Here is a 144,179-nt window from a genome sequence, read left to right on the forward strand (position 1 = left end):
CACTTTGAGGTCAGGAGTTTGAGACCAGCCTGGCCAACATGGTGAAACCCAACCCCATCTCTACCAAAAAATACAAAAATTAGCCAGGTGTGGTGGCAGGCACCTGTAGTCCCAGCTACTTGAGGGGCTGAGGTGGGAGGTTCCCTTGAATCCAGGAGGAAGAGATTTCAGTGAGCCAAGATCATGCCACTGCACTCCAGACTGGGTGAACAGAATGAGACCCTGTCTCAAAAAAAAGAAAAAAAAAGGTCAACATTTACATATGTTGAACCATCCTTGCATCCCTGGAATGAATGCCCCACTTGGTCATGGCGTATGATGTTTTTTGACGTGCTGCTGGATTCAGTTTAATAGTATTATGTTCAAAATTTTTGCATCTATGTTCATTATGGACACTGGTCTGTAGTTTTTGTTGTGCCTTTATCTAGTTTTGGTGTCAGAGTTAAGTTTGCCTTTTAGAATGAGTTTGGAAGAATTTTCTGCCCTTCAATTTTTTAAAATAGTTTGAGAAGAAGCAGTCTCATGTCTTCTTTAAAAGTTTGGCAGAATTCAGCTGTGAAGCCATCCAGTCCTGGACTTTTCTTTTTAGGGAGACTTTTTATTGCTGATACAATATTGTTACTCATTATTGGTCTGTTCGGGCTTTCTATTTCTTCTTGGCTCAATTTTGATAGGTTATATATGTCCAGGAATTTCTATATTTCCTCTAGGTTTTAAAATTTATTGGCATATAGTTGTTCACAGTAGTCTTCAATGACCATTTGTATTTCTGTGGTATCAGTTGTGACGTCTACTTTTTCATTTCTGATCTTGTTTATTTGGGTCTTCTCTCTTTTTTCATAGTTTGTCTAGCTAATGGCTTGCCAATTTTGTTTATCTTTTTAAAAAATCAGATTTTTGTTTCATTGTTCTTTTCTGTTACTTTTAAGTCTCAATTTTATTTCTGCTCTGATCTTCATTATTTCTTTCCCTATAATTTTAAGTTTGATTTGCTCTTGCTTTTCTTTGAGATGCATCATTAGTTTTCTTTTTTTTTTAATTTGAAATCTTTCTTTTTTTTTTTTTTTTTTTTTTTTTTTTTTTTTGAGACAGTCTTGCTATGTTGCCCAGGCTAGAGAGCAATGGTTCGATCTTGGCTCACTGCAACCTCTGCCTCCTGGGTTCAAGCAATTCTCCTGCCTCAGCCTCCTGGGTAGCTGGAATTACAGGCATGCACCACCACACTGGCTAATTTTTGTATTTTTAGTAGAGACAAGGTTTTGTCATGTTGGCCAGGCTGGTCTCCATCTCCTGACCTCAGTTGATCCACCCACCTTGGCCTCCCAAAGTGCTGGGATTATAGGCATGAACCACTGCACCTGGCTTTTTTCTGCTTTTTTGATGTAGCTATTTACTGCTATAAACTTGCCTCTTAATCCTGCTTTTGTTGCCTCCTACATGTTTTGGTAGGTTATGTTGCTATTTTCATTGATTGCAAAAATTTAAAAAGTTTTCTTTTTAATTTCTTTCATTACTCTTTGGTCATTCATAAGCATGTTGTTTCATTTTCATGTATTCATATAGTTTCAAATGTTCCTTTTGTTATTGATGTCTAGTTTTATTCCAGTACTCAGAAAAGATACTTGATATGACTTCAATTTTTTTAAAATTGAAACTTGTTTTGTTTCCAAACACATGGTTAATCCTGGAAAATATTCCATGTGCTGATGGAAAAAATGTGTATTATTTAGCTATTGGGTGAAATATTCTGTAAATGTCTGTTAGGTCCATTTGATCTATGATGCTATTTAAGCCCAATGTTTCTTTGTTAAATTTTGTCTAGATGATATGTCTAACACTGTGAGTGAGATGTTAAAATGCACAGCTACTGTTGTTTTGGAGTCTGTATCTCCCTTTATCTAGACTATCCAGTATTGACTGCATATATATACAATTGTTATATGTTCTTGCTGAATTGATCCCTCTATTATTATATAATTTCCTTTGTTTCTGTGTATAGCTTTTGAATTAAAGTTTGTTTTATCTGATATAGGCATGGCTACTCCTCCTTGCTTTTGGTTTCCATTTTCATGACATATCTTTTTTTTTTTTTTTTTTTTGAGACGGAGGCTTGCTCTGTCACCCAGGCTGGAGTGCAGTGGCCAGATCTCAGCTCACTGCAAGCTCCGCCTCCCAGGTTTACGCCATTCTCCTGCCTCAGCCTCCCGAGTAGCTGGGACTACAGGTGCCCGCCACCTCGCCCGGCTAGTTTTTTGTATTTTTTAGTAGAGACGGGGTTTCACGGTGTTAGCCAGGATGGTCTCGATCTCCTGACCTCGTGATCCGCCCGTCTCGGCCTCCCAAAGTGCTGGGATTACAGGCTTGAGCCACCGCGCCCGGCCCCATGACATATCTTTTTCTGTCCCTTCACATTAAGTTTGTATTTACAGGTGAAGTGAATGTCTTGTAGGCAGCATATAGTTGGGTCTTCCTTTTTTTCAATTTGGCCAACCTATGAGTTTTAACTGAGTAATTTAGCACATTTACATTCAAAGTTATTATTGATAGGTAAAGACTTACTCTTATCACTTTATTGATTGTTTTCTGGTTGTTTTGCATATTACTTATTCCTTACTTCCTCTCACTGTTTATTTTTGCAGTTTAGTCATTTTCTGTAGTGATAAAGTTTGACTCCTTTTTTTTCTCCTTTGTGACTACTGAATGAGTTTTAAGCAGGGCAATAATGTGATTAACTTTACATTTTGGAAAACTGACTTTTGTTTGTTTGTTTGTTTGTTTGTTTTTGAGACGGAGTCTCGCTCTGTCGCCCAGGTTAGAGCGCAGTGGCGCAATCTTGGCTCACTGAAAGCTCTGCCTCCCAGGTTCACACCATTCTCTTGCCTCAGCCTCCTGACTAGCTGGGACTACAGGTGCCCACCACCACACCCGGCTAATTTTTTGTATTTTTAGTAGAGATAGCGTTTCACCATATTAGCCAGGATGGTCTCAATCTCCTGACCTCGTGATCCACCCGCCTCGGCCTCCCAAAGTGCTGGGATTACAGGCATGAGCCACCACGCCTGGCTCTGACTTTTGTAGAATTATATAGAAAGCTAGCTAGAGTGGGGGAAGAGTTGACGTATATGGCCATACCACTTAGTAAATTATCACAATTGTCCAGATAAGAGATAATGATGGCCTGGAATGGAATAGCGGCAGTGGAACCAGAGACATTGGAAAGACATGTAAGAGGTAGAGGTAGAACTGACAGGACTTTGTAAGTTATTGGAAGTGGAGCATGGCTATGAAAACATAAAACACTTGAACCATTAAACTTAATCCATATCCTGTATGTGTGTGTGTGTTGGAGGAGGTGGGTATACTCTCAGCAACAAAAAATATATTTGCTTGGGGGTAAACAATGCTACTTTCATTGACTTCACAATAGCTGTAGTTTCTGCTTTGCTTTTTGAGGTAAAGCAGTCCTGAATGGGCCATGAGGCTATTGAGGTAAAAGCTTTGCTGTATTTACTAACACAAAGAAGAATGCACTACTAATTAGATAAATGCAAATCAAAACAACAATGAGATGCCATCTCACACTGGTCAGATTGGCTATTATCAATAAGTCAAAGAATAACAGATGCTGGTGAGGTTGCAGAGAAAAGGGAATGCTTATATACTCTTGGTGGGAGCGTTAATTAGTTCAACAGTTGTGGAAATCAGTGTGGTGATTGCTCAAAGAGCTAAAAACAGAGCTACGATTTGACCCAGCAATTCCATTACTGGGTATATACCCAAACGAATACAAATTGTTCTACCATGAAAACACATGCACATGTATGTTTATTGCAGCACTCTTCACATTAGCAAAGACATGGAATCAACCTAAATGCCCATAAATTGTACAGTGGATAAAGAAATGTAGTACATATATACCATGGAATGCTATGCAGCCATAAAAAAGAATGAGATCATATCCTTTTCAGAAACATGGATGAAGCTGTAGGCCACTTTTGTAAGTAAACTAATGCAGAAACAGAGAACCAAACACCACATGTTCTCATTTATAAGTGGGAGCTAAATGATGAGAACACATGGACACAAAAATGGGAACAATAGACACTGAAGCCTTCTCAAGGGTGGAGGGTGGAAGAAGGGAGATAATCAGAAAAAGATAATGATTGGGTAGTAAGTTTAGTACCCAGGTAACAAAATAGTCTGTACACCAAATGCCCATGACACAAGTTTACCTATATAAAAAACTTGGACATGTGCCCCTAAAACAAGTTTTTTTTTTTTTAAATAAAAGATGAATAGAAAATACAAAAAAAAAGAATGATAGTGTAAGTTAGAGCCTGTAATAGATAACCTCCATTTACTCCTCCATATCTACTCACTGCCTCTCTCCACTCTGCTGTCTGCCCCAGGAGTTAAATGTGTAAGTTCTGTGTCGATAGATCCCTACCCTTATAGCTTTCAGGAGGGTCTGGACAATTAGAAACCCTGAAAGGAGACCTAAGAGAGGAAGGAGAGGGAAGTCATGACAATTGTTCACCCTGGTTTTTACTTGTGAGGCTGCCTTGGGATGGTCATGCTCCTTAACCAAAGGTCTCAGCATCTCTTAAGGTAGCTATTCTGCATAGATCTCTCTACTTTTGGGTTTTGGAAACTTTCATTCCTCTCATCCCTTCAGGCTACGGAGTAGTGAGAGTTCTGCTGCTCGTAGCCCAGGTTCCTCCAGCATCTCATGATCAACTGTTACCTGTATATACCTTTGTGAGCATATGACATTTATGTCTGCCTCCCTACCTCTAAGTCTCCAATCCTGTTGCTATGGATGATTTGCAGAGAAGTGTGTGCTCCTGCTGTGGAGCTGTACTCATGCCTAGTGCAGAATGTGGTGAAACTGAAGGAACAGTTGTGTGGGAGCTTGAGGAGCTGTACACCCAGCCACTGCCCATACCACCAAAGTGAGTCAGTGGATCCATGAAAATGTGCATGAGGGGCAACAGGGTCTGACCTACATCAATCTTCAGAGAGGAAACATGGCTAATGCCTCATGCCAATATCTCTTCTGGCCATCCCTAACTGGAAACATACGGGAAGAGAATTCTGAAAAATAGAGTTCAGCTTAGCAAACTTGACACAGAAAACCACCACAGGAGTGCTGCCATTATTCATTTTTAACTTCCTTCATAATATTGCTAAGACACCAAACTAAGATGATGCATTAAGGTTAAGAAAATGTTTGGTTTTAACAAAACCTTAGAACCGTGAAGGAAGTGACCAGAGGCTGCCAACTCTGGTGAGAAAACTTCGGGATAACAAATTTTCAAGCCTCAAACACAGCAGAATCTGGATTTTACCTTAAGAGAGAAAAATATAGGAGCAAAATCCAATATACATTTGAAAAATTTTGTCCATTTGCTTGAAGAAGTTGTGAGAACTTTTACCGTATCTTTGGGCATATGGGGAAAAAAAGTCATCTGTGAAAAGTAAAAACCCTGTACATTATATCTAAATATGTCCTGTTTGCATGCATTGGGAAACTCAAGCCAAGAGATGAACATGCATAATGAGCCAGAGCCGTTGGTATTTTTAGAGTTCTGACCAAGTCATATGAAAGTTTTTCATCACTCAAGACTCATAGGACTACCATGGAAAAAAATCCCTACTAAATATGAGTACAGTAAAAAAATCGCTAGCCAAAACAGGAAATCATCCACTATGAAGGAGAGTCAGCATACATATCAAACAGGAGATCAGCACATTGAGAATTTGAAATGACAGGATAATCTGAAAGGCACTATAAAAGAAGCATATTTATAATGATTAAATAATTTTAATAGGATTAGAAATCATAATAAAAGAATAAATGCTCTGAAAAAGACAGGGTTGAGAAAGAATCAAATAGAAATTTGAGAAATAAAGTCATTAAAAACAAGAATTCAGTGTGTGTATTAAACATCTTATTAGAAACAGCTGAAAAACTGGAAGATAAATATAAGGAAATTATCTTGAATCTAGCACACTAAAATAAATAGGTGGATATGTAAATGAGAAGGTAAAAGACATGGAAGACTAAAGAAAAGGCTTCAAATTACATCTAGCAGGAACTCTAGAAGGAGAGCATAGAGAATGGGGGAAAAACTAATGAAGAGCCATTAGCTAAGAATTTTCGGGAAAGAAACAGAATGCAGCTTTAATCTGAAGAAGCACACTAAATACCCAAGCATAATAAATAAAACGAAATTCACACTAAACATGTCATGGTGAAACTTTAGAATGTTAAAGACAAAGAGCAAATATTAAATGCAAGGAGAAGATGCACAGGTTACCAAGAAAGGAATCGTAATCAAACAAAATAAGACTTGTTATTAGTAACAATAGATCCCGAAGATGAATGTCAAAGTGCCGAAATGAAATAGCCATCAGCCTAGAATTCCATTCTCAGCTAAATTATAATTTTACAGGTGAAGTGAAATAAAGGCATTTTGTACATAAACACCTGTCACATAAGATAACTTTTTCCTATATTGAAAAGATATTTGCTTTTTAAAATTAGTTTTCTCCCATAATATGCTTTATACATATTAGTATTGCCGATTTAATTCTCTGAAGAAAATAAAAGCTGAGATAAAAAACACCAACTTTCCCAAGTTTACCAAACAAATTGAGGATAAAAAACCTTGGATTATTATGTTCTGAACCACAGATATAAAAATAACAGAAAGATCTTTCCTTATCACAGATATACAACCTGTATTAGTCAGCATTTGTTAGGTTAGGTTGCAGTAACAAAGAATTCCAAAATCTCAGGAACAATGACAAAGGATTATTTTTTGCTTACAATACATGTCAGCTAAGGTTGGCTGTAGCTCTGCTCTACATGTCTTCTTCATTCTGGTTTATAGGCTGAAAGATTCACCCCTACCTAGGACACCCCCTTCCTTCCCCCATCAACTCCCACATTTTTTAAGAGAAGAAAAAAAGCCATGGCTGAACTATGCAATGATTTTTGTTGTTGTTGTTGTTGTTGTTATTGTTGTTGTTGTTGAGATGGAGTCTTGCTCTGTCACCCAGGCTGGAGTGCAGTAGTGCAACCTCTACCCCCTGGGTGCAAGCAATTCTCCTGCCTCAGTCTCCCTAGTAGCTGGGACTACAGGCACGTGCTACCACACCCTATTTACCACACAGCTAATTTTTGTATTTTTAGTAGAGACAGGGTTTCACTGTATTGGCCAGGCTGGTCTTGAACTCCTGACCTCAAGTGATCTGCCCGCCTTGGCCTCCCAAAATGCTGGGATTACAGGCATGAATGACTTCTAAAATTTCTGCTGAGGCATGGTATAAGTTATCTGATCACATTCCATTAACCAAAGCAAGTCCTTGGACTCAAGTCTGATGTAAATAGTGGGAAGAAATGTATTCCACAGGAAGGCTCATGGCAGTAGACCTGGATGTATAATTTTCTTACAGGGAGAGTGTAAATAATCTGGAAAAAATACTGCAGTCTATCACAGATCCCAAAGATAGTTTCATCATTTGTATTTTTACAAATACTTACTGGATACTATTCCTGTCTGTGAGGCAAGAACAACCAGCTGTCATTCTCTAAAAATTTTCTGATATTAAACACATATTCACCTCTGAACTTTGAAGTTTCTTCTACATCAGCATTATTCGGAATCTGATCCAGGAACTACTTGCTAACAATCTGCAATGAGATGAGAAGATTGTGCCAGGAAGTCAGTCAACATACTGCTTCCTTCATCACGAAAGCCTTGCTACACAAAATCAAATGGCAGCAGAACTGAACAGCTCACTTACTGATGTAGTTGGTTAACATTTTGGTTTAAGCTCCTTATCTTGCCATGGACAGGTACCAAATACTCTGTCGACTGACAGAGGTTGACAAACTATGCTTTGAGTGGCACTATTCTGCAGCATGGTGGTTTTACCCATAAGACCATTCAATTACAGAATTTTAGAACTGAAAAGTGTCATAGACACCATCTAGTCCAAGTTCCTGGTTTCACAGCTGAGGAGCCTTAGAACCTGAAAGTTTTAGCAAACTTCCCAAAGTCACGTAGTGGTTGTGATGCAATAAGAAGTAGAGGCCAATTGTCCTGACTCTTTCCGATCACCAGCGTGCCCTGAAATTCCTGAAGGAAGAAGAATTTCCTCTGAGGTTCCTGCTGTGTCATATGCAGGTTCCATCTGATGTAGAGATTCAGTAGAAGGGGCCAGTTTGCCTCCTGATGGCGGCAGCATGTGGAGGATGAGCCTGGGCTTACATGGCAGACAGATCTGGTCATGTTCCAGCTCTATCTCCTACTTGCAGAATGTCTCTGGGAAAATTACTTACATTCTCAAAGCCTCAGATTTTTACTTTGTCAGCATTCCTTGAAGACTGCTGTGAGGATGAGATATGCTAAACTGAAGACTCTGGTGTTCCCTTTTGTGGTAGGGAGAATAAACCCCCCCAAAGTTATCAACATCCTAATCCTTCGAACCTGTGACTATGTTATGTCACATGGCAATGGGAGACTTGAGGTTCCAGACTGAATTAAGATTGGTAATCAGCTGACCTTGAGATGGGGAGACTATCTGGGATCATCTGGGTGGGTCCAATGTCATCACAATGTTCCTTACAAGAGAGAGGCAGGAGAGAAAGAATCAGAAAGACAGCAGCATGAGGAAGGCTCAGCCTGACATTGCTGGCTTAGAAGATGGAGGAGTGAGGCCATGAGCCAAGGAATGCAGGAAGCCTCTAGAAGCTGGAACATGTCCCTGCTGACACCTGGACTTGCACCTAGTGAAACCCATTTCAGACTTCAGACCTCCAGAACTGTACAGTAATAAAGCTGTGTTGTTTTAAGCCACTGATTTGTGGTAATTTGTTAGAGCAGCAATAGGAAAGGAATTCACCATTCATCTGAACATTGTTATTGCCTCCCTAGAGCAATTGTTACATCATCTTTTGGAAGATACAGCTTTTTTGAGGACACATTTTATAGTAGTATTATTTGGCAGAATCTGCTCTAACACAAGCTAGCCAAGGCAGGAAGTCTGCTTCTTTAGAGGGCATAGTTTCTCTCTTGCTGTTTCTCAATCCTTTTTAGCTATTTTAGTCATAGCTGGTGAAAAACAATGGTTTGCATTTAGGGGTCATCGCACTTGGGAATTTAAATGTACTCTAAAATAGCTGATAATCTGATTTTTTTCCTCTTGCTTGATCATCAATTTTAGTTAGAGCCGTAGTCTTTCTAAAAGTGCTGCTCTTTTGCACTGTGTCAGGCACTATTTGCCAGGAAAGAATTGAGGTTACATGGTGCCTGGCAGTGGTGGCAGACAGTTTGTGGTCTCCACACCTTGCAACACTCATCATCCTGTTCAATGCAACTCTTTGACGCAGTGTGAAAGGCACTGCAGCAGGAGGAGGCGTCTCTGTTTGACCTATTTCCTCATATTTGAGCAGAGGTATCAGGATTTGAATGCTTGATAATCACATATTCACTAAGTTGCATAAAATTCTCAGCATGCACTGACACGGTAACACCGGTGATGAGTTTGTTAGAAGAAGAGAAAAAGCACAGAGTGAGGCTCAAACCAGCTTTGACACATACTTACCCACATGCTTCCCATCATGTGTTCTGGACTCTTAGCTTCTCTTGATAACACAGATGCTAGCGCTGAAGCTCTGAATGTTGAGAAGAGGAACAGAGCAAGCTTCTTTCTGGTTCCTCAGAGTAAAGAAGCTGTTCCTTTTTCTGGAACAAACCATAGAAGTGTGGGAGGGTCTGACACTTTTAGATTTTCCCTTTTCTAAGTTTTTCTTTCCTTTTAAAAATAAAATACCTATGTCCATTTCCAGGAAAAATAGTGAAGCATTTCCTCTTTTTATTTAGGATTTATGCCATGCTTACTCCCTACAAGACTCAGAAGGACTAGAAAATCGAACAATTGGAAAACAGAGAATTTAAAACAAAGACCATTAAAATAACCACAAAAAGACACCACTTTCCCATATGAAGGCATTAAATATTTCAGAAGACAATCCTTAATGTCTTGCTTAGTGTGTAGTGGGAAGAACAAGTATGTAGCACGCTGGGAATGTACACTAGCAGGAACACAGTTTTCAAAAAACAAATTGGATTCTGGTATGAAAAACCTTAAATATGCTTACATTTATAACCTTGAAATTACACTGTGTGGAATCCACTCTTTTTTTTTGAGATGTAGATGGAGTTTTGCTCTTTTGCCCAGGCTGAGTGCAGTGGTGCGATCTTGGCTCACTGCAACCTCTGCCTTTTCAAGCAATTCTCCTGCCTCAGCCTCCCAAGCAACTGGGATTATAGGCACCCACCACCACACCTGGCTAATTTTTGTATTTTTAGTAGAGACGGGGGTTTCACCATGTTGGCCAGGCTGGTCTCGAACTCCTGACCTTGTGATCCACCCGCCTTGGCCTCCCAAAGTGCTGGGTTTACAGGTGTGAGCCACCATGCCCAGCCGGAATCCACTTTTTCTTAACTCTACTTGCTTCAGTTTACTGACCTATAAAACAGAGATATTAATAGGAACCATTTCATAAAGTGATATGAGAATTAGATCATAGATAACTGGCACAGTGTGTGCCCGACAAATGTGAGACATCACTATTAATAAAAAAGTAAAAATATTTTTAGGCAAAAATGATTATAGCATCGTGGCATAGATATTTAGGGCACTGATAGTTCCATGTTCTGGACTGAACCTGCAGCCCAGGTTCCAGGGGTTTTGAGGTCCTTGGGTACACACTGTGAAAAAGTACCCACTTGTTACTGCTGCACCTTGAGTTCCTGTTTCAAAAAGTCCCAGAAAGAAGCTCTGCCTCTGCAAAACAAAAAACTGGTTGAATCGGGAGATGCCTGCTGTGTTGGAGATGAAATTTGGGGAACTCTCCTCATTCCCATACTTAAAAAACCTGCCCAGGGAGGAGCCTATTTGCCATTTTCTGAACATGCAATATTATTTTATTTATTTATTTTTTTGAGACGGAGTCTCGCTCTGTCACCCAGGCTGGAGTGCACTGGTGCGATCTCGGGTCACTGCAACACCCACCTCCCAGGTTCAAGCGATTCTCCTGCCTCAGCCTCCCAAGTAGCTGGGACTATAGGCATGCCCAGCTTTAATAGAGACGAAGTTTCACCATGTTGACCAGGCTGGTCTCGAACTCCTGACCTCAAGTGGTCTGCCCGCCTCAGCCTCCCAAAGTGTTAGGATTACAGGCATGAGCCACCGCATCCGGCCGCATGCAATATATGTAGAAGCATGAACAGTGACTGCACCTGTGTGGCCTAGACTCCACCTTTACTTACAGTGACTCAGCTATCCAGCCCAATTAAAGCCCCGTTTTCACTTTTGTTATGAAAGGCACTGTTCTGGGGAACTATCCCAGCTGTCTTCCTTACTTGTTGCAAGTAATAAAATCCCCTTATTAAATCCTCCTTGGTTGTGGTCATTGGACGGCCATCCACCAGGAGATCATACCTGCCCATTGTGTGGGTAACAAACATAAAACCATTTGAAAAGAGCTCCGGCTGTCTTGTGAGCTTTCCACCCACCCACTTCCCACTAAGTTCTGGAATAGGTCTCTTAAGACGTCTGAAAGTTATGTAAATTGGTGATCACAATTTAATTCAGAGTTAAAAGAAAAGTTAAGGACATCTTTGATATAAGAAAACTACACATGTTATTTTTATGGATTGCTTTGGGGGCATACAGTGTGCTTCTGAGGGAACATTCTAGGGTGGACTCTGTTACCTGGAATTGTGTGGTTAGTGTGGGCTTATCAACCTTCACAGTGGGCTCTCTTGCAGAAGTCTATTTCTCTTGTAGGAGTCTGAGTCTATTTGAAAGTTTTCAAGGGCTTTGAAAATGGAAGCTTCTTGGTTCTTAAGGAAAGCGGGTCCAGATTGTTTTGGGCTAGCCATGATTGGGCTGTGGTGATTGGGCTGTGGTGTAGACGAGCAACTCAAGCTCTGTTGTGAATGAAGAGAGAAAACAGCTGTGAGAAGGGCGTGCAATGGAACCCACAGGATAGAGAGGAGGGAGATGCACCAGTGGTTGTGGGATGGAGACCTAGTTTTCTGACACTTGAGTGAGAGGGAATTGTCAGAATGGGGAAAGAGGCTGTCCATGCAGTGTGGGAGTGGGGCAGCACGTTGGGAAGGGTAGACTCACAGGAGGCCTAATGCAGGGTCCTCTTCTCACGCGCTCAGGAGCTGCCTTGAGTGGTGTCTTCGTCGCTGACCACCCAGTCTTCATGCATGTGGAGATCTCCCTCTCCTCCTCCAGACTATACACGGACCTCGGCTCCACCCACCCCTCTGCCTCACCAGTTAACTGACTAGCAAAAGTGACCCCAAGCAATGCCACAATCTTCGTCATGTGGAAACTACCCAAGACATCTACAAACCCAAAGGGGAACCTCATAGCTTAGTGTTCTCAGAGTTGCCTGTCCTGTGCTTGCACCAGAAGTCCTAGTAAATTGAGCAAAATTTAGACCCTCAAGTTGGGACAGTGCTTAACAGGATTCCATCACCTTTTTAAGGTAATGCTGTTTTTTTGTTTTTGTTTTTTGTTTGTTTGTTTTTTTTTTTAGAGCTAGGGTCTCCCTCTATCATGTAGGCTAGAGTGCAGTGGTGCAATCACAGCTCACTACAGCCTCTACTTCCTGGGCTCAAGCAATCCTGCTGCCTCAGTCTCCCAAGTAGCTGGGACCACAGGAATGTACCACCACACCTCGCTACTTTTTTATTATTATTTTTTGTAGAGACAGGGTCTTGCTTTGTTGCCCAGGCTGGTTTCAAACCCCTGGTCAAGCAATTCCCCTGCTTTGGCCTCTCAGAGTGCTGGGATTACAGGCTTAAACCACTGCAGCTGGCCTTGTTTTCATACTTTTAAACTTATTTGTCTTACACAAGACATCTTTTACACTTGTGTCCGCTGAAGACTACAAATAGCTGTAATTCCATTTGCCCTGTATAAAGTGGGGGACAAGGAGATAAACCTAATAGTTATGATGATAAACACCTCTAGCATCATCATGAGAGGAATTCAGGTGGAATCAAAATACAAGAACAGTTAAGGGTTCTTTGAGCTTTGCCAAAAGGAATACTGTAGATCATTTCTTTTTTTTTTTTTTTTGAGATGGAGTCTCACTCTGTCACCCAGGCTGGAGTACAATGCTACGATCTCGGCTCACTGCAACCTCCACCTCCCGGGTTCAAGCGATTCTCCTGCCTCAGCCTCCCGAGTAGCTGGGACTACAGGTGTGTGCCACCACACCTGGCTAATTTTTATATTTTTAGTAGAGACGGGGTTTCACCATGTTAGCCAGGATGGTCACGACCTCCTGACCTTGTGATCCGCCCACCTCGGCCTCCCAAAGTGCCGGGATTACAGGCATGAGCCATTGCACCTGGCCCCGTGATCATTTCTAAGTCTCTTTTTGGTGTATTGCCAAACAGTAAAGGAAAATAAAATTGTAAAGTTCCAATTAGGCAATTTGTTCTGTGATGTATAACGTTACAGAGAAATGCCCTTGTCGGAATGCTGTTTCAAGGATAATCTATCATCATGCTTTCTGAGCTAAGAGAATGCCCAGTTAAGGTCAGCGGGAAATCTGGTGTCCCAGCAGATATTTCCAATTAGATAATGACTTTGTGAAACTGTCTGTATCTGGCCCAGGCCTTACGGAGACTATTGATCTGCTTGTTGAGCCAAATTTTGCATTACTATAAATTACTTGGGTAATGCTTACATCTTATTACCTCACTCCTGAATTAAAAGTGTCTGACAGAAGCAAGAGTGACCCAGGGATCAAAAAGTACAATTGGTGAGCATCTCTTTTTAGAGTTAAAAAAAAAAAAGAATATAACCCATAAGCTATATGCAAGTGGATGAGAGAAAAGTACAGGAAGAAAATCAAACTGACTATTATTTATACAGTTTCGGGTAAGCCCATGGTTCTTACTAAGCTTTTTATAATTATGGCAAATGGCTTGTTTGAGTTCCCGAGGAATATGCCACTTGGCTGCATGAAGTTTCAGCTTAAAAGAAATTTAGTAGTAATAGTTTTCTGGAGACACCTCTGACTTCTGCAGAATTTCCTAATATCGGCTTTCTTTATTTGAAACATAGTGAAAATTTAACTTGTTTAGATTTTCCCAGTTATCAAACAAATGTATATGTTGTTGTTGAAATGTTGTGAAGGGGGTCAGACATTCCAAAACTGATGTGGCACTGTTGAGTAGACTGATTCTTACTCTTCTCATGCTCCAGGCATCAGGAAATAGCCTTTCCCACATTGAGGGGCAATCATGGAGGAATTCCCTCAAAAGGGACAGGTAGCTCCAGTTCCTGGGCCCACACATTGCCTAGGGGCCACATGGGGACTGAGGGAGAACACAATGTGGCTGCTTTTTTTTTTTTTTTTTAAGCAAGTAAGACCTAAAGAGGGGTGAGGCATGGAGGCAGAATGGAATAAGAATAACTTGGTCCTTTCTCTCATGGCCCTTTATAGCAAAGACCAGTTCCTTTCCTGCCTGTGCATGAACTCTCTGGTAGAGCCCAATGCTCTATCTGCTTTTTTGTGTCATAAGAGCAGTATCATTGCAGCAACAAAATGTCCAGTCCAGTGTAATAATCACACTCCAAGCTCTTAAGCAGGTGAGACCAGTACTGAGTTGGACAGAAGACCTAGAGTGGGGTAGAAGTGGTGATCAGTTGTGTTTGTCACCCCAACCCCCCAGTCCCATCTTGCTCACCCATTGGCTGGCTGTAGTTTCTGACCCTTTCAGAGTGGTGCTCCAGGGGCTAAGGAGATTAGGAGAAACTGGCACAATCTTGCATCATGATCTGGCATTGTGTCATTTGGGTTTGGTGGATGCTCAAGGCCGATTGTCTCTGGACAATCCTGTGGGTTTCTTCAAGAGTCTCCTAAACTCACCCCACCAGGAATCTCCCACTGCAGCTCCCACCATCCTGGTGGTACTTCCTTCAATTGCCACTTTCTGTCCCCTCCATTAAGCCCTGCACCTCCAGTAGTAGATCCCCCTGTAGCGTTTGGCTCAATCCCCAAGCAGACCTCCTAAAGAGAACCCTCTCAACATGACCCCAGGCCTGATCCTCCCTCTGGTCCACCTGACTCAAGGGAAAGCTGAGACATCCTTGCCTCTCTTTGGGGTCTTGCTGCTTGTGCCTAAGCTGACCTGGGTCTGTCCTTTTAACTTGGCCATCTTAGGCCAATAGCCATAGTCTCCTCCCTTTCGATTTCTGTGTATGTCCTGTGCCAGTGCCATGTTCCTGAGCTACAGGGAACACATTAAAAACTCATCAAGCAGTTCTTTGAAGTCTTTCCCACTTGGCTGAGGGCAAGAGGAAGCAACCACCATGATTCCTGGAGCTTTAGTTCTGCAACTGTTCTCTCTAAAGGAATTAATTTCTGTGTCTCTTCAGGTCTTGGTGGACCTCCCACACACCTCTTATGTGTTTTTCAGATTGCTGGAATATATGTGTGTGTGTGTGTGTGTGTGTGTGTGTGTGTGTGTGTCTGCGTCTGTGTGTGGCATATACACACACACACACACACACACATACATACACATATATATGACTAACTCACAAAACTAGTTTTAACCACCTTCTTTCCAAGTTCTTTACAACATATCATTTGTGAAACTTATCATCTTATTTTAAGCATTTGGCCCCCAACTAAAATGAAGAGAATGCAAATCTTATTTTAGTATCCTGTTTGAGTTGCTAACCATTACCAAACAAGAGCTTAGTAACCTAAAAAGAGGTCGTATAAAATGCACTTGTCAGCACTAACATGTAAACAAAGAGAAGCTTAGTCTGATAGGTTATACTGACAAAGATTCAGGGGCACATCAGGCCCTAGAAGGCAAGAGTGTCAGGATTGATTAGGAATGTCTATAGTAAGCTGGAGAATATGATGATACCTGGCTAGAAATTCACCATCCCAGTAGATGTTGGGAGATTCAATAACACATCAGATTTTGCATGCAGTTCCCAGGTTTTCCTGGTTTGCTGATTTAGGACTTTTTTTTTTTTTTTTTTTTTTTTTTTTTTAAGAGGTATACAGAGATACAAAAAGAAAATATAAGTTGACCAGAAGTGGTTGATTTCTTCCTGGCCAGTAGGTCATATAGACCCGTGTCTGGTGAGGTGGGAGAGCCCAGCCCCCTGCCCCATCCTACAAGTGAGATCACAAAGAAATCAGTTTGCTCAAGTTTTTCCCAGCCTCACATGTAAATCTGACTGATAACAGGTTTAGAAGATAGCCAAGAGCCACTTGAAGGCAAAAAGGAGTGAGTTAACAACAGATTTCTCCAGTAGGGGGAGTCTAACTCTTTGCTGGTGTCATTGATTAGTGTCTAAAGCAGTATCTGTTAGGATTAGATTTGGCTGGATAAAACAGAGACCCAAAATATCAGTGACTAAAACAAGATAAAAATCATTTTCTCTCACATGTACAAGATAGAGAATACCAGGTCTGATACTGTGGCTCTATGATGCCATCGGGGGCATAGGCCTCTACTCTCTTTATTTGCAAGGTCACCTTGTAGTCCAAAATGGCTGTTGGAACCCCAGTCATCCTGTCTGCATTCTACACTGGAAGAAAGAGTAAAGACCAGAGGGTAAGAAAGATCCTCCCTCAAATCAATCACCTCCCTTTCAACAACCTTCCTGGAGTCTGACACATACTTTCACTCATGTTATTGGCTATTGTATAGTGGCCAGATTTAGCTACAAGGGAGCCTAGGGAAAGTAGTAGTTTCTACTAGGAGGCAATTGTCCGTATCCAAAAATTGGATTCTGCTCCTAGGGAGGAAAGAGAGAAAGAAAATGCCATGGGTCATCAGTCTTCCGCACCACACAGGTAATACTAGAAAAACAATGGCTTTAAAATTTCTCCCCTCCCTTGGTATATGAAAGTGCTTTGCAAAACTCTGAACTGTGTAGGCAAGGTAACTTGGTTTATATTGGTATGTAAGAGTTTGAAGTGATGCAAAGACAGCACATTATTTGATGAGAGATTAAGGGAGGAAATTAGGAGTATTCAAATCATAGTGTCTTTTTCTCCCAACAAATGACTGTATATCTGAATTTATTAAAAAAAAAAAAAGAATACATAGTCTGGCATCTCTTCTGAGTCTGACAATAAATCAGAATATTAAAAATGGTGAAATCATTTACACAACATATTATTGGAGTCACTTTCTGGTTTTGAGAATTTATTCAGCTGAATAAATCTATAGAAAGTTCCTGTTATGTGCAAAGCACTGTGCCAGGAAATACGTAAAATTGGCAGAATGAATAGCATATCCTATTTCTTAAAAGAAAAAATGTTCTAATCCATTACAGTATACATTCCATGAGGATAGAAAATTTTATCTGTTTCATTCAACGCCATAACTGAAAAGTATAAGATAGTGTCTGGCATGGAATGGGAATCCAGCACGTATTTCTTAACTGAGTGAATGAATGAATCCTAGAGAATACTGATCTGCCACTTACTCTAAAAAAATAAAAATATCTTGGGAAAAAATAAATCAGTTTGAAAGTATGTGTATGTCGGTTTTTAGGAAATGAATATGTTTCTGAGGAATAGTATATTAAATCATATTTATAGCTGACAGTTTAAAAGTGTCATATAAAGATTTATTTCCTAGAACACATAATCATTTTATAAAGAGAATAATGACCTTTGTTTACTTGACAAATCTGGATTTTTAAAAATCTGTCACATTTGTATAAAGTGGCATAAAGTCCACTTTAGTACCAAGAAGAGAACAGAATATGAATTAAAACTAACTCATAGTTTTGCAATATCAGTCCTGTAAAACTTTTTTTCTACAAGAAATTTATAGGTTTAGTGAATTGATGAGTGAAATAAAGCTTTTTAAAAAAATTTCTTCCTCCATAGGATGCAAATTAAGCAAATAGTCCTAGAAACTCCCCTTTCTCCCTCATGCTCTACATCCAATCTGCCAATTTTATATTCTAAACATTTTTTAAAATTTCTGCTCTTTCCTACTACTACTGCCATGCCTGGTTGGAAACCTTAGCATCTTCTCTGAATTTCCTCTGTACATCTTCTAGACTAATCTATTCAGAATATACATTAGATGATATTATTCCTCAGTTAAAACCTTTCCGTGACTCCTTAACAGCTAATAACAGTCCTTACATGGTATGTGACAGCCTTGTGACCTGGCCCTGTTTATTTCACTATTGTCTCCCATAATTCTCTGCCATGCATTTTACAACAGCAATATTGCTTTAACTAATGCTCCCTCAGAAAGTGAATCCCCAGAGGTGGCTCTGTGCTGCTTCACTGTGCTTCTGTAGCATGCTGGGCACACCTCTGTCATAGAAATTCCACATTACACTTTATGCAAAGGACCTAGCATGGTGCCAGGCATCTAGAAGGTGCCTGATGAATTGAACGAAGCTTTAACAATTGTGATCTCCAGAGAACACTAGTTTGGAAGTTTTACCCGATAGTTAATATAGTTGTTATTTTCTTCCACTATAAAGCAACTAATCTCCATGATTCCCCAGAGCTATGCAGCAAAAGAACACTCTGAACCATTTGGCCTCACTGTACATATGTCCTCCTACAACTGTTTTCTGATCAAACACACACCGCATTTCTTGATGAAAAATAGGACTTCCTAATATGTCCTAATGGAAATATTAAAAGAGTGGCTAGGTAGTCAAAATGAGTTGGTATTCTTGATTTGTGGATGTATGGATTTCTGAGATTAATTACATTTGGAACATTTGCATTGTTTGCTAGCTAAAGGAATCCCATTTAAAGATTAGAAATGCTTAACTAAGCACAGCTTGGAGAGAATATAAAGAAGAATCAATTTTTGTCATTAGTCTCTACCTCCTGTCCCTCCCCTAAATGTAATGAAAACAACAAATGAAAAAATCAGAGATCCTCAACCGACATTCAATCATTTGAAAAGGTCATTGTGCTTACCATTTAAAAGTAAAAGAAACTGGGAAAATGCATGTTTAAAATCTATTTTAGAAAAACAAACCATAATGTCCTTGAAGGCAGCCATCATGGTACAAGAGAAAGGAGGATGGGCTGGGCAGACACAAGTTCTGACATTAAAAATAAGAGCTACCCTTTCCTGAGTCCGTACTCTGTGCCAAATCCTGCATCAGGTGCTTTGCAAGTCCTGTAAGGAGATGAGGAGCCTTGGATAGTGACTTATTTATTTACTTATTTATATTTTTGAGTAGGGCCTTGCTCTGTTGCCCAGGCTGGAGTGCAGTGGCACGATAATGGCTCACTGCAGTCTTGACCTATCGGCTCAAGCAATCTTCCCGCCTCAGCCCACAAATATCTGGGACTACAGGCATGCACCACCATATCTGGCTAATTTTTGTACCTTTTTGTAGAGATGGGGTTTTACTATGTTGCCTAGGCTTCTACTTTCCTTTACCTTATTGGAAGTGAGGACCCTGAGTCTGGGTTCTGGAAGGGGAAAAATCAACTCCCATCCCCTCACCTCCTCACCCCCAGTGGCTGCCCAGGTTGACTTGTCCATCTGCTGAAGAACTCCATATGTATTTGTGACTCTGTTGGAGGGTTTTTTTTTTTCTTTCGTTCTTTTTTTTTTTTCTTTCTTTCTGAGACGGAGTCTCACTGTGTCACCAGGCTGAAGTGCAGTAGTGCGATCTCAGCTCATTGCAACCTCTGCCTCTTGGGTTCAAGCGATTCTCCTGCCTCAGCCTCCTAAGTAGCTGGGATTACAGGCGCCCACCACCATGCCTGGCTGATTTTTTTTTTTTTTTTTCGTATTTTTAGTAGAGACTAAAATAACAGGGTTTCACTATGTTGGCCAGGCTGGTTTCAAACTCCTGACCTCAAGTGATCTGCCCACCTTGGCCTCCCAAACTGTTAGGATTACAGGGGTGAGCCACCGCACCCGGCCTGTTGGAGGCTTTTTAACTGGGTGTTAACCCACACTTGTGGGAGCGGGGAGGGGAGAGAATTTTGGGACGGACCAAGCGTCAGTAGAGGAGGTGGTTGGCCTGGAGAGGGCATAGTCACCACCACTACAGAAGGGAACCTCATCTTGCCCTCCTGAATAAGCAAACTCCAGGGCCTCAGCAGCTGTCCTCCTGAGCCTGCAGGAAGCCAGGCCCTTGGGTGGCGTCACCACGAGCTCTCATTGGTGCTGCACCAGCCTGGCTGCCTTGGTTGAGGATTGGTCCTTCCCCATCCCTAACCCCACCCTGTCTCTGGCAGACAGTGACACCAGGTAATATCTTTAAATCGTCACTCATGGTTGGTTGGTGGTGGCAGTTTATGGGAGTCAGATTATCAGGGTAGAGGCTCAGGCTGCATGACATCAAATATGTGAAAGTAAAGCACTGCCTTGGTGGGCAGCTTATGTTTAAACAGTGATACCAGTAAGCTCCTTTATTTTATTTATTTATTTTTTATTTTTTATTTTTATTTATTGTTTCTTTTTGAGGCAGGGTCTCCTCTGTCACCCAGGCTGGAGTGCAGTCTTGACTCACTGCAACCTCTGCCCCCTGGGTTCAAGTGATCGTCCCACTTTAGCCTCCTGAGTACCTGGGCCCACAGGCACACACCAACACGCCCGGCTAATTCTTGTATTTTTTGTAGAGATGGGGTTTCGCCATGTTGCTCAGGCTGTTCTCGAACTCCCAGGCTCAAGCAATCCACCCACCTTGGCCTCCCTAATTGTTGGGATTACAGATGTGGGTCACCACGCGTGGCAAGCAAGCTACTTCTTGAGTGCCTGCAGCCTAGAGGATATTTAATATCCCTTGTGAGGTACACAGGATATTATACAACCCTTAGATTCCAAGCACAAAATGATAATCCTTAGTGAAGGGGGCTCAGAACACCTTGCCCTGCCTTCTCATCCTTCCTTTTCACCACAGTCAGCTGAGAATGCCCACTCCACACAGAACTCTGATAATGGACAAGAGGACAGAGAGCAGGCAGAGCTGGCATCCAGTTTGTCAGAACAAGGCAGAGTATTCCATGGAGATATATCGGGCAAAACTCTGAGCTTGGAAGTTATACATTTTTTTTTTCTTTTTTCTGTTTTCTTTTTGAGACGGAGTCTTGCTCTGTCACCCAGGCTGGAGTGCAATGGTACCATCTCGGCTCACTGCAAGCTCCACCTTCTGGGTTTACGCCATTCTCCTGCCTCAGCCTCCCTAGTAGCTGGGACTACAGGCGCCTGCCACTGCGCCCTGCTAATTTTTTTTATTTTTAGTAGAGACGGGGTTTCACCATGTTAGCCAGGATGGTCTCAATCTCCTGACCTTGTGATCCACCCATCTCTGCCTCCCAAAGTGCTGGGATGACAGGCGTGAGCCACTGCGCCTGGTTGGAAGTAACACTTTTTGAGTAAATGCATAAGCATAATATCCAAAGAAGATGCAGACAAAAACTGCAGACTATATTGTTTTTACCATAAAAAACATGGATCATAGGGAAGTGAATTCCCCAATGACTGAATTATCATAATCATGATCATTACATTAGTGAAGCTACACAGTACGTTACCGGATGGGAGACTCTAGCCGGTGTGGCTCTCAGTTCTCTTCAAACCAAAGTAATCCTAACCACATCCAAAACAGTTTATGTGGTATGGGAAAGGGAGATAAAACAAATTAATTGTAAGGATTATAATAATTATTATAGAAAAACAAAGTTACAAGAATAGCCAAGAAGTTTTGCATGAGGATAGCAATGAGTTGGAACTTGATAAATCAGATATATTGAGGCTTGGTTTTGGTTACAATAATTAAAACAGTGTGGTATTGGCATTAGATAAACAAGTTAATGAAACAGAATAGAAAGTGGAGGGAAAAAATGGCCTAACCATGTAAGAATTTAGTGTATCATAAAGTGGCATTTCAGATTGGTGGGGTAAAGATTGAGCAGATAATGGCTGAGGGCACAACTTCCCAGAATTCTAGAAAGACTTGAATTTTGGAAGTACGCATCACGTACCATGCTGAGGTAATTCTGAGGTGAATCAAAGACGAATTCTGAGGTGAATCAAAGATAAAAATGTAAAATAAGTAAAGTTTAGGTCAATTTGTAATTTGAGGATTGAAGAAGGACTTACTAAGCTTAGCAGTAAGAAGACAAACAAAAACTAGATCGATAGATTTTATCATCTGAAATTTACATTTTTCTTTATGTCAAGAAATCTCACTTCAAAAAGGCAGGCAGTAAACTGAGAAAAATATTTTCATCACACATGACAGAAGGTTAATACTCTCTCTATCCATATATATATATAAGCTGTTACAAATCAACAAGATGAACAAGCATACCAATAGAAAAGTGAGAAAAAGATGTAAAAGGAAAAATCAGAAAAGATAGTAGGATCATGATTATTTCACATGGAACCCAAATCAACTTTATTAGTAATAAACAAAATCAGTCACATTATCTAATTGGCAATGAATATATTAGTCAATTAATTAATATCAGTAACGTGGGCTTAGGCAAAAAAGGGCATTTTATACACTACTGGTGAAGAGGTAAACTGATATGAAGAACAATTTTATCATACAAAATTTATATCAAGCCGGGCGCGGTGGCTCACGCCTGTAATCCCATCATTTTGGGGGACTGAGGTAGGCGGATCACCTGAGGTCAGGAGTTCGAGACCAGCCTGACCAACATAGAGAAACTCCATCTCTACTAAAAATACAAAATTAGGCAGGCATGGTGGTGCGTGCCTGTAATCCCAGCTACTGGGGAGGCTGAGGCAGGAGAATCGCTTGAACTCGTGAGGTGGAGTTTGCAGGTGAGCAGAGATTGAGCCATTGCACTCCAGCCTGGGCAACAAGAACAAAAACTCCACCCAAAAAAAAAATTATATCAAAATCAAATGAAAATGGATAGAGATTTTGGCAATGATTTAGCTTTAGAAATTTTCTTTATCAAAATGTTGTTTATAATGGAAAAGAAAATGAAGGTAATTTAATTAGAGAATATTAGATAAGTAAATTGGGCACTTCCATAATGACATATCCATATTGGAATATAATAACAGAAAGATATTTGTGATATATGGCTGAGGAGAGAAAAAAAGTGTCACCATTATACGATCCCATTAAAAGTTAAAGCATTTTTTATTTTCCTAAGAGTAATACATAATTATATTAAAAATTCAAACAATCAGAAGTTCATCTAGCCAAAAGCAAAGGACCCTATGATCAGACCCTAGATTCTGTTTCCCAGACACAACCGTAAATTCATTGTTTACCATTCAGGTGGCTTCTCTCAAGCTTTTTCTTTGTGTATGCAGACACTTGTATGCACACATACTCACTGTTGCAGGATGACTTTGCAATTCTCTTGAGTATTTTACAGATGATTTCCATTATTCCAGTCCCCCTACATATCTTAATTTAACAAAGCACACTTTGCACTAGGAGTGAGAAAAAGATAGAAAAAAAAAAAAAAGAAGAATGAAAGAAAGGAACAAGAGGAGGGCAGGAGGGAGGCTGGAAAGAGAAGGAATGGAAGTCAATCAAGTCAAGGAATAGGAAGGATAAAAAAGAGCCTGGATATTGAGATGTTTTCAACAACAATCAAGAAAACCTAGAAACAGAAACATTCACTCATCTCTCTTCTTTCTCTGGTGCTCCTGGAGTTTTGGAAGTTACAGGTAATGTGGGGCTTATGGTGATGACCCAGTGGCTTACATTGGTTGATACGTGAATGTTTAACCAGTCCTGCAGCCGGGCACAGTGGCTCATGCCTGTAATCCCAACACTTTGGGAGGTCGAGGCAGGAGGATCTCTTGAGCCCAGGAGTTCAAGACCAGCCTGGGCAATATAGCGATACCCTGTCTCTACAAAAAATAAAAAAATTATCTGGATGTGATGGTGCCTGCCTGTGGTCCCAGCTACTCGGGAAACTGAGGTGGGAGGATCACTTGAGCCTGGGAGGCTAAGGCTGTGGTGAGCTGAGATCGTGCCCCTGCACTCCAGCCTGGGAGATAGAACAAGAACTGTTTGAAAACAAGGAACAAAACAAAACAAAACAAAAACCAGTCCTGCATTCTTGGGATCATTTTTATAGATGAGATCGTCAGTGATGATGATGTATAGTTGAGCCTAATGAGAAGATAATGAGGTATGTTACACCAACACCTGCCTCTCTTGAATCAACACTTTGGTGTGAGCGTTCTGACCTCTGGAGAACAGTGATTCTCAATCTTAGCAAGCATTAGAGTCACCTGGAGACCGGGTAGTAATTAAGATTCCTGGATAGTATTGCCAGAGATTTTGATTTAGTAGGTTGGAGGTAGGTCTGAGAATCCATATTTTAACAAGTGTATGAATGACGCTAATGCCGTTCTTAAATTATATAATGCAAAAAAAAAAAAAAAAAAAAAACCTACTGGAATAAGGAAAATTCTTCTATAAACAGCTGCATGCTTATAGGTACTTAGTGTTTTAAGTAAATGCAAGAAGCTGGTTAACAATATTTGGGCATCTGAAGGAAATTAGTGTGAAATAGACTTTTCACTAGTAAATATTTTTTGAGCTGGGTAAAGTATGCTGGTATTACCTATTTAAAAAGCAAATACATATTTTTTCCAATTCCGAATTAAATATAAATGAACATACCTTTTGACCCAGCAATTTACTTCCAGGGTAATGTACCACAGATACATGTAAACATGTGCAAAGGACAAACTTATTCATCACAACATTTTTTTCCAAGCAGAGGTTAAAAAGTTAAAAGTCCATTAAGTAGTAAACTAGTGAAATAAGCTACCTATGTTACTCTATGGAATAATATGAAACCATAAAGAAAGAATATAAACTAATAATGTACTGATCTGGAATAACCTCTATGACATAATTTGAATGGAAAGGTGTAGAAAGGAGTATGTATTATGCTAATATTATACAGATAAGGAAGAATATATGTATATGTCAGCATACATATGCATAAGCTATCCTGGAATACAAAATGATTGATATCATTGGTTGTCTCTGAGAAGGAAAAAGGATGCCAGGCATCAGGGTTAAAGAAAGAATTTTTATCCCAGATACTCTTTTGTACATTTTGACCTATGTGACTATGTTACCTAGTAAATATTTTTCAAAAACTACTCAGTAGATATCCTTCCATTTAAGGAAACAGAGTTATCTAATTTTTAAATGACTGAATGATAGTGCCTTGTATGGATTTACCAGATTTAACCAATTCCCAATTGATGAACTCTTTGAATGTTTCCGGTTTTTCACTATTGTAAATATCCTGGTGGTAAATATACTTGAATATATTTTTAGACATACATGCAAGTATTTTTTAGCAGAAAATTATTAGACTTATGGTAAAAAAACAAAAATTAGGCTGGGCGCGGTGGCTCACGCTTATAATCCCAGCGCTTTGGGAGGCTGAGGTGGGTGGATCTCCTGAGGTCAGGAGTTTGAGACCAGCCTCAACATGGAGAAACCCTGTCTCTACTAAAAATACAAAATTAGCCGGGCATGGTGGTGTATGCCTGTAATCCCAGCTACTTGGGAGGCTGAGGCAGGAGAATCGTTTGAACCCGAGAGGCAGAGGTTATGGTGAGCCAAGATCACACCATTGCACTCCAGCGTGGGCAACAAGAGCGAAACTCTGTCTCAAAAAAAAAAAAAAAATTAAATTTTGATTGTTATAGCTATATAAATATTAAGCTCACCTTTTTGTTGTTATTGTTACTTGTAACAGCTAATTGGATGTTAGGAAGTTTAGAGGTCTCTGACAGTTCCAGTTTTAGCTGCCCAAAACACTTTTTCTTCCCCTAATTTTCAGTTCTAGAATTTTTCTTTCTTGTGGAGAATCTAATTAGCCTGTTTTGGGAGGGGCTAATTCTGCCTTACCTAGTTCCAGAGATGGGCATGTGACTCAGGCCTGGCCAGGGTATGCCATCCGTGAAACTCTAATGATTTCTTTGGATTTATGACCCAGGTTGAGCCAATGAAAATCATCCCTAATGTATTTTACAGTAACAATTGGGATAGATAGTGTGTTTTCTTCTGAGGTTCCTGAGATTCTTGTACATGAACCTGGAATGATTAGTGGCCATCCATATTACCTGGATATGAGACAAAATTTTTAGAAAGTATTGGTAAGAGACAGATGATAGATGATAGATGATGGATAGATAGATAGATAGAGTGAGCTAGATTAGACAGAAAAATAGATAATGCCTTGATGACACAGTTTGAGTCCTGAATGAGTTGTGTGCCAGGAGACACATGCACAACATATATATATATGCTTGTCTATATTTTTGGTTATTTTTGCTCGACAGACATTTAAAAAATTTTTACATGGTAAATTTGTTCATCTTTTCTTTGAGGTTTCATTACTCACTTTAAAAAAATCTAAATCTGATTTTTTAAAGACCATAGTTATTTATTTTCATGCTTTCAACTTAGACCTTTAGGTCTAAAATTGGAAATTAATCTTTGGTGTGGTGTGAGGCAGATAATCCCAATTTTTAAAAAAGAGCAATACATTATATAAATGCGTGTATACACACATACACATGTTGAGATGATTATCTCTGGCTTTCATTGGGTGGTGGTGTAGCTGAGTACCCCATTTTTAAAAGGAAAAAATGATTTTTTTTTTCTTTTTCCTTTTCCCCCAGTTCCTACTTAGCTCTTTAGGAATGCAATTATAACCTTTACCTTCTCTCCATCCCATCAGGTGCAGCAAGCTTATCTATGTTTACTTAGAAGCTCCAGAGACCAAAACTTGAAGCAAATCAGGCCCCTCTGGAACTCTCACCCACTAGGAGATTGCCTCAATTTACAATGTAGCTGCCTGCCATGGCGCCAGACAGACCACATGATAGATAAGACATCTCAAGCAAGTCACACAGACCCCACACCTCCTCTCCTCCTCCCCACCCCTCTTTAAAAGCCCTTGTCTTCTGCCCTGAAGGCTGAAGTGGTATCTCAAGGCAGGAGCCTGTACTACTTCCCCTCGGGTAGCCCTTGAATTAAGTCACTTTTTTTTTCCCACCAGACCTTGCTCTTGTTATTCAGACTCTGCAAGCAGTGGATGACTGAACCTGAGTTACAGAGGCATTACAAGGAGGATTTTGTTTTTTTCTTAGGTTTAGTTGTATTTTCTAATATTTCTATTAAGGGAGGAGACCACCCCTCATATTGTCTTATGCCCAATTTCTGCCTCCAAAGAAAGAAGTAAAAACTAAAAGGCAGAAATGAAATCCACAGGCAGACAGCCCGGTGCCGCACCCTGGGCCTGGTAGTTAAAGATCGACCCCAGATCTAATTGGTTCTGTTATCTACAGATTACAGACATTGTATAGGAATGCACTGTGAAAATCCCTATCTTGTTTTGTTCTGATCTAATTACCAGTGCATGCAGCCCCCAGTCACGTACCGCCTCTTGCTCAATCAATCATGACCCTCTCACGTGCACCCCCTTAGAGTTGTGAGCCCTTAAAATGGACAGGAATTGCTCACTCGGGGGGCTTGGCTCTTGAGACAGAAGTCTTGCCGATGCCCCCGGCCGAGTAAATCCCTTCCTTCTTTATTTCAGTGTCTGAGGGGTTCTGTCTGCGCCTCCTCCTGCTACATTTCTTGGTTCCCTGACCGGGAAGCGAGGTGATTGGTGTCTGAGTTCTGTCTGTGGCTGGTCCTGCTACACTATAATAAATATGTCTTACTTTCATTAAAAAATTCTGTAAGTTACTTTTTTTGGAAGATCTATAAGAGATCACTCAGATTCAAGGTTTATACTAAGCATGAAGAGATTGGGTTCTAAGTATATTTCATATTTGTCTAAGTATCTAGGTATATTTAGTTTTGAAACATCCCTCAGAATTTGTCATTTCCCTTGAAAGCTATTCTTTTTTTATTTCCTATTTCAATGTGAAACTACTCAGTTAAACCAAAACCCAACATGTTTTGAATAAATAAATAAACATATTTCTTCCCCAAGAAATATTTGAGGAACAAGGGTATTAATAAGCTATATGCCACAGGGAGTTAGTATTATTTTCTTCATCTTGTTTTCTAATTATGAGTATATTACATTTTAATGAATTAATTTATCATACTATAAATATCCCTTTCTGTATACATGTGTAATATGGTAGTTACTTCTTTCATTATAAATAATTTTATTCTTACACTGGAGAATACAGTATATATTTATCAAGCAAAGCAAAGTTTACCTGATTCTGCTGAAAAATGAAAGTCTCAAGGAAAAGCGGGTAAGCATCACAATTTATTGAAATCAATAGAAAAATTATTTTGCCTGATTTATCTTTATTTAAATGATATCACTAAAAGATACAAAGATGACATAATGTATTTTTCTGACATTAATGATAAGATAGCTGTGTCAATTTAAATCATTTCATATCACTAAAATTAATTAGCAATGATATTTGAGATTTAAGTGAACTGCATGTAAAAGATACGTGAAATAATTCTATGCCATTGTAAAGTTGTTTGTATATCAAAATGCCCTTTTATCTTTCTCTTACCAAATGTTAATTCTTAAAGGAAGTTTTACTGTATGCAAATGCTGCTTTGCAATGTTATTTTGTAAGTTGTATTTTATTTTCCTGTCAGGCTATCACTGTAGGCCTTGGTAGATGCTGATGCTAGCCTATGGAATCAGGCCAATGTCCAGTTTCTCAGCTTTAGGAAATGAAGTTCAAGGTAACAATTAAAGACTGTACCAGTTCTCTAAGAACCTGGGAAATTAATTTAAACAAACACTTGGGGATAAAATTAATCTTTTATTCCCCCAAACAACCTACAATTGAGATGGTAGGCACTGGTCAGATTTCTGCAGAAATGCACAAGCATTGAGCACTTAGATGTGTGACGTTGAAGCTGTATGCAGCACAAACCCCACTGATGACTCTGCAATGCTATCTCGTCACTTAGTATGGATGCATGAAAAGACCAGTTGTAAGATATAACCCATTTTGCAAAGGATTCTAACATTTTTCCTTTTATAGTAAACAGGCTCTGAAAGAAATTTTCTAGATCTGTATTCAAATCTAAAGGCTTTACTAATCCTCCTTGAGTAATTATTCTGCAACAATTCCCTAACAATCACAAACTTTCATAAGCAGTTAGAATTACAAAGATAATTCATATGAGAAGACACTTATATCTTCCAAACAGAATCTCTACTTTCAAAGAGATGAATTACTATATGTAGACATAAATGTAGTAAAAGCCAGTGAAGTTTGTATATATATATGATAAATCATTGTACTATAATTCTTTTGACAACTCCACATCTAGAGCTATTCTTCTACTAGGACTACCATCTAAAATAAAACTGCTTTCCTTTATTCTTCTATAGCAAGAAGAAGAACAGACATGAAACATAACTGGAAGCTGTGATGCTCCAAAAATATCACAGGATCGGATGACACGAAAACCTTCACCAAACTTGGGACCATGACACCATTCACACCTGGATGTGCTGAAATGGAGGAAACGGCAAGTCAATATTTAATAAATGTTTACTAAAGACTCTGTGCTATGCAAGACTCTAAACAGTATAAAATATGGCCCTTATCTTCATTGAGCTTCCCAGCTAGCTGAGTGCTACCCCTTAAGTGAAAGACTAAATGCTAAAAGACCTAAACAATACAGTAGATATATTTATAATACAATCCTAGCTTTTTAAAACAAAAAAGTATATATGCGTAACAAGAAAAAACTCTAATGATAGATCCCAAATTGAAAATAGTTATTATTCTTGGGAAATGTGATCACAGGGGATTTTACGTTTCTTAATGATGTGTTTATTTTCTAATTTTTTATAATAAATATGTAATTTTTTATGATACAAAATAAATATATCATTAAAAAAATAAAGGTACTATCATAATCCAGTATGGAATTAGAGTCCATAATGTATTTTTAAACTGTTAGAAATCAGTTACAAAATATTAATCCATTAGTACATTAACATTAGTACAGGAATAGACTATTCACAGAAGAAGAAAAAAATGAATGTCAAGAGAACATAGGTAAAGCTTCTCAATCTCCCTAGTAATCGGGGAATACAAAATAAATTAGCAAAGAAATACCATTCCACAACCATTAGATTATAAGAATATGTTTAAGTATTTAAACAAACTATAAAACCATTAGAAGAAAACATAGGGGAAATGCTTCAGGACATTGACCTAGGCAAAGATTTTATGGTTAAGACTTGAAAAGCTTAAGCAACAAAAATGAAAATAGACAAATGGAACTAATCTCAAATTAAACACCTTCTGCACTACTAAGGAAAAATCAACAGAATCAACAACCTACGGAATGGGAGTAAATATTTGCAAAGTATTCATCTGACAAGGCACTAATGAATATATGAGGAACTTAAACAATTCAACAGCGAAAAAAAAAGAACCAATCTGATGTTAAAATGATCAAAGAATAGATATTTTCAAAAGAAGACATATAAATTGGCCAATAAGTATATGAAAAAATGCTCAGCATCACTAATATTTAGGGAAATGCAAATGAAAACCATAATAAGAGATCTTACTCCAGTGGGAATGGCTATTATCAAAAAGATAAAATGTAAAAAATGCTGGTAAAGATGCAGAAAGGAAGCAACTTTCACACACTTTCAGTGGTAAATGTAAATTAGTACAGCCGTCATAATGGAGTATGGAGGTTTCTCAAAAAACTAAAAATAAAACTAATTTACTATCCAGCAATCTCATTACTGGGTATTTATCCAAAGCAAAGGAGATCAGTATATCGAAGGGACATCTGCACCCCCATATTTATTGCAGCACTATTCACAATCGCCAAGATACGGAATTGACCTAAATGTTTACCAACAGATGAATGGATAAAGAAAATGCGATATATACACACACTGGAATACTATTCAGCTATAAAAAGAATAAAAGCTTGTCATTTGTGGCAACAGGGATGATCCTAGAGGACACTATATTAAGTGACGTAAGTCAGGCACAGAAAGGCACTCACATGTGGAAACGAAACACAAATTGAGCTCATGGAAGTAGAGGGTAGAATTGTGGTTATTAGAGGCTGGGAAGGGTAAGAGGAAGAAGAGGATAGGAGATGTTAAAAATGGAAAAAAATCACAGGTAGATAGGAGTTTTAGTGTTTTATAGCACTGTAGGTGAATCTAGTTAACAATAATTTACTGTGTATTTTCAAAAAGCTAGAAGATTTTAAATGTTAATAACACAAAGAAATGATAAATAAGGTGATGGATATATTAAGCTGATTTAACATTACATACTAAATACATGTATTGAAATATCACCCTGTATGTTATAAATATGTATAATTATGTGTCAACTAAAAATAAAAGAAAAAATAAAAGCAAGCAAAAATTTCTGTCATTCGAATGTACTAGGAAGTCAAGGTAAACTTCTGTGGAACATGAGTCTTCTGACCCCATTCTCAATGGAAGTGGATTCTCTGTCTGAGGTGATACAATGTGGGTAGAGAGACAGAGAGAGGCAGACAGCAATGATAAGTTGTACAGGACAAAAATGACATACATAGCTGCTAATTGAGAGGGCAGCCATTGAAGTGAGAGCAGTAGCTGAGCTTAGAGTGACTTTAGTGCAAGCCCACAGCTGAGCCGCAATCCAAGGAACTCAGCAAAAGTAGGACAGTACCGAAATTTTCAGTAGTTAGAAATTCAGGATTAAAGCCAAGGGTAGACATTGGAGGATGACAGTGGTTGGGTGACAAATCCCTCCCTCACTGTTCTTATTTTTACTAATATCACAGTCGTCTATGATGAGGTTGAACCCGTAGTCATTTTTCATCCTCCCTTTCTCACGTGGCCCACATACCTAGGTATGTTAATTTTACCTCCATAATTTATCTTGTTGCATTTCCCACCTGTTCATATCCCTGCTTATTACTCTGGATCAGTCCCTCCTTACCTGTTATGGACATGAGTGTTTTAACTGACCTCCACCCAGCTTGCCCTGCACTAGTCCATCTTTGACATACTGCCAGGTCTATTTGTACTGTTTGGACTCAGTGACTCTTAAGGCCTGAAGAAGAAACTTCCAATGCATTCAGTGATCTCTAATGGACAGCTAGCTAACTCTATTTATTTCTTCTCCGTCTTTTTTTTTTTTGAAATGGAGTCTTGCTCTGTCGCCCAGGCTGGAGTCCAGTGGCATGATCTCAGCTCACTGCAACCTCTGCCTCCTGGGTTCAAGTGATTCTCCTGCCTCAGCCTCCCAAGTAGCTGGGATTACAGGCATGTGCCACCACGCCCAGCTAACTTCTGTATTTTTAGTAGAGACAAGGTTTTGCCATGTTGGCCAGACTGTTCTTGAACTCCTGACCTCAGGTGATCAACCTGCCTCCACATCCCAAAGTGTTAGGATTACAGGTGTGAGCCACCATGCCTGGCCACCACTACTCTTTTTTTTTTTTTTTTTTTTGAGGCAGATTCTTACTCTGTTGCCCAGGCTGAAGTACAGTGGCACAATCTCGGCTCACTGCAACCTCCGCCTCCTGGGTTCAAGTGATTCTCCTACCTTAGCCTCTGGAGTAGCTGGGACTACAGGCACGTGCCACCACGCACGGCTAATTTTTTGTATTTTTAGGAGAGACGGGGTTTACCACATTTGCCAGGATGGTCTCCATCTCCTGACCTCGTGATCTGTCCACCTCAGCCTCCCAAAGTGCTAGGATTACAGGTGTGAGCCACCATACCCGGCCCACTACTCTTTATGGATGTTTTGTTCTGGCTAAATATTCATTTTTCTCTTTGTCCACATTCCTCTTTTCCCATTTTGTTTCCTCTTTCTGGAATGTCCCTTGAACACAAGACATAGTTCCAAATTTTACTGGTCCTTCAAGACTCTTCTCAAATACTATTTCATCCCCGTATCTTTCCCCTGTGTCCCCAACTATTTGTCATTAGCTCCTCCTCCAGCTGCTTTTATTTGTAATTCACTTGTGTCAGTTTTTATTTACATGAAAATGAGTCCTTGTCAAATTTCCAAACAATATAGACATATATAGAGAAAAACACAGAGATTCCTGCTTATTCCTCTCTTCAGTCACTGCAACTCCTCTCCCTAGAATAACTAAAGCTCTTGGCTTGGGTCGCCCCCTCCAGCTCCTAGATATGTAACTATTTCTTACATAAATGGAATCTTTCTCACATGTGTGCTCCCTCACTCTGTATGTATGTGTCTGTGGGAATAACTTGCTTTTTTATTTTAATGAAATGTCTTGGACAACTTTCCAAGTCAAAACATTTTTTTGACTTGGACAACATTTCCAAGTCAAAACTTAAGAATAAAACTTCATTCTGATTAATAGCATCATAATGTTTTATAGTATGAATATGCCGTAAGTTATTTTACCACTCTCTGCCTGATGCAGTTTTAGGCTGCAGTTATAATCCCCGTATCTAACTTTGTGTTTACATGTAACTATTTCTGTAAGACAGATTCCTAAGATTTAAGGTGCTATTTTAAAGACTAAGAAACTGTCAAATTGTCTTCCAAGAAGCTTTCACCAGTTTATAGTACCAACAATGATACATGATGATAGTCATATTTTTGGGCATCCAAAGCTAGCACAATATCAATCTTGTAAATTTTGATAAAATAGGTAGGTTAAAAAAAGCTTGTTGCTATTTTACATTGCAGTTTCTTGATTACTAGTGAGATTTCACATTCTTCATGTTTATCACTTATCTGTGTATTGTCATCCATGAATTTCACATTCCTATCACTTATCTACTTGTCTACTGTTTATATCTTTTCTTATTGATTTATGAAAGATATACAGTAGTGTCCTCTTAGCCAAGGTGTTGTTTTCCACGGTTTCAGTTATCAACTGTGGTCCAAAAATAATAAATGGAAAATCCCATAAATAAGCAATTTGTAAGTTTTAAACGGCCCACCTGGGACAGAAATTATATCTCTTTGTCCAATGTATCCACATTGTAGACTCTACCCATTGTTGCCCTCTGAGTTATCAAATCAACTGTTGTGGTACTGCAGTACTTGTTTAGGTAACCCTTATTTTACTTAATAATTGCCCCAAAGAGCAACAGTAGTGATACTGGCATACTGTTATAATTGTCCTATTTTATTATTAGTTATTTTATTAGTTATTAGTTATTGTTATTATTAGTTATCTCTTACTGTGCCTAATTTATAAACTTTTTTCGTACAAATGTATATTTTATTTAAAAACAGGGATATTGAAATGTATTTATGTGTTACAGCCCTTACAGAAAGATGACAAGTTTTATGGTCCTTTTATTTGAAATTCAGTGTAAATCAATCTTAAACTATAAATTCATAGTTGTTGGAGTTTTTTTTTTTTTTTTTAGTTTAAATGATGTGAAAGCATTTGTTCCTCTCAAAGGCTTCCATGCCTTTGAATGACATATTCTCAGTAACTTATTTGCTGGTAACTAGAGTATGTGAGACTGAGTGACTATAATATGCATATTTCAAGAATTAGCTTCCCACTGCATTCTAATACATTTCCTAGGAAAACTGTTGTATTTTTCAGAGCCTTTTCACATATCCCTCATTTAAGCAGTCACAGTGTTGCAGTTTTACTTTGTTTCAGAGGGGAAGGCCATCTTGTTGGCATAAGGAGGGCAGAAGATATAGTCTGCACTCTGGCCTCTTCCCTACAACCTAAAAGGGAGAGGAGTTGAGGCAGGTGGGCTCGGACTAGACTTTTTGGTAGTCACATTATAGCAGATTGGGTAAGAAAGGTGGGTTAGGTTTTTTCAAACTTCAAACTAATAGGGCAATGAGGCAAAAGCAATAACCATACTATAATGTTCAAACAGAAGTAGGTTAAAATGTAGTACAGTCATCCCTTGGTTTACACGGGGGATTCGTTCCAGGACCTTCCACATATACCCAAATCCACGCATAACTCAAGTCCTGCAGTCAGTCCTTTGGAAACTGAGTATATGAAAAGTCAGCCTGCTCTATAAGTGGGTTTTGTGTTTGGTTAATGATATATTTTTGATTCGTTTATGGTACCCTCTCACAGTTCAAACCCATGTTGTTCAAGGGTCAAATGTATTTACTCCTGGATTATGGGATAATGAGTAAATTATTTTTACTTGGCTACTTAAAACTTTCCTATATTTTCTTCAGAGAGCTTTGTTTGCTTTTTTTTTTTTTTTTTTTTGTTGTTGTTGTTGTTGTTGTTGAGACGGAGTCTCTGTCGCCCAGGCTGGAGTGCAGTGGCCGGATCTCAGCTCACTGCAAGCTCCGCCTCCCGGGTTTACGCCATTCTCCTGCCTCAGCCTCCCGAGTAGCTGGGACTGCAGGCGCCCGCCACCTCGCCCGGCTAGTTTTTTGTATTTTTTAGTAGAGACGGGGTTTCACCATGTTAGCCAGGATGGTCTCGATCTCCTGACCTCATGATCCGCCCGTCTCGGCCTCCCAAAGTGCTGTGATTACTGGCTTGAGCCACCGCGCCCGGCCACTTGTTTTTTTTGTTTTTGTTTTTGTTTTTTTTTTTGAGAAGGAGTCTCGCTCTGTCGCCCAGGCTGGAGTGCAGTGGCCGGATCTCGGCTCACTGCAAGCTCCGCCTCCCGGGTTTACGCCATTCTCCTGCCTCAGCCTCCCGAGTAGCTGGGACTACAAGCGCCCGCCACCTCGCCCAGCTAGTTTTTTGTATTTTTTAGTAGAGACGGGGTTTCACCGTGTTAGCCAGAATGGTCTAGATCTCCTGACCTCGTGATCCGCCTGTCTCGGCCTCCCAAAGTGTGTTTGCTTGTTTTTAATCAGAAAAACATTCCTTGCACGCCAGGTGTTAGAGAGATGCAAGAGAACAGGGTGAGTACAAGGGCAGGCCAGATCTGGCAGGCTGAAGACAAATGGGAACCAGGCTCATTACGAAAGCCAGAGAGGGAAAACGAAGTTAAGTGAGGCACTAGGCCTCCCCAGCGTATGCCTGTGAAGTCTGCTTCACATATACTGGTTCTCCTTCCGTGCACTGATGGTTTAAGCCAGGTAACAAGAATCCCGGTTTGCTTTTTGCTCCATGTCAGTCCTCGTGACGTTGATGCATGGCATTAATGCATTTTCACCATGACTTCATACTGTTTTTGTGTCAGTAACCCTTCTGTTATGTTTTTACTTTCTTCAAATTTGGGTAACTCAACTGCAATGTAGCCTTCAGTGGATGGCTTTTCTTGAAGAATAGATAGCTTATGGAGAATGTTTTCATTAACTTCCATCGAACATCCTCTAACACAACTAGATACAGTATATTCTTCGCCATCTGAACAGTAAATCTTAGAGAGAGGTGCAAGTTCTGTTAGAAACTGTGCCCCCCACTTAAATTTCCCAGAGACCTTGTTCTGAAGTCTGCTACAGTTGGTACTGATCTGACAGGGAATGCTTTTAATTGTTTTTCCACTTTGCAGAACTGGATGAGATTCTGCCAATGTGGTGACACATATTCGGTTAGAGTGCTGTGGTAGACAGTGGTCCTCACAAGATTTTCCTTTGACATCTGCTTTGTACCAGCAAATGAAGTATCGATCCACAAACAAAGGTACCACTGGTTCTGCGGTTTCGTGCTTGGTAGCCATGGTGACGTCAGGCGCCACCACCCCTATAAATTAAACTTTATCATAGATATGCATGTATAGAAAAGCACAATGTATATAAGGTTCAGTGCTACCCGTGGTTTCGGGCATCCACTGGAGGTCTTGGAATGCATCTCCCAAGGATAGGGGATGACTACTCTCTCTCTCTCTCTATTTATGTGTGTATATATATATATAGTAATTATATATATATTATTCAACTATTTTAAGCATTGCAATATCTTCTTCCAGTTAATGGCTTGTCTTTTAATTTCATTGATAGTATCTTATATTTATGTAAATATTATACTTTTGTCAAATTTATAAAACTTTGCTTTACTGTTTATATTTTTTGCATTGCGTTTAAGATATGTCTGCCTACCATGAAGTCATAGAGAGCCTTCTACACTTGCATGTAAAAGCTTTAAAGTTTTGCTTTTCATATTTAAATCTTTAATCAAAATGGAAATGATTTTTTTTGTGTGTCTGATGGTGCCATATATATAGCAGGAATCTGATTTTATTGTTTTTTCCTTGTGGATGACCAAATGTCTCAGCATCATGTATTCAAAAGTCTATTCTTTCACTACTGATCCACAGGGCTATTCTGTCAAATGTCAAGTTTTCCCACATGCATCAGAACAAAATAACTGGGCTGTTTTCTCTTCCATTGGTTGATTTGCCTTTCCTTGAACTTAATACCAACCTTTATTGCCTTCTCTAACTTTGTAGTAAGTCTTGATGTCTAGTGGGCAAGCCTCTTAAGTTAGGCTTCTTTTTCAGGTTTCTTTTGGCTATTTTGGAGCCTCTGCTTTTCCATATACATTTTAGAATAAGCTTATCAAGTTTCTGAGAAAATTCTATTGGCATCTTCACCAGAATTGCATTGAATTTATAGCTCTATTTGGGAATAACATGTGTTTTTAGTACTGAATCTTATTATCCCTAAGTATCTATATCTCTTCCATTTAATTCAGCCTTCTTTACTGTTTTATAAAGATTTAGCTTTTTTTCCATAATGTTTTGCACATTTTTCATTTAATATATTTATACATTAGGTTTGTTTCTTCCTATCATAAAAGTATCTTTTAAAAATTATATTTCTAACTGTTTGATGTCTGGTTTTAGTTATATTTTTTAAACCTCATTTGGTATTTCATAGAGATCATATTTGTTTACCTACATATTTTCCAACTGCTTTTCTCACCAATCCTTCTTGCCTCTCAGAACTTGCTTCTGGAATCATTTTTCTTTTGTCGATGTACATCCTTTGCAGCTTCCTTTGGTGAAAATTTATTGGGAGTAAATTCTGTTTGGTTTATAAAAAATACCATGTTTTCTCTTGTTCTTGAAAGCTTTGCTGGGCAAAATAATATTTTTTTTCAGTCACTGGTCCACTGTTGCTGGCAGTTGATTTGTTGTTTTTTGTAAGTGATTTTTTTTTTTTCCTGGCTGATTTTAGGTTCTTATCTTTGTTTTTGGGGTTCTTCAGTTTTACCACAAGGTATTTTGCTTAGCTTTTATAGAGCTCCCGATGATGTCTGTGAATTCACATCTTTTACTTCTAAGAATCTGTAGCCAGTATCTCATTGAATAATGACTCCCACCATTCTCTGTTCTCACTTTCTGGGTTTGTAAGTGTATGTTAAATCTTGTCCTTTTTTCTCCAATCTCTTTACCTCCTGTCTGCATATTTACTATAATTTCTCCAGATCTCTCTTCATGTGTGTATAATCTGCTGTTTAACTCACGCATTGAGTTAATGTTAACTATTATTTTTTAGTTTCTAGAATTTCATTTTACTTAACATTTCTTTCTCGTGTTTTCCTGGTCACAGTTGCAATACTAATATCCTAGGTCCTTGGAAATTAGTATCTGTTTGATTGTTTTGCTTTTTTCTTGGTGGCTTGTTTCCTCATATATTTGGAAATTTCTTTAAGCTGTGAGCTAATATTCATTTGAACATAATTTTCTGGAACGTTTACAGTCTAAATCGAGGATGTTTCTCTCAAAAACATTTTTTTCTGCTGGGAGAGTGAGTTCACTGCTCTGGGACCATTAAGCCTCTTTTGGAGTCCACATTTAATTCAGGAATCTCAAATTCAGCTTCCCAAGTACCTTGTGGTGAATCCAAATCTCATGATCCCATATCTGTTTACCACACACTAGTTAGGTTATAATTCTTCAAAAAATTACTGCCTTTGTGATTTTTCTTACTTTCTCATGTGCATTCACGAATATTGACATCTTAATACGTTAAAATCAAAACCTTCTGGGACTAGTTCCTTTTTCATTGGTAGATTTTTAACCACTGTTCAATTTCTCCAATAGTTACTAGGCTGTTTAGGTTTCCTGCCTTTTATTGAGTCAATGTTTATAATTTATATATGCCTGGGAAGCCACTTTACTTAGGCATATAGCAAATATTTGTTAAATTAATAACCTAAGCACCGATGGTCAGTAATTCAATAAAAATGGTCCTCTACCGTCTGAAGAAAATAAGCGACAAGCCTAAGTGGACTGTAAGGATGTGGGAGTTTAAGTACCCTGGTCTTGAGATTAGGCAGTGATTCCAATGCTGGTCATTGATACCGTGAGGGAGGTTACTCCATGCATGCCTGCTCTATTCCTGGTCTCCATGACGTCACAGTGGAGTGAAACACCTCCCAGAATAGTGTGCCTGGAGCCAAATAATTTTTTTGGAAGAATCTACTTCTATGAACTCAGAAATTTATAGAAAAGATTTATGCAACAGCCATATAGACAACTCACATTTCACACTGGATTTAAGTAACAACTTGAGAATATCACACAATGGGGTCAGATTCAGACTACATTATTATACCTGAAGAACCGGGTGGAACGATTTGAAGAATTGTGTGTATGGTTTTGTGTGTGTCATGGAGTACGTGTGCGTGTTAGTGACACTGTCATCTAAGCCTGTAATGAAGAACGTTTTAAATGCTTAAAGATATATTTTGGTTAAAAGGGCTTCAGCATTTGCTCACCAGTTTAGTAACTTCTGAACTTCTACTGGGATCTTATCATAAAATTTATGTAGTTTATTTTGGACAATGAACAAAGAAATAATTTGAGTAAGTTGTTGTGGATTATTCAAAGAATTCTCTCTCCAAAAACAAGGATGAGTGAAATTATTCTCAAACTGAATTTTTGTCAGGTTAAGCTTCAAAATTCCATGTGGGAAAAAATTCAGTTCATTCCCATCAACGGTCAGTCTTTCAAGTGATCTGTAAATAAAGGACACCATACTTTAAAAGGTATTACACAATTCATAATATTAAAGTAAAATTCTGCCTCAATTGTTCTTGAAAATTGGCATCAAACCTAGTACCAATAAAACACAAGTATGAATTTAAGTATTTCTTTAGAATCAATAGAATAAATTTCTAAAGCAACTGAACCAATATAGTATTATGCAAATAAGTGCATTTGAGCGAATAGCACAGTTTAAGTATATAGTTTGGATTTTTGCAATATGTCATCACTATAGAACAAAAAATATCCACAAACACAAGACTAATCAATGTCATATTACATAAAATATAGTATAGTATGATATGCAGAATATATTTTCATAGACAAATTAAACATCAATACATATATATTTTTTCATTCAAGCCCAATCAAAATAGTGAAATTTATGCTATCAAAACATGTTATTTGCTATTTTGTGCTTTAACTTTTCATTAACTGGGTCCTCTGGGTTTTTTCTGTGTAAATTACTTCTAATAACCCTTATTCTTTACTCAAACAGAGCCAACATTACTGATTTTCTTATTTTCATTGGCCTCAATGGTATTTTTGTACAGTCGTGTATCTCCTTTCTAATTAGTCCTAGAAGCAGACAGAAAAGAGTCTATTCATGAGAGACCCATCAAAATCAAATCGAAGGCTGGTCCAACTTGTCAAATGTACTAGAGGTGAAAAGGCTGATATATGAACTTTAGGAAACAAATTGCTGAGGACCTCTAGATTCTCATTTACAGTCTAGTTTCACATCTTATATCCACACAGTGTAACTTATTTATGACTCCTGCTGATAACATTAAAATGTGATCAACAAGGGTATTTAAAACAATGAGGCTAGGAAGATGACACCTCAGCTCCCTTCATCCCTCAACCAGAGTTTGACTAATTCACCTCTCATGGTCTGAAAAAGGTGAGCAAGACCCTGGACTCTGCCACAGTCCTGAGAGAGCTGGCATGGCCACTTTTTTCTTCTGCACAAATCACAAGCCTAGGGACCAGCAGGAGAGAGTCCTGCTCTGGTCTGAATGTTTCTGTCCCCTCAAAATTTAAATGTTGAAATCTTCACCTTAAGTTTGGAGGCGGGGCCTTTAGGAGGTGACTAGGTCAGGGTGGGAGCCCTCATAAGTGAGATCAGTGCCCTTATAAAAGAGACTTGAGAGATCCCTCACCCCTTCTGCCATGTGAGGTTAGAGTGAGAAGATGGCTATCTATGAGGAAGGGGGCCGTCACCAGACAGCACATCTGCTGGGGACTTGATATTGGACTTCCCAAACTGTGGGAAATAAATTTCTGGTTTTTATAACTTCCCAGCCTATAGTATTTTGTTACAGTAGCCCAAGCTGAGAAATACAAACTCTATGTGGACAATCAGAATGAGTGTGGCACACCCTAGGCAAATGCTAGTGAAGGTTCACCACGCCTCACCAGAACAGCCATGGTGAGGCTCTCCCTGTCTGAGTTGGTCTACCTTGGAGGACACACCTGTTTAGCTGCCTCCTTCCCCTCAATGAGTTCTAAGAGAGTTAGGGGGAGGCTAAACCTTTTTTTTTGTTTGTTTGAGATGGAGTCTCACTCTATCTCCCAGGCTGGAGTGAAGTGGTCCAATCTTGGCTCACTGCAACCTCTGCCCCTGGGTTCAGGTGATTCTCTTGCCTCAGTCTCACAAGTAGCTGGGATTACAGGTGCCTGCTACTGCCATGCCTGGCTAATTTTCATATTTTTAGTAGAGACAGGGTTTCGCCATGTTGGCCAGGCTGATCTTGAACTCCTGACCTCAGATGTATACCACCATGCCTCACTAATTTTTTAATATTTTGTAGAGATGGGAGTCTCACTATGTTGCCCAGTCTGGTCTCAAGCTCCTGGCCTCAAGTGATCCTACCACCTCTTTTTTTCTATCTTATTAATTTTGGCATTCTATTGTACTTCCCTAATCTGTTAGTGGTTATCAGGCAATCCACCCACCTTGGCCTCCCAGAGTGCTAGGATTACAGGTGTGAGCCACTGCGCCTGGCCGCTAAACCATCCTTAAAGCTAGAATAGCTCTGTATTGAGACAGCCTTGGCAGCTGAGCACCCTGGGGTGCAAAGAAGCTTCCTCCTGGTCCACCACTCGCTTTCTTAGCATTCTGAGTGGTGTTCTGTGACTGCCATTGGACTTGCATGGAAAAAAGAGTGGCCAGAAGAGAAAAACACATAGAACATACAAAGCAAAGGTCCTGGGACAAGCACCTTCTGTGGAGGGATGGATAAAAAGTTGGGGCGGGGGGGTGATAGGAAAACAAGATTCAAATACAGCACACACAGAGATGTTCTGGAACCAAAATGCATGATTTGTAAAACTAAAAAGTTAAGTGGATGAATGAAAGAAGAACATGGTCTTCATGGGGATCCAAATTAAAGGCAAAGACAAAGTAGAAGAAATGTTTCAAAACAAAAAAAGAAAGAAAGAAAGAAAAACCGCGAGGAAAAATCCAGTACCATGGAAGATAGATCTAGGAGATCTAACATGTAAATATAGGCATTTTAGGAAGAAAATATGAAACAGATGAGGAAATAGTTAAACATATTTTCTTAACCAGAAAAGAGAAGTTTGAGCTGACTGATTAAAAGAATTCACTGAATTCCAGGAAAGACAGATTTAAAAAAAGACAACTTGTAAGCATAATCTAATACAATTCTGAAAGGTCAAGATTATGGGAGAATCTTAGTCTTTCCAGTTAAGAATAAAAGTCACTTAGGGAGAAAAAAGAATCAAACTGGCATCAGGTGCCTCCCCAGCACCTTGGGAACTAGAGGAGGACACAATCATGGAGGTTACTGTGAAACACGCTGAATGCAAGCTTGTCCATTCACTCCAGACATCATTTATTTGTCAGGGTTAAAGATTCCGAGAAAAATTACCTATGGATTCCATCTGAGGAAAATACTTAAGGAAAAAAGCTAAACAGCCAATGAATCAAAAGAGACACGGCCAGGTTCCAGGTGAGAGGAAAGGAGTGAAACAGCTGTAAACAATGAGTCTTGAAATACATACAGATAAATATAAAAGGAGAATGAACTAAAATGCTTGTAAGATTTAAGTGCTAAATAAACATTCTTTAATAAAAAGAGACATGATGCAAAGGAAAATACTAATGAGAATCTGAAACAAAAGTTTCTAAACTATTTCCGCAAAGCCTAGAGTTGGATGAGGGGAAGATGAGTTTGGAAAGAAAGCAGGAAAATAAGTGTTCTAAAGGTCTCAACGAACAGCGGAAGAAGGCAGCAGTGGGGAGATAGACCATCATGGTGGAGGAAGTAGTTTTTATTTTGCCTTTATAAAACATTAAAGAAAATGTGTTTGATTATGAGTTTGGGAAAAGGAAAGATCACCACTAACAGATTAGGGAAGTACGATAGAATGCCAAAGATAGAAAAAAAAGAGGTAGTAGGATCACTTGAGGCTAGGAGCTTGAGACCAGACTGGGCAACATAGTGAGACCCCCATCTCTACTTATAAAAAAATCAGTGAGGCATGGTGGTGTACACCTGTAGTCCCAGCTATTCAGGAGGCTGAGGCAGGAGAATTGTGGGAGTCCAGGAGTTCAAGGCCGTAGTGAGCTATGATTGTGCCACTGCACTCTAGCCTGGGCGACAGAATGAGATCCTGTCTCTAAAAATTAAAAGTAAAATAAATTCAAAAATTTAAAAAGAGAACAAACAGCATCCTAAAACAATAGGTAGGAAAGGGGGAAAGTAAATAAATACTAAATACAAAGTAAAATGAAAAGCAAAAAATTAAATATGTTGGTCATAATAAATATGAACAGGCTGAAGTCTCCTACTAAAATATAGAGATTCTCACATAGGAAATTAAATACTTGATTTAAATACTTTAAAAGCAGAGATAAAATTATCTCATTCTGCTAAATGGAAGATTATGTTCCTAGGAAACAAAATAAAATGTAGTAAACCTAAATCAGAACTAACAGGAGAACTTGGTTACATACATTAGTTTTAAGTTAATATAAAGAAGTACATAGCTTTTCTCTATTCTGTACTGAAAATAGAAACAAGTGGAAATAAGAGAAATATTACATTACATTCATAGTAACAATCAATTATAAAACACTTAGAAAAGGTTATTAGGAAAAATATGAAGTGACTCATAAATTCTTATGAAGAACATAAAATGAGATCTGAAAAAATGAAAAAAATGTTTTAGAGTGGAAAAATTTATCATCAAAAATATAAATTCTCCCAAATTTATGAGTAAACTCTATGCAATTGCAATTAAAATTCTAATTTTGTGATTATGTGTGTTGCTGGATGTGGTAGAAATTATACAAAATGATCATAAGGATTATGTTCTAAAGAGAACAGTTAAGAGACTATTATTGAAAAATAATCTCCCTACTAGTTATTAAAAATTATTCTGAAGTCACAATCAAAACAGTATGATACTGACCTATAAGGACATAGGTAAACTTCAGAGTTTTATTAATGTTAGAATTGAAACTTTGCACAAAAATTACATTTTGTATTATTAGCATTTTGCATATATGTATTTCCTTACAAAAAATAAATGAAATATAATAAGAGTCACAGGTACACATGGAGACAAATGTACGTAAGTAGCTTATCCATTCTGTTAAGTAGTCATCTGTACTGTTCTTTAAATCCTGAAAATGTTATGTCTTAAAAATACTGTACACCAATCATTCAAATTACATGTTTGGTAAACTTTGTACTTCACAGATTACATTTTATGGCTATTAAATAAATGAAAGGACTCAATTTTCTCCATCACAATCATTATTAAATATATAATTAAGGGGCATATAACTTTCTAGGTACTTCCAAAATACCTGAGTTTCTGAATTTCATTTGGAATAAAAGTAAGTTCATTATAGGAAACATCAAGTTCTTCAAGATAAGACAAGGAAAATAACCTTAAATAGAAAGAAAAAATTAATTGTAGAAATGATTATGTGTCATCACTGGGAATAAATAAGTACTTGAGTAAGTAGGCAGCAGTATAGAAACCAGATTTCTAAGATCTTGACGTTTATATCGACTTCTTTTCATTAAAGATGGTGTAATTACTGTGAAAATTCCTAAGAATTACTCATCTATCCATTAAGACCAGTGTGAGATTTTTGGAGTGGACAAGACCCTATTTAGAAAAAGTCACCTGAGAAGTTTTCATTATCACTTAGTTTTTTTTTTTTTTTTTTTGCTTGTCGCATTAGTTTCCTAGAGATGACATAACAAATTACCATCATCTGGGTGGCTTAAAGTAACAGAAATGTATTTTCTCACAGTTCAGGGGGCCAGAAGTTCAAAATGAAGGTGTCAGCAGGGCTGGTTCCCTTAGGAGGCTCTGAGAGAGAAACTGTCCCTTGCTTCTCCCCCAGCTCCCAGCGGTTGCCTGCGACCTTTGGCATTCCATGGCTTGTGGCAGCATAATTCCAACCTCTGCCTTTGTCTTCACATGACTTTCTTTTAGGGATAATAGCCATCGAATTTGGGGCCCACCCTTAACCAAGTTAGTATAAGTATGACCTTATATTAACTAACTGCATCTGCAAAGACCCTATCTCCAAATAGGGTCACATTCTGAGGTTCTATATGGACATGAATTTCTGAGGGATGCTAGTCAACCCACTACAATTGCATTACGATTTTTCTAGTAAAATACTTCTGATCTTTCTTTCCATCAAGACAGGTACTTAAAGGTGAGAACCAAAGAATACAAAGTCTGTAAAAACATAGTTGCACTGTCACAAGCCCTGACTCCTAGGGGATGGAAGTGGGAATTGCTTCTTGAAGACTGGAATTCAAGGCCTCAGTATCGTAGTCATCATAACCCCTAGTAAACACCCCCTTCTTTGTATGTGCTGTTCTCAAAGACTTTCTTGTTTTCCATATAAATAAAAGGTGAAAAGTTATTTGTATGATTTTTAAGGCATCATGAGCAGAATTTTTCACTAAGTTCCTACTATCTTAACATGGCATATAAAGGTCCTCATGATCTGGTCCCATGCTACTTGTCCCCCATATTCCTCTGTGGTCCAGCATTGATTTGCTAAAATTCCCTGAATTAACCAGTTATCACATATCTCTAAATAACACGTAAAATTTCCCCAAGCTTGACTCTTTGATTATTGTCTTTTCATTTTTTGTCTTGGCTCAGATATCATATCTTCCAACAAACTCTTCCCAAATCCTTCAGACTGGGTGAGATGCCTCTTCTGTACTTCTCTGCTTACCCTCTCATAGTACCCATCACATTGTGCAATAAAGGTCTGCCTCCTAAAATTATGAGCTTCTAGAGGGCACGGATTCAATTTTATATTTCTGTATATCCAATGCCTTATATAGTGTCTAGTACATCGTAAGTGCTGAGTAAATCATAACTGAATGAAAGGAATGGTGACCCCAGTTAATTTAAAATAATTTGCTCTGAGAAGTTAATGAGATTGACTAGGAAAACAAAAGAAATGCTTTTCAATTCAATGTTCATCTCTGACATCTTATCATCTCTGTAAAGAAAATGTTAATACCATTTGCTCTGTCTTTCAATTCAATATCATATCATTTTCTTGCCTCAGGCAGTTTCTGGAGTCATTCTATCTTCCCGTATTTCTTTGGCTCTGGCAACCTAGTTAGGTTCCAGGCTTTCACTGTAGATGACATATTCCTGCTGACTGTGAGATGTAACAGCTGTAGGCAGCACTGAGGAAGCTGAATAGGTTCTAGAGTTGAAATTTATGTCATTTATATATGGTTTTATGCCCCACCAGTACCAAATCTATCACATTTTTTAGGATATGTAAAATTTTTTACATTTATTTCATTGCTTTATTTATTAGCATATTATTGGCCAATGAGCTGCTTAAGCTAGAGCCCTACTGTTAGCTTGCAAGATTAGACTAGCATTAATAATTTCATGTATTATCAGCAACGACCACCACACTGATATAAATATTTATTAAAAGCCTACTATATGGCAATTTAGAATGATCTTTTACCATACCAATATAGGATTGTTGTTTTTTACAGATTAAAAAAAATGGAAGCTGTAAGAGGTTGAGCAATTTATCCAATTTGGTATGAAATAAAATGTAGCTATCCCTTTTCATCAGATATGAGGAGGCAAGGTAATTTAATCCCCTTCTTTAATAAATAACAATATGGGGAAATAAACGTGTACAATTTCAGAATCTGCTCTTAAGACAGGGCTTTCAAGTAGGCTGTTAGGTTCTTTTTGTTCCAAGTAGTTTCTCTTTCCCAAAGAACGTACCTGCCAATTAAAGCAAATTGAGTCAAACAAGTAAGGCAAAGATTTGACTCCCTTAGTTGAAGTAGCTATTTTCTATGTCATTTTTCTCCTGCTATCCACTGAGGAAAAGATAAAGACTTTTTGTTTTCACCTTTGCCACAGTTGTTTCTGCATAACCTCAGGGCATGAGTCTAAAACATGTCTCTGTCTTTTACTTTTCTTAACCCCACCTCCCTTTTTCTCCCTTTTTTATCTTTTATCTTTTCTACAGAAGCTTTGGGAAGAGAAAAAAAGTTTGGATTTTTGAAGTGATTCATTAGCTTCATTTTATAAGAGAGCTGAAAAGACAAATCAAAGAGCTTTTTATAGTAGTAAAGTTCCAAGCATAACATGGGAGTGGCGATCCACCGGCCACCAATAGGAGGCCCCTGTTCTTCCCCGGAAGCTGAGCTTTCCTGCCTCCATGCTGCCTCACACAGTATGCCCTAAGCAGCTCAAAGCAAAACGTTAGGAACAAAATTGTAGGCCCCAGTAAATGTGTGCTTTACTCAAATAGAATTGTTTTTTATTAACTTCTAATTTGCCCTACGTTGAAACAATCGTTACATTATTTCAAAAATATTGCACCTTTTATTTTATTTTAGAAATAAAGGAAAAGAGACAAATCTGTGAAAATAATTGAAAGGATTTTAAAAATAATTTACGAGTTTTTTTTTTTTTTTGAGACGGAGTCTCGCTCTGTCCCCAGGCTGGAATGCAGCAGTGCGATCTCAGTTCACTGCAACCTCCACGTCCCCTGGTTCAAGCGATCCTCCTGCCTCAGCCTCCTGAGTAGCTGGGATAACAGGCACGCGCCACCATGCCCAGTTAATTTTTGTATTTTTAGTAGAGATGGGGTTTCACCATGTTGGCCAGGATGGTCTTGATCTCCTGACCTCGTGATTCGCCCACCCTGGCCTCCCAAAGTGCTGGGATTACATGGTGAGCCACCACGCCCAGCCAATTTACAAGATTTTCTTACCTAATTTTTGTAACATCCTTGAAGACAAGTGTTAGTTTTCTAAACTTTCAGATGGAAACTGAAGTTAAGAGTAGGTCAGGGTCTGGCACGGGGGCTCACGCCTGTAATCCCAGCACTGTGGGAGGCCGAGGTGGGCAGATCACGAGGTCAGGAGTTCGAGACCATCCTGGCCAATATGGTGAAATCCAGTCTCTACTAAAAATACAAAAAATTAGCCAGGCATAGTGGCGCATGCCTGTAATCCCAGCTACTCGGGAGGCTGAAGCAGGAGAATCTCTTGAACCTGGGAGGCAGACGTTGTGGTGAGCCAAGATCGTGCCATTGCACTCCAGCCTGGGCAACAAGAGCAAGACTCCATCTCAAAAAACAAACAAACAAACAAAAAGAGTAGGTCAGTGGCTTGCCAGAGTCTACAGCATATAAGGGGCAGAGCTTGCCTCTGAAAGTATCTTGCTTTTTCTACTCTATCACTTTGAGTCTCATGAAACTTAGCAAGATCTTGTTAGGAATGCAAAGATAACAGTGAAAGTACTCCATTATACTTTTAGTAAAACTTTGAGAAGGTACCAAAATAATATATATGGGAAAAAACATGTATGCATATTTTAACATATGGAAACTATAAGAAAAAGACTAATAATGAAAAGAATTAAAAAGACAATCTTTTAAATACAATACTTAGCCACCAAAATAAACTATTTTTCTATGTTAGATAATATCTAGAAAAAAATATGTATCTTAATTTAAATCTTAACATTAGGGCTTCAAACAAATTGAGTAATCAATTGTTTTATTTAATAAAATACTGTTAAATTATGCTTGAACTGCTAAATTTATGTCACAAACCCCCATTTTGTTCCAGTGTCCCTTTCTCAATAAGGCCTACCTTAGCTACCCCACTTAAAATCACACTCACTCCCTTTTACTGTTTTATTTTTTCTTTTTCATATCACTTATTGCCTTCTCACATACTATGTAATTTATTTATTATATATATTGACTGTCTCCTCCTGTGGGAATGTGATCCCCACAAGAGTTGAAATCTTTGACTGGTTTAGTTTTAGTTTTAGTTTAGCTGTTATTGCCATAACAAATTGCAACACGAACAGTGGTGTACAACAACACAGATTTGTTAATTATAGTTACATAGGTCAGAAGTCTGCACAGGTCTCACCCTACTAAAATTAAGGCATCAGTAGGACTGCATTCCTATCTGGAGGCTCTAGGGAGAATCTCTTTCCTTACTTATGCAGGCTGTTGGCAGAATTCAGTTCTTTCCGGCTGTAGAACTGAGGCCCTTGTTTTCTTGTTGGCTGTATGCTGAAGGCCATTCCCAGGTTTTCAAGCTGCCTCATTCCTTGACTCATGACTCCCTTCCTCCATCTTCAAAACCAACAAAAGCAACCCAAGTCCTCCGGTGGTATCTGACAAACGCTTCTGCATCCCCCTTCCATTTTTAAGAGCTCATGTGATTTGATTGGGACCACTCAACTAATCCAGAATAATCTCCCTACTTTAAGATCAGCTGATTAGAACCCTTAATTTCATCTCCAAACTTAATTTCCCTTTGCCCTGTAATGTAACATATTCACAGGTTCTGGTAGAGTACGAACATCTTTGGGGATCATTATTCTGCCTATCACAGTTCATCCCTAAAGATTCACATCTATCCCACATGCAAAATACATTCACTTATCTCAGTCTCCTGAAAGGTCTTAACCCTTTACAGCATCAGCTCAAAGTTCAACATCTCATCTAAATCTCCAGAGTCCCATATCTCATCATCTAAATCAGGTATAGGTGAGGCTCCAGATATAACCCATCCAGAAGCACAACTTTTCTCCATTTGTGGATCTATGAAATTAAAGAAACAAGTTATCTGCTCTCAAAATACAACGGTGAGACAGGCATAGGATAAGTTATAGATATTCTGGGTCAAAAGGGAGAAAATGAAAGGTAAACAGGAATTACCAATCCCAAGCAATTTTGAAATAGGACTGAGTAAACTTCATTTGGTTTCCAGGCCTGGGAATAAAGAGCAGCAGCTCCCAGCTCTGCCGCCTGCTTTCCTGTTTCTGCCCTCCTGGCTGCTGGCTCTGTCTTTTGGAATCACAGTTCCACCTTCTGTGCTCCTGACTTCATCCTCCCCGGTTCCTGGCACCACCCTCTGAATCATCCTCCCTTTTTCATGAAAGTTGGCACACATATTCAGCTGTTTCCTGACCATGAAACTCTGGAGATGTGACAGCCTTTTTTCATTTCATACTGTCTTTGTCCTTAATACACTCTGGCAACATTTCTATTAGTACAAAATCTTCAAGAACCTAGTGGAGTTCCCATGTATTTCATGGGTATCATTCCATAAGACAAAAGACTTGCCCACAGATTTCGTTCCTAGTTAATCCCATTTCTATTTTTGACTTTGCTGAAATGGCTAAGGCCATGTGACATGAGGTCATCATTAAAAAGGAGTGGAATAGTGATATATACAACATGGGTGAATCCCCAAAATTTATGTTGAGTGAAAGATGTCAGACTCAAAAAATCATTTGTTATATCAATCAACTTTTAGAATTTTCTAGAACAGTCTCAGTCAAGCCCACAGCATCGTCTCTCAAACATTCACTTTTCTGTGCCCTGTTCTTTTCCATTCCTCTCAATATCAATACTAAATCATCACAACTTTCTTTAAAATTTCTTTTCAATCATTAGTCTTGCTCTCAAAGATTATCTGAAGTTATTTCATAGTAATCTCTCTCAACTGATGCATATAGGAGCTAAATAAATCTTTGTTGACTAAATGAATTTCCTGTTTTCTTACCCCTATAACTATATATTTTACATGTTCATTTTTAGGACCTACCTCCAGTTTTAGAAGATAAGGGTTACTCCTCCTGTTCAAGACCAGAATCTCCACTTGAGCTGATGACTTCTTCCCCTCCCATCTCCTGTGAAATTCTGCATCATCTATCATCCTTCCACATCTCCAATCTATTCCCTATTGGTTTCTTTCCAACATCCTGTAAATATGCCCGAGTCTTCAAAAAACTAACAACAAAAATGTTTCTAAGATCCCACATTCTCTATAGCTTTTATCTAATTGCTCTTCTCACATTGCGTCTAAAGTTCTACAAAGAATGGTCTACACTCATTATTACCAATTTCTCTCTTCCCATTCCATCACAACCCACTGCAAGCTGGCTTTTATTGCCATCATTCCACTAAAACTGTTCTCACCTTTACTCTTACTGAGCTTCTCTATTGTATTTGACACTGTTGGTCATCCTTCTTTTTCAAAATAATCCACTTCACTGGCTTCCATGATACACTTGGTTCTCTTTATGCAATTTGAGGCTTTTCCTCAGTCTTTTATAATTTCTTCTTTATCTCTCTGTATTTGAAACACAGACGTTTCTCCAGAAATATCTCCAGCACAAAACTCTCCTGTGAGGTTAATATGTCTAAGTCTAGATTTGTGATGGAAAACAAATCTAAAACCAACATGTTAATCTAAAACAAAACTCATTATTTTTCTTCATTCAAACCTCCTCAGCCTTGTCACTCTTGTGCTTAAAAACAACCAATGGCTTCTCAATGCACTTTAAATAAATTATAAATGTTTCACCTGACCCTCAAAGCTTCATGGGATATAGTCCCCATCCAACTCCTAAACCTCACCTGGGTTTTACTCTAAGCCATGCTGGCTTCCTGTCAGCCTTTGAGGAGTCCAAGCTCTTTTTACCTCACATGTTATTCCCACTGCATGAATATTATTTTTCCTCTTCTTGGCCTGGATTCATAAACTTCTGCTTAAATGTCATTTCCTCAGATACACCTTTCTTAGTGACTCAATTTTTTTTCTCCTGACATCATATTGTTCTTTTCAGTCAAAGCCCTTAGAATGTTTTATATTTATATATTCATATATTTATTATGGCATTTATTAAAATTCCTGTATCCTTCTCTGGATTCGAAACCCCATAAGGGAAAAGATCATGCCCCTTTCTTTTAACAATCTAAACCCAATGCTTAGGACAGAGCCCAGTATTTAATAAATACTCAATAAATATATTTTACATGATTGAATTGTTTCACTCTAACAAGAAATCTGGGTGTTACCTTGAATGGACTTTTTTTTTTTTTTTTTTTTTTTTTTTTTTTTTTTACTTTGATTCTTCTGTTCCTTATAGCCTCTGTGTCTCAATTCTAGGTATTACAGGTTTTACTTCAATTTCATAACAATTTGTTCCTCCTTCTCCATGCTCACTACCATTGCCTTGGTCCAAGTTCTCTTCATCTCTTGCTTGAACTACTGCAATGGCTTTCCAACTGATCACCTTTAATTCTGTTTATCCCCTCACATCCATCCTCCACACTGCCACTAGAATAACCTAAAATGTAAGTTTGACTCTACCACACACCTATGGAAAACCTGTAATGGTTTCTCATTGCATACAGCATAAATTCTTTACCTTAGTTCACAAGGCTTCCCAGATAATCTGTACCATTTATTACCACTTGGCATTGCCCTCTAAGCTTCAAAAACAGCAAACTGCTTGTATTTCCCATCTTGTTATATATGCTGCTTCTTTTCATATACGTTGTAACTTTTCATTGAAGAAATATCCACCCTATCATTGGCCCAACTATCCTTTGTTGTCTCTCCTGTTTAATCCACCTGATTCACACTCAGTCATCTTTGGATCAAATACCACATCTTCCAGGGAACCATCTCTTACCCTTAAGAATGGGCCACATGTAACTCATACATTTTACTGTGTACATCTCCATTATTTTACTTTACTCGATTGTATTCAATTATCTGCCTTCCTTTTAGGTGGTGAGCTCCTAGGAGCACACGGTATTAAAATAGATGCTTCATGAACATCTGCTGAATTAATTACAAGAATGAAAGTATAACATTCAAAGTTCAGTGCAATTGCTTGTTTTGGTAATAATGTCCAAACTCCAGAATTTACATGGAGCCAGAATATCTCAAATATATTACATAATTGTTTAGTTCACTAAATTTCACTCAATTTAATTCAGTTACTGATCTCTAAGTCTCACCACACTGTGTGAGGTCTTCTTTGCTCAGCAAGGTAGAGTTCTAACAACAACCCTTAGATATGAAGAATTCAGCACCTTCATTCTTCACTGTATAAGTGCCCTCCTGGTGAGTTTTCATTGAACAAGCTTTGCAAATAACATTTTTATTATGTCAGAGCTTGCTTGACGTCTTCGAGGCCAATAAAGTTTTCCCCATTATGTTTTGCAATATGCTGTCACTCTTTCCTTGATATGCATACATATCCTATGTTATTTAATAAAAATACAGTGCTTTTAGAAACACTAATAATTTTTAAAAAATAGCTTCCGCAAACTTTTTGAAAGTATGAATAATCAATAATTCATACTTATTTGCCCAATATCTAAAAAAGGAACAAAATGTTGACCTTTTAGTTATAATCACATTTCACTTGCTTTAGGAATTTATTTTGCTTAAATGGTAGTTATGATTATTAAAAGTGTATAATTATGATTATAGATTTTTCAGTAGGAATTCATGTTTAGATGCTGTATATGCACATATATATTTATATGTTATAGTTTGTGTTTATATATATATATAGTTTGTGTTTATATATATAATTATATATGTGTTTATATCTATACAAACAATTATAGGTATGTGTATACACATGGGTTAATATACATACATATATTACTTTGCTCTCTCCAATGAGAGGGTCTAGAAGGAATGATATCCTAATGGCGATGAGGATACCCAACACCCAGATCTTCCCTTTTAAACAGCATTTTCTAATAAAAGGAAACAGGATTTCCTTAGAGAAATGGCAGATAGTATCAGGGCTGGGAAAATACAGTTTATGTACTGTGGAAAAATCCAGATAAGTCAAACAGAAGTAAAATACTCTATGTAACATTCTTACTTATTTAGTGTTTATTCTTTCTTTTTATACATGTGATGTGTAAATGTGTGATAGGTATATGTATTTTACACAGAAATGTGTAATTTTTAAATATAATTTCTTATTCTTTTAAATAACTGAATGTTTATGAATGTACAATTTGTTAGATCATTAATTACAAACAATACCAAATGAACATCTTTATAAATGAATTTGGATGCAATTCCTTAGTTACCATAAATAAAACTCTTATTTTGCAAAGTATTATTCAACTATTTATGAGTCCCTTTCTCTTTGTGCTTAGAGATTCAATTTGTTAAATTCTAATTGGAATAAGTATCTTGTATGACATTTGGTTAAGGTTTTGGTTTAAAACTTTCATCAGGAGTTAAATAATTACTAGTCCATACGTGGGAAGAAATCCACCTCTTTTATGTCCAAATATCAGCATTCCTATGGAGTTGAAAGGTCTTAGATATCATATAAGCCAATCTCCTTAGTTTATAGATTAGAAAAATTGAGGCCAAGAATGGTTAAATTACTTTCTCCAGATCAAATATATAATTATCATCAACTTTAAAGTCAAAGGTCTAGATTTCCTCATTCCAAATTCAGTGCTCTTTCCATATCCAAAAAAAGGCTGTCAAGAGATAGATGCAAGGCTCTCACCTGAACTGCTTTAGATAATTCCTGTTAATTTAACCCATACTCAGATAACATATTTCTAGATGTATAGTCACTAGACCCATATTAATTGCTCTGTATGTAGCTGGTAGGATTGTTTTTAACACCATAAGAAGAAGCATATTAGCTAATTAGAATAGAATATGAATTGCTAAATAGAAGTTGCTAGCTGCTTTCAAAGGGGAAATTGATCTTTTTCAAAATTATAAATTATTTTCTGTGTTTATAATCTCAGACCATCAACCTTACCCAGTTGGAAGAACAGTAATTAAATTAAAAGCAATGGTGAAAATTCTAAGGAACTCAAGTTGTTGAATTTCAGAAGGAATTTCTTTGATAGGATTATTTCTCAGTTTCAGTATTTGTAAATTTTTAAGACACAATATCTGGGGAACAGAAAAGAGAAACAAACATGAGCAGAATAATAAAGTATGCAAATTATTGTTACCTTTTATAAACTCTCTGAACTAATATAGAATCATTATAGCAACGTCAATTGGCTATATCATGTAACTCAGTAAACACCCTCGTTCAACCTTCAAAACAAGTGACCAGCATTAATATGTATGATATGGCAAAATAGTGCAACCACTGTACTCATACACCTTCGACTCAAGAATGGTCCTTTTCTAAGTGTGAAAGTCACCCTTTCTGATCAAGCTCACTGTTTCATGAGACAATCATGGAATAATGAGGGAGGAAGGAGATATCTGTAGAACCAGGAAGACAGGTGGAATTAACCTTAGTCATCAGAGAAGTGTCAGCTATCATAGCCAGATTATTTTTGATATCACAGTAATTTCATATACATTGATTTTTCATGTGAAGTTTTAAAAATAGAATAAACCATTTAAATCTATTATCTTCCTCTTAAATGTATACAAATTTTAAAAAGAAAAACAAATAAATAACTAAATCTATGATCTTTACTTGATTAGTATATTTCTCTCTGGTGAATATTAATAAGGTCTTATATTAGTTCTCTTTAACATTAAATTCAACCTTGTTATCATCATAAAGGTCCAAAATTGGTGGAGTAGAGCAAGTTCATTCGTGTAATCCGGAAGCATCAGTCTCCATGTTTGCCTTTCTTTTCAAAATTATTTTGGATCTTTGTAATCCTTTGCATTTCTATACAATTTTTAGGATTATGGAGTCATTCATATTTTCTAAAATCCCTTCTTGTTCCTTTGTAGGAATGTGTTCATTTCACGTAAGTTATTTAATTAGTTGGTATACAGTTATTTATAGTATTTTCCTTAAATCTTTTTAATTTCTATAAGGTCAGTAGCAATGTTTCTTCTTTCATCCTTGTCTTTAGTAACATAAGTCTTCTGTCTTTTTCTCTTGTGAGTCTACATAAGGTTTGTCAATTTTGTTGATTTTTTTAAAGTAATAACTTCCGTTTTTAAATTTTCTCTATTTTTCTATCTTCTATTTCACTAATTTCTATGCTAATATTTACTATCTCCTTGCTTATTCTTTGTTTAGGTTAAGTTTGTTCTTTTTTTCTAGTGGCTTTACATGAAAAGTTAGTTTGAGATATTTCTTCTTTTTTAAAAGATTTACATTTACAGCTATAAATTTCCCTCTGAGTACTCTGCAATGCAGCTCAGAAATTTTGGTATGTTGTGCTTTCATTTTCATTTATCTAATAATATTTTCTAATTTCACTTACAACTTAACCTTTGACTCACTGGTTATTTAGGAATATGTTGCTTAATTTCCATGTATTTGTGAATTTCCAAATTTCTTTCAGTTTTTGGTTTATAATTTAATTCCACTGTAGCCAAAAATAGACTTTTGTGATTTTTCAATCCTTTTAAATTTATTGAGACTTATTTTGTAGCCTAATATACGATTTATCCTGGAAAATGTTCTGTATGAACTTGAGAATTGTCTATTCTGCTGCTGTTGGTTTGAGTTAGACTCTAATACATTCCATACAGATTTATTAGGTCTAATTGGTTTACGGTGTTGTTCAATTCTATTTCCCTCTTGTTCTTCTGACTAATTTTTCTATTCATTATTGAAAGTGGGATATTGAAGTGTCCAATTGTTACAGTTGAATTTTCTATTCCTCCAATTCTTCTGGTTTTTGTTTCATATACTTTGGGGTTCTGTTACTAAATAAACACTTGTTTATAATGTTCTACTATCTGGTAAATTGACAAATGTCCCTTTTTATTTCTAGTAACTTTTTTTGCTTTAAAATATATTTTGTCTGATATTAGTATAGTCTCTCCAGCATTTCTATTGCTGCTGTTTGCATGATATATATTTTCTCATGCTTTTGGCTTCAACCTCTTCAATCTTAAGTGTGTTTCTTTTAATCTTAAGTGTGTTTCCTGCAGACAGTGTATCACTGAATCTATAAAAGAACTTGTATAATTTTGTACAGTCTATCTGTATCTTTTGAATGGATTGTTTGATATATTCACATTTAATGTTATTATTGACATGATTGGATTTACATCTGTCATTTCACTTTTAGCTTTCTATATGTCGTATGTTCTTTTAATTCCTCCTCTACTACCTTCTTTTGCATCAAGTGAATATGTTCTAGTGTAACATTTTATGACTTCAATAAGTGTTTTTAGTATGTTCTCTTGAGTTCTTTTCTTAGTGATTGTTTAGAGGTTATAATATATACCTTATGAGAATTTACTTCAGATTTATACTAACTTAATTCCAGTGAGATATGAAAATGTTCTTCATACATATTCAATTCCTTCTTCCTTTTGTGTCTATAATTTCCATGTATATCATATCCATATATGTTACAGACCTAATAACACATTATTATACTTAGTATTATACTTGATTTTATGACTGTTTAAGAATCTTAGAGAAGAAGACCGAGTATATGTATATAGAGTTTGCTATATTAATCTTTATTTAACATTTCTGCTTCTACCTTCTTCCATCCTAAACTATTTTAGTGGACACTGCACTCTGCCTGATTCAACCATCTTGAATTTTCCATGAAACCAGTAATAATTTGAATCCCCCACTTACCTCAGTCCCCAGCCTTCTATTCATTGCCTTTATGCCATGCTAACAACTGGGCCTCATTAGCCTGTCCCCAAAACAGCCCCTCTAAGCCTAGATATTACCATCTTCATTGGAATATTTTACCTATAGCTATATAACACAGATCTGCATTTTAATGACAAGTTGATCTCTGTCACTTTAATAATGAGCACTTTATATCTTACATGTGACTAGTCCTCTTGTCTTCACACATTTATTTTTTAGTGGATGGAGTTTTCTTTGGCAGATACACAAATATTAACCTGTATCTACTTAGAAGAAAAGTTAAATTAGTGTGAAGAACTCAGATCTCTATATTCCTTGGGAATTCTTGTCAATTTCTCCCAGTCAAATTAATAAAACTGGTGTTACATATTAGAAAAGAAATAACTTCTCCAATTGAAAATAAAAACATGATATTATAGAGAAAGTATGGAAAATATATGTTTTCAATAGTATATGATTGAAATAGGAAGAAAGTACATTTGCCAAAAATCAACTCGCTAAAAGACAATACTCTGGAAATCAATTCACAGAACCACCAATTACCCAGTAATCAATGAAGCAATGACTAAAGACACTAAAACACAATTTGTCCTAATTATTCATAATGGTTCATTCACCTAAAATGACATTAAATTAGCTAATCCCATATCTGATTATCCTTCATACATTTTATTAAGCAGAATATTATATTTTATCCTTTGGTAATTAAAACTTGTTACAACACTGCATGTTTACTTTGCTTTTAAAGCTTCCAATTAGCACATAAATAAGGTTTATTTTAGATTACATTCAGAGTTAGAAGAATAAATATTTAATATACATTATAGAATTATGAGAACACATTTGAGAGCCTCATTATAACGTATTCTTTGAGGATTACATCATGGGACTTCCTAAGAAAGATGTACTATACATTTTGCGCTTCTGAAAATAAGCCATTCAAAAGATGCAATCCAAAATACATTTATAGTACTTTATAGTAACTTCAAGGTATTAAAAGATGTCTATTTTTATTATAATTATTATTCACAATAAGTTATATCAGTATATAACAATAAAAATGGACTCACTTCTGTGGGAAAGTAATGAAGATCATTAAATGACAAATTAAGATATATCAACTGGAAAGCTAAAGGTGTTAAGTCTGGACAATGTAGTATAAAAAAGCCCTAAAAGAAAGTGACAAGAGATAAGATGTTAATCATTAACAAGGCACAAAATAGTTTATACAAGAGTAAAACAAAATCAGCACATAATTTGAATGAGAATGTTTTACACAATATACTAACAAGCCTATACTCGTCATCCATTCATTTTTTTTAGTCTGTCGTGTTAATAATTTCTTTGGTATGTAAAAGATGGAAGCAAAATAGAAACACTGCATTAGGCTGTTCTCACACTGCTATAAAAAGATATCTGATACTGGGTAATTTATAAAGAAAAGAGGTTTAATTGGCTCATGGTTCTCCAGGCTGTAGAGAAAGCAAGGCAGCATCTGCTTGGCTTCTGGGGAGGCCTCAGGAAACTTACAATCATAGCAGAAGGTGAAGGGGGAAGCAGTCTTACATGGCCATAGCAGCAGGAAGACCAGGGAGGTCTTTAAAACTAAGAGATCTCATGAGAACTCGCTCGCTATCAGGAGAACAGCAAATCCATCCCCATGATCCAATCACCTCCCACTAGGCCCCACCTTCAGCACTGGAGATTACCATTTGACATGAGACTTGGTGAGGACACATATCTAAACCATATCAGACTAAGTATTTATGTATGTGACAAGTGTAGTATTATATGCGTGACAGAATTAGTTCAATCACTAACAAGCAAACATTGCTATGTGCTGAAATATAATTGAATCTATTTTATATATAATTATTTTCTTTACCCCTTTTTATATCTCTACCTTTATTTCTCTGATTTCTATCTGTTAATCCAGCATCTACCTGAAACTTCTTGTTAAATGTGCTAATTTCTGTACCATCTTCATTGTCATTCAGTTTAAAACATTTCTGATTTCCTTGGTGATTTCTTTCTTGACCTATTTTTTAATTAGTGTGTTGTTTGATTTCCAAACACTTAGTGCTTTTTAATATTTACATTAATATTTAGCACAAATATTTGGTACTTTTCTAGATATCTTACTGTGACTTCTATTTTATTTCTGTTGTGGTACGAGAACTACAATATTTCAGTCTTTTAAAATTTCCTGAGATATGTTTTATGGCCCAACATATATCTTGAAATTGTTCTATGTGTACCTAAAAAGTAATGTTTATTCTGCAGCTGTTGGATGTATCATTCTATAAATGTTAATTAGGTCAAGTTAGTTTCTGGAGTTATTTCAGATCTTCTGTATCTTTACTGAATTGTTTTTTACTACACATATCAATTCTTGATCAAGATATGTTAAGTCTAATATCTAGTTATGATGGTGAATTGTTCTACTTCTCACTTTAGTTCTGTCAAATTTTGGTTGACGAATTTTGAGGCATTCTTATTATATCTATACACATTTAGATTGTTCTGTCTTCTTGATGAATTGACCGTTTAAACATTTTCAAACTTCTCTTTATACTTGGTAATACTCTTTTTCTTTAGTATTATTTTCTACTTAGTCAGCTAATACAGCCATAAGAGCTTTATAATGCCTACTGTTATCTTTTTCCAGTTTTACTTTGTAACCATCAGTGTCTTTATTTAAGTACGCTTCCTGCAAATAGCACATAATTGAGTGGTACTTCATTGGCCAGTTTGACAATCTCTATTTTTTTATTGTGATGTTTAACCCATTTACATTTAACAAAATTACTAATGTGTTTAGGCTAAAGTTTACCATTTTGGTGCTTGTTTTCTATTTGTCTGATCTGTTTCTGTTCTTCTATTCTCTATTCTCCTTTTTTTTTTTTTTTTTTTTTTTTTTGGGACGGAGTCTCACTCTGTCGCCCCGGCTGGAGTGCAGTGGCCGGATCTCAGCTCAATGCAAGCTCCGCCTCCCGGGTTTACGCCATTCTCCTGCCTCAGCCTCCCGAGTAGCTGGGACTACAGGCGCCCGCCACCTTGCCCGGCTAGCTTTTTGTATTTTTTAGTAGAGACAGGGTTTCACCGTGTTAGCCAGGATGGTCTCGAACTCCTGACCTCGTGATCCGCCCGTCTCGGCCTCCCAAAGTGCTGGGATTACAGGCTTGAGCCACCGTGCCTGGCCATTCTCCCTTTTTTTTTAGAGACAAGGTCTCGCTCAGTCACCCTGCCTGGAGTCCAGTGGCACAATCATAGCTCACTAAAACCTCAAATTCCTGGGCTCATGTGATCTTCCTCAGCCTCCTGAGTAGCTAGAACTACAGGTACATATCACCATTCCTGGCTAATTTCTAAACAGAAAATTTGTAGAGACAGGGTCTTGCTATGTTGCCTAGGCTGTCCTCAAACACCTGGCATCAAGGAATCCTCCTGCCTTGACCTCCCAAAGCACTGAGATTATAGGCACAAGCCACAGCACTCAGCCTTATTCCTCTATTCTTTTCTTGCCTTCTTTGCTGTGAACAGACCATTTGTTCAAACATCATTTTTTTAAAATGACTTTCTTGTTATTCTCCTTAGTGTTAAAAAAGTGACTTCTTTAAAGATCACAATATGTGTCTTAACACAACCACCCTTAAAAAAAATTCTACTACTTCATGATTAAAGAATCTTTCAATATCAGCACCATAGAAAAGGGTAAGAAAAAAAAGAACCTTACAATAGATACATACATTTAGCCCCTTCCAACCTTTTGTACTCCTGTTGTCAAATATTTCACTTTTATATTAGCTATAACACCCACAATATATGGTTAATGTATTTATTTTAAGTAATCAGTATTCTTTTAAAGAGATTTCAAGATTGTTTTAAAAGGTCCTTCATATTCACTGATGTATTTACCACTTGTGGTGCTATTCATTATTTCTTAATTAACTAGGTTTCTATTTGGTCTAATTTTTTTCTTTTTTTAACTCCTCAGGCTTTTTTCCAACATTTCTTGTAGTAGAGATAAGCTTGAGAAAAACGAATTCAGCTTTTCTTTGTCTGAAAACATCTTATTGCATATTCATCTTTTAGTGATACAAGATTTATTCTTTATCAATGCAGAGTTTTTAACTTTAAATAGTTGCTAGAAACACAGTCTTAAGGCAGAAATGTGCAAAATAGCAAATAAATTCTTTAAAGCTTATAACCAAGGACCGGGTGTGGTGGCTCACGCCTGTTATCCCAGTACTTTGGGAGGCCGAGGTGGGTGGATCACCTGAGGTAGGGAGTTAGAGACCAGCCTCTCCTCTTGATTTTTATACGATGGCCCTCCTTGTCTTACCATTCTTGACTTAAAGTTTACTTTATCTGATATAAGTATAGCTGCTCATGTTCTTTTTTGGTTTCAGTGTATGTGGAATATCTTTGTCCACCCCTTCATTTTCAGCCTGTGTCTTTATAGAGAAAGTGAGTTTCTTATAGACAGCATATAGCTGGGGCTGATATTATTTATTTATTTATTTACTTATATTCAAGGATTTTATTGATAGGTAAGGGTTTCCTGTTGTCATTTTGTTATGCGTTTTCTGCTTATTGTGTGAATCCTTTCTTCCTTTTTACCTCTCTTACTACCTGACTTTGTGTTTAAGTAATTTTCTCTAGTAATACGTTTTGATTCTGTGCTATTACAGGTTTATGCTTTGTGGTTACCATGAGGCTTACAAAAAACATGATATAATAGGTAATTTTAAACTGATGACAACTTAACTTTGCTCGCAAGGAAAACATCAAAAACAAACTCCAAACTTTAATAGCACCTTCTACATATTTTGACTTCTTGATGTTTCAATTTACATCCTTCCATATTGCCTATCTATTAACCAGCTGTTGCAGTTGTTGTTTTTAATAGTTTTGTCTTTTAGTCTTCATATTTAAGATGTAAGTGGTTTACTTACCACAATTACAGTATTAATACATTCTGAATTTGTCTAGTTTTCAATTTTCTTATTTTCAGCAGTGAGTTTCATATTTTGAAATGTTTTCTTGTTACACCTTACGGTCTATTTCTCCCAGATGGAAGGACTCCCTGTAGCATTTTTTTGGAAAGGTTTCGTGTTCATGAGTTCCTTCCGCTTTTGTTATTTGGGGAAAGTCTTTATCTCTCCTTTGTGTTTGAAGAGACACTTTAATGGGTATAGTAGTCTCAGTCAAGAGGTGTTTTTTTTTTTTTTTTTTTTTCCTCCCCTTCAACACTCTCTCCTAGCCTGCAGGGTTTCTGCTGAATAATCTGCTGAAAGCTGTACTGGGGCTCTGTTGAATGTCATATGTTTCTTTATTCTTTGTGCTGCAAATATTCTTTCTCTTTGATTTTTGCTAATTTGATTATGATGTACCTTGGGAAATTCCTCCTGCATTGAATCTAATTGGTGACCTTTGAATTTCCTGTATTTGGGTGCTACTGGTTATCTCCAGATTTGGGAAAATCTCAGCCATTATTTCCTTAAATATGTTTTCTAGGTCTTTTTTTTTTTTTTAATTTAGCTTTTATTTTAAGTTCAGGGATACACATGCAGATTTATTATATAGGAAAACTTGTGTCATGGGAGTTTCTTGTACAGATTATTTCATCACCCAAGTATTAAGCCTAGTACCCATTAGTTATTTTTCCTAACCCTCTCCCTCTTCCCACCCTCCACCTTCCAATAGGATTCAGTGCATGTTGTTCCCCTCTATGTGTCCGTGTGTACTCACTATTTAGCTCCCACTTATAAGTGAGAACATGCAATATTTGGTTTACTGTCCCTGAGTTAGTTTGCTAAGTATAATGGCCTCCAGCTTCATCCATGTTCCCACAAAAGACATGCTCTTGTTCTTTTATATGGTAGCATAGTATTCTATGGTGTATATGTACCACATTTTCTTTATCCAGTCTATCATTGATGTGCATTTAGGTTGATTCTATGACTTTGTTATCACAAAGAGTGCTGCCGTAAACACACACGCATGTGTCTTTGTAATAGAATAATTTATAATGGTTTGGGTATATACCCAGTAATGGGATGCTGGGTCAAATGGTATTTCTGTTTTTAGGTTTTAGAGAAATTGTCACACTGTCTTCCACAATGGTTGAACTAATTTACAGTCCCACCAAGAGTGTATAAATGTTCCTTTTTCTCCACAACCTCAACAGCATCTGTTATTTTTTTTGTTTTAGTAATAGCTATCCTGCCTGATGTGAGATGGTATCTTATTGTGACTTTGATTTGCATTTCTCTAATGATCAGTGATGTTGAGCTTTTTTCATGATTGTTGGTCACATGTATGTCTTCTTTTGGAGTGTCTGTTCATGGCCTTTGCCCACTTTTTAATGGGGTTGTTTGTTTTTCTCTTGCAAATTTGTTTAAGTTCCTTATAAATGCTGGATATTAGGCCTTTGTCAGATGCATAGTTTGCAAAATTTCTCTCCCATTCTGTAGGCTGTCTGTTCACTCTGTTGATAATTTTCGTTGTAATGCAGAAGCTCTTTAGTTTAATTAGACCCCATCTGTCAATTTTTGCTATTGTTGCAATTGCTTTGGTGTCTTTATCATTCAATCTTTGCTCATTCCTATGCCCTAAATAGTATTGCCTAGGTTGTCCTCCAGAGTTTTTATAGTTTTGCATTTTACATTAAAGTCTTTAATATATCTTGAGTTAATTTTTGTATATGGTATATGGAAGGGGTCCAATTTCAATCTTCTGCATATGGCTAGCCAGTTATCCCAGCACCATTTATTGAATAGGGAATCCTTTCCCCATTGCTTGTTTTTGTCAGCTTTGTCAAAGATCAGATAGTTGTAAGTACGCAGCCTTGTTTCTGGATTCTCTATTCAGTTCCATTGGTCTATGTGTTTGTTTATGTACCAGCACCATGCTATAGCCCTCTCGTATAGTTTGAAGGCAGGTAGCATGATGCCTCTAGCTTTTCTCTTTTTGCTTAGGTTTGCCTTGGCTAGTCAGGCTCTTTTTTGGTTCCATATGAATTTTATAATGGTTTTTTCTGGTTTTGTGAAGAACGTCACTGGTAGTTTAATAGGAATACCATTCAGTCTATAAATTGCTTTTGTCAGTATGGCCATTTTAATAATATTGATTCTTCCTATCCATGAGCATGGAATGTTTTTCCATTTGCTTGTGTCATCTCTGATTCCTTTGAACTTTGTGTTTCATAGTTCTCCTTGTAGAGATCGTTCACATCCTTGGTTAGCTGTATTCCTAAAGATCTTATTCTTTATGTGGCAATTGTGAATGAGACTGTGTTCCTGATTTGGCTCTTAGCTTGACTGTTGTTGGTGTATAAGAATGTCTGTGATTTTGGCACATTGATTTTGTAGTCTGAGATTTTGCTGACGTTGTTTATCAGCTTAAGGAGCTTTGGGGCTGAGACTACGAGGTTTTCTACATATGGGATCATGCCATTTGCAAACAGGGATAGTTTAGCTTCCTCTCTTCCTATTTGGATGTTCTTTCTTTCTTTCTCTTGCCTGATTACCCTGGTCAGGATTTCCAATACTTTGTTGAATAGGAGTGTTGAGAGAGGGCATCCTTGGCTGGGTATGGTGGCTCACGCCTGTAATCCCAGCACTTTGGAAGGCCAAGGCGGGTGGATCACGAGGCCAGCAAATAGAGACCATCCTGGCTAACATGGTGAAACCCTGTCTCTACTAAAATTACAAAAAAAATTAGCTGGGCGTCATGGTGGGCGCCTATAGTCCCAGCTACTCAGGAGGCTGAGGCAGGAGAATGGCATGAACCCGGGAGGTGGACTTTGCAGTGAGCCGAGATCGCACCGCTGCACTCCAATCTGGGCAATAGAGTGAGACTCCGTCTCAAAAAAAAAAAAAAAAAAAAAAAAAAAAAAGAGAGAGAGAGAGAGAGGACATCCTTGACTTGTTCCAGTTTTTAAGGGGAATGCTTCCAATCCAACTTCTGCCCATTCCGTATGATGTTGGCTGTGCGTCTGTCATAGGTGGCTCTTATTATTTTGAGGTTGTTCCTTCAATACCTAGTTTATGGAGAGTGTTTAACATGTAGTGATGTTGAATTTTATTAAAAACCTTTTCTACATCTACTGAGATAATCATATAGTTTTTGTTTTTAGTTCTGTTTGTGTGATGAATCACATGTATTGATTTGCATATGTTGAACCAATCTTGCATCCCAGGGATAAAGCCTACTTGATCATGGTAGATAAGCTTTTTGATGTGCTGCTGGATTCAGTTTGCCAGTATTTTGTTGAAGATTTTTGCATCAGTGTTCATCAAGAATATTGGCCTGAAGTTTTGTTGTTGTTGTTGTTGTTGTTGTTGTTGTTGTGTCTCTGCCAGGTTTTGGTATCAGGATGATGCCAGCATCACTGAATTAGTTAGGGAGGAGCCCCTCCTTCTCAATTTTTTTGGAATAGTTTCACCAGAAATGGTACAAGCTCTGCTTTGTACGTCTGGTAGAATTCAGCTGTGAATCTGTGTGGCACTGGGCTTTTTTTGGTTGGTGGGCTATTTACTACTGATTCAGTTTTGGGGCTCATTATTGGTCTGTTCAGGGAATCAGCTTCTTCCTGGTTCAGTCTTGGGAGGATGTATGTGTCTGGGAATTTATCCATCTCTTCTAGGTTTTCTACTGTGTGTGCAGAGAGGTGTCTGTAGTAGTTTCTGATGGCTATTTTTATTATTGTGGGGTCAGGAGTAACTTCTCCTTTGTCATTTCTAATTGTATTTGGATTTTCTCTTTCTTCTTTATTAGTCTAGCTAGTGTCCTATATTACTAATTTTTTTTTTCTTTCAAAAAATCAACTCCTGGATCTGCTGATCTTTTGAATTCTTTTTTGTGTCTCAGTTTTCTTCAGTTCAGCTCTGACTTTGGTTATTTCTTGTCTTCTGCTAGCTTTGGGGTTGGTTTACTCTTGCTTCTCTAGTTCTTTCAGTTTTAATGTTAGGTTACTAATTTAACATCTTTCTAACTTTCTGATGTGGACATTTAGTGCTATGAATTTCCTGCTTAACATTGCCTTAGCTGTGTACCAGAGATTCTAATATGCTGTATTTTTATTCTCATTAATTTCAAAGTACTTCTTTTCTGCCTTAATTTCAGATTTACCCAAGAGTCATTCACGAGTATGTCATTTAATTTGCATGTAACTCCATGGTACGAGTGATTTTAAAAGTCTTGACTTCTATTTTTATTGTACTGTGGTCCAAGATTGTGTTTGGTATAATTTTGGTTATTGATATGGTTTGCCTGTGTCCCCACCCAAATATCATCTTGAATTGTAGCTCCCATAATCCATGTGTCATGGGAGGGATCTGGTGGGAGGTAAATGAATCATAGGGGTGAGTTTTTCTTGTGATGAAAATGAATAAGTCACATGACAGCTGATGGTTTTATAAAGGGCAGTTCCCCGCACATGCTTGCTTGCTGTCACGTAAGACGTGTCTTTGCTTCTCCTTTGCCTTCTGTCATGATTGTGAGACCTCCCCAGCCATGTGGAACTGTTAGTCCATTGAACCTCTTTTTATTTATAAATTACCCAGTCTTGGGTATTTCTTCATAGCAGCATGACAATGTACTAATACAATTATTTTTCATTTGCTGAGACTTGTTTTGTGTTCAATTACATGGTTGATTTTAGAGTATGTGTCATGTGGAAATTGGAAGAATTCTGTTGTTTTAGGGGTAGAGTTCTGTAAAGGTCCAGATCCATTTTTGTCCAATGTTGAATATCTTTGTTAATTTTCTGCCTTGATGATTTGTCTAAGTGGGAGTGTTGATGTCTCCCACTATTCATTGTGAGGGAACCTCAGTCTTTTTGTAGGAATCTAATAATTTGCTTTATGAATCTGGCTGCTCCTGTATTGGGTGCATATATATTTAGGATAGTTACGTCTTCTTGTTGAATTGAGCCCTTTAACATTATGTAATGCCTTTCTTTGTCTTTTTTGATCTTTGTTGGTTTAAAGCCTGTTTTGTCTGAAATTAGGGTTGCCTGAAATTAGGCCCATCTGGTCCTGGATTTTACTATGTTTGGAAGTTTTTTGTTACTGACTTAATCTCATTACTTGGTAAATGTCTGCTCGGATTTTTATTTGTTCTTGAGTCTGTAATTTGTGTTTTTCTAGAAATGTTTCCATTTAATCTAGGTTATATTATTCATTAATGTACAATCATTTAAAATATTCTTTTACAATCCCCTTTATTTTTGTAAGGCCAGTTGTAATATTTCAATTTTCATGACTAATGTTAGTTATTTGTACATTCTCTCTCTTTTTTTTACTTAGTCTAGCTAAGGATTTATTTATTTTGTTGATCTTTACAAATAATCTACCTTTGTTTTCATTACTTTTCTCTACTGTTTTCCTATTCTCTATTTCATTTATCTCTGCTCTTATCATTATTGTTTTCTTCCTTCTGTTAGCTTTGGGTTTAGTTTGCTATCTTTGTTCAAGTTTTTTAAAGTGTAAAGTTAAGTTCTTAATTTGAGATTTTTCTTCTCCACATACCCCTTCGCCACATGTACCTATAACCTTCCCCCAACATTAACATCTTGTACAACATGTTGGTATATTTGTTACAATCAATGAACCAACATTGGCACATCATTATCAACCCAAGTCCATAGTTTACATTATAGTTCACACCTCATGTTATATATTCCATGGGTTTTCAAAATGCATAAGGAAATAGACTCACCATTACAGTATCATACGGAATCACTGCCCTAAAAATTACCCGTGCTTCTCCTATTCATCCTTTCTTCCCTTCTGCCACAACCCTGAAAACCGCAGATACTTTTACTGCCTTTACACTTTTGCCCTTTCCAGAATGTTTTGTCATTGCTGGTTTTGTTCGTTCCCTTCATTACAGCCTTCTTTGCATTTAATGAATTTTCTGTAGGGTGCCACATTAATTTCCTCCTCACTTCCCTTTGTGTATGTTTTAATATGGTTTTTTAGTAGTAGTTACTATGGGATTGCACTTGGCATCCTAAATTTACAACAATCTAGTTTAGATTGATACCAAATTAACTCTAATGGCATACAAAATCGCTGTTCCTATACAGCTTCATCTCCCTTCTGTTTAGTCACAAATTAAATCTTTAAACATTGTGTGTCCATTAATATACATTTATAATTATGTTTACACACTTGTCTTTTAAGTGATATAAGAAAGAAAAAGTAATACAAACTGATAACCAAAATAATACTGACTTTTATATTTACCTATGTAGTTACCTTCATCAGAGTTCTTTATTTCTTTTTAAGACTTTGAGTTGCTGTCTAATGTTCTCTCACTGTAGCCTGAACAACTCTCTAGCATTTCTTATAGGGCAGGTGTACTGGCAACAAATGCCCTCGGCTTCTGCTTATTGGGGAATGTCTTAATTACTCCTTTGTTTTTGAAGGATAGATTTTCTGGTTATAGACTTTTGGTTGACAGATTGCTTTTCTTTCAGCACTATAAAGATGTCATCCCATTCCTTTCTTGCCTCCATAGTTTCTGGCAACAAACTGGCTGTGAATTTCATTGTAGAGCCCTTGTACATGACAAAACACTTCTTGCTTGCTGCTGTCAAGATTATTTCTTTGACTTTGGCTTTTGACAATTAGATTATATGTCTCATTGTGGATCTCTTGGCAATTATCCTTCTCGGAGTTGATTGAGCTTCCTGGATGTATAGAGTTGTGCTTTTAATCAAATTTGGAATATTTGGCCATTATTTCTTCAAATATTTTTTCTGCCCTTTCCTCTCTTTTCTTTTTTCCAGAGACCCCATTAAATGTATGTTAGTATACTTGATGATGTTCCAGAGGTCCCTTAAGTTCTGTTCATTTTTCTTTATTTTTTTTTCTTTCTGTTCTTCATACTTGATCATTTGAATTTACCTATTTTCTAGTTCTATAATTCTTTATTCTGCCTAATCAGTATTTCTAGTATTGAAACTTTCTAGAGAAGTTTTCAGTTTGGTAATGTAGTTTCCAGCTCCTGAATTGTTTTTCTTTTTTTTTCCTTTGTCATGTCCATCTCTTTATTGAAATCTCTATTCACGCATTATTCTCCTTATTGAAATCTCTATTCACGCATTATTCTCCTTATTGAAATCTCTATTCACGCATTATTCTCCTTATTGAAATCTCTATTCACTCATTATTCTCTTTAGCTCTCTGTCCATAGTTTCATTTAGCAGTTTGAACATATTTAAGACAGTTTATTTGAAGTCCTTTTTCCAGTAAGTCCAATATCTGTGCTTCCTCAGAAGTAGTTTCTAATCCTTTAGTAGTTCATAAGCATGATGATTGGCTTTTTATGCTCATGAATAAAATATGCCTCCCTCAAGCCTTTTTATGACATTGGCACATTACCCATCTGATGTGAAAAAATAGAGCTTCTGTTAGTTTCTTCTGTGAACAAGCCATATTTTTTGGATATTCCATAATTTTTGTTAAAAACTGGAACTGGACGTCTTAATCATTACAATGTGTTAACTCTGGAAATCACATTTTTATCTCTCTTTGGGGTTTGTTTTGTTGTTCTGTGTTCTCTTTCTATTTTTATAGAATAGAAATAGATCAAATCTACTGCCTGATCAAATCTACTGTTGAAATCTTCCAGTGAGGTTTTCATTTCAGTTATTGTATTTTTCAGGTCCAGAATTTCTGTAGGCTTGATATGAGCTGTAGCTATTGAGTTGTTTAATAATATTCTAAACTTTTTTTGTGAAATCTGTATTCTTTGTCACATATTTTCTTTAAAATCTCTGCTCTTTTAACTCATGTTCAGTTATTGTTTTGACAGAGATTTCCTTACACAACAGAAGACAGAGAGAGGAGGAGAGAGAGAGAACTCCACCTTTTCAGATGGACTCTGTGCTAAGGCACTCCTTCAATGCTTAGCCAGGCCATTTACAACTGCCTTTGCCTTTACTTCCTGCTTGTACTGCATTTAGAGGTCAGCCAGATGTGAAAGCTTAGGGCCTTCTCAGGTCTTTTCTAAGGATGTGTCTAGCCCCAGCCAAGCATTTGCCTTTCCAAATTTCCCAGTATATATGAATATTATTTTAATGCCCTAATTTTTCAAAGAAACTCTCTGTAGCTTTTCCTATTTTTACAAATTTTCTATGAGTTAGAACTTACCTCAAAATAAAACTTAAAATAAAAAAGCATAGATTTTGAGGCCAAAACATTCTGGGTTCAAACCCAAGCTCTACAACTTGCTTACTGTGTGATCTTATACAAGTTACTTTCATTAAGCGTCAGTGTTCTTATCTGAGGATAAAGATTATAGTACTTTACATAATTGTGTATTAGGAGTAATGTGTACTTGGCACGTAGTGGATACTTAACAAATGATAACTAATATTATTGCTATTCATGATATTGAGCTTGTGTTCAGTGAAAAGCCATCCTAGTACTAGATTTGTCACAGAGCCAAAGATTGCTAATAACTTAAAAATACAATAAATCTGAATTCAAATTCTCTTATGCTAAGTAATTTTAAAAAAGCACTGTGATTGACTTGAACCTCAGAATCTTTTAAAACTGAAGGCAAACTAGGAATATAGGTTTTGAGATGCAATTTGAATGTGTTCCTAAGAAATCTCTATTGTAATAGGAAAATTCCCCTCAATACCATGGAAACTAATCTATATTGGGAAATCTAAAGCAAAAATAATTGATAATACAGGAGGACACTGTCATTAAAAAGATCCAGCATACCTTCAGATTAAGTGCATTTCTTCCATATACTTGACAGTTTACTATGGCCAGGTTGGTCATGGCTGTTATTGTTTCATATCGTGTTGCTGCAACAGTCTTAAAACCTTCACCACGTACAATCTGTATCTCTGATTCTATTTTTTTAGTTTTGGTGAGACATAAATAAACAAAACAAAACATAAAATTTAAATGTGTTATCACCTAGAATGAAAGTTAAGAGGTATTTATCTTATGATAATATTGAGTTACCCTAAGGGCTTAAGTGCACACATCCTCTGGCAGGGATTCCCCATAGCCTTCATCTACCCCAAACTCAGTTCTGTTTGCCAAATTGGGTGTTGTTTTGTTTTGTAATTTTAGGTGCACCATTGTCTTCCCCAAAGTAAACCATATGCTCATAGATTTCTATCTGGATAATTTAGTTTCTATCAATATCAGTCTTTGCATACTATGTGTAAAAATATTTTCTTAAAATTTACTATGAATTACATAAAGAACTTCTTGGCTCATAAAATTAACAGGCAACATCATGTAAGAATACCTCAGCAAGACATCAGCCTCACTTTTTCCTTAGTATCACTTTGATGTACAATTCAAATGCCCTATGTAATTAAACTCTGCCTTTAGCTTGTAGATCCCCCGCAGGAGACAAACAAACATCTCAGGAGTAAGCCAAAGAAAGACCATCTAAATTTAAATTTACTTTATTATGACCCTATGGGTTTCACCTTCCATCAAAAATGTCCCATGCAAGTATACACCAAATGTGGCAGGAAAGTATTTTAAAATTTTATATAATATATTTTACTTTTGCAGCCAGTATTGCTGCATTGTTTGCAGAAACATATTTTATAATGTCAGTAATTCTTATGTTACTGCTTCGATGAGAGAAAATCAACATCCTAGAACGAAGAAAACAAAAAAAGGTTTTTAATTTCTAAAATAGAACCTCTGTGCCCATTTCAGATCAAGAGATGTGAAAGCTTGAATAAAGAAAGATATATAATGTAATATAGAGATACCTTGGCTTGGGAGAAAGAATGGAGCAAGAAGGGAAAGAGAGTGAGTTAAGACATAAGTCTGTGGCCTGCTCTCTGCTCTAAGCCCACGCAGTTGGTTGTTGAGTAGAAATGAGGAAGAAGGAGATGAAGAGGAGGTGATCTCTCAAGAATCTGGGGATTCTTAAATTTTCTAAGAAGGAAACCACCAGAGAAGAAACTCAATAAAGCAAATAATGGCAGCATGACATGGAAGAGACCTGGAAGTTAATTTACATCATAGACAAGGATACAAAAGTTCTGGGAGGAATGGCGGGTTATGGTTGGAGTGTTCTGCTGTATATAACCTTTTACTAAATGCAGCTATTTGAATTGTTAATTTGGTATATTATTTTTATTGTTCTAGAATTTTATTTGACTCATTTTAAAAAACAAAAATACCAGTTCTGTGGTGAAATTCTCCAATGATCTCTTTGTTTTCTTGGACATAGTAATCATAGTTACTTTTAAATCCATTTGAAACTCTAATATCTGAATCAAATATAGGCCTGTTTTATTGCCTGTTTCTTTCTACTGTTTTTCAGATATTTTATTTTATTTTTAGAATGTGTTGTAATTTTTTAAATTTAATGCTGGACTTCAAAGATGAACTATTTTAAGAAGTCTGGATAATATGCCCTCTCTCTCTTTCTTTCTTTCTCTTTCTCTCAACATGTTAGGTTTTCCTTGATTAGGCAGAAAACACCATTATCAAGGATTGGTTTGAGCTTTGTTAGGGCTTGGCTATTTTAGTTTTGTCTTCTTTCCTACAACATCATCTTTATTCCTAAGGAATGGAATTTCAACTGAAATTCCAATGTGTTACAAAGGCCCCAACACTTCGGCAGAGCTTGAACTCTATTATCCATCTTTTGTGCAATCACAAAGCTCTATCAATTTCTTATCTTCTCAGCTGATGTTTTCTACTGTGTTTCTTGGAATCTTGTTCTATACATTCACAGCCTAGAAACCAGCTAGCACCCTTGAGGGAGTTTGTATGCAGATTTTTTTTAGGAGACTGTGATATAGTTTGTATGTTGTCCTCTTTAAATCTCATGTTGAAATGTAAATCCCAATGTTGGATATGGGTCCTGGAGGGAGGTGTTTGGGTCATGGGGGCAGATCTCCTATGGCTTGGTGCTGTCCTTGTGGTAGTGAGTGGAATTCTGATCTTGTTTAAAAGTGTGTGGCAGGCCGGGCGTGGTGGCTCACGCTTGTAATACCAGCACTTTGGGAGGCCGAGGCCAGCGGATCACGAGGTCAGGAGATTGAGACCATCCTGGCTAACAAGGTAAAACCCCGTGTCTACTGAAAATACAAAAAATTAGCTGGGCGTGGTGGCGGGCACCTGTAGTCCAAGCTACTCGGGAGGCTGAGGCAGAAGAATGGAGTGAACCCAGGAGGCGGAGCTTACAGTGAGTCAAGATCGCACCACTGCTCTCCAGCCTGGGCAACAGAGCAAGGCTCCATCTCAAAAAATAAACTAAAAAGTGTGTGGCAGGCCAGGTGCGGTGGCTCACATCTATAATCCCAGCACTTTGGGAGGCCAAGGAGGATCACTAGAGGTCAGAAGTTTGAGACCAATCTGGTCAACCTGGTGAAACCCTGTCTCTATGAAAAATACAAAAATTAGCTGGGCGTGGTGGTGCATGCCTGCAATCCCAGTTACTCAGGAGGGTGAGACAGGAGAATCACTTGAACCTGGGAGGCAGAGGCTGCAGTGAGCTGAGATTGTGCCACTGCACTCTGGCCTGGGCAACAGAGTAAGACTCTGTCTTTAAAAAAAAAAAAAAAAAAAAGTGTGTGGCACCTCTCCTTCACTCTCTCTTGCTTCTGCTTTTGCAGTGTGATATACCTGCTCTTATTTTGTCTTCTGCCATGAGTAAAAGCCCACTGAGGCCTCCCCAAAAGCCAAGGGAATGCCATAACTATGCTTGTATAGCCTTCAGAACTCTAAACCAATTACATCTCTTTTCTCTATACATTACTCAGTCTTGGGTTTTTCTTTGTAGTAATGCAAGAACAAACTAACACATAAAATTGGTACTGAGGAGAAGGGCATTGCTATGAAGATACATAAAAATGTGGGAGCCACTTTGGAACCAGGTAACAGGCAGAGGTTGGAAGAGTTTCTAAGGCTCAGAAGAAGACAGGATGATGAGGGAAAGTTTGGAACTTCTCAGAGACTGGGTAAACAGCGTGACCAAAATGCTGATATTTATATTGACAGTGAAGGCCAGGCTGCCAAGGTCTCAGATTGAAATGAGGAACTTATTTGGAACTGGAGCAAAAGTTACTCATGTTATGCCTTAGCAAAGAGTTTGGCTAAATTCTATTCATGCCCTAAAGATCTGTGGAAGTCTGAACTTCAGAGTGATGACTTGGTATCTGATAGAAGAAATTTCTAAGCAGCAAAGCATTCAGGATTTGGCCAGGCTGCTTGTAACAGCCTATGCTCAGATGTGGGAGCAAAGCAATGACAAAGTTGAAATTTATATTCAAAAGGGAAGCAGCTTGTAAAAGTTTGGAAAATTTGCAGCCTGGCCATATAGCATGGAAAGAAAAAGCTTTGGGAGAGGGATTGCAGCAGGCTATAGAGTAACCGCTTGCTAGAGAGATCTGCATAACTAAAAAGGATCCAAGTAGGAATAGCCAAGAAAATGGGAACAAGGCCTCAAAGACATTTCAGAGACCACTGTGGCAGCCCCTCCCATCACAGACCCAGAGGACCAAGAGGACTGAATAGTTTCGGGGGCCAGGCCCAGGGCACCACTGCCCTGCACCACCTGAGGGGGCTGCTCCTTGTGTCTTGGCCATTCTGACTCCAGCCTCAGCTCAAAGGACCCTAGATACTGCTTAGGCTGCTGCTTTGGAGAGTGCAAGCTGTAAGCCTTGGTGGCTTCCACATGGTGTTAGGCCTCAAAACCTGCAGAATGCAAGAGTGAAGGAGGTTTGGCAGCCTGCACATACATTTCAAAGGATTTATAAGAAAGCCTGGGTGCTCAGGTAGAAGCCTGTCATAGTGGTGGAGCCTTCACCGAGAACCTCTATTAGGGCAGGATGGGGGAAATATGGGGTTGGAGCCCCCACACAAATACCCCACTGAGGCATTGCCTAGTGGAGCTGTGGGAAGTGGGCTGCCACCCTCCAGACCCCCAGAATGGTAGCACTGCATGCAGCTTAAATCCTGAGGCTGGAAAAGTCACAAGTACTCAACTCCAACCCATGAGAGCAGCCACAGGAGCTGTACCCTGCAAAGCCACATGGTTGGAGCTGGGAAAGGCCTTGGGAGTCCACTCCTTGCACCAGTGGAACATCCAGTCAAATATTATTTTAGAACTTTAAGATATAATGTCTGCCCAGCTGGGTTTCAGATCTGTATACTTTCTACATTTTCATTTTCTGTTATAGGAGTTTCTAGAAAAAAGAAAAAAACTGGGATGAGTTTGGATACTTGTAAAAATTCATTTGAGGGTCTTATGACTTCAGTATAATCGTTCATCATTTAATGGATTGCAATTATCCATGAAAATGAATAGGGTTTGTAGCCCCTTTCTTTTTGCCAATTTCTCCCTTTTTGAATGGGAATGTTTACCCAATGCTGGTACCCCTCCCCCCATTGTATCTTGGAAGTAAATAACTTGTTTTAATTTTACAGGCTTAGAAATAAATAACTTGTTTTAATTTTACAGGCTTCTAAGTGGAAGGGTGTGATGGTTAATACTGTCAATTTGATTGAAGGATGCAAAGTGTTGTTTTGGGTGTATCTGGGTGTTTCTGGGTGTTGCCAGAAGAGATGAACATTTGAGTCAGTGGACTAGGAAAGGAAGACCCGCCCTCAAGAAGACCCACCCACAATGTGGGTACCACTCCCCATTGTGGGATGTGTGTACCACATTGGATGTATGTACCATCCAATCAGCTGTCAGCACAGCTAGAAAAAACAGGCAGAAGGTAGAAGAAGCTGACTTGTTGAGTCTTCTGGCCTTCATCTTTCTCCCATGCTGGATGCTTCCTGCCCTAGAACATCAGACTTCAAGTTCTTTGGCTTTTAGGCTCTTGGACCTACACCAGTGGTTTGCCTGGGGCTCTCGGGCCTTTAGCCATAGACTGAAGGCTACACAGTCGGCTTCCCTACTTTTGAGGTTATGGGATTCAGACTGAGTCACTACTGGCTTCCTTACTCCTCAATTCGCAGACGGTCTATTGTGGGACTTTACCTTGTGATGATGTAAGTCAATTCTCGTTAATAAACTCCCTTTCATATATACATATATGCTATTAGTTCTGTCCCTCTAGAGAAACCAAACTAATACCAAGGGACATGCCTTGTCTCACATGAGACTTTGCACTTTTGAATGATGCTGAAATGAGTTGAGACTTTTGGGGAACTATTGGCAGGGGATGATTGTATTTTGCAATGTGAGAAGAACATGGTATTTGAGAGGCCAGAGGTGGAGTGATATAGTTTGGATGTTGTCCCCTCTAAATCTCATATTGAAATGTAACTCCCAGTGTTGAACATGGGGCCTGGTGGGAGGTGTCTGGTTCATGGGAGTGGATCCCTCATGGCTTCATGCTGCCCTTATGATAGTGAGTTCTTATAAGATCTGGCTGTTTTAAAGTGTGTGGCACCTGTACCTCACATCACTCTCTCTCTTGCTCCCACTCTCATCATGTGATGTTCAAGCTCCCATTTTGCTGTATACCATGAGTAAAAGCTCCCTGAGGCCCTTACCAGCAGCAGATACCAGCACCACACTTCTTGTATGGTCTGCAGAACTGTGAGCCAATTAAATCTCTTTTCCCTATAAATTGTCCAGTCTCAGGTATTTCTTTATAGCAATGCAAGAATGGCCTAACACAGACTGAGTCTCACTATGTTACCCAGGTGGGCATCGAATTCCTAGGCTAAAGTGATACTCCACCTCAGCCTCTCAAGAACTGAGACTACAGCTGCGCTCCACTGTGCCCAGCTTGTATGCAGATTTTTTGATTCACCTTCCTTCAATTCTTTCCTTGCCAAGATTTTCTCCCTCAAGTCCCAAGGCCGCTCTGAAGTCTGACTGCTAGCTCCTCAATCCACTAAAACCACCACATTCTACTTGTAATCCATTCTCCCACACCACAAACACCCTCAGGCAAAAGGCAAGGTAAAGGCAGAGCTTCCCTTCTTTCAGGAATTGTAACATCCACATTGGTTACTGTCCAGTTCTACTCAAGTCACGCCCACATTTGTTACTGTGCAGTTCCTTCAATAGCGACTTTATATATTTTTGGCAGCTTTAATAGTCCAATACAAACTACTTAGTAATGGAAAAAACCCAGAAGTCACCAGGTTATTTAAAAATGTGTCCAATAATTCTAATACCAAATAATCCTGTGGATATGTTTCTACTGTTTATTGTTTCTGCTAGTTTTCATTCATTTTGTCTTTCTCTTTGTGTGCCTGGTAATTGTGAATTATTTACCACACACTATATTTGAGAGATTGTTTGTAGACATAATGTAAATCTAGGATGGTGTAATCTTTCTTCAAAGATATTTTTCATTTTCATTTGTTTCTTCTAAGTAACTAAGGTCAAAGCACTTAAAACAGTGCCTGGCACATGGCAAATAGTTAATTCATATTTTTGTATGTCTGTCCACCCCACCCAGATTAAGAGTACATCAGCTTTTATATTCTCAACATCAATATGTTTGGTTCATAGTCAATATATTAGAAATAGCTGCTCCATAAATGACTTAGGGATCTGAAAATGAGGTAAGACATATGTGTGTTATGCATGTGTGAATCACACACATAAACACACAAAATCATTCATAATTTTTTAAAGATATAATCTTATATACAGTTTCTAAAAGAATTGTATAAATCTAGCATTTACCTTCAGGTGGTCTTGGTAGGATTTGCTTTGGGACACTTTCTACATTTTCATGTTCTGCTACAAGAGTTTCTAGAAAAATGAAAAACAAATGGGATAACTTTGGATACATGTAAAAATTCATTTGAGGGTTTTATGACTTCAATATAATTGTTCATCATTTAATGGATTCCAATTATCCATGAAAATGTATTCATGAAGGCATCTATCAGCATTGGCATTCTACTTCTGGAGGTCATCTAGATCACCTTTTGAATGATTGTGTATTCTCACTGCTTCTCTATATTAGCTTTTCTGATCCTTTGAATTCCTTTGTTGGTTCCCATCATCACCATCTGAGTGGAATACCCAGTCTGGCCTTGGCAGATCTGCAAGGTCAGGACTTCTGTTAATGCCCTATGGCTCAAGTATTATATGTATAGAAAAAAGGTGATTCCATCCTCCCACTCTGCAAACCCAAACGGGGAGGGGTACCATTAGCTTGCATGCCTTCTCTCCCCTTTACTCTACTTGACTCTGTAATTATACTATGTTCAGATTGTATTTACCTATCACAGACTGCCTGTGAGGTTTTCTTGGTAAAATTGGTGTTGGCAAGGAAACAAAACCTGGAAATTGAGTAACTTTTAGTGTCAATGTAGCAGTTGGTTTAAAACATTCAGGCCACTGTCCTTCTGGTTTCACAGATACAGTTGTAGGTGGAGGGCTTGGCACTGTTGCACTTAAATCTCTCGAGATGTGCTGATAAGTATCGCCTGGACTCTCCGGTAAAGGTTGATGCTCAGGGTGCACATTCTCAAGTTTGTGAGTGATAACTGAGCCAGGAGTACTTTCAGGTTTGGAAAACTTGGAAGAAAGAATTAAAATGTTTTCTAGCCTTTTTTCAGTATAAACATCTTTCATAGTTTTCAACTTTCTGGAACTTTCCATTTTGTTTGTTTGTTTCCCAAAAATTCGAGTAGAAGCTGAATGACAACGTGGAAAAAATATGGAACCAGTAGCAGTATCTGGAATCTGCTCATAGACATGCTTAGTAGGTTTTTGGGGTGATGAAATTGCAGTCACTCTTTCTTGTACACAATGATCAAAAAAGATATTTTGGATATTGATAGGTGTTAATGATTGATTTCTTAAAACATCAGGAAAACGAGTTTTATCCGTTTTAATGGAAGTGGTTTCATCTTCAGTGAATGTTACGTGTAGTGACCCAGTTTTACCAGTTTTGGCTAAACCAAAAGAAAAAAAGAAAAATTAAATTATATATATCAATATGTCACAGACAAAATATCTTAGCATTCACAACTTTTCTTTACCCACTCACCCCTTTCTCACCTTCTAAAAATGTTTCTGTATACACTTGCTCAGTTACCAGGATGTGTGTTGACATGACTGGTATAAAGTTTGAGTGAGCAACTGGAGAAGTGAAAAGGCTAAATTGTATTAGACTTTTAAAGGGTAGAGAACTATTCTTGGAAGAACAGAATTGGTAGAGAGAAGGGAAGATATAAGCTCCAATAATAGACTAGATTTTTGAGACGTTATCACTAAAACTCTGGCAATAGGGATGGATACAATTGATGAAGTTTTGCTATTTATCATACATCATTAGCTCTCCCTCATTTGAAATTTCCTTGACCAAAGATTTACATTTCTTTTAAATGCCAGACGTCAGACCAATGTGTCTTTTGAAGATGGTAACAATCTGATAGTGGTTACAGGTGCCATAAGCTCATTTAGATTATAACAACAAGTATTCTTTTCTATCTTATGTCCAGAAAATGCACTGAGCTTGCATTCTTAGGCAGGAATCATATATGCCTTTTCTTTCCTATGCAACAGAATGTGAAATGACATTTTTCTGTTCCCTCAGCTGAGCGCAATAAATGACGAGGATCTGTATATTCAAATGAGGAGATAATAGATTCATTAAGGCAAAATTTGCCAAGCGGTAGCCAAAATAAGTCCTTCAGCTCTTCACCCTTCACCCATCTGTTGTCTATACGGACAGCTAAAGACTGATCTGAGTTTGGAGAGAGTATTTCCTCTGAACAGAGCTATTGGAGTTTATGCATTTCCCTGATTTTTCCCTCCCCATTGAGGGTGTAGGAGGGATGATGTCCCCTATCTCAAACTAAGTGAGGGGGACTTTTTATAAATAAGAGGAATATATACCACAAGGAGAAAGTAACATCTCACTCTTCCCCTATCCACCTCCCCCACTGATACTTGCAGAACAGCAAAATGTATTGGTTTATCCAGTGCTGTTTCCTGATCAGAGTAATATAAGAGAATCATTTTAATTACTTGACTTGTATCTCCTGACATTTCCATGGGGTACAAGACTGATGCTGATTCTCACTTTAATTATTAACTTTTTAACAACATAACTCTTCCCCACACCTTGCCCCACTTATGGAGGAACCAAAACTATAATATGAGTTGAAAAAGAGAGTAGGGCCAGGCACAGTAGTTCATGCCTGTAATCCCAGCACTTTGGGATGCTGAGATAGTAAGATCACCTGAGGCTAGGAGTTCAAATCAGCCTGGGCAACATAGCAATACTCTTATCCTTGCAAAAAAAAAAAAATTAGTCAAGTGTGGCAGCATGCTCCTGTAGTCCCAGATACTTATAAGGCTGAGGTGGGAGGGTACCACGCGCCCAGGAGACTGAGACTGCAGTAAGCCATGATTGCACCACTGTACTCCAGCTTGGGTGATGGAGCGAGTCCTTGTCTAAAAGAAAAAAAAGAAAATAAAAAGGAAAAATGAAAAGAATAGAAAAAGAGAGTAAAAAAATAGGGTGGAAGAACTGATCAGGCCCCTCCTTCCCTTGGCTTGTGTAAGAATTAGCAGGCCTAGGTTGAGCTGGGAGAAGGGACACAGTCTGATTATATACTATATGGAAGTACTAATTTAGTACTGCTTTGGCAACCCCCAACAAATAAACTATATTGAAAATGTCCAAGGCCTGAGATGGGTTCTGGAAATCTTCAGTCCTCCACAATCATTCACACCAATGTCCCTTTCTTTCTTCCAATAGACCCCCACTCCCCAGCAGCAATGGGTTAACCTCTGCTGACTCAGAACCAAGTCTTGAACTTGAAGACAAAATTTGAACTTTGATCAATATGGCACTTGAGAGACAGCAAAATATCACAGTCCCATACACTTATGAACCCCTCTCTTCAAACCCAATGTCATGAAAACAAAATAGGAAAATAAAAATTTAAAAAAGGTTTTCCCCTGATTATCACTGGCATCGTCCTAGTCTTCACTGAGTTAATTTCCCATTGGTTTTCTGATATTGTCATACCATGTTTTCGCTGAATTATCAGAATCGGTATTAATTCAGATTTCTTAGTTTGCCATATAAAAATCTAAGTGAACAGGAACTACTTTATGTCACCTTTTTGTGTGATGACTCACTATGAAGTCTAAGGCAAAACTAAGGCTCCAATATGAAGCCTTAGTTACTGCAATCATTTCTGACAACCAAAAAGGCCCAATTGCTCATATATGACTTCATTTCACATGTTCATCACGCTATGTGGAATATCTTCTCTTATCAACCAGTTCAAATCGTTTTTTACTTTCAAAGAAGTCACCAGGTTATTTAATTAGCAGACGGTCTATTGTGGGACTTTACCTTGTGATGATGTAAGTCAATTCTTGTTAATAAACTCCCTTTCATATATACATATATCCTATTAGTTCTGTCCCTCTAGAGTAACCAAACTAATACAAAGGGACATGCCTTGTCTCACATGAGACTTTGCACTTTTGAGACAGCAAAGTCTACCTTAAACCCTATGCAATCCATCCTTCTTTGATAATACAACACATATTTATTGTTCTCATCAATTCATTCAAAGCACATTTGACACCTACCATGTGCCAGCTGTACAAACAGTGCTGGGGGTACAATGATACAACACAAACCTTACTACCAAGAAAGAGCTCACAATTTAGTATAGAAACTAGGCAGGTAAACAGTTATAATAAGTGGTTTGTAGGGGTAAATATGGAATACTATGGGAGAAAAGAAAAAGGCAGTCTTATTGGGTGGAGAAGTGATGCTTAAATAACTTTTCCCAACATGTAGGGTGAGCCAAAGCAGGGTGCGGTGTTGCCTCACCTGGGAAGCATAAGGGGTCCGGGAACTCCCTACCCTAGTCAAGGGAAGTCATGAGGGACTGTGCCGTGAGGAATGGTGCACTGCAACCCAGATACTATGCTTTTCCCATCATCTTCACAACCCCTAGACCAGGAGATTCCTTCAGGTGCCTACGCCACCAGGGCCTTGGGTTTCAAGCACAAAACTGAGTGGCCATTTGGGCAGACATCGAGCCAGCTGCAGGATTTTTTTTTTTTTCATAACCCAGTGGTGCCTGGAATGCCAGTGAGACAGAACTGTTCACTCCCCTGGAAAGGGGCCTGAAGCCAGGGACCAAGTGGTCTAGCTCAGTGAATCCCACTCCTACAGAGCCGGGCAAGCTAAGATCCACTGGCTTGAAATTCTTACCGCCAGCACAGCAGTCTGAAGTCAACCTGGGACACTTAAGCTTGGTGGGGGGAGGGGCATCTGTCATTACTGAGGCTTAAGTAGGCAGTTCCCTCCCCTGCCCCGCCGTCCCCTCCCCTGCCCCCCCGCACAGTGTATACAAAGCCACCAGGAAGTTCATAACTGCTGTAGCCAGACTTCCTCTCTAGATTCCTCCTCTCTGAGCAGGGCATTTCTGAAAGAAAGGCAGCAGCCCCAGTCAGGGGCTTATAGAGAAAACTCCTATCTCCCTGGGATACAGCACCTGGGGGAAGGGGCAGCTGTAGGTGCAGCTTCAACAGACTTAAACGTTCCTGCCTGCTGGGTCTGAAGAGAGCAGCGGAGCTCCCAGCACAGCGCTTGAGCTCTGCTAAGGGGGACAGACTGCCTCCTCAAGTGGGTCCCTGACCCCCATGCCTCATGACTGGGAGACACCTCATGCAGGAGAGATCTGGCTGGCATCTGGCGGGTACCCCTCTGGGACAAAGTTTCCAGTGGAAGGAGCAGGCAGCAATCTTTGCTCTTCTGCAGCCTCCACTGGTGATACCTAGGCAAACAGTGTCTGGAGTGGCCCTCCAGCAAACTCCAGCAGACCTGCAGCAGAGGGGCCAGACTGATGGAAGGAAAAAATAACAAACAGAAAGGAATAGCATCAACATCAACAAAAAGGATGTCCACACAGAAACCCCTTCCAAAGGTGACCAGTATCAAAGACCAAAGGTAGATAAATCCACGAAGATGAGGAAAAACAGCACAAAAAGGCTGAAAATTCCAAAAACCAGAATGCCTCTTTTCCTCCAAAGTATCACAACTTTATGCCAGCAAGGGAACAAAACTGGATGGAGAACGAGTTTGATGAATTGACAGAAGTAGACTTCAGAAAGTGGATAATAATAAACTCCTCTGAGCTAAAGGAGCATGATCTAACCCAATGCAAGGAAGCTAAGAACTTTGAAAAAAGGTTAGACGAATTGCTAACCAGAATAACCAGTTTAGAGAAGAACATAAATGAAGTGATGGAGCTGAAAATCACAGCACAAGAACTTCGTGAAGCATACACAAGTATCAAAAGCCAAACTGATCAAGCGGAAGAAAGGATATCAGAGATTGAAGATCAACTTAATGAAATAAAGTGTGAAGACATGATTAGAGAAAAAAGAAAAAGGAACGAACAAAGCCGCCAAGAAATATGGGATTATGTGTAAAGACCAAACCTACATTTGATTGGTGTACCTGAAAGAGATAAGGAGGATGGAACCAAGTTGGAAAACACTCTTCAGGATATTATCCAGGAGAACTTCCCCAACCTAGCAAGACAGGCCAACATTCAAATTCAGGAAAGACAGAGAACATAACAAAGATACTTCTCAAGAAGAGCAATCCCAAGACCCATAATTGTCAGACTCACCAAGGTTGAAATGAAGGAAAAAATGTTAAGGGCAGCCAGAGAGAAAGGTCAGGTTACCCACAAAGGGAAGCCCATCAGACTAACAGTGGATCTCTCTGCAGAAACACTACAGGCCAGAATAGACTGGGGGCCAGTATTCGACATTCTTAAAGAAAAGAATTTTCAACCCAGAATTTCATATCCAGCCAAACTAAGCTTCATAAGCGAAGGAGAAATGAAATCCATTACAGACAAGCAAATACTGAGGGATTTTTGTCACCACCAGGCCTGCCTTACAAGAGCTCCTGAAGGAAACACTAAATATGGAAAGTAAAAACTGCTAGGCCGGGCGTGGTGGCTCAAGCCTGTAATCCCAGCACTTTGGGAGGCCGAGACGGGTGGATCACGAGGTCAGGAGATCGAGACCATCCTGGCTAACACAGTGAAACCCCGTCTCTACTAAAAAAAATACAAAAAAACTAGCCAGGCGAGGTGGCGGGCGCCTGTAGTCCCAGCTACTTAGGAGGCTGAGGCAGGAGAATGGCATAAACCCGGGTGGCGGAGCTTGCAGTGAGCTGAGATCCGGCCACTGCACTCCAGCCTGGGCGACAGAGTGCGACTCTGTCTCAACAACAACAACAACGAAAAAAAAAAACAAAAAAACTGGTACCAGCCACTGAAAAAACATACTAAATTGTAAAGACCATCAACACTATGAAGAAACTGCATCAACTAAAGGGCAAAATAACCAGCTAGCTTCATAATAACAGGATCAAATTCACATATAACGATATTAAACTTAAATGTAAATGGGCTAAATGCCCCAATTAAAAGAGACAGACTGGCAAACTTGATAAAGAGTCAAGACCCATCAGTGTGCTGTATTCAGGAGACCCATCTCACATGCAAAGACACACATAGGCTCAAAATAAAGGGATGGAGGAATATTTACCAAGCAAATGGAGAGAAAAAAAAAGAAAAGAAAAGAAAATAGGAGGGGTTGCAATCCTAGTCTCTGATAAAACAGACTTTAAACCAACAAAGGTCAAAAGAGACAAAGAAGGGCATTACATAATGGGTAAAGTGCAACAAGAAGAGCTAACTATCCTAAATATACCCAATATGGGAGCACCCGGATTCATAAAGCAAGTTCTCAGAGACCTTCAAAAAGACTTAGACTCCTACACAATAATAATGGGAGACTTTAACACCCCACTGTCAATATTAGACAGATCAACAAGACAGAAAATTAATAAGGATATTCAGAGCTTGAACTCAGCTCTGGACCAAGCAGACCTAACAGATGTCTACAGAACTCTCCACCCCAGATCAACAGAATATACATTCTTCTCAGCACCACATCGCACTTATTCTAAAATTGACCACATAACTGGAAGTAAAACACTCCTCAGAAAATGCAAAAGAATGGAAATCATAACAAACAGTCTCTCAGGCCACACTGCAATCAAATTAGAATTCAGGATTAAGAAACTCACTCAAAACTGCACAACTACATGGAAACCAAGCAACCTGCTCCTGAATGACTATTGGGTAAATAATGAAATTAAGGCAGAAATAAATAAGTCCTTTGAAACCAATAAAAATGAAGACACAATGTACCCAAATCTCTGGGACACAGCTAAAGCAGCGTGTAGAGGGAAATTTACAGCACTATGCCCACAGGAGAAAGTGGGAAAGATGTAAAATTAACACCCTAACATCACAATTGAAAGAACTAGAGAAGCAAGAGCAAACAAATTCAAAAGCTAGCAGAAGACAAGAAATAACTAAGATTAGAGCAGAACTGAAGGAGTCAGAGACATGAAAAACCCTTCAAAAAAATCAATGATTCCAGGAGCTGGGTTTTTTAAAAGATTAACAAAATAGATAGACCACTAGCCAGACTAATAAAGAAGAAAAGAGAGAAGAATCAAAGAGACAGAATAAAAACACTGATCCCACACAAATACAAACTACCATCAGAGAATACTATAAACACCTCTACATAAATAAACTAGAAAATCTAGAAGAAATGGATAAATTCCTGGACACATACACCCTCCCAAGATGAAACGAGGAAGAAGTCGAGTCCCTGAATAGACCAGTAACAAGTTCTGAAATTGAGGTAGTAATTAATAGCCTACCAACAAAACAAAGCCCAGGACCAGACAGATTCACACCCGAATTCTACCAGAGGTACAAAGAGGAGCTGGTATGATTCCTTCTGAAACTATTCCAAACAACAGAAAAAGGGGGACTCCTCCCTAACTCATTTTATAAGGCTAGCATCATCCTGATACCGAAATCTGGCAGAGACACAACAAAAAAAGGAAAATGTCAGGCCAATATCCCTGATGAAGATCGGTGTGAAAATCCTTAATAAAATACTGGTGAACCGAATCCAGCAGCACATCAAAAAGCTTATCCACCACGATCAAGTTGGCTTCATCATTGGGATGCAAGGCTGGTTCAACATATGCAAATCAATAAACATAATCCATCACATAAACAGAACCAATGACAAAAACCATATAATTATCTCAATAGATGCAGAAAAGGCCTTTGACAAAATTCAACAGCCCTTCATGCTAAAAACTCTCAATAATTTCGGTATTGATGGAACGTATCTCAAAATAATAAGAGCTATTTATGACAAATCCACAGCCAATATCATACTGAATGGACAAAAACTGGAAGCATTCCCTTTGAAAACTGGCACAAGACAGGGATGCCCTCTCTCATCACTCCTATTCAACATCATGAAAATGGCCCTATTGCCCAAAGTAATTTATAGATTCAGTGCTATCCTCATCAAGCTACCACTGACTGTCTTCCCAGAATTAGAAAAAACTACTTTAAATTTCATATGGAACCAAAAAAGAGCCAATATAGCAAAGACAATCCTAAGCAAAAAGAATGAAGCTGGAGGCATCACCCTATCTGACTTCAAACTATACTACAAGGCTACAATAATCAAAACAACATGTTACTGTTACCAAAACAGACATATAGACCAATGGAGCAGAACATAGACCTCAGAAATAATGCCATACATCTACAACCACCTGATCTTCGACAAACCTGACAAAAACAAGCAATGGGGAAAGGATCTCCTATTCAGTAAATGGTGCTGGGAAAACTGGCTAGCCATACACAGAAAACTGAAACTGGACCCCTTCCTTGCACCTTATACAAAAATTAACTCAAGATGGATTAAAGGCTTAAATGTAAGACCTAAAACCATAAAAACCTTAGAAGAAAACCTAGGCAATACCATTCAGGACACAGGCATGGGCAAAGACTTCATGACAAAAATGCCAAAAGCAGTGGCAACAAAAGCCAAAATTGACAAATGGGATCTAGTTAAACTAAAGAGCTTCTGCACTGCAAAAGAAACTATCATCAGAGTGAACAGGCAGCCTACAGAATGGGAGAAAATTTTTGCTATCTACCCATCTGAAAAAGGTCTAATATCCAGAATTTACTAGGAACTTAAACATATTTACAAGAAAAAAACAAACAACCCCATCAAAAAGTGGGTGAAGGATATGAACAGACACTTCTTAAAAGAAGACATTTATGTGGCCAACAAACATAACATACGAAAAAAAGTTTAACATCACTAATCATCTGAGAAATGCAAATCAAAACCACAATGACATACCATCTCATGCCAGTCAGAATGGTGATTATTAAAATATCAGGAAACAATAGATGCTGGCAAAACTGTGGAGAAATAGGAACACTTTTACACTGTTGGTGGGAACGTAAATTAGTTTGACCATTGTGGAAGACAGTATAAGGATTCCTCAAGGATCTAGAACCAGAAATACCATTTGACCTAGCAATCCCATTACTGGGTATATTCCCAAAGGAATATAAATCAAATTCTACTGTAAAGACACATGCACATGTATGTTTATTGCAGCACTGTTCACAATAGCAAAGACATGGAACCAACCCAAATGCCTGTCAATGACAGACCGGATAAAGAAAATGTGGTACATATACATCATGGAATACTATGCAGCCATAAAAAGGAATGAGATCGTGTACTTTGCAGGGACATGGATGAAACTGAAAGCCATCATCCTCAGCCAACTAACACAGGAACAGAAAACCAAACACCGTGTGTTCTTACTCATAAGTGGGAGTTGAACATTGAGAACACAGAGACACAGAGAGGTGAACAACACACACCAGGGCCTGTTAGGGGGTGGAGAGTGAGGGGAGAAAATTTAGAGGATGGGTCAATAGGTACAGCAAACCACCATGGCATATGTATACCTATGTAACAAACCTGCACGTTCTGCACATGTATCCTGTTTTTTTGATTTTTCTTTTTCTTTTTTTTAGATGAAATAATAAAACAAATTTTGAACACCTACTATGTGCAAAGCCCTCTGTCAAGAGCCTTTGCAGCAAGAGAGCTCTGCTTTCCCCACCAAAAAAAAGGAGCCATCCAGCCCAAAATGTCCATAGTGCCAAGGTTGTGAAATTCTGTACTAGAAGATAAACTTTAAACAAAAGATGAATAGAGAAACTACAAGATAACTGGTAATCTTGAGCTGTAAATCTACATACTGTAATATTACAGAGCAGATTGTAAATACAGAACATTCTAGAAATGTAGAAATGATGATGTAGAAATCATGTAACAAAAGTTGGGAGAGAAAGTAAGAGAGGAAATTGTGGCAGTATTACAGGTAAGTTGAGTTACATATTGTTAATAGCCATAGGTCACAAGATGATAATTTAACATTATAAATCAAGTTATAGACTAGGTATATTTGAACAGTTTAAATGTTGACACTAAAACTGCAATCAACTAAAATCAGATGGAAGAGGAGACTAAGAAGGGGAAAATGTATTGCTTATAATAAGGAGGGAATAGAAACCATACACAGAAATAGAGGATTAAGTATTATATAAAGTTATAGTTATAAAAGTGGCTCATATTTACTTCATAGCACTTATCACAGGGTAATTTTACATTTACTTATATGACTGACTGATTACAATCACTATCTCAGTGGGTAACTAATGAAGGGAACTGGTAAGGTCTGTTTTTGCTCACTAAATATATTCAGTCCTCGTTATTTGCGGTAGTTCTGTTCTGCAAACAATGAATTACTCATTACTCAACCATTTCTCCTAGGAGAAATATGGGGCTAGGTTCCTACAAACCTCTGGTTTCAACATTTTCATCAACTGATCAACATGCAATTTTGTTTTATATTTGTTTCTATTTAAAGACACTTTAATAAATATATACAGTTGATTTGTTAACATTGAACTCAGGGCCAACAACACTACTCATGCCTGAAGGAAGCTTATCTAACACATATCTTGTTCTCTGTAAGGCCCGTCACAGCCTTCTTGTGCTCAGGAACACTAGACAGTCCTTCAGCACTATGCTTGGGGCCCACAGTGAAATCACTAACTAAAAGCACAAAACATTCAGGAAACACAGCGCTAAACAGACAGGGAACACAGTACCTGTTTACAACATGAGAGCTGAAACAAGAAGGCAGAGGTGGCCTCGTTCCACCTCAGCTGGGGGCATGGGTGTTGAGTGACTCACATTTTTCAGTGCTCTGCACACATCCACGCACGACTGAGAAAGCCCTGTGAGTACCAATTCTGGGGTTACACGTACATTTTATCGATGAGGTAAACTTGAACCTACTAAGTCCACCAGTAAGTATCAATAAATGCATCTGTAGGCTTGAATTGGATGTTCTCATCTGACAACAAACATTTGTAAGTTATTAGTGAGTGTATTTATTGCGATTCTGAGCTGTGCAAGTCAAGGAATTTCTATGAAAGATACATAAATGTTAATACACATATCTGATTAATACACATACCTGTATGGGTTTTTATCTCATGTAAAGACGGCTTAGTGAATTTTGGAGGTAAGGGTCTTCGAAGAAGTAGTGGGGGCTTTTGCATTTTAATGAATAATAAGTGCTGTTTTTCATAATCCTTGGTGTAAGTGAGAATTGAAAAGGTTTTGAATATGTTTGAATTGTTGAAAAATAAGAATTTAGATTACATCTTAATGAAAATCATTCTGTTGCAATATTCTACTGAATCCAAGCAGAATTCCTTTATGAAAAAAAAAGAGGGTAAGAAAATAATTCTTTAAAACTTCTATTAATAGAAAGAATCCAGTTAAAATGTACGTTTATAAGGAAACGTATAATTTTAAAAATATGTGTATTATTACTACCCAGGATCATTCTACAATTTTCCATGTTAGTACAAAGTTCAATTTGCCAATGCTATTTCAACTAGTGAATACTGATTTTTCAGAATAGTCGAAATGACATATTTTTCTCTCCCTCCAAAATGTTATCACTATAAATGTAGAAAGAATTTGGTCAGAAATATGTAGACGATCTCTTCATTAGATAAGCCTCTGAAGACCCACCATATCTAACTATTCACAAACAAATTATTTTCTTTCTATAATGGCTTTTCAACCACTATGCTTGGGCCAAAACCATTCAATCCTAAAATAAGGTAGGTTTCACTATAATGAGGTTTCCCAGGGCTGCTGGATCCCAACTCATGCTGTTTAGAAATGATGCCAGAAGATGCACCCCTAAAATGTGCTTTTAGTTTGCAGGGCAACATCAAAAGTGCCTGGCATGGCACTACTCCATTGATAGCCTAGAAGGGAACACCCTGGAACTGCACAAATGGGCCGTTTACCGCCAAAAGATAACTGCACACAAACGCTCAAGGTGTACTCCCTGGTCATACATTCCACTCGATGCTGGAAATCTCCCTTCCGTAGTACCCAAAGAGGTGCACGGAAGTGCTGGACTCCCACACTACCCTTTAGGATAATCAGCCGCTTCCCAAACCAACTGGCTTTTCGTCTCCTATCTCCTATTCCTCGGAATCTAGGCAGCGAGGTAAAGGTCCAGCAAGGTGGCGGGTCTTCCTGCAGGAGGCTGTTCCCGAAGAAGCACCACGGATCCACCCTCTAGGAGGCCAAGGAGACACACCCTAGCAACCGGGGTCCGCTAAGCCAGCCCAGCCACTTGATGCGCAGGCGCGGGGGCGGGACCGGCGGGGCGGGCACCGGGAGGGGCCGGCCCAGCCCACTGTGCGGCGCGCGCGGAGTCCTCTAGCCTTACTCAGCCGCCCTGTGGGGCTGCAGGGGAGGCTGCGGGCCGTGGGGACCGGAGGAGAAGCCGGCTCCACGTGCAGCTGCTGTACGGAACGCCGTGGTGACAATTGTTATTACTATTCTTATGCTTAATGGCAATGACCACTATTATTTATTATTTACTTCTCTCGATTACAGGATGCTTTACTTGGGTGTCTAGAATATGGGCTGGCATTCTTTAACGCTGCACTTTTGCGCAGCCGGGTCCCGAGGCTAATTTTGCAGTGCTCTCGAAAAGCGGGCATTCGGTTTTCTTTCTCTTCCTTTCGTGCAACCTGTTTTGTCTTTCTGATCCTTTAAAGTTCCCGGCTGAGGCTGGATTGTGTAGAAATAAGGGTATTAGGGATGCAAGCGGGCTGTAAAAGAAACCCATTTCTCACTGTCATCGTCCTCTGTTCCGGTTATCATATTGTGACGTGTCGCCTCTGTCATGGTGTTGATGAACCTGTGTGTGCAGTGATCGAGACATCGTGTGTGTTTGCAAAAATGTGCGTGTTTCTCTGGAGATGTGAGGGGGAAAGAGCACTAGAAAGAACTCATCTGATAGATGCGGAAATCCGAGCTCAGAAAGTATACTAGGTAGAGCTTCCTTCCAGGTTTGGTTTTTTTCGAAGTACAAGTGCAGGAACTTTATAACAGAAGTTGGAAGATGAGAGACTTCTGTATAGATCTTTCTAGCTTTGGGGATCTTTCAAGATTCACACCATAACCATGTCTTCCTTTTTCTCCTAAGTAGCAAACATATTTTAAAACAATGAAAACAGTAGAAAAGTTTAAACAAAAAAGTAATCAGACTCTGGAAAATATTATGCAACTCGTTTTCCTTTATAGTGCTAGTGTACTGTTTCTTTTAATCGTAAGATTACTGTGTCCCAATTATACTGCTGCCCTAGACTATGAATTTATTTCCACTTTGGCTGTATCTGCACCATAGATTCATTAGTTTCTCAGAAATACAAAGCTGAAAACAAAAGGCAGCTCTGATGCCTAAGATTAGTCTCAAGTAATATATATCGGGCATATTTTGTAAATGTGAAAAAATGTTTATATTTTTAAGCGTAAAAAATGGCAGTGTAAACTGAGTCAGGTACCTATGCTCTTCAAGATCGTTGGAACCAAGAGAACTACGGGAATTCAGTTTCACTGACTGACGTTTGGCCTTTAAAATTTATGCTTTGTTTTGTGTAGTCGAAAGCAAGCCTTCTGAATGCTTTTTCAAAAAATGCTTTGTCACACGTGGAATCCGCAGGCATCCAGGTTTCATTCCTTGCAGATTTCTTCCAGCAAGTATGAGACTAAAACCTAGGGCGGTTTAATATGTAATCTTCTCAGGTGTGAACATTTTGTTTTCTATTTCTACCACTTAGTATCAAACATTTAGGCAAATGAGATAGTTATTATGAAAATTAAATCCATGGCTTGGTATGTTTTATATGTATATATGTTCTTCTAACACATCTGACCCGCTTTGTCTGTAGAAATGATGTATCAGTGTAGGATGGGTTTAGACAGGACAAATGAAATTCAATTTAGATTATTTTATAGTTCTTATACTTTTGAAAATATTATCCCCTCAATTTTCTTTCTTCTTTTGTAAAAGAATGTGTTTTTGAAATAATGAATAGCTCCCTTTTTGATTTTAAGGGTCTGCTTTTTCTGATGTACGCACAGTCAGCCTATTTATTGGTCCCATCCCCTTTGCAGTTTGGCAGAACCTTACGAAGAAGCTTCCCAAACTGAACCACAGTGCTTTCACTCTATTAGCAAATTGTACTAAACATGCCAGCATAATGATGAGTGTCAAGGTTATAGACATCCTGCATTTTTAAAATGTTGCTAAAATGAGATAAAAGCCTTATGCAAAAGCAACCGCAGGCATCCTGCAGGTAATGCTATCGATTTCCCTAATAAGTGGGAAATGCTTGGGGGACCTTAGATTTGCTGCTGGTTCTGTTGAAATGATGTAAAAAGTGTTGCTAGACATCTTCTTTATTTTCCATAGACCTGTCGCTTATTTATTTATTTACCCTTAAAATAGGACAGAGGTTTACAAAACAGTTTGGCCATTACAGTTTTAACCTAATATTTTACCTTATGGAAATGATGGAGTAATTTGTGTTTTTATGTTCATATTAGTTTTCTTAAGTACTGTTAAAGAATGAATAGTTATTTTTGAGCACATATTTGTTCAACTACTGAGTCTCCAGAGTAACACAGGGCACTAAAATGCTTTTGAGAAAGAGGTGTTTTATTGGTCTGAATTTACCTGTTTATATTAATTATATGTACAGGGAAATGTCTTCTTCACCCGTCACAGTGGCTTAAATGTACCCACTTATTTCATGTGTTTTCATGCTGTTGCCTAGAGAATCATTTTATATTTTCTCAAATGTTAATAAAGATATTTTGAAGAAGCTGCTACTTTTTTTATCCCCATTTCACTTTCACTGTCAAGACAAACACTTCGTTTTTAATTATTTTAGCCAATTATTTCTTTTTGTCTTTCAAGGTGATAGTTATTTCCTTTGTTTGAACCGGAGATCCTGGGATTCCTTTAAAAAAATTACTAATAAGGAAATGTCATGCAACCTTTATCATGGAATTAAAAAAAAAAAATCCAAACACAAAGAAAGGACAATGTCTGTCTGTTTTCAAAAGTGCCTTCATGAATTTAGTCATTCATTCCAGAATCATTTACTGGAAACCTACTATGCATAAGTTACTTCACTAGGTGCTAAACTTTAAACTTTACTAAAACAACTTATAATGATTAATTTGAGGCTTTATAATTTAGACATCAAAATGAAATTTTAAATCATTTCCAAAGACTACACTTATCTGCATTATAACTACTCGAGGGTTTTTTTTTATTTTAACAATTTTTTATTATATTGCTTTGGTAGAATAGTGTTGTTTATTCACACTCCTCTGATTCTCAGAAACATTTCTGAGTTTTTTTTTTTTTTTTAGCTGCAGTGATCATTTTAAACTGTCTGCAACCAGCCAATATTAGATATTTGTATATATTGTATGATTGTGTCCTTCACCAAAAAAAGTTAAATAACAGTTGTTTCCTTAATATTAGGCACTTAAGCATGAGTAATGTACATTACTATGTGGAAGGCACTGTTTTAAATGTTGATTTTGTTTTAGCTTCACAATTACTACATTAATTGAGGATGCTGGCATCTGTGTTAAATTTCAAGCACAGGAAGTATAGCACAGCTCTACCCAGCTGGGTTCACATTTGGCCGCTACTTGTCAGCTCTGTGCCCTTGGATCAGCTACTTAACCTAAGCTCCAGGGGTTTCCTCATTTGTAAAACTGGGTTACAATGGTACTTACCAAAGGGTCTTGTGAGGAGTTAAAGAGATAATCTGTGTCAGGAGCTTAGTTCTGTGCCAGTCACAGAGTCAGTGCTCAGTGGATGTTGTTAGAAAATTAAAATAAAACAGCCCAGTTTTCCGGTCTCCGCACCCCTGCTTTATGTGATGATAGTCTATGTTAATTGAAATATTGGAGGGCTGTACATCCTGGGCATTTATCCACAACATTTATCCACAACATTTCACATTTAACTTTCCTAATGTCTCCAAATATTGGCAACTCTAGTTTGCAGTTCTCGGACTATGGCACAAATGCTGTGCTCTAGGCAGTGTCCTACATTCTGTCTCAGGTCTTTATACTCCTCTGGGTGGCGCAGGAGCTGTGGGAGAGCTAGTGCCTGAAGGAATCCTGGTACAGTGATGTAAGGAGGCCTTGACTCTCCCCCACATGAGTTGGGTCTGCGAGCTGCCGTCACCATTGATTGAGCTGGGCTGAATTGATGAGGAATTTCAACCGGTAACCCAAGGAAGAAAGCCTCTTTGTTCTCAGCATCTTCCAGGCCACTTGGTGTGCCTAACAAAGGTTAAAAAGGGCTGCAATGTGAAGCTCCTTGGAATGGCTAGAAGGAAAGGTGTTAAATGCACATGATCTTTCTTAGGTTTTTTCCTAATGTGCACACCGGACTTTGACAGATGAGTCTGAGTCCCTGTACTGGCTGGGATTTAGTCCTAAACTTAGGAGGAATGTGTACCATATCAATAGAGTGTCTGAGCTGGATGCTCTCTATTCAACCCTCAGCAAACACCTGTAGCAATTAGAGCCGCAGGTGAGAAAAATGCTTTGCAATGACTTATTCTTCATTCTAATGTCCACATATGACCTTAAACAGTAGATACGATTTGCTTTTCAAACCTAGCATTCTGCTTATACCTACTGCCCTATGGAGTATATGTTTTATTCATAAGTGTATGAGGCTGAAAGTTGTATATGGGAGTAAGAGCGGGACATGTAAGAGTCCATTGTATTCTGTGGGTTGAGTGTTGGTAAAGAACTTGTATTTCTTATACCAGAACTAGACAACTAGAAGTGTAACTCACATTTCAGTATCATGTAGTTTAGTATGCTGTTGACAGTTATGCTACATTTCTGACCATTGCAATCTCCACTTTATAATATGTTGCCAAATTTATAATATGATGGCAAATTTTATCAGGGTAGAATTAAGTTTCAGAACATTGCTTCTCTCTTCGCCCTGTCCCAGGTAGCAGAAAATTTCTTCATTTCCTTTGCCAGGTTTTCCAGGTGAGGTAATACCCAACCAAGGAAAAGAATATAGTGTCCAACTCTATTCAGAAGCCATGGGGAAGGCAGTTTGTGGGGCTTTATTCTTCTCCCCACTGCAATTCCAAGAAAGCAACTATGCTTGTATGAGTTTGACATACTAGGCTCTGCTGTTTGAAGAAAAGTTTCTATGGCTACAAGAGATTGCATGCAAACCACCAAACCAGGTGGCTTTAGGTGTTTTCAGCCTTGAGACAGTCTGTGTTTCTGCTTCTCATTGGATGGTATCTTGCCCTGGAAAAGTTTCTCATGGAAAACTTGCGTGGCCATTGCTGGGGTACCTTCCTTGTGCCCAGGAGCTACACACACACCGTCACTTCCCAAGCCATCTGAATTAGGCTCAGTGGTAGCTCTGGGTCACCACTGCTCTCAGTGGGAACAAAGGCCAGAACGTTCCTTTCTTCCCAACTCCCTACTCTCTCCCAAACTCACAACGTTAGAAGGGATTGCTTCCAGAGGATTTGTAACTTGGTGTATCACTTTACCCAAGTGCTCCTGCTTAGGAAAAGAAAAAGCAAAGTGCCTCACCCTGTGCACTCACTGACTGAGGACATTGGCAGTACATAGTTGTTAGACACTTGATGTCCCCAGTGAAGGTAAAAAGAAGATGGCACTAATGGGGTCAGTGATGACAGCAGCTTTCTGAAAGGAGTTAAAGTGAGAGACCACAGGGGTTGAAAGTGGAACCATGAGTATAACAAATCTGGTTTGGCATCGTTTGCTTAATAGAAATCAGTTAGTTAAAAACCAGAAGGGCCGGTTTTGCTACTCTTGTACTGTGCACCGTAAGACAAGCTGTGATGAATTAGAATGGCTATGATTTCTACAGCCATACCAGAGGGCTAGAGTTAGTTGGCCTAGTGTGTTTCTTCATAAATATATTTATGTTTCATACTTTCATAGGACAAAGAGTCAAAGATAAATGTTTTCTGTGAGCTGTAAAAGTATGAGAACATTGAGGGCTTTAAGAGCTTCTTACAGTCATGGAGATGTGAATTTTAAAGGCCAGAACTTCCTGAATGAATTGCTGACATGTTCTGCCTAAAGGATTAAGGAACCCCAGAAGGGAATGGCTCCAGCGAAATGGAATACCGACCCTTATCTCCTGCTCGATCTCTAGACCTCCCTCAGATGACCTCTGCCCTTCAGAAACATCTGCACAAAGATTAACAGGCACCCTTCTTCCTGGTACTTCATAGTATCTCTCCCAAGTAGAAGGGACAGACTTTTGATGGAACAGGGTGAGGCACAGGAAGTGAGTACCCTCTGGGGAGGCCACACAGCCATAGTCAGAGATAAGATTAAGATCTTGTCTTCTGAAACTAATAAAATGCTCTTTATAGTGATTTTATACTGTTTACGTATTTTAGAGATAGGGTCTCGCTCTGTCCCCAGGCTGGAGTGCAGTGGCATAGTCATTATCTCGCTGCAGCCTCGAACTCTCAGGCTCAGGAGATCCTCCCACCTCAGCCCCCTGAGTAGCTGGAACTACAAGCACCCACCACTGTGTCCAGCTCATTTTAAACTTTTTTTGTAGAGCAGAGTCTCACAGTGTTGCCCAGGCTGGCCTCAAACTCCCGCTGAGGAGATCCCCCCACCTCAGCCTTCCAAAGCCCTGGGATTACAGGCATGAGCCACGATGCCTGACCTTGTGTGTTGTCTTTCGAGAAATGTTTATTCAAGTCCTTTGCCCAATTTTTAGTAAGAATATTTGTTTTCTTGTTATTGAGTAGTTTGAGTTGGATGTGAGCCCCTTATCTAGTATATGATTTGCAGATATTTTCTCCCAGTCCATGGGTTGTCTCTTCATTCTATTGCTTCCTTTGCAGTACAGAAAGAAAATAGCATCTTATTGTAACTAGTATTTGATTATTAATGAGTTTAAACATTTTTTCATATGTTTATTACTGAGTGTATTCTGTTGTAAGTGGCTTATCCCAGTCCCTTGTCCATTTTTACATGGTAGTATTTTATCTTCCCCTTAATGGTTTTTTTTTTTAATTTTAATTTTTTTTTTTTTTTGAGACACGTGTTGCTCTGTTGCCCAGGCTGGAATGCAGTAGGACGATCATAGCTTACTTGACCTCCTGGGCTCAAGCAATCTCCCCACCTCAGCCTCCTGAGTAGCTGGACTACAACGCATGCCGCCACACCCAGCTAATTTTTTTTAAAAATTTTTTGCAGACACGGAGTTTCAACATGTTGCCCAGGCTGGTCTCAGACTCCTGGGCTAGAGCAAGCTGCCTGCCCCAGCCTCCCAGAGGGCTGGAATTACAGGCGTGAGCCACCATGCCTGGCCTCTGTATGATTTTTAAGAGATCCCTAATGATTTTTAAGAGATATTATGGATACACAATATGCCCCGTTTGCCTACTGAGGCTATGTAAGATGAGATATGAAGTGGTTACATATGTGGGCCCTAAAGTCAGATAGACTGGGTCTGAATACTGACACCATCGTTTACCAATTATATGACTTTGGTCAAGTTAACCCTTTAATTCTTAATTTCCACATCTGTAAAATTGAGGCAATAATGGCACCTACCCCAAACAGAGTTGTGAAAATTAAATGAGAACATGCTCAGAATGCTTCAACACAGTTCCTGGATCACTGAAAATGTTCAATAAATGTCAACTACTATTTTTTCTCAATGATAATTCCAAAGTTGATTGTATAAACGAAGTACCATACTCATTACTGTTATTATTATAATTACATATAACTGATTTGTTGCTAAATTACACTAAAATGGTTCTTGTGGTCTTTATATACATACACACATATACATACATATACATATATATATATATATATATGGGAAGTGGAGATGAACTCCCTAGTCTGCAGCAAGCAGAGAACTGAAATAAAACGCCTTGCATAAATCTGAGAGCTTCACAATTAAGACCCTTTCTCTGAAATAGGGACTACAGAATCCACACTCTAGCCCGCAACATATCAAGGAAGCTGACCATAGGCTAGGCAAACAATATATTAATACTGGACAAAGTAGACTCTAATAGGCTTATTTTTTAAGGATACAAAGAAATGATTCATCAAGGTGATGTGCCAGCATATGACTGTCTGCACTCAGCCGCATAACTTCTAAATACCAGAAACAACAATTGACAAAATGACAAGGCGCTATTGATAAATCTACCTCTAAAATGAGAACCCCTTGTTTAAAAAAAGCACATGTCTCTTAGAAAATAAAAGCTCAAGCAAACAAAAGATTCCTAAGGATATGGGAGATTTCGATAAACCAAGTAATACACTTTATCTAGATTGATATATAGATACCTGTATCCAATAAATCAAGAACACATATTCCTCTTTGGTACACTTGAAATATTTACCAAGATTGGCCACAAAGGAAATCTTAACAAATACTAGAGGGGCACTTAGTAGATATTCCAGTTTGACTAGAGAAGAAGTTGGGTAGGTCAGGCTAGCAATGGAAGTCTGATAGGAACTTAAATATTAGGATATTGACAGGCAGTAGGAAGCTACTGGAAGATTTAGAGCAGGGAAGCTACAGGATCTGCATTAAGAGATGAATCTGGAATTGAGGCCAGGTTATTCTCTTAATTTTCAAGGGTGAATGAGGAAAGATCCAGCTCTGACAGAATAATGAGTTGTGTAAAGTGAAGGCCAAATGACATCACCAGAGATAGCAGTAATTCAAAGAAAGCAAAGCAGAGGAATTGAACAGCTGCAGTATGCACGGTAGGTAACAGGGCAGTGAACGCAGACCACCCTGGGCCTTGGGGGTCAGCACCATGCTCACAGGGCAAAGCATGAATTCCAGAAAGTCACTACTAACCTCATTAGAAATCTTAGTGTGGTTTTCCTGTGTGTTTTGAACTTAATTTTAAGCTTAGTTTGGATTTACAGTTATGATCTAACTGCAGTAGCAGCTTACCCCAAGTTTGCTGTTTGCTTATGTAATACAAATAGGTAAAGACAACTCTGGAAGTCTGGGATGATTTTTTCATGTATGTATTCATGCTAGAGAAGTTGTAGTCTAGTTGATTCTCCTCATTCTACAGATATGGAAAATTAAGCACAGAAAGGTGAATGATTATTAATTATAGTAATAAAAATGATTGAATATGAGTACTAGCACTTTTAGAACATATGTTATGTGTTAGTCATTATATTATACTAAGTACTGTCCATGAATTCCCTTATTTATGCCTCGTAACTATGCTATGATGTAGGTGCTATTTACTTTTCCTGTATGCTAATAAGGATACTGAGGCTTAGATTAAGAAGACCATAAACCCAGGGACTAGCTTTGGGACCCAAGCCTTTGTAACTCCACAGAATGAGCTCTTAGCCACTTTGCTATCCCAACTTGACGTGGACACACAAGTTGCAACCCAATCAAATTTAGATTCAAGATCTCTTGACTTGTCGTCTAGTGTATTTCCTGTCTCACCTCAGGCCTCTGTTCTCTACATTTCTTTGAGAGTATACAGCTAAAGCCACAGAGTAGTTTTAGATCTTATGGTAAGAAAAATGCTTAGTTAGGCACATCTCCTGTATCAGAAGTTCAGAATCATATTTCCGCTTTCTGACTTTTCAGAGTTCCTGGGATGTTTTAATTAGACACTTGACATATTTTAAATTTTCTCTATCACTTGTAGCACACACCAGATGTTCAGGTTTTGGTCCAGATGTTGGTTCAGTAAGGATTTATTGGATGCATTAATGAAAATCTAGAACCTCCTTACTTATGGACAAGTTAGATTTCAGAAGGCTATTTTCCAATACATTTGCGTATAAATCCTTAGTGACTAAAACAGATTAAGGAGTATTTCTTAGAAGTCCTCAGAAGCATTTCCACTAAAGATGGGTATAAAAAGTTAGTCCTGTGAAACTTTAAAATCAGGTCTGTTTTCCACCTTTGAGATCATATACAATCTGTCAGACATTCTTTCTGTTAATATAATTGATTGTTTTGGTCTGCATCGAAAATCTGTTGAGGCAGTTAACCCTCCTCCTGGATGACATCTGCAGCTGTTTTAGGTTACACGTTAAGGTGCTCACTTGATAACCACAATATTAAATCAACTCTCCACCTACTCAATACCTACACCAGTGGAACCGAACAGGGTCGGAGAAAGCCCACGTGGAATGCCCTTATTTTAAATTCATAATCACCTATTTAAAAAAAAAATTTTTTTTGAGACAGAGTCTCACTCTGTTGCCCAGGCTGGAGTGCAGTGGCATGATCTCGGCTCACTGCAGCCTCCACCTCCCAGTTTCAAGCGATTCTCCTGCCTCAGCCTCCTGAGTAGCTGGTATTATAGGTGCCCGCCACGACGCCCAGCTAATTTTTGTATTTTTAGTAGAGATGGGGTTTCACCATGTGAAGGCTGGTCTCAAACTCCTGACCTCAGGTGATCCACTCGCCTTGGCCTCCCAAAGTGCTGAGATTACAGGCGTGAGCCACCATGCCCAGCCAGTCACCTACTTTTTAATTACAAAGGGAAAAATAGTAACTTTACAGTGGGGCGTCCCTGCAGACATCATGTACTCCACGTATGATGTGCTGAGAGAGAGAACAACATCACTAATGTGTTACTCTTGCCAAAAATACATACCTGAATTAAATTGTAAGGAAACGGACAAGCCCACACTGAGGGACATTCTATGATGGACCTTTTTGAAAGTGTCAAGGTGATGAAAGACAGATTGAAGAACTGTCCCAGATTCATGGAGGCTAAGGTGACATCACAACTAAATGGAATATGAGATCTGGATTGGATCCTAGTCCGGAAAAAGGATACCAATAGGATAGTCTATCAAAGGTGAAAAAGGTTTGTAGTTTAGTTAATAATAGTGGATCAATGATAATTTCTCAATATTGATAATTATACTATGGTACGGTATTAATGTTAAGATGTTAACATTTGGGAAAGTTGGGTGAAGGGTATACGGGAATTCTTTTAAGTATTTTCCCACCTTTTGTAATTCTGAAATTATTTCAAAATTAAAAGTTAATTAAAGGAAAACTATTTTTAAACGGATCATCACTAGCCTTGAATATTACTCAGCCATTATACCATCTTCCCCAAAGTATTCATTCTTCCAAACTCCTAGACAGTACTTCAGACACTCTCCTTTTACTACAGCCCTTGTGTAGCTCCTTCCCCAGCCTCATTCATTGTGAAAATAGGGGCAATTTAAAAGAATTTCCCCAGGTGCACCTCCCAGCGCCTGTGACCATTTACTGTGCTTTCTCTCCTGCCCTTGTGGATAAGCTGTCTCTGCAGCTAGCCAGGATCAAGTCCTCCACTTGTTTAGTAGATCTTATCCTCTCATCTACTCAAGAAAATTGCTCCCACACATCTCTCTCTCTCTCTCTCACCCCGTCTCTCTCTGTCTCCATTGCCACCCCAACCCTTTCTTTCTGCTGCTGGGTAATTCCTGGAATCATAGAAATATGCTGCTATTTCTTTCTCCTTAAAAAAGAAGAACAACTCTTGAGCCCACTTCCCCTTTCAGCCAGCTTCAACATTTCTCTTCTTCCTTTTACAGTACATCTTCTGAAATTGTTTACAATTACTGTCTCCAATGTCTCCCCTCTCATTCTTTTGGGAAACCGTTCCAATGGGACTTTAGCTTCACTCTTCCATCCAACTATCTTTACACGGTTCCTAGTGGCCTCCATGTTTGTGTCTTCTGTGGTCAGTTGGTTCTCCATCCTCTTACATGGCCTATCAGCAGCTCTTCAGAGGCGGCTCCCTCTCCTCCTCTAGAGATCAGTCTTCATTAGGCCTCTAAGTCATCACAATCACCTGATTTATCTCCTGCCTCTCTGGAAGCTTCTTCTTAGTATCCTTTGGTGGTTCCTCTTTATTTTCCTCATCTCTTATGTTGGAATGCCCCAGAATTTGAAGTTTATCTCTTCTTCTTCTTTTTTATTTCCATAGCTTTAGAGGTCCAAATGGGTTTTGGTTACATGAATGAATTGTATAGTGGTAAAGCCTCAAATTTTAGTGCACCTGTCACCAGAGTAGTTTACACTGTACCTAATACATAGCTTTATTATCCCCTTACCCTGCTACCACCCTCCCTTCTCTTTCATGTTTACTCCACAGGTGATCTCAACCAACTTCACAGCTTTATTATTTATTTTTATTTTTTGAGACTGAGTCTTGGTCTGTCACACAGGCTGGAGTGCAGTGGTACGATCTTGACTCACTGCAACCTCCGCTTCCCAGGTTCAAGCGATTCTTCTGCCTTAGCCTCCCGGGTAGCTGGGATTACAGGTGTGTGCTACCATGCCTGGCTAATTTTTGTGTTTTTAGTAGAGATGGAGTTTCACCATGTTGGCCAGGCTGGTCTCAAGCTCCTGACCTCATGTGGTCCACCCACCTCAGCCTCCCAAAGTGCTGAGATTGTAGGCATGAGCCACTGCACCCAGCCCTCACAGCTTTAAATACCATCGATATGCTGATGGCTTCAACTTAGTATCTGCAGTGAGACCTCCAGATACCTATATCCAACTGTCTACTCAGATCTCCTGATTGGATCCCTAATAGGATAAACAGATCTAAAATTGAGCTTCTGCAATTCTCCATCCCCAGGCCTGATTTTCATCCTGTCTTCTCCATATCAGTTAATGGCAACTCCATCCTTCTAGTAGTTAAGGCCAAAGGCCTTCGATTTATACTTAACTCTTCACTTTCTCATATGCCACAAAGAATCTGTCAGCAAATCCTATCAGCTCTACTGTCACAATGTACACAGAATCTGGCAACTTCTGTCTCCTCTGCTAAGAGTTTGGTCCAAGCCACATCATCTCTCACCTAGATTATGCAACAGCCTCTCAATTTGTCTCCCTGCATCTGACATTGCCCTTCTTTGATTTAATCATGACACAGCAGTTAGAAAGATATTTTTTAAAATGTATATCAGATCCTGTAACTCTGTTGATGAGACCACCCTCCCTGCAATAGCTTCTTGCCTCCCCTGTTGTAAAAGGCAACGCCCTGTGGGATTAGGCCTCTCTGACCTCATCTGCTACTACTCTACCCCTCTTTTGCCTCTTCTCATTGGCCTTGAAAATGAAACACTCTTCCCTCGGAGCCTTTGCACTTATTCCTTGTCCCTGGAATTCTCTTACCCCTGATATCTTCAGGGCTTGCTCCACTTGCACTCCCTCACTCTCTGCCCTTCCCTCCCTGTTTTTGTTCAAATGTCACTTTCTCAGAAAGGCCTTTCCAGGTAACATCACTAAGAATTTCAATTCCACACCACCCTCAACCCTGAATACACACACACACACATAGCCTTAGATTCTCCTTCTGTGCTTTAATTTTTTTCTCCCTAAGACTTATTACTATCTAATATGTACTTAGTTATCTTAAATATCGTGTGTGTCTCTCAACTGGAATGTCAATTCCATAAGTTTAGGAACTAATGTCTTATTTATGCATTTACACCTCCAGTGCCTCTAAAAGTACCTGAGATACAGTAAGTAATCAAGTATTTGTTGAACAAATGAATGAATGGATGAATGAATCTGCACTGGAGCCCCAATACAAATTTTGGTGAAGCAGCCGTTGAACCAATGGAATCATCCAGGCCTGGCAACAACTTTTAGCAGCAATTCACCATGACACGTTACTCAAAATTCCTAGACTTCTTCTAAATGAACACTAGCCATCCAATATTTACCACACCAAAGATTTCTTCCTAGTTTCTAGCTAATGATGATGATTGCATAGATCAACCCCATTTCAACATTTTGCATGATTTATTATCAGTCTCTCAGTGTTATTGTTACTGTTCAACCATTCACTCCATATGCACCAGTAATACTCATTTCATCACCATTTATTTTTATGTGTTTAAATGATCTCTCTTTTAAACACATAATTATAATTGTATGCACCTTCTTTATGTTCTTTCAGCATTCTTAAGTCTTTTGCTCTCTTTATAAATGCTAAAGTTTGTTTCTAACCCTGCAGTGACTTCCATGTTTCCGTACAAACATTGCAAACTTGCCATAGACCAGAAGTTGTAAATTAGTGATGTCTGGATAAGTCAGTTACAGATTAGCCAACTTGATATTTAATTGAAAAAATTTTGCCAGTATATTAAAAATCAGACAACTTTTTACATAAAAATCCAGATTTCTGGTTTCTCTTAAACAAGCCAGATTTCTTGTTTTCAAGAAAACAAGAATGTTCTCTTAAACATTCTTTCTGCTGTTACCTTTAGATAAGACTTATATTTTCCAGTGTGTGGCAATCCCTGTGACATCTATGCAACGTATTTTACTTCACTGAGTTACCTGCCTGACCCCTGTAGGTATTTGACATTGATTGAAACCACAGGCAGGGAAATGACTTAGAGACTAAAACAACCCTGGGTGCTCACCAATGGCACCTACTGGGACAGGCAGAGTTATCCACTTATTCGGAAGCACTGCTTTCTATCTCTGGACAATTATAAAATGAAAGTTTCTAAGATCAGCAGGTTTGCTAAATCTACCAAAAGCAATTTTGGAGAGTCCATGTTTTATTCATCCTGGTACTTGTTTTTTTTAAAAATTAAAAGATGTTTTTGTTTCTCTTCCCTTATCCTTCCTTTCTCTTGATTTAGACAGGAAAGAGCAATGAGAAGGGAGATGAGGTGAGAGGATCCTTTTCCCTCTATGGTCTCATTCTTTGACTGGAGTTCGTAAGGGAGTAGTGGCCTTCATAAGTCTGAAACCCTCTGCTGTGTAGACTACTGACACAGCCCTGTAGAATGGTCATGGGAGCCCCTCAACCAGTTGGGTTAAAATGTGTGGCCACTTGCGCATGTATTTATCACCTTTTGTGGTTACCTCATAATTCGTCTAAAAGAAGACCTCCCTCTGCTGATTAACAGGCACCCTGCCTTCATCTATAAAAAGTACATAGCCAAAGGACAATAGGAAAGACAAGTAGAACTAGTTAAATGTCACTGAGGTTCAATCCTGATTACTTTGTATAGGAAAGAGGTAGGATGCAGATTGTCACAGGCTAGACTATGAATTCCACCAGAGCAGAGAGTATGTCTGCCTGATGCGCCACTGTGTTGTCAAAGTTTGGCTGAGTAGCTTGTGGAAAGTAGGATGAATCAGGAAAGGAGTGAATGAATTTAGAGGCTGTAGTCATTGCAGGCAGAAGCAAGTTCTCAGATTTGCTGGACACTTCCCGGGTTTGGATGATAGAAGCAGATCTTACACACTGCTAAATTGGAAATGGGTTATTGATATTCAAGGGACTTTATTTTTAGCGATGAATTTCTTGCCCTGAACATGATTTTTCTTAAACAGAATGTATAGTGCTTGTGCCTCCTCCTTTATTGATACTTATCTTTTCTTGGGCACAGAAAAACAGGAATAAAAGGTAGTCCCTTATTATTGAAATGCATTCCATTAAAGTGCACACCAAAAATTGGTTAAATGGGCCTTTCTTCTTCTTTTTCCCTCTCGCAATTTTAGATGTCAGTTTTTAAACTACTTCTCATTTGCATCCAATGCTTCCTCCTAGACAGTTAACTCTTTCCTACAGTTGTAGTCATCTCCATGCTGATGAGGCTGCAATCTGTATTTTCTGCCCTGACCTAGCACTAAGCTCTGGATGCATACCTTGCATTATCCACAGGCCAGCTCTCCTGAGCTATCTTCAGTGTTGCCTCGACCTCATTGTAATCCATTGGATTTCCCCTTTATCTTCCCTAAATGCCACAGTTCTGTCCAGGGCATCACCACTCCCTAAATTCCTTAGATGATGTCGTGGTCCATTTGTGTTGCTATAAAGGAATACCTGAGGCTGGGCAATTTATGAAGAAACAGACATATTTGGCTCATGGTTCAGCAGGCTGTACAAGAAGCATGGTGCCAACATCTGCTTGTGGTGAGGATCCAGGCTGCTTTCACTCATGGTGGAAGGCAAAGGGGAGCTGGTGTGCAGAGATCACGGGGCAAGAGCAGAAGCAAGAGAGAGGGGTAAGGTGCCAGACTCTGTTTAACAACCAGTTCTTATGGGAACCAACAGCAAGGACTCACTCACTTCCTCAGTAGTACCAAGCCATTTATAAGGGATCCACTCCCATGACTTAGACACCTCCCATTAGGCTTTACCTTCAACATTGGAGATCAAATTTCAACATGAGCTTAAGGGGACAAACATCCAAGCATCCAATGGCAGATAATTAACCTGAAAATTATCCTTGGCTTGTCCTTCTCATTTACCCTCAATAGCCTCTGAAATATATCTTATGTTTGCCTCTTGCTCCCTATGCCCCTTGCCACAATCCCAGGCCTAGTGGTTACTGCCTCATACCTTGTCCACAGCCATGGTTTCTTAACCCTTCTTGTTTCCAGCCATGTCCCCTCCATCCCATTTTTCTGCTACCGAACTAACCTAAAATGGCCCATTTCATAGTTTCACTCTCTGCTGATCAAATTTCCTGATTCTTTTTACCTATGTTTGTTTTGTGTCATCTTTAACATTTTCTTATACACAGTAAATACTTGCTTAATAAAAAGTACTAAGAGTGATTGAAATAAGGAAGTTTGGTCATGTGAATTCACTGGAGCTATGTTGACTATGCTTTGGCCTAGTTTATAGAAAATTAGCAGCTGATTCATATCTCTATTTAAGGAATGGAGAACTTGGCCAGAAATATTTTTATATTGCAACTGCAAATAAGACAAAGAATTTTCATCTGGACCTCAATTTCCTTACCTTACAACAGAGAAAAATGCCACCTTTGAGTATCCTAGATTTGCTAGAAGTATTACATGTGATGGATTAAGGCACCCAGCATGGGATATCCCACAGATGCAAAATGACTCCTACTTGAGTCTTAATACAAAAAGATTGAATTAGTGAATTTGATGGCAACATGAAATAATGAATCATTTTATATAAATCACAATTTATAGCATTCAGATTCAACTAAAATTTGGCACTAATTATGACCTCTGTGTTAGGGATGTTAACACATATATCATCTTCTCATGCATTCTTAGAAGTAACGCTGTGATGCAAGTGGTCTTTTTTTCAATGTACAGACAAGTTTAGCTGAGAAAAAGGAAAAATGCCTTACTGCAGGCTTGTTGGTATATACTGGAATTAGGGTTTGTCTCAAGATTTCTGCTTCCAAGTCTTTTTCTTTTTTTCTTTCTTTTCTTTTCTTTTTTTTTTTTTTTTTGAGATGGAGTCTCACTCTGTCACCCAGGCTAGAGTGCAGTGGCGCGATCTCAGCTCACTTTAACCTCCGCCTCCCGGGTTCAAGCAATTCTCCCGCCTCAGCCTCCTGAGTAGCTGGGACAACAGGTATGCGCCACCATGTCCTGCTAATTTTTGTATTTTCAGTAGAGATGGGGTTTCACCATGTTGGCCAAGCTGGTCTTGAACTCCTGAACTCAAGTGATCCTCCCGCCTCGGCCTCCCAAAGTGCTGGGATTTACAGGCATGAGCCACCATGCCTGGACTCTTTTACTTTTTCTATGTACCATGCTCTCAAATATTTTTCTTATCATTTTTTTTCACCTTTTAACATGAGCATTGTTAAAACGCTCATGACTTACCTTTTTACTCTCCTGTTGAATTACTTAGTTCATACTCTTTTTCTTTTGTTTTCTGTATGCTTATTTTAAAACGTTTGTTCCTATATTTGTATTCTTGGTGGTTGGAAGACTCTCAAACATTGTCTCAGCAGCATCATCATATCTGTTTATAAAAGTTGAGGACGTACTGAATTTCCAGCTTAGGAAACTGAAGGTAAGTAGCACAATTAATTTCAACTGGCATCTGTTTCAATGACTCTGTTAATGCAAATGGGTTGTAAACTGTCAGTGAATATCTAGGGATATCTAGGGAGTTGTTATAAGCTAGAGGTAAGTGAATTTTCTACTTTTGAAATGGTTGTAGGCTGCATCATTTACTGAGTTCCACTTTTTAATACATAGGAATACTGCAGAGACAACATTTTTATGTGTTTGACATTTTATGAAAAAAAATTGCGTCATGAACAGCCCTCTTTCTTTCTTAATCTACCTGAAAATAATAACTATAATTAACTTTTGTTACATTGTTATCAGAAAGGGATAGTCAAATTAGCATTAAACAGATGTAAAGTCAACCTTCATATGAGAGCTGTCTATATAAACTCTCTGGAAGAACTATTGTGCTTCAAGAATGAATTTTAGATATCTATCTAAAACGTCTAATTACTTTAGCTCTTTGGTTTAACGTTAAAATGCCATATTGTTTATAGAATCAGCTTGCCTTCTCAATTAATGAAATATGCATTGAAATTGCTCTACGTGCAACACACCATGTTAGGTGCTGTGGAAGGGTGCAATTCCTGTACTCCAGAAGCTGACATTTCAGTTGGGAGATGTATATAGCATGCCACTCTGTTTATATATGCTGGCCCCTCTGTTCGAAATGGGCTTCATCACTTTTCTCCCTCCTTTATCTGGCCAGCTTCTATATATTTCTCGAGGCCCAGCTGTACATCGTCTTCTTTTTTTAACTGATAAATAAAAAATACGTATGTTTATGGTATACAGTGTGATGTTTTATGTATGTATACGTTATGGAATAATTAAACTAAGCTAATTAACTTACCTATCCCCTCATATACTTATTTTTTTCCCGTGAGAATATTTAAAATCTCCCTTAGCAATTTTCAAGGATATGGTACATTAACTATAGTCACCCTTTTGTACAATAGGTGTCTAGGAGTTATTCTTCTTATCTAGCTGAAATTTTGTACTCTATGGCCAACATCTTCCCATTTTTCTTACCCTCCCCGCATTACTCAACTACTCCCTGCTTCTATACGTCAACTTTTTAAGATTTCACATAAAAGTTAAATTATACAGTATTTGTCTTTCTGTGCCAGGCTTATTTTACTTAGCATAATGTCCCCCTGATTAATCTATGATGTCACACATGACAAAATTTCCTTCTCTTTTAAAGCTGAATAGTATTCCATTGTGTATATAGACCACATTTTCTTTATTCATTCATCTGATGCTGGATACTTAGGTTGATGCCACATCTTGGCTGTCGTGAATAATGCTGCCATGAACATGGGAGTGCAGGTATCTGTTCTGAGTTCATTCCCTTTGAGCATGTGCCTCTGCCATGCCTGGCACATTTCTCATTATGCCTGTGAGATTTTTGTGCTCACTCTCCCTGACTGTGTCTCCACTCCTTATGTCTATAAATCGGAATCATTCTCCTAGAACCAAGAACAGAACCAACTACATAATTTGTGGGCCCCAGTGCAAAATAAAAATGTGGAGTCCTTTGTTTAAAGATTAGAAATTTTTAGACAGTGACAGCAGAGCATTAAACTAAGTGTGGAGCCCTTCTGGGCATAGGCCTGTGTGAGAGTGCACAGGCCGCTGGATTATATAGTAGTTCTATTTTTAATTTTTTGAGGAACCTCCATATTCTTCATAATGGCTATACTAATTTGCATTGCATTCCCACCAACAGTGTACAAGGGTTCCCTTTTTCTCCATATCCTTGCCAATGCTCACCTTCTATCTTTTTGATAATAGCCATCCTAACAGGGGTGATGTGACATCTCATTGTGATTACAGCTATACTTCTTCTAAGATGCCTTCCTACCTGGCACTTTACTGTCATTTTGCTTTTGGTACCCTATGCATCTTTCTACCAGAGTTTATCACAAGGTATTATAATTGTTATCTTTGGTAACCTCCCTGATTGCAAACTTCCTGAATTTATAAGACTGAGTCTTTTAGGTTTGTTTGCTGAGTACCTAATGATCCTAATAAGAGCTTGATGAATGAATAAAAATGCAACAAACACATACAGATATATAGTCATACAGATATATAGTCATACAGATATATAGTCATACAGATATATAGTCATAAAGATTAGTTGACAAATGTGGCATGCAGTAAGTATCAAGAATGTCTTATAAACAGGTACTACAGGCTTTAGCAGGAGAGGAAAGAATAGATTGGTGGTCAAGGGAAGATTCTTGGCCAGGCTAGCCTCCTAGCCTGTGCCCAGAAGGGCTTCACACTTGGTTTAATGCTCTGCTGTCACTGTCTAAAAATTCCTAATCTTTAAACAAAGGACTCCACATTTTTATTTTGCACTGGGGCCCACAAATTATGTAGTTGGTTCTGTTCTTGGTTCTAGGAGAATGATTCAGATTTATAGACAAGGGGAGTGGAGAGACAGGCAGGGAGAGTGAGCACAAAAATCTCACAGGCATAATGAGAAATGTACCAGGCTTCCAGAGGGTCAAGGACAGGCCAGCCTGAAGGCACTAGAGAGCTTACGTTGTTGCTCTGAGGCTTGGAAGATGGATTGAGGCAAAGTTTGGACATTTTTCTAGTAGCAATGAGTAACTTCAGATGCATAGGGAGCAGGAGAGTGAAGGGAGAAAACCGTAGCCTTATGAAGAGTCATGTGGTGCTGCTATGCAGGATGGAGAGAGGAGCAGTGAGGCAAAAAACAGGGAAATCAGGAAGCTAATCCAAAGCTTATTATCACAATAATAAGGCAAAAGTGGCAAAGAAAGAACAAAACCAAGAAATACTATAAGGGAAAAATAAATGAAACTTCGACCACATGTGGGAATTGCAAAAAAATAAAAATAAAAAAATAAAAAAATAAAAAGTAGGACTCAAGGAGTACTCTGGACCGTCCTGGGGGTGTAGTCCACTCTTGGCAGAATGAAGGAAGGAAGAGATGAGCTAAGGGCAGCTTCTTTGTCAAAGGAATGATGACTTCAGTTTTAGACATTGGAGATTGTCAGAATTTCAAAATAGACTCGTTTATTTTTCACTTAAATATGAATAATTGTTCATGGAGAAGAGAAATTGAAAAAGGAAAGGATTGTTAACAGTGTCAAATATTGTATAGAAACAAGGACATTGAGGACTGAATAGAGTCCAGTTTCAGAAGAGTGATGAGAACAGCAGCCCAACAGAGATTCTATGCAAATGAACAAAGGTAGCATTTATTAAATTCATAATCCTCTTGTCCAAACCCCTCCTCCTGAATTCCTCATCTCATTGAATGTTACTACTCTCTACCACCCAGTTTCCCATGCTCCTTCCACCATGTTCAATCTCTTTTCCTCCGTAGTCAATCAGTCTTTTCTTCCCCTTTCTGCCTATCAAGTGTCTCTGGAATTCACCCACGTATAATTATCCCACTGCCACCATCATCACCTTATGCCCTGCCAAGGCAAAGGCTTCTGGGATGGGCCAGTCTTTATTCTCCCAGCTCTTCCTATAGTCCTTGCCGTCTTACTCTTCTCACTGGAGTTAGGGGGATTTTTCTAAAACTCAAGTGTAATTGTGTCACTTTCCACTTATGACTGTTAGGAATTGTGTCCTACCAAAAATATTGAAGTTCTAAATCCAAATGCCTATGAATGTGACCTTATTTAGAAATAGGGTCTTTGCAGACAATCAAGTTAAGATGAGATCATTAGGATGGGCCCTGATCCAATATGACTGTCATCTTTTTTAAAAAGGGGAAATGTAGACACAAATGTGTAGATAAAAGCAGAAATTGGGGTGATGCCTTTATAAGCCAAGGATGACAAATGTTGCCAGCAAACCCACCAGAAGCTGGGAGAGAGACATGGAACAAATTGTCTCTCACAACTCTCAGAAGGAACCAGTCCTACAACACTGTAGTTCCCGATTTTTAACTTCAGAACTGTGAGATAATTCATTTTTGTGATTTTAAACCACTCAGTTTTTGGTATTTTGTTAAAACAGCCCTAGGAAGTAGATAGGGATCCTAAAATGGCTCCCCGTTGCTTGCAGGGTGTGATGGTTAATTTTTTATGTGTCAACTTGACTGGGCCATGGAGTGCCCAGATATTTGGTCAAACATTATTCTGGGTGTTTTGGTGACAGTGTTTTTGGGTGATGTAACACTTAACTTGGTAGACTGAGTTAAGCAAATGGCCCTCCCTAAGTGGGTGGCCCTCATCCAATCAGCTGAAGTCCTGAATAGAGCAAAAAGGTTGACCATCCCTTGAGTGAGAGAGAATTCTTCCTGACTGACTGCCTTTGAGCTGAGACTTTGGCTTTTTTCTCCCTTTGGACTCAAACTGAAACACTGGATCTTCCTGGGTCTCAGGCCTGCCAGCCATCAGGCTAGAACTTCACCACTGGCTCTCCTGGGTCTCCAGCTTACTGAATCATTATGAAGATCTTGGGACCTGTCAGCCTCCCTAATCACATGAACCAATTCCTTGTAATAAAGCTCTTTATACATATACATACATGCATAAATACATGCACACACACACACAGACACATAACCTATTGTTCTGTTTCTCTGGAAAACCCTGATTAATACACAGGGTAAAACCCAAACTCCTAAACACAGTTAAAAGATCCACTATGACTTGGTCTCTGCAAAATCCTCCAGTTTTTCTCTTTCTCTGCACTTTCCCCCAGTTTCGCACTCTTAAACCACAGTAGCATCCAGTTTTGGTCGTATTTTTGATGTACTTTTATTTCTCCCACCTGTGATCTTTCACACATGTGATTCCCTTATGCTTATAGTACATTTCCACCTTTCCTTTCCATGTCATTCTTCAAGTGTCAGCTTAGTCCTCTTCATTAATTTATTCAACAAACATTTTTGAAATGCTGGATACAGTGTTAAGAAGTTAACAAAGCAAACACAGCACTTGCCCTCATGGAATTCCAAGTCTAGTATGTGAGACCAATATCAAATGAGCCAATAGTATACCAGAGATGTCAGCAGTATGTTGGAGACCATGAAATAGGTGATAACACTAGCCTTAACATATATGGAAAAGCTGAATTCCAAGCCTATAATGAGAGAAGCCATAGAGAAGTAATTCATATCCCACCAGGGGCACTCAGCAAAGCTTAGTACTCTGAGACACCAGATACCTTTGAAGGCAGAGTGCAAGAGGGACTTGAAAAATAGGAAGATTAGTAGAAAGTTTATATAAGGAGCAGTAAGACATTCCCCACCCTGTTCCCACCCACATCTTGCTATATAAAATTAAAATAAGAAACATGCAGAAAAAAAGGGTTTTTAGCAATTGCTACGGTTTGAATGTCCCCTCCAAAACTCATGTTGAAATTTAATTGCCATTGTGATAGTATTAACAGGTGAGGCCTTAAAGGGATGACTGCCCACGTAGAATTAACGCCATTATAAAAAGGCAAGTTTGTCCCAGTCTTGCTTCCTTGCCTTCTTGCCTTCTGCCATGGGATGAGGCAGCAAGAAGACCCTCATAAGATGCTGGCACCTTATATTGGACTTCCCAGCCTCCAGAACTATGAGCCAATGAATTTCTGTTTATTATAAGTTACCCAGTCTGAGATGTTTTGTTATAACAGCACAAAACAGACTAAGAGATAAATTTTGAGGTGAAAGCAGAAATAAAACATTCAATGGAAGTTTTGAAGAAAATGTAGAAAAATTCTAACAGTAGAATAGGAAGGCTTAGAGGCAGAAGATGGGAGGAAATAAAGAAAATTAGAAGATTAATCCAAGAGGCGTAACATGCAAATAAATGTAATCCCAGGGAAATAGAGCATAGGAAACAGAGGAAAGGAGACAAGAGATGGAGAGAGAAACTATTTCCCAGAACTGACAGACTTGAATTTCCCAATTAGAAAAGACCACTGAGGCCGGGCGCGATGGCTCAAGCCTGTAATCCCAGCACTTTGGGAGGCCGAGACGGGCGGATCACGAGGTCAGGAGATCGAGACCATCCTGGCTAATACGGTGAAACCCCGTCTCTACTAAAAAAATACAAAAAACTAGCCGGGCGACGAGGCGGGTGCCTGTAGTCCCAGCTACTCGGGAGGCTGAGGCAGGAGAATGGCGTAAACCCGGGAGGCGGAGCTTGCAGTGAGCTGAGATTCGGCCACTGCACTCCAGCCTGGGCGGCAGAGCAGGACTCCGTCTCAGGAAAAAAAAAAAAAAAAGAAAGAAAAGACCACTGAGTACCTTGCATGGTAGATGAAAACAGACTTACACTAAGACAGATCACCAACAATTTTCAGAACACCTGGCATTAAAAAAATTCTAAAAATTTTCCGAGAGAAACCAAAAATGACGTGAGAGGGACCATAAGTCAGAATGATATCAGATGTCTCAACAGCAACCCTGGAACCCAGAACACACAGGAACAATTCCTTCCAAATTCCGAGAAAATGATTTCCAGTGTGGACTTCAAAGAATGGAGATAGTTTTCAACTATAAAATGTCTCAAGAAATTTATGTTCCATATACTCTTTCTCAAGAATCTACTAGAGGATATGCTCATTTAAACAAGGAAGTAGACCAAGAAAGTGGATGGTGTGTGGTCCAGAAATAGGAGATTCAGCCTAGATGGAGAATAAAGGGGTCCCCAGAGTGATGACGAAGGGAAGCTTCTAGAAGGCAGCTGGGCAGCAGGACTGAACAGGAGGAAGGTCCTCTCCAAGGGGGAAACAAGGGATGGAATAATTTCTTGATGTTTTAAATTGTATTTTAGCTCTTTTGGAGAGTTTATACAGAATTAGTAATATGTACATAGAAAACTAGCATATCAAAAAACATACAAAAACATAATGCAAAATATTCCTAACTCAGTTATGAATATTTTGAGTCGCTGTAAAAACTGAGTATTGATTTAACTGAAAGGATATTGTAAACTGTTCTGGAGGATGATGGGAAGGTTACCATGTATATGTTGGACTGGGGGATGTGAGAGGCTCAAATATTTATCTCTCAAGTAGGAAGGAAAAAAATATATGAACATATATATATGTATATATGTATGTATCTGAACCTAATCAAGATATTCCATAAGCATAACTCTAGAAATATGGAACAAAACAACAGAAGAACTAGCTGAAACTGTTGAAAATACTTGATTCTAGGGAATGGAATCAGAGGAGAAGGAGTGTGTCAGGAGACTGGTGTTTCATGAGGAGGCTTGAGGTAATATTTGACTTCTAAAACTAAATACATATATTACTTTGATTAATAAATCAAAGAAAACATATGTCCACACACACAAAATGTACACAAATGTTAACTGCGGCATTTTTTATAATATCAAATCATAGAGAGCATCTGAATATCCATCAACTGATGAGCAAATAAAATTTGATATATTCATACAGTGGAATGTCATTCTTCTATAAAAAGGAATGAAGGCCAGGTGCAGTGGCTCATGTCTGTAATCCCAGCACTTTGGGAGGCCGAGGCAAGAGGATCACCTGAGCCCAGGAATTCGAGACCAGCCTGGCCAACATGACAAGACCCTGTCTCTACAGAAAAAAAAAAAAAATTTAATTAGCCAGGTGTGATCATGTGTGCCTGTAGTCCCAGCTACTCAGGAAGCTGAGGCGGGAAGATGGCTTGAGCCCAGGAGTTCAAGGCCTCAGCAAGCTATAATCGCACCACTGCATTTCAGGCTGGGCGACAGAGTGAGACTCTGTCTCAAAATAAAATAATAAATAGTAAAGTGAAGTACTGACATGTGACAACATGGATGGACCTTGAAAACATGCTAAGTGAAAGAGGCTCATAACAAAAGAACATGTATTGTGTAATTCCCTTTATATGAAATGTCCAGAATAGGCAAATTTATATAGAGAGAAAATAAACTAGTGGTTGGCTATGGCTGGGTATTTGGGAGATGGGGGTGAATGGGGAGGAATTGCTAATGGGTACAGAGTTTCTTTTGGGGATGATGAAAATTTTCTGGAATTATACAGTGTAATTGTTGCACAACTCTGTTAAGATACAACAAACCACTCAATCGTATACTTTTTAAAGGTGAATTTGATGGTATGTAAAGCATATTGCAATGAAGCCATTATTTTGAAAATTAAAGAACAAATATTAATAATCATACCTAATTCATAGAGTTGTTGTGAGGAATAAATGAAATAATGTATGTTAGGGGTCTAGTCCAGAGCTTGATGTAAATATTCAAAGATTAGTTAACACTTACATAGCATATACTATGTGCCAGGCACTCTTCTAAGTTCTTTACATATATCAATTCACTTAACCCTTGCAACAACTATATCAAATAGACACTGTTCTTATCCCCATTTTCTAGATGAGGAAACTGAGGCCAGTGCTGGTAAACAATTTGCCCAAGATCACACAACTAGTACAACAGTAGAACTGGAGTCTGACCCCAGCTAGCTGGCCCAGATTCTTTACTCTTCACCACTTTGATGCTCCCTCTCTCTGCCTCCCAGGCCCCACGTCTGGGTTAGTGCTGTGTGTTACCAGGGACGCTGCTTTTCTTTTTTTTTTTTTTTTTTTTTTTTTTTTTTTTTTTTTTTTTTTTTTTTTTTTTTGTTGAGACGGAGTCTCGCTCTGTCGCCCAGGCTGGAGTGCAGTGGCCGAATCTCAGCTCACTGCAAGCTCCGCCTCCCGGGTTTACGCCATTCTCCTGCCTCAGCCTCCCGAGTAGCTGGGACTACAGGCACCCGCCACCTCGCCCGGCTAGTTTTTTGTATTTTTTAGTAGAGACGGGGTTTCACCGTGTTAGCCAGGATGGTCTCGATCTCCTGACCTCGTGATCCACCCGTCTCGGCCTCCCAAAGTGCTGGGATTACAAGCTTGAGCCACCGCGCCCGGCCGGGACGCTGCTTTTCATCTGTCGTGATTCCAAGTAGAGAACTCTTCACTTGCCTTTTTTCCTTGTCTGTGTCTTCAACATAGTGGACATTCTACAATAGCAGGAAGTGTACCCGTCTTAATTCATCTTCATTACCTACCCATCATATATTGGGATGATGGTGGGCTGTAGAGTGAAGCAAAGGTGTTTTTCTCTTTGTACAAATCCTGTGAGTGCCTGGAGAGGAAGTGGAGAGAGCTGAAGATGCTAGCATTAAGATGCTAGAAAAACATGGGATAATAGATGGAGCAAGGTATCTAAGGAAGTAGATTAAGAATGAGGTAGTAATGAAACGCTGACCTTGGGAAGAAAGAAGAATGCTGCTTCCATTAAGACTGAAAGAGGAGGAAGATGTGGATATTGTGAGAGTAGAGGGGAAGCTCATACCAGACCACTTGGCTCATCTTAGTCAAGAAGGGGCAGCAGAAGAATCTTGGGCCAGGACAAAGCATAGGAGGGTGGAGTGGAAGGTTGAGGCAAGAGGAGGGAGTTTAGAATAAATGCCCAACTTTTTGGGGTCTGTGATCTCTTTACTAATACAACGGATCCTTCTTCCAGAAAAAAGTAAATGCACACAAAATTATGCATTTAGTTTTAGGGCCCTATGGACTCCAGGTTGAGAATGCCTGTTCTCAAGACTTAATAAAATTGAATAAAAGTATTTATGAGAAGTAATTTGAAGTCAAGCATCTTGACTTTTTAGCATTCCAAGTTTGTGTTTCTGTGGCTTTCCTCAGCAATATTCAGAGGCCCGAGTAGCAGGTTATCTGGTATCTGGGAGTGAGGCCAGAGGCTTCAGGGCAGGAGAGGGTGGGATGAAGTCTAAGAGGGGTAGGGCTTAGAGGAAGGCAAAACCCAGGCCAGGTACTGGCAGTGGAGGCTCATAGAGGGTGGGGTGAGAGGGGTCCACTCCGGCTGCAGGCCATAAGGGGGCGCACTGTCTGTAGAGAACATAAAAACATAAGAAAACCAAGTCAGTCTTCTGTTTACTATTATGCTGTGCAAGCAATTTAAAACACCAACAGGAATAAAATACTCTTCTCTGAAAAAGTCTTGGTCTAGGACCTAAACAATTGCCTGAAACTGGGTACACTTACACCACTGAGAGGCAGATAAAGAGATTAAGATTGAGGGAGTAGGGCAGGGTTTGCAATGGTGCCGGCCAGGATGTGGCTGAGGGAGTGTGGGTGCCTGCCATGGATGCTAGGGTAGAAGACGACTCTATTAACTGGGTGTCTGTAAGCAGCACCCAAGTCAGTGCCTTTCATCTTCTACAACCTAGACATTGCCTGGAATCCTAAATCCTTTTCTTCACTTAACAGACATCACCTCTGCTCAAAGCTGCAACTGCTTTGATATCACACTGCCTTTTTCACCCCTCTGTTATAGATGGCATTTATTTACTTACATGTTTTTTCCCCACTAGACTATACTCCTTGAGAACAGCAATTTCTGTTATTTATTTATTTCTGAATCGCCAATTCAGACAAGCATGCAAACACTTGTTGAACCAATGCACAAATATATTTTGCTCTTCTTTATAGATTCCTCTGGCTTCAGATGACCAGGCACCACTAGATACAGCATACTGCACTTTCCTTCTCCAAGGTAAAGGAATAAATATATGTTACCCTTCATAAAGTGTTACCCTTGGGCTCTTATGCCATCCTGAAACCACCAGGATGTGGAACCAGATCAGGGAGGTCCACAGTTACAACCCCTTGTATCTGTAAGACGATCAGGACATTATCTACAGAGTCCTGCTGCAGGGCCCCGAATGAGGACAGTATTTTGCTGCTTTGTAGTGTGAGCAATGGTGTAACAGCAATGCATGGATGTTCCTCTGGTGTCCTGAAAGAATTTAGGTGCTTCTTGAAAGCTCTCTGCAACTTATTAATTGGGAGTGATTGTGCAATGGAGAAAAAAGAGTCCCTCACCCCCCAACTCTTCCCTGGGAAATCACAGGAAGGCTGATAGCTCTCTGTGAGGTGAACCGTTTCTAGAATCCCCACCGTCTCGTCCTGTTCTTCCGCCCACCCTGTTCCTCAAGATAGCCCCCGTGGGCTTCTGATGAGGTCACCACACCACTGGCTAATGAAGTAGATAAACCAGAACAGTTTGGTTTAACATTTAAGGTCAGAAACAGGAACTTTCTAGAGGAGAAATCAAAAAAGCAAAAGAAGTGTAAGGGCAGCCCTCCAACCAGTCAGAATACCGTGACCACCTGAGAGGCCTGTGGCCCAGCAAACACGGACGCATGTCGACTCCGGAGCTGGTATCTTCAGCGCAGCATCTAACCTGGGAACACAGCCACACACCCTCATTCCTAAACAGCAGATTGACTACTGGAACCACACACAGTCTCCAGGCAATGTGGAGACATGTCTCATATTTAGTCAGCATAACTCAGGGTGCCACAGTCTTCACAACCGTCATGAGCACTTGAGGATGCTCCATTTGAAGATAGGAATTTACCCTCAAGCATCTGGGGCTTGGGTACAGAATAGAGCTTCCCCTGCCACCACCTGCTAATTTTATAAAATGTGCATTCAAAAAAATTCCTGCCTGTAAGAAGGAATTAAGCTACCCGTTTAAATATAACAGCTGCCTGTGCAATCTACTGCTGCTCTTTATAGAAAACGCTTAAATAATTGAGATACTTAATTGGGTTAAAGAGATCCCGAGCACATAGATGTTCTATAAATAAAAGAATGAGTAAATAATCTAGTAACCTTCCTTTTCATGTCCTTCACTTAAAGAGATCATTCTGTTTTGTTTGCACCAATAAGATCACTGTTGGGGGACTCCAAAGAGATTTGATTGTAGGTGGGGTGGGGCTTTCCCAAGGAAATCCCTTTTCATTTGTTTCAGGTGTTTTGCCACCTTTTTCTCTGGCTCTTTCACTAAAAATGAATAATTTGTTGATCTTTGCTGTTAGTAGGTAGGCACCTGGGCTTTGCTTTTGCAACTGGAGTCAAAGAAGTCAAGTTATCAGTCTGACCTTGCCTTGCTATCTAGAATCAGAAAGGTTTAAGTAGCCCAGGGACTACTTAAAGACAGCTGGAGGAGAAAGGGAGAGAGAAAAATGCTTATAAAGAGGTGGGTAAAAGAGCGGGACCTTGTCTCAAAAAAAAAAAAAAAAAAAAAAAAAAGAGGAAGTGGTAGGAGGTGTCTGAATTTCAGTGTGACCTGTTCTGTCAGGTGATTTTTGGTGGGGCGGGGACATGAAAAAAAAGTTAAAATGTCCTTATAAAGACAAAATCTTTTTCTTTCCTGGCTGATGATTTGTCATTCTAGTCACTTCCTGCCTTGTGACCACACACCCAGGCTTGACAAAGCTGTTCTGCAGACCAGAAAGAAGGGGTTCCTGGTCATACACCAGTACTACCAAGGACAGCTTTTTTCCTACAAGGTAAATTTTCTTCATGTGTTTTTGTTTGTTTTAAGTGCTTGTGATGTCCTTCGGCACTGTTTCTGTGGATTGTGGGTTTTGCCTTCGGGGGACTAGACATCTGAGCATGTCACCTGAGAACTCTGTGATTCTGCCTCTGTCTAACTGGCCAGGACATCTGCTGCCACCTCGTGTGGCCATCCAAGATGGAGCACCTCTGCTCTCTGGGTTGGGTTCTTCTCAACTTACCTGCAGTTATCACCCCTGTCCAAAATTAAGATTTCTTTTTCCTTTTAAAACCAAACCATGTTCTGGTTTATTTCTATTGCTCTATTTCAGGAAGGCTATTTGCTGTGATTTTTATCTTCTTTAAAATGTTTTCAGGAAAAGCGCGTATTGATAATTTAGATTGTACTGCTTATCGGCCTAATGGGGGTAGTTTAATTTTAGTTCCTGCAGTTCTGTTTTTCTAAAAAACTTCTTTACAAGTACTTTAGTGGATATATTAATATCTTGAGTCATATGTTACTGAATGTGATACTGGTTATTTGAGTGATTTTTGGTGCCAAAGGTTTTTAATGGGTGTGCTTTATAACCACATGGAATTAGAGCTTTTCTCTTTTCCATTTGTTCTCTAAAAATAAAAGCAATTTGTGTAATGCTTAATTGTAGTGTTTCTGTAGGATTATCTGAATTGTTATGCTTATGACCATACCAATGAATATTCACTCAAATTCTGGGAGAAAGGCTTTTTATCTACAATAGAAATTTTTATACAGTTGATATGGGGTATTTATTGCAGAAACTTTACCCAAACATAGACATTTCGAATTTTGTAGTATAAGCTTTTACTTAATTACCACTATCATATAACACTAAGAACCGTTGACAAATGATAACCATAAAAGCCATTCAGACTGGAAATGGAAACATTAATCAGGATATTTATCAAAATCAAACTTTTCTTTAACATAGCAACTTGTTTTCTAAAATTACTCTGTCAGGACTATCAGTAAACAAATAAAGGTGGCTTATCCACACACACCTTGATTTTGAATTTACATACATTTGTCATACGTTTCTATTTGGTTTCCATTAAGAATAATTGTTTAAAGAGTGTCTGTGTAGACAAATTTGAATAGAATTAATAATTTACCTATAAATGTGAATTTCTGGAAACTGCAAAATGTGACCACCAATGTTACTTTGCACATCTCACTTGAATAGTTTTAAATAAGCAAAAATGTGAAATTGAGAGAAGAGGGACTTGAACCCCAGAAAAGAACAGACTAAAAATATGCTGTGTCTTATTTTAAGTAAAACTATTAGTGAGAATAAAATAAATTAGAATGCGAAGGAATGTCAGTATTTTTCTTATATTTAAGAAGGAATAAAAAGGATTACGAGAAAGTTAATTCAAAATAAAAAGGTCTCCTGTTTAAAATTAAGTTACATTGCTAAAGCATCAATCCCAAATGTTATGAAGATATTCCTCTTCATTCTAGCTCACCCCCAGGAACATGAGGGGAAAAATCTTCTAGGTCTTGTCCTTTAAACAAGCACTGCTGTGGTGGGATGGAGCTGTGCCTAGGAGGACATTTCCTTAGCAATCCCAGAGACGCTTTTCTCTGTAGCATTTAAATTTTTGACTCTTTTGTAAATTATGCCTTGAAACAATCGGTAATTTGGGAAACAATTTCGGTGCTTTAACTTCATTTATAATTCTATCTCTGAACCCTTTGGGGAAGGAAAGACCAACAAGTAGTCTCATTTGAATGTAACCATTTAACTTGGAGAGGACGGGAAATTAATAATAGCACTCAATAATTATTAAGCACGTAGTGTAAGCAGCTATTCTTTATGCATCACCTCGTTTAATCCTCTCAACTACCTTTAGAGATAAGGAATGGGCTAGATGGTTGAAGGAACTGGCCATAGGTCACTGGGCAGTTAAGGTGGGGGACAGTAGATGGTCAGGGTTTCAGGCTCCTACTGACTATGTCTGTTACAGATCCTCCCTTCCAGGCCAGCATATTTTTCTCAGAGGTAGGTGTTTGTAGACTTTTCTTGTTAAATCTGGCTAACAAGATCTTGGCACTCACAGTTTTAAGAGAGAGAGGATGAAAGAGAGAGAGCAAGAGAAAGAGAGAAAAGAGAGAAGAAAAACTTTGTAATAAATTTACAAACATTTTTATTTTTATAAATAAGAGATATCATTGTAGGTTTTATATAATAATGGGATGAAGAACTATTTTTAAATTAATGCATAATTTTACTAAAGAATTGTGTGCCTTTACAAACTTGCCTCAACCCACTTCCCCAATCTTATTTCTTGTCACTTCCTTCTGTTCAACCTCCCACTACCCCATCCCCTCCCCCGCCACTGCTAACCCACATTTTGGTGCACCAGACCACAAGCCACCAGAAAGTTCCATTCTCTTTCACCCTTTTTCACTCCAACTGTTTCTTTATTGCATTCTTCTTTATTTTTAAAACTTCTGATCATTTTTCAAGGCTGACTTCAAGAAACCTACCTTTTGGAGGCCTTCCCATCTTCTCCCTGCCCCCACTAAATGTTTCTTGGGTGTGCATTTGCTTAATACTCTGATCTTAGAGTAAGTATAGCATTAATCATATTGTCTTAGTTTCAAGTCCTTATTTGCTGACAGACCTGAGCTCCTTCTCTATCTTTTCTGGCACATAGTAGATACTAATGGTAATTACTGAATTGAAAACTTGTCACAAGTATTTTTTCTCAGCTTCTTACATATGCATGAAAGACTTTGATTGCACTTATTAACTTAATATTTACTGAGTTTCCATTTATTGCTATGAATGAAGATACAACAATAATTTAATATTTTGCATTCTAGCATGCTTCAGCTTTGCCAAAGCCCTAGTCTCATTTTAGCTTCAAAGTATCACATAGACATTGACCTCAAGAAATTTTTAAAAATGTACAATGACTAGCAAACAGGTGAAATTATAATCTCATTATTTTAGTATAAATACATTGGTTGGGCCAAAACTTAGCTACCCTTGCCAAAACTGTATGCCCGATAATGGGCCTCTTTGATGACAAAGAACACAAGAGCAGTTGTTAACTTTTACTTAGTCACTTTGGATTTTTCTCAGAAAATTCTCAAGTCAACTTCTCCTTGTTACCTAAAGAGTCCAGGCCCTTCTGTGTATACAGAAGAGATGACAAGCAAATTTTAAAATCAGGTTAGGTAAAATAAAATTAAGATATCTGCTTATAAGGTTATATTTATGAAGAGTCAAACACTCATGAAGTAAGATTATAAAGGCTTGGATTTTATGACTAATAGTAGATTTTATAGCAGAGTGACATTATTTCAGTTAATCTAATTTTCTTCCTAGTTTTTTTTAATCTGCTAGTTTCCCAACTTACAGATATCAAATGAAATGATACGATTTCATCTGTATATTGAACATTGCAGAAATAAAAATTAGAATTAGAACCCATCAAAATATAAAACTAATCGGTGTCCGCAGATATGAAGAGTTTCAAGTGTTCCTGTTTTGCCAGGTGGAAACGCACTTCTTAAAAAAGTGTAATGTTCCACAGTGTCTTCATTTTGAGGCTCTCGGAAGTCACCTCCTGATTGGATGTTGGTTTCCTAGGGATATCTCCCTACAGCTGCTGTGGCCATGGTGATCCCCACATGGCATCTCCTTGTTGCTTTCCTCAGTTCCCTTCTGATCCAACTTCCTGCCTTATACTATTGACTGTTCCTGTTGTTTTGGTTTGTCAGTTTCAGTGCTTACATCAGTCTGCCCAGAAATTTCATAACTGCTCCATCTTGTAAGATATTGGTGTGGGGGGAGTGGGAGAAGTTTCAATTAATCATCCTAATAATAATAGCTAATACTTAGATTGAATCAGGTGTTTTTCTAAGTGCTTTAACCCTATAAAAGCATCTAGTTGTCATACAGACCTGTGAGGTAGTTTCTGGTGTCCTTTTCATATTTGAAGGCAAGTTCATTCATTCACGAGTTTTATTTATTTTCTACAATTCGATCAATTTTGTCTTAACTGTTGAATTTCAAGGCAACTTCCTGAGATAAACAGGGAGCAAACCATGGTGCTTATTTGTACCGAAGCCCTCAAGTTGAGCCCAAATAATCATAATCCCCCCCAAATAAATGCATCTATATGATAAGTGCTTTTATTAAACAGACTATTCTGTGTCATCACAGCAGCAGCAGCAGCAGTATCAGTAGTCAGTCCCTCTGTACACTTGACTGAGTACTAGTTGGTTGTTAACAATTATAGGCCTCTGCATGGGTCACAAAACATGATCTCTACCCTCAAAAACTTTAAAAGGTTCTTAGTCTTTTTTTTTTTGTTGTTTGTTTGTTTTGAGACAGAGTCTCACTCTGTCGCCCAGGCTGGAGTGCAGTGGCGCGATCTTGGCTCACTGAAACCTCCCCCTCCTGGGTTTGAGCGATTCTCCTGCCTGAGACTCCCAAGTACCTGGGACTAGAGGCGTCTGCCACCACGCCTGGCTAATTTTTTGTAGTTTTAGTAGAGACAGGTTTCACCATGTTAGCCAGGATGGTCTCGATCTCCTGACCTCGTGATCTGCCTGCCTCGGCCTCCCAAAGTGCTGGGATTACAGGTGGGAGCCACCATGCCCGGCCTTTAAAGTTTAGAATAATTTTAGCCCAGTGGCATTCACATTTTCTAGTCTGTTGTGACTGATAGACACGAATAGATTAAACATTCTAGTTTTTATACCCAAGCACACGTATCTATGATTGTATAGTAATGGCCAAATATAGGTGTCCTAAAAACTGAGACAGAATGAAACATTGTTTTAAATGTTAGTGGAAGAAGAGAGGTAAAAGTGATCCACTTTCTGGGTTTAAGTAAGTTTTGCTCAACTTTAGAGCCATGGCTGTGTCAGCCCCACTTACGAGTACAAGGAACCTGTTTCTCAAAGATGGTCAGTTGTTCTTTCTGGCGGAAGGAAAAGCTCTGTTAAATTGGGGAACTAGCAAACCCACAGTTCTGTGGTTGCAGCATTGATTCTTGTTTCAGCATCGGTTACAAGGACAGAAGGGAGGGTCTCCCTCTCTCTCTCTTTCCTTCTCTCACACACACACAGACACACAGAAACACACACACACACACTCACTCACACACTCCGTCTTGACTGGGTAAGCTAAAGTGGAAAAGAGATTATGTTCTCCATAGCAGAAAAACCGACACCAAATTCAGCAGGCAGATTAATTATGCATGTGAATTGCAATCTCCTGGATAATTTGTTTTCCTTCTTTTTCTGGTTGTACTTTCTAGAGGGAAGTGAATTAATGGAACAATTACCTTGTATTTAAATAATACCCTGCATTTTGTTTCCTCAGTCTAGTAGTAGTCACTAAAATTTATCCAAGCTGTGTATCCAAATGTATGAAGTAAAAGGATACACAAATGTTATTTGTATAAAATTTGCATGTTTTCCCTATTCAGCATTCCTTAGGCAAAGTTTAAAAGTAGAAGTAATCTTTATTAACCTCAGGTGCAACTTTTTTTTTTTTTTTTTTTTTTTTTTTTTTTTTTTTTTGAGACGGAGTCTCCCTCTGTCACCCAGGCTGGAGTGCAGTGGCCGGATGTCAGCTCACTGCAAGCTCCGCCTCCCGGGTTTACGCCATTCTCCTGCCTCAGCCTCCCGAGTAGCTGGGACTACAGGCGCCCGCCACCTCGCCCGGCTAGTTTTTTTTTTTTTGTATTTTTTTAGTAGAGACGGGGTTTCACCGTGTTAGCCAGGATGGTCTCGATCTCCTGACCTCGTGATCCGCCCGTCTCGGCCTCCCAAGGTGCAACTTTTTTTCCCATAAAAACCTTTTTATAATAATTCATGAGATTATAATAGATGTGAGTGCATTCAATATAGCTTCCATCCTGAAAGTGTTTTTTAAGTTTTTATTTATTTTTAAGTTGACATATAATAATTGTATATATTTATGGGGTACCTAGTAATGTTTAAATACATACAATGTCTAGTGATGACATCAGGGTAATGAGCATCTCCATCATCTCAAACATTTTTTATTTCTTGTGCTGGAAACATTCAATAGCCTCTCTTCTAGCTATTTTAAAACTATGTACTGTTACTGTAGTCATCCTATGGTGCTATAGAACATGAGAACTTATTCCTCCTGTCTAGCTGTAATTTTGTATCTAAACAAATCTCTCCTGTCCTCCACCTTCCCCCTACCCTTCCCAGCCTCTAGTAATCTCAGGTGTAACATTGAAAAAGTAGAGTCTTTGTACCTCCTTGACGTCATCGGCTCATATCACCCTCACCAGAAAGGCCAGCTTGAACAAAGAGTGGGTTACAAATTCTTTATAGAGAAAGCTAGGTAATACGTGCAAAGTGGGAGTAAGGAAAAAAGAGAAGATCATACATGCAGTTTTGCACTGTTGAGCACCCTTTCCTCATCTCAAAAATGCGAACTGAACTTCCCCCACTGTTTCTAATGCTTAATAAACAGTGTTAAAGTTTCCCCTTTGGAAGGATGGAATATGGTAGGCACCTTGGAGAACTTTTTGGCTTTTTTCCTTTTCTTGTTGTCATTCATGTTGGGACTGTTCCTCAAAATATCATGAATTCTGTTTCTTTTCTGTGACCACTGAGAATGATGGTTGTGATACTTCATCCACTTGGTGATGTTCACACAGTTTTTCTCCTCCCTCCGTACCCAGCCTACCGGTCACTACACACAGTTCTTCCTCCAGAATCGTATCTCCAGCACCAGTTTTTTTTTTTTTTTTTGAGACGGAGTCTTGCTCTGTCGCCCGGTCTGGAGTGCAGTGGCCGGATCTCAGCTCACTGCAAGCTCCGCCTCCCGGGTTTACGCCATTCTCCTGCCTCAGCCTGCGGAGTAGCTGGGACTACAGGCGCCCGCCACCTCGCCTGGCTAGTTTTTTGCATTTAGTAGAGACGGGGTTTCACCGTGTTAGCCAGGATGGTCTCGATCTCCTGACCTCGTGATCCGCCCGTCTTGGCCTCCCAAAGTGCTGGGATTACAGGCTTGAGCCACCGCGCCCGGCCGAGCACCAGTTTTTTAAAGCTGAATGTCTGCAGCTCCCAGGCACAAAAGAGGCAAATGTGGCATAAAGAAACGGGAGCAAAGGTAGAGACAGATTTGGATTTATATTCTGGCCTCTTAGGAAATGTGGAGCCTGAGCAAGTCTCTGGACCCTCTGAAGTTCATCCTCTATAAAATCAGGCAAGTGCTACCCACTCGCTAGGTGTGATGTGGGTTATTTTCCCCTTCCATTTTCCCATGTTGTCACCTATGTAGACATGGAGCATATCTACTCCACCCAGCATCACCACTTCACCACTGACTTACTGAGCCCCTGATATTTAGTAGGCATCATGCCAAACACTTGAAAGATAATTACTCTTTTATTTTCATAAATAGCTAGGTAAAGTTGTTATTATTTATGTCCTTATTCCGGATGACCAAGCTGAGGTTCAGGGAGGGTTAAGTGACTTGTCTGGGGTCACAGAACCGGTAACTGCCAGAGTCAAGATTCACACCTTTCCTGTCTCTCATTTTGTTAGCAGTTTCTTAAAGGAATGATCCATGTCTATTTAAACTGTTTTGTATCTTCTAACATGATCCACTAGTTGCTTCCTGATAGTATGTCTATATACCTTTTTGTGATTCCATGATTATTGAATGATTATTTCTAACTCCACATTTTCTTTTTCTTTCTTTCTTTTTTTTCTGAAGATGGAGTTTTCACTCTTATTGCCCAGGCACAATCTTAGCTCACTGCAACCTCCACCTACTGGGTTCAAGAGATTCTCCTGCCTCAGCCTCCCGAGTAGCTGGGATTACAGGCATACACCACCACACTTAGCTAATTTTTTTTTTGTATTTTTAGTAGAGACAGGGTTTCACCATGTTGGCCAGGCTGGTCTTGAACTCCTGAACTCATGATCCCCCCACTTCCCTCCCAAAATGCTGGGATTACAGGCATGAGCCACTGCACCCATCCTGTAATTCCACATTTTCTATCAGGAAGACATCCCAGGTCTCCTTTTGTTAGATTTGCTGGTATACCAAACATATTTGAGAAATAAATATAAATGCTTGAGGATTTGATGGTGGCAAGTCTTTAAAATAATAGCTATGAAGATATTAGATTAGGCTATTTGACCACTAAAATTTTGATAAAAGAAATGTTACACATATTCCATTGTATGTTGCTGTTGGTAAATATTTACCAACTAAACTGTAGCTTTCAAAAAAAAGAAGATAAAGAGAGCCCATCAAATTAATACAAATTTCCTGCCTCAATTTATCTGTAACTCCTCCTTTTGTTTTTTTCTGCAAATAAGCTTGTCATTAGAGATTCCAAAATAACAGCTCCAAGGAGCCTATTGAGAATGAGGTCACATTGTTAAAAATAAATAGAAGTTTCTGTTATCGTTGCTTGTATACAAATGTCTGCTGTACATTGTCTCACTCTTTTTCAGCTCAGACTACAATGGTGAAAATGCCTGGAGAATTAGAGAGTGGAGAAGCAGGTAGAGAGTAGTGCAGGGTAACGGAATCAGCTCTGAGCATTGGTGCATCTGACAGGGAGGAGATGGTGCTCAGTGGTCCTCATCACAGATGCCCAGAGATCTCTTTTCTTTTCATGGCTCATGTGTATGTGGTTGGGCTTTTCTTAAGATTGCTGTACATTTTCCCACTCTGGCCACACTTCCTCAACTGTAAGGAGGTACTTTCCACTGCCAGCATCTCAGGCAAGGCAAAGCCCAGAGCCCCTTCGCCACTCAGGATGAGCTAATACCAATGCTGTCTGGCTTTGGGTTGGTATCATCTGCCAGTTCTGCAGTACCTGACTGCAAGGACTCCAAATAAGAAATGTGGTACCAAAGCCAAAATAAGCCAGACTGAGAACATTAAAACATAGAGCATGGATGTGAGATCTAGATTTACGTCTACACAAAAACACATAACATACACACAACTAAGCGTTGCTTTTAAGTTGTGACTTGACAATATTTCCTACAATTTATACTAGAAATTGGGGTTTGTTCTCCAAGATAATTTTGCAAAAGTTCTAGTTCTTATACATTTTCTTTTAACTTCCTCTGTTCCTTCCCTCTTCCTTGTTTCTTCCCTTCCTCCCTTACTCTCTTCCTCCCTTCAGTCACCAGGCACTGTTGTATATATTTTCAACAGTCTGTCTCACCTAATCCTAATGCTGCCCTATGAAATGAATGGTGTGGTTGCATTATTAGCACTCCTTCTTTAAAGATGAAGAAACTGAGGCTCAGAAAATTTAAATAACATATTCAAAGACACACAGCAAAAAAATAGTTGAGTCAGAAAATTCAGCATTTCACCATACCATGTCACTGCCTAGTTGGTTCATTTTTAAAACAATACATAATGATCCTAATTTCATAAAGGAAGCGAGGAGCATTAGCTTTTGTGTGGAATGCCTTTACATGGATGTATCCCTGTATCCTAGATCCACACATCTAAGAAGTAAAACACATTTCACAGACCATGTATCTCAAGGGTTTTTTAAATAAAACTTTAGGTTCTTAAAATGCCAACTGACTTGTGTTTTTTCCACCTATTGGTTAGACCAAACTAAGACTCCGGAGGTTCCACTTACTTCTCTTTTTGGACCAGTCACTTTGTGACTTTGGGGAGTGACTTCACCCTCCAGGGCCCCTATTTTCCCATTCTAACATGTTCAGTTCCCTCCTGTCTTTGCAGTATTTTCTAAATGGGAGACAGTGACTTAAGGAGAAAGCTATGCACACACAAACAAACCAAAATGGTTTCCGGACAGAATTATTTTGTTGTTCGCATTCACGTTACCTGTGGTGGGTGGAGTATAGCCTGCATCACCGAGGTTTTGCCTCTAGAAACAAGAGCTAGTGAGACGGAGCAGCACGCTGATACCACCTCACCAGCCTCTCTTCCTGGAGGTCTCCTCCTGCATCCCTGGCTTTAGCCATATCCAACCTGCCATAGTTTCTTCTGTGTGCTTTTGCTTTGCACTTTGTAGACCTATTTTCTTCCTTACCTTCCTTCTTTCTTTCTTTCTCTCTCTCTCTCTCCCTCCCTCCATCCCTCCCTTCCTTCCTTCCTTTTCTTTTTTTTGTAACGGAGTCTCGCTCTGTGGCCCAGACTGGAGCGCAATGGCGCGATCTCGGCTCACTGCAACCTCTGCCTCCTGGGCTCAAGCAATTTTCCTCCCTCAGCCTCCTGAGTAGCTGGGATTATAGGTGTCCATCACCACACCCAATTAATTTTTGTATTTTTAGTAGAGACGGGTTTTCACCACGTTGACCAGACTGGTCTCAAACTCCTGACCTCAGGAGATCCACCATCTCAGCCACCCGAAGTGCAGGGATGACAGGCGTGAACCACCACGCCCGACCCTGCAGTGCTATTTTCTCTGCCTGGAATGCCCTTTTCTGTTTTATCTGTTTGGAAAACTACTGGGTCCCTAAGACTTAGCTCAGCGGGCAACATCACCTTCTCTGGAAAACCTTCTCTTCGCTTCCCAGGCAGAGTTCAATACAGTCGTTTTGCGGTATCCACAGGGCACTGGTTCCAGGAACCCCCTCGGTACTAAAATCCATACATACCCAAGTGCTGCAGTCAGCCCTGTGGTACCCGCATGTAGCAAAAGTCGGTCCTTGGTCTCCCTGGGTTTCGCATTCTGTGAATACTTGTATTTTCCATCCACGTTTGGTTGCAGATGCTGAACCTGAGGACAATGAGGTCTGACTGTATTGAAGAAAACTGTGTATATTTAGACCCACACCATTCAAACCTGTGTTATTCATGGGCCCACTGTACTTCCTTCTCTGTGCTCCTGTAGCTCCATGCAAATAATATCTTTAAAATATTCACATTAGTGTAGTCTTGCATTTGCATGACTATTTCGTTTACTGGACTGTGTGCCCCTCAGGAGCAGGGATTCTCTGCTGTTCATCTTGGTATCTCTAGTACCCAGGACAAGGTATGTGCTTGATGAAATGTGAGTGGATGACTGAGGTGTGGAGGCCACTGGCAAAGAGGACACTTTTCTCCCCCAGTGGCAGGGGGGACACAGGCAGAAAAGATCAAGCCTGGTTGTGTTCTTGCTCTTCTTAATACTTCCTTTAAAGATGCTGAGAAACTGAAGAGAAGACACATTTAGAACTCCCCCAGAGAACCTCGGCAGGGCCCCAATCCTAAGTAAAATCTTGCAAAAATATGTGCTTCCCTAATTAACATGAGATCAGAGCTTTGACCTTTAAGGGTTTCTCTTTGTGTAACCCCAAAAGATGACAGGAATCCTATAGCCAGAAATGGCAGGAAAGGCAGGGGGCCACTCCAGTTGATAGCTGTGTGACCCTGGGCCAGTTATTTAAACCTCAGTTTCCTCATCTATAAAGTGAGAATCATAGTAATACCCTATAGGATTGTGATGAAAATTAAATGTGAATGCCTATTAAACATTTAGCACTGAGTTAACCACTCATTAACGTTAACGGCTATTTTTATTGACCAACTGGTCTTCTCATTTGTTCTTTAGCTATTTGCCCTTTCTCTGACTCCCAATAGGTAGACTTTCTATAGAGAGAACATGGAGTAATACTCTCAGATGAATGAAGAAAAAAATAGACTGACTTTTAAGCAATCTCCTCCTCCTCTGTTGAAATGTAGGTCAAATGTCACTTCCTCTAGGGGGCCGTCTTTGGCTCTCCAGGGGAGAACTATTTTTTCCCTCTTCCTGTGGACCTAAAAAGTTCCCCTGTATTCTAGTTACTGTGTCTCTCTCCCCTGCTCAACAGGCCAGAGCCACATCTCTGTGTTCTCAGCATCTAACACAGGACCTGGCATATAGTAGGTGTTTGGCAGATGTCTCCTGAAGGAAGAAATTTACAAATGTATGAATTTGTTTAGTGACAGACGTTTAGAATTACTGGAGGATGAATTTCATAGTTCAGAGAGTGAGACTCAGATTACATGCAGGTAAATGCTAGCACCTATATTTCCAGCGTGCTCCTTGGTACACCGCACATGTCCATCCCAGATGGGTTTGCCCAGCTTTCAGTCACTGCTCTGTCTCCACAGTTCCTTTCCCTCCCACCTCAGCAGCACTCAGCTTACAAGCAGGCCCTACAGAGTTGGATAGAGACCCACTGCCAAGCATTACCGGCAGCCAGCAGGGTTTACAGCAACAGCGCCAAGAAGCCCAGTGTCAGGATCTGTGATCTCAGACAGAAATGCTTTTGCATCTGGCAAGGTAGGGCTGGGGAGCAGGTACAGGTGCCACTTCACAGACGACCTCGGGCCAGCAGCTGCCCTTTAGACACCAAATTAACTCACCAAAGTTGTCTTTCCAGCAAAGTGGGTTAATGTGAATTTGAAGCATTTATTAGCCTTGTTTTAGGTGTCTGTACCTTTCAGTGGATGGGATTGTCTAAGTATATACACAAGAATATTGTTAAACTCCTCAAAGCAGGTGATGGGGACTTTTCAAGTCCTGCAGACCGTTAGTTTATAGATTGTTTTGTTCAGGTATACAGCTCATTTACTGAGTACCTCGCATGTGCCAGACACTAATCTGCTAGGAGAGATGAGTGGAAACCGGGACCACACTGCAGATATCTGGACCAAAGCTCTGAGGAGGAAGGGCTCGCTGATTCTCCCCAGCCTCCAGAACAGGATGCCCGAAACCGTGATGATTGTTGTGATAAGTCTGAGGTGTCATTTTAGTATTGATCTATGAATTTGGCTGTCTTGTCTTTTGAACATTTCATCTCGTGGTGAGTTGTTTTAATTGAGTTTGCTCTTCGGTTGCTAAGGAAATTTGGAGGGCCTTAGTCAAGAATCGATGTACAACAAGGTGTGGTGGTGCACGCCTGTGGTCCTAGCTACTCGGGAGGCTGAGGCAGGAGGATGGCTTGAGTCTAGGAGTTCTGGGCTGTAGTGTGCTATGTCAACTGGGTGTCAGCACTAAGTTTGGCATCAATATGGGAGCAGGGGACCACCAGGTTGTTTAAGGAGGAGTGGGTGCGCTGGCTCACATCAAAAATGGAGCAGGTCAAAACTCCTGTGCTGATCAGTCATGGGATCACACCTGTGAGAGCCACTGCACTCCTGCCTGGGCAACATAGTGAGATCTGTCTCTTTAAGGACAAAAAATAGAATAAATGTAGAGACAAATGCAGGGAGGGAAGAGTCATCGTGACCTGGAATACACAATATTTGTATGTGATTTGGCACATGTTAATTGCAGCCTAAACCTGAACAGTGCCTTTGCCATACCTAGATAAATTCCCCTTCGTATGCAAGAAACATACATGACATTGTATTCGTAAGACATTTGAAATCTTGGGGGATTGTTCTTACTGTATGTGGAGAAGGTCTTAATTAAAGAGAAGAATCCAATCTTAGGGTTTAAAACTTATTAAAGCGGAAAGGAGAGAAATAAGGAGGTCTGGACTCTGGACCCAGCCACACCTCCAATAAGCTCTGTGAGGTTGGGCATGTCCTTTAACGTGGGTGTCATTTCATGACTCTGTGACAGGGGAGTGGCCACATAGATATCTCTAAGATCCCTCCACCTCTACGTTCTATGACTGCTATTCTTACTACATTCATTCTGTAAGGAAGTTGGCATAGACCCAGAAGATAGCAAAGAAAATATGAAAGATTTGGAGAATCAGCCCTAAAAAAGCAGGTTACAAGAATCTGAAGAGACCAAGGCATGTGATGGAATTTTTATGAATTGAACAGCTCCTACTATTTCCTCTGAGAATAACCCAAGAAAGAGAGAGCTTTGATCGTATCAGAAAAGATTTAGGTTACAAAAGTAGGGATATGAGACACCAGAGAGGATGTAGGATTTCCTTATTTGGATATTTTTAACAAAATAGTAGATGGCTCTCTTTCTGGGACAGTTTGCGTACCGTCTTGCCTAGAAGCTAGGAGTGAACTGGAACAACGTGTCTTAAGCTGTGTGTGGTGACATCCTATAAAATAGGTCTCGCGTGCTGCTCTGGGAACTTCCCTGTTCTGTGTGGGGCAGTCCAGCAGCTAGGGAGCTGAGCAGCGGGCGTCTGCCTGGGGCCAGTGAGGAGAATGCATCTAGACAGAGCTTTACGTGCTGCTGAGGTAAGAGCTGGAACATAGCCCCCCAGCCCCCAGGAGCCAGGCTGGGCTGGGAGCTACCTACTCCCTCACTTGCTCCATTTCACAGGAGGCACCTCCGGGTCAAAGCTGCAGCTGCTGATGGTGCCAGCACCTATTTCTCAACCCATTTGCAATGCTTTCTAATCTAGCTCTAATTTGTATGTATACTTGTCAGCTACTGCATAGAATTTTGGAAGTTTTAACATAGAAGGGACTCTGCTTCTCAATTTACAAATGAGAAAACTGAGTCCCATAGAGGCAAGATGGAGCCTGAAGTTACACAGACAGGAAGCAGCCTAGGTCTCCTGACTGCCAAGCTTGGCACTTTCTTCCATTTCCTGCCAGTTATTTCCATTTTGATTTCTTTGGAGATGTTCAAGTATATTAATTATTTCAATATCGTAATTGCCTAGGCTGATTTAGGTATTTCATATTTTTATTTTTTTGATAAGCCTCTGTGCCAATTTCTTACACTTAATCTGGTTTTATTTTTCCTTCAGTGTCCCATGTTTAACCTTTTCACTTGTTTGTTTTTGATCATCAGAACTCTTTTCATTGCATTAACCCTTTCACAGCAAATTAGCTGTAATCCATGTGCTGCATTTGAAACTTGACATTTGACTGTGGGCTTCATGAAGCTCCAGTCTTTGTATAACTCATGCCTGCAGCCCGTCTCCAACCCCCTAGCCAGGGCAGTACTTCGCATATAGACACATATGTGGAGTGGAAGAACGAATGGATGGCATTTGGTATCAAGGCAATAATGCAATCATGGTTAAACAGCTAGCCCATAATATTCAACTTATTGAAAAGATGCATTTGGGGTACTCTGCACTTTCAGTAGGGGAAGGTCTGGATCTTAAAGTGCTTCTAGTAGAATGTGGGCTAAAGGGTAGCTGTAGAATTTAAAGATGTTAGTACCAGAAGCATCACTGTCTATAGCTCAGGGAAGGAGAGAGATGCTAAGGCAGAGAAAGGCCTGCCGAAGCCCCAGCCTGGAGTATCCCCTTTTCCTGAAGGAGGCTTGTTCTTGTGTGACACTCTTAATGGGATTGGGCAACATGGTAGAAAACAGAGGTATCAGGAATGTACTAAGGGAGAGAAGGCAAGAATGAGAACTCCTTGGATGGTGACAGAGCCAGGCTTTGTAAGATGTGCTACGCAGCTTCAGAAGCCCCTCAATGTAGTGGTCAAACCAGAGGCACCCAGAGCAATATGAGGCTGATGAAGTTTGCAGTAATCTGGCTTGTTAGCTTCCCATAAGTGTTTATGTGGCCTGAGATAACAGTGTCAGAGGAGAGCCGCTGAGTCTACGCTGTGAATAGCCTTCCCTCTACCTTCCACCCTATGACATTTACATCAGAGCCTGCGGAGAGAAGAATTCTGTACTCTGGAGCAGGCTTTGAGAGAATCCATGTATCCACAGGGAGAAAAAGGACAATCTGGAGGAGATTCTGACTTGATAAAAAGATTCATAAGAGTCCCTTTAACTGACCATCTGTATTTAAGGCCATTTATAATTATTTGGTTTCTCAAAAACAAAGTCATTTTAAAATTATATTTTCGGAATCATCCTTTATGTAAAAGTTAGGCATACCATTATCCACAGAGATATAATATGCCAAGAATATACAGTAAATTCCATATATTCTCAAAGTAAGATCTACAGTGGTCTACTTTATAAAATGAAGGGGACAGGATTAAGTAAAAGCCATGTTTTTCCTTAAATAGATTAATCTTGATGGCTTTTAAAAAATGTGTGGGTATTTTATTTTACTTCAGAGTCCTACATATTTTATTTTTCGTTTCTTTAGTTGTCATAGTCTAATGCTAAAGCTTACAATATGAATGTTCTTCTAGATGATGTGTTGTTTTGGATTACTGATTGTTCTTGAGATGTTTGGAAGTTGTATGATTTCTCCTCTGGAAATGTACTGAAATTATTGAGGCAGAGCTAGGAACTTGAGTCCTGAGTGTCCAGTTTTACTTTAACTACTGAATCAAGTTGCAGGAAAAGTGGGGCACGTTCAAAAGAGTCCTTTGGCAAGGTGATACCGGGTCACCGATGCCTCCCTGATCCTGGCAGGTTATATGATTCGGCATCAGTATATTGAATCAAAATACCAACTAGCCCAGCACTACTATCTTTCAGAAATGATTCCAGCCCGTGAGCATCTCTCTCTAGACAGGTCACCGTTTCCAACCTTTCTGCTTCTTTTAATTATCAGTTATGAAACTCCTCAGAGAAAATTCCATCTACATTTTTGCATTTACTTTAGAGGATGTTTCTTCTTCTGTAAATTCTGCAGCACTGTGTTCAAGAGAAAACTCCCACAAATTGTTTCTATATTCAGACTTCAGAGAACTGAAGTGCAGGTACTTTTATGATAACTCATCCTCAGAAATTCCCTTCGCTACTGACTTGGGAAATACCAGCACCATTTAAACAGAAGCTCAAAACTCACTGACTTAAAGAAATGAGTGGCTTTTGCAGTTTGGGGTGGGGCTATTTCTTTTTCTTATGGTTTAAAAAATAATAACAGTTTTAAAAATGAACAACCAATGCTTTTTTTGTTTTGACCAATGTCTTGAGATTCTACACCTATTGATTTAATAAATGTAAGTGCTCTCACACACACAAACACACACAAAAAACTAGCAGCTCAGACATGACCTTGATGAATGATTTGTCTTCTTATCATAGATTTTTGATTTGGGCAGTAATTCAGGAGGGGAGTTCCCAAATTGAACACGGATTTGCAAAAAACCTGAACATGGTTTGTGGCAGGGCATATTTAGATGACGTAGTCATTAAAAAGGACCACACTCAATGCAGGAGTACTCGGGCAGAGCTGAAGAAACCACTCACTTATGCCTCAGAAGATACATGCTTTCTTTAGCCCCTCCTTTTAAGCTGCAGATGCCTCAGCATGCCCATTACTGCAGCAATGGCCCTATAGTTTGCTGCCTATATGGTGCCAGTAATTTGCAAACTAAAGCCATCACCAATTAATCTTACTTATATTACTTATTAATCTTACTAATATTATCATAACCCATATTTTCAAATATGCATGAATAAAAATGGGTGCATTTTTTTTCTAGGAAAACACATTCATGGACTATGTAAAGTACCCAATATTTGATTCCAACACCAGTGGTATCTTTTGTTTTGTTTTGTTTTTTGTTTTTAAGATGGACTCTCGCTCCATCACCCAGGTTGGAGTGCAGTGGTGTAATCTCAGTTCACTTCAACCTCTGCTTCCTGGGTTCAAGTGATCCTCCCGCCTCAGCCTCCCGAATAGCTGGGATCACAGGCATGCACCACCACACCTGGATAATTTTTATATTTTTGATAGAGATGGGGTTTCACCGTGTTGCCCAGGCTGGTCTTGAACACCTGAGCTCAAAGCAATTCATGCACCTCGGCCTCCCAACATGCTGGGATCACAGGCATGAGCCACTGCACCTGGCTCAATGTCTTTCTTAAAAATGATCTGGTCTGCCTGTTTTTACATTAATTATATCCCCTTCCTGCTGCTTTGCTTTGTGAAATTGCTGCCATTTGCACATTCAGTTTAATTGCTTAAAAGTCTCTGCTCAGTTATGGACCTTAGGGGCCCTTCTAATGGTAACTCCATCCTTTCCCTGCTCTGCTCATCAGCACCTGCATTTACAAGCTCCAGCCTGGCACTGCCTTGAGAATCTGTAGTTTCACATGGATAAAACATTTCTTCTCATTGGACCTTCATTTTCCTTATTTATAAAATGAGGACATTGTAATAAATTATTTATGAGGTTCCTTCTGTCTCCAGAAGTTAGGCTGTGTTTCCAGGATATGCTGCTCATGCTGATGGTAAAAGGGACTGTCTCCAGATATCTATTCATGTTTCTGCCCAGCACCGACAAACAGTATCACAGCAATGTCAGTTGCTGATTATCCCTTCTCCACTTTACCTTTTAAACTAAGTCAATCTACTTCTCTTTTGCATTTGCTGTTAAATCACTGAGGGTTTGGGTTTTTTAAATTTAAAGGTGTTCTCGCTGTTTGGCTTCTCAGAATTGATCCTCTCCACTCATAAATCTCGTAGAAAAATATTGTTACAGATGCTCAAGGCTTTTCATCTTGACCTGCCTGCTGTGGTTTAACAATAATATGATTTTAAAATAATGTGCACTTTCTATGTCTTTTAAATGAAGGCGCCATTGCAATTTTTATGGTAATAAAATTTCCCATTGTACCGTGATCTTTGGATATTTTGTAGATTTTCTTCCTTTACCCAACACTAGAATTGTTTTGCTTCTTCGCTGGCCCTACGTGTGACACTTAGAATGCAGTCTTGTTCTCTGCTTCTACTTATACTTATCACTAGCTACTGGTAGCGCTCTAAAATCTAACATTCTTGTGTCAAGGGTTAGGGCCAGGTTTAGAGTCAGAGATCTTGTTTGTCCTCCTTACCTTTGACATTGTTCCATGCTTTCAGGGTAACTAACTGGGTCAATATAGACGTGCTTACCTAAAATGAAGAACAGCGCCTGGCTTATAGTAGGCATTTATAAAATATTGGTTAAATGAATGAATTTATCTTATAATCCCATAAATATCCATGAACCAAGAGGTCTTAAGACATTTAAAAACATGAAGGGCTGGTCAGCCGGAGAGCTGGAGAGCCTTCTATTCATGCATATGTGGATATGGTAGAGGGTATAAAAGAGACCCAAGCCAAATTAATCACAAGAATTTAGCAAAGTATATTAATACAAAGTTATATACTAATTCTTTAAAACAGAAGCCTTGATTTCTTAACACAGGAAAGCAAAAGCTTTCTACTAGAATGCCTGGACAAGCTCACTATATTGTAGTTTTAAAAATCTCCCGTGGGGCTATCCATAGTCCATATACTTAATAACTTATTGCTGAGTGAATAAATGGATGGATGGGATGTGTGTCTAACAGGAACATGAAGGCAGAGAACCTGAGTAGACAGCCAGGGAGAGGAGAAAAGACTTGAGGATTGGAGTCTTGGCTGCTTCTCTACCAGCTGTGTGATTTGAGATCTGTATCTTAACTTCTCTGAGCTTCTGTTTTCTGGTCTATACAATGAGAATATACATACCTATGCCATCAGCCTACACTGAAGGACACTGTAAGAAACACAAAACCTGTGTTTACCCCATCCCACAAATTGCCTCTTCTTAAAGCCTGTGTGAAGATTTTGTTGTCAGACATCAGATCTACTGCCCTAAGAAAATTGGTTTGTCTCATAGATAGTGAATTGTATAACCGATGATACTTCCCTTTTTGCCTTAGCTTCTAGAGAACTTGGAGCTAGATTTTCAGCCTACTTGTAGCAAAACATGCAGGGTCTTAGGCATGTATTTTAAGTATTAGAGTTCCTCCTGATCATCATCCTATTTCAGTTACATTTTCTTTCTTATCAGTGACATCATTTAGTTGGTTTAACTCTTAGGTTTGGATATATCTTTGTAACTTAGCTCAAATTATTTTTGGAAAAAGGCATTCTGAAAAAGTAGAAAGAGAAAGGAAGGAAGTAAGGTAGGAAAGAAGGAAGGAAGAAGGAAAGAAGAAAGGAAGAGAGGGAGGGAGAGAAAGAGAAGACCAGAAAGCCAGATAGCCAGTGCCTGTCTCTTAGGATTATTGTGATGTGTAAGTGAGATTGTATTTTTAATACAATTAACCCCTCAACAGTTTCTGTCATCCTTTAAAAGATCCAATGTACCAATACTTTCTTAGATATATAAGACAAATAATACTAAAATAAAATTTGTATTAATATCAAAAATATATTTTTAATGAATACATTTAAATTTAAATGAACACATATATAATTCTATGATTTTCCAATCATGCTCCCTGGAGTTCCCACAGATGAAGGTGACAAGGAGATAAGATACCAGGGGCAGGGGGACATTTGGGTTTTTTCAACCAAAGACCTTCAGAGTTGTTAATTTGTTTGCTTACATGTAAGGTTTCTGTCAACAAAGAGTTGCTTGATGAAACAGAAGTTTGAAACCACTGATATATGTATGTGGCAGGATGGTAATTTGGTGGATAATGGATATGGATTTGCAAAATTGAGTGTGATGCATTTTTGGCCTACAGGTTTCGATGTTAAGACTGTTTTCTGTTTGGTGTGGTTGTTGGTTGCCAGCAAGAACAAATACAGCACTATAGAATAACATGAAAATATCAAAAAGAAATCTACTGAAAACAACATCCTGTCACAAATGTATATTTTAAAATCGATAACTTCCCTGAACCATCCAAAATATAACTGTGCTTAGAAACACCCCAACCCCACACTCCCACCCCACTTCCCCCCTCTGTGCCAGGAAGTTCAGCAAGCTTCAGTGGGTCTCCGATTTTTTTTTTTTTTTCTTTTTTTTGAGATGGAGTCTCGCTCTGTCACCCAGACTGGAGTGCAGTGGCTCCATCTCGGCTCACTGCAAGTTCCGCCTTCCGGGTTCACGCCATTCTCCTGCCTCAGCCTCCCGAGTAGCTGGGACTACAGGCGCCCGCCACCACGCCCGGCTAGTTTTTTGTATTTTTAGTAGAGATGGGGTTTCACCGTGTTAGCCAGGATGGTCTTGATCTCCTGACCTCGTGATCCGCCCGCCTCAGCCTCCCAAAGTGCTGGCATTACAGGCGTGAGCCACCGCGCCCGGCCGGTGTGGATTAGCTAGGGGCATGCAGATTATCATCCATTTTCTGTTTTATTTTCCTCTCACCCACTAGAGGGCAGCAGTAATGCACAGGAAAAGGGAAATTACTCAAGCACTGTGTCTCAGCAAAACTGTTGCTTTTCTGAGAAGAAAACACCTTGAAAGCGCCTCAGATTCCCATAGCTGAATTATAAGAGGGTCAGCTTCCTTTTGTTCATCCCTAAATAATATGGAGAGTTTTGATTAACTTCCTTTGAAGTTATAAACTGTATCTGTTGGCTTAGTCAAATACTAATTTTAAATATGAACGTGAAGATACCTCTTAAAAAAGACATTTGTGTAAAAGTTTAGTGTTTTAGTTGCCTATTGCTGTGTAACTACTCTAAAACGTAGTGATTTAAGACATCACTCGTTTTGTCATCTCTGTTCTTTTGGCTAACTGAGCACAGCTGGGCGATTCTGCTTAATGTGATGTTGGCTGGGAATGTGGTCATCTAGGAGCTCAAATGGGCCAGAAAGCCCAAAATGGCCCTCTCAGGTTGCTGGCATTGATGCTGGCTGTCAGATGGGATCTCAGCAGGGTTGTTAACCAGAGCACCCAGTTCTCCTTCATTGGCTTCTTTATGTGGCTTGAATGTCTCATGTCATGGCAATTGGGTACCAAGAGGGAGCTTCTTAAGAATAAGTATTCTAAAAGGAAGGAAGCAGAAGCTTCCAGCCGCAGACATCATTTCTACCACCCTGTAATGGTCAAAGCAGTTAAAAAACCAGCCCAGATTCTAGGGGAGGGAAATAAGCTCTATCTCTTAATGTGAGGAGCAGTCTGTATAGACTGGGAGGGAAGAAATTGTTGAGAGCCATCCTTGGAGACCACCACATGGAAGATTGAGAAAAAGCGTATTTCTGACTTACATTTTGGAAAGATAGTTCTAAATCATGGGGGATGCAGAAGAATATTTCTTCATGTAATAAATGGGAATTGCTTCTTAATGTGGTATTTTAAAAATTCAGATGCATAAAAGTTATCCCTTATGTTCTTCTTCTCTCCAGATCTGTTACCTAAAGCAATAAAAAATGGCCAGAGGATCAGTGTCCGATGAGGAAATGATGGAGCTCAGAGAAGCTTTTGCCAAAGTTGGTGAGTAGACCTGGCACCCCAAATTGCATCATTCTCTTCTTCACTGAGTAGCTTCAGGGTAGATTCAATGAAATGGGAACATGAGCAAAATTACAGAGGTGACAAGAAACCAGTAGTGTTCGTTTAGAGGAGCTGGGAGAACTTATTTTTGAAAGATATGCTTTAAGAAAATTACTTTTTCTATCAAAACATGGAATATGGACTCTACTCTTACATAGTTTGTTCCTGGAAATGGTTCATAAGTCTTGTCTTTTACATCTTGTCTTCTTTTTTGCTGTTTCCTTGATTTTAATACCATCACATACTTCCTCTTACTCTTTATCACTAAACCTGTGGTTTCCTTAAGAGTTTCCATAAGAGTTCTTTGTGGAAACAGAGGTACCTTATAGAAATCATGACTCTTTTACTGTGGATGTTGAAAGTAATGCTAGTGCCCCTATTCAATAGTAACAGGCGTCTTGTGAGATTCTGACTCTTCTATGGGATCATGCCTCAATGCCTGAATGATAGCCTCTCTCATCCCTTCACCTTCCATCTAGTCCTCTTCCCTCACCTCTCTCTAAAAGTTGTTGACTGAATTGTCCTGCAGCTTCAGTGTATTGTGTATATTACAGATACTGATGGCAATGGATACATCAGCTTCAATGAGTTGAATGACTTGTTCAAGGCTGCTTGTTTGCCTTTGCCTGGGTATAGAGTAAGAGAAA

At 38.9% G+C, this 144,179-nt stretch overlaps 2 protein-coding genes, 1 non-coding gene and 1 pseudogene across 4 annotated transcripts in view; 2 read left to right on the forward strand and 2 right to left on the reverse strand.

Annotated features, from left to right (window-relative positions):
- Window positions 1–29,361: 29,361 nt before the first annotated feature.
- Window positions 29,362–91,549, reverse strand: LRRC63 (leucine rich repeat containing 63). The gene is made up of 10 exons (XM_030921872.1): window positions 91,234–91,549; window positions 90,384–90,501; window positions 79,135–79,812; window positions 78,590–78,658; window positions 71,665–71,798; window positions 58,984–59,082; window positions 55,124–55,260; window positions 44,820–44,903; window positions 39,709–39,948; window positions 29,362–29,575 (listed from the first exon to the last, which is right to left on the reverse strand). The coding sequence occupies exons 2-10, from the start codon at window positions 90,466–90,468 to the stop codon at window positions 29,362–29,364; spliced, it is 1,740 nt and encodes a 579-aa protein (XP_030777732.1). The 5' UTR covers window positions 90,469–90,501; window positions 91,234–91,549.
- Window positions 36,182–36,703, reverse strand: LOC104658153 (annotated as a pseudogene).
- Window positions 70,218–70,321, forward strand: LOC115894657. Its single transcript, XR_004054801.1, has one exon. It is a non-coding gene; the product is annotated as a small nucleolar RNA U13 (small nucleolar RNA).
- Window positions 91,550–109,055: 17,506 nt separating the features above from the next.
- LCP1 (lymphocyte cytosolic protein 1) overlaps window positions 109,056–144,179 on the forward strand; it is a 69,541-nt gene continuing 34,417 nt past the window's right edge. The window contains exons 1-5 of one of the 2 annotated variants that reach the window (XM_030922455.1): window positions 109,056–109,140; window positions 119,602–119,665; window positions 121,355–121,469; window positions 143,385–143,472; window positions 144,087–144,179. The exon at window positions 144,087–144,179 is cut by the window's right edge and continues 71 nt beyond it. In XM_030922455.1, coding sequence (XP_030778315.1) covers window positions 143,409–143,472; window positions 144,087–144,179 — 157 coding nt within the window. In that variant the 5' untranslated portion in view covers window positions 109,056–109,140; window positions 119,602–119,665; window positions 121,355–121,469; window positions 143,385–143,408. Of the gene's footprint in view, window positions 109,141–119,601; window positions 119,666–121,340; window positions 121,470–143,384; window positions 143,473–144,086 lie in introns of those variants that run through there. The other variant, XM_010358089.2, reaches the window with a different exon arrangement.

The sequence above is a fragment of the Rhinopithecus roxellana genome, chromosome 18 (assembly GCF_007565055.1).
Source record: "Rhinopithecus roxellana isolate Shanxi Qingling chromosome 18, ASM756505v1, whole genome shotgun sequence".
Taxonomy (NCBI): domain Eukaryota; kingdom Metazoa; phylum Chordata; class Mammalia; order Primates; family Cercopithecidae; genus Rhinopithecus; species Rhinopithecus roxellana.

Bases quoted from the DNA above. Each gene is read 5' to 3' on its own strand.
- LRRC63 (XM_030921872.1), bottom strand. From the start codon at position 90,468: ATGCAAAAGCCCCCACTACTTCTTCGAAGACCCTTACCTCCAAAATTC. The intron at 78,659-79,134 runs GTAAATACAATC...TCATTTTTCTAG, and splicing joins TCACAGGCAGTCTGTGATAG to AAACTCTTGTAGCAGAACAT. The intron at 59,083-71,664 runs GTATGCTGGATC...ACTTTCTTTTAG, and splicing joins GAAATGCACTTAATCTGAAG to GGCTTTTTTATACTACATTG.